Genomic DNA, 137,548 nt, shown 5'->3' with positions numbered 1-137,548 from the left:
TAGTTCTGACAGTGGTCTGCAAGCATCTTTAGGATTTTCCATATTAAAATCACGTCATCTGTACACAGAGATGGTTTCATTTCTTCCTTTCCAGTATAAATGGTTTTTATTTATTTTTCATGCCTGATTACTCAGGCCAGGATTTCCAATACTCGGTCACATACGTGTGGGGAGCATGGGCCCCACCGTCTTGCCCCCGACTTAGAGTCCCTCACTCGAGTGTCATGCTGGCTGAGACCTCGTCATGCACAGGCTTTGTTGTACTGAGGTGTGGTCCTTACTTAGCCTGTTGAGCACGCTTATCCTGAAAGAACACTGGATTGTGTCGAGTGCTGTTTCCATATGTGTTGAGATGGTCATGTCGTTTCCGTGCTTCGTCCCGTTAGTGTGCTGCCCTGAACTGGCCAGTTTGCGCAGCTCGAACCATCCTTGCATCCCAGAGACAGACCCACGTGCTCGTGGCATGTGGTCTTCTCAGTGTGCTGTGGACCCCAGGGTGCTAAGCATCTGGCTGCGGGTTTCTGCATACGTCTTCTTCAGGGGATATTGGTCTATGGTTTTCCCATGGTGACATTGCCTGGCTTGGGTATGAGCCTGATGGGATGCTGGCTTGTGAAACCAGTTGGGGAGTATTCCCTTCTGTTCAATTTTTGTGTAGGAGTCGAAAATGATTGGTATCAAATTTTACTTTAAAATTTGATGGAATCCACCAGTGGAGCTGTCTGTCTGGCCCCAGGCTCTTCTGTGTTGCAAGGTTTTGGGGTGGTTTTTTTTTAAGATTTTATTCATTTATTTGACACAGAGAGAGAGATCACAAGTAGGCAGAGAGGGAGGGGGAAGCAGTCTCCCCACTGAGCAGAGAGCCCGATGTGGGGCTTGATCCCAGGACCCTAGGATCATGACCTGAGCCGAAGGCAGAGGCTCCACCCACGGAGCCACCCGGGCTCCCCATGTTGTGAGGTTTCTTTTTTTTTTTTTTTTTAAAGATTTTATTTATTTATTTGACAGAGAGAAATCACAAGTAAGCAGAGAGGCAGGCAGAGAGAGAGGAGGAAGCGGGCTCCCTGCTGAGCAGAAAGCCTGATGTGGGGCTCGATCCCAGGACCTGGGATCATGACCTGAGCCGAAGGCAGCGGCTTAACCCACTGAGCCACCCAGGCGCCCCTGTTGTGAGGTTTCTGATCACTCTTTCATCTTCGTGCTCGTTACTGGTCTGCTCAGATTTTCTGTTTCTTCTTGAGCTGGTCTTGGGAGTTTGTGTGTTTCGAGAAACTCACCCTCTTCTTCTGGATCGATCACTTTGCAGTCGTGGAATTGTCCAATCTCTGGGTGCCTGTGGAGTTGGCTAATTTCTACTTTTACTTATTTGGGTGTTCTCTCTTTTTTTCTTAGTCTAGCGAGAGGAGGTCACTTTATCTTCTCAACAGCACCGCTGCAAGTTCAACTGGGCTCCCTATTGACTTTCTCGGTTCATTTGTGTCTGCTTTGATCGTCATTGTCCCTCCTTTTGAGGTCTTCTGAGCACCTTCTAGGGCAGTGCTCAGCACACAGTAGGCACTCCATAAATGCTTGGGGATTCAGTTGTTGAATGAAGGAAGGGATGGGCAAGAAACCAGAGCAGCTCCCCAAGATGCCCCCACCCCAGACAGCTCTCCTATATGGAGAGAAGCACAGCCCTGAGGCGGGGCAAGTGGAAATTTGGAGCCCCGTGTGAGGACAGCAGGTCTAAATTTTCATCCACAGCTCCCCTACCAGGACAGAAAGAGAGACGGGAGGGGTGGCACTTCGGGTCCTGGCTTCGCCGCAGCTGTCTGAGGTCCTCTGGAGCCCAGGACGAGAGTCTGAAATACAGAGGCTGGTGTGAACCCAGACCAGGGCACCGGCAGTGCTACGAGCTCCTCTCTGCAGCCAGATGGAGGCAGATCGAGTCCTTGTTTTGTTCCTTACCGGCCGTGCAGCCTCGGGCGAGCCACACAAGCCATCCATAGCCGGCGTCCCTCACGGAGCAGGATGGAGAGTCTCCTTGGGAACGCTTCCTGGATTAATAAGGGGACGCGTGTGAAGGGCTCGAAGCCTGCTGGGCTGGGCTCATTGGCACAGGTGGAGTAGCAGTTGCTATTAACAGGCACTAATTTACCTAAACCCCCCGTGAATCTGATTTCTATTTCCAGCCTCCCACGGGGACGGGGCTCCGCAAGCTTCCTCTTCTGTGTCCCGGAACCACCTCCGCCGGCTTCCAAGAGGCCTCTTAGCTCTGCTGTCCCCACATTTGATGGGCAGCTAAGACCAGAGAGGAGCGCTGCCAGGGGGCGGGGGGCGGCTGGAGAGGAGTCGAGTCTGGGGACACGAGCCAGGGCACCTGGGGGCTGGCTGGAAAGACTTTCCCACCCAAGTTCCCTGGCTTATCTCCCCTAGGCCCTGATCTGCCCCCTGTGATATGCAGGGAATGTGGACACACAGCCCTGTTTCCCACAGATCTCAGGTATGAGAGGGGAGCGGCAGGGGTGGGGGGCACGGGACGCAGGACAGAGCGGGGTGCTGCCTCCACCTGTACCCACCCGGTGAGCTGCCAGGCCCCCAGTCCCACCGAGCCTGCTTCTCAGCTGCACCACGGGAGTGTGCCTGTTGATATGCGTGTCTGTACCAGTATCAGTGTGTGTGTGCACGTGTGTGCCTCAGTGTGCATGCGTGTGTGCCTGTGTGTGCTGGTGTCAGTGTGCTTGCGGGTGTACAGTGTATGCCTGTCTCAGTGTGCAAGTGTGTGCCTTGTCAGTGTGTGTACGTGTGCATACCTGGGTCAGTGTGCATGTTATGTGCGTGTGTGTGCCTGGATCAGTGTGCCTGGGTCAGTGTGCGTGTGTGTACCCATGTCAGTGTGCCTGGGTCAGTGTGCGTGTGTGTACCCATGTCAGTGTGCCTGGGTCAGTGTGCGTGTGTGTGTGCTGTGTGTACTTGTGTTGTGTGTGTGTGTGTGCTGGTGTGTGCATGTGTGCACTTGTGCGTGTAGCTGTGTGAGGGTGTGCATGTATACACAGAATTATTCCCGTCATCACCATCGTTGTCATCATATCAGCCAGCTGCCCATGGATTCAGATCAGAATTTTAGGAAGGGCCAAGTCAAGGAGTGGCCAGGTGAATGCAGAAGGTGACTTGGGGGACGAGAGCTGCCCTCTCCTCCATAGCCTGTGGCCTTGAGCAGCCCACGTGCTATCCCCCCCCCCCCGCTGGTGGCCTGGGACTCAAACAGGCAGGACCCACGTCCAGCTCAGTGGAGATGGGGAGAGAAACACCAGGCCAGGGGGTAGGAATTTTACTGAATCCCATTGTCTCGCTGACAGCGGTGCAGGCTTGGGCAGGCACCAGACAGGCTTCTGGAAGCCCAGTTTGTGCCGCTGTGAAATGGGAGTGGAGTTGTACTGGTCCTTGGCATCTCCTGCGCGTGGTGGGCTCCCCGCCATCCCTGCAGAGCCCCTGGAAGCCTCGGGCTGGGCAGCTCCTGGGGGCACACGCACTCCCCATACTGTCTCGTCCCGGCAGGCAGGGGGTGGGGAAGGTTGGGTATGTCCCCAGGGCCATGCAGGGGTGCTCCTTCTGGGGTATGAGATGGGACTGTGGGGTCCTCTCTCAGACGGCATAAGGAGCTTTCAAAGTAACCAGAGGCAGGACTTACTGGCCGCTGTACCCTGCACAGGTGGAAACACAGCTCCTCCCCCACCTGCAGGGGACAGTCCCCAAGCCCTGGTTCGTCTCAGCCCAGCCCTGAGCTCAGGGGCCCCACGCTGTCCCAGGGCCTCATGGCAGCAGGCAAGTGGAGGTTGACCCGAGGCCTCTTCCAGCCCCGGGCTCCGAGGTGTGCACCGGGTGGCTCTGGGCTCCGAGGCCGTAGCCGAGAAGGTAAGGAAGCAGGCGTGTTTGGTTTGAGTTAGCTACGACTCAGCTTAGAGGCATGCCCGGTCTATTTTGAGGCTGTGTGGAGTCATTCCCCATCCACATTTACGGGAGATCCTGGTTCAATTAATCCTTTTGTTGCCAGTGCATGAAGAAAATGTGCAGATGTGCAGTGTGCTTAAATGTTTCCCAAACTGTGTTAGTTATTAAGTGAGCGACTCAGGCCGAGAGGTGTAGACAGGAAGGCAGGAGGGAGCTGGTGGTGAAGACCCAGAGTCTGGGGGAGCAGACGGGTGGAAACAGCTATTCCCCACCCCTTAGCCTTCATCACTGCCCAGGGCCACAGACTCTGCCCAGAGGGAGCCGAAGACAGGGAGGGAAAGGGGAGGTCACACATACACACTGGGACACCTGGGGCCGCCTCCTCGCTGGCTGGGCTCCACGCCGTGCCGGCCCCGCCGCGCCTGACGTCAGCCCAGGAAGAACAGAAGCGGCCTGTGCGGAGGCCCAGCTAAGTAAACAAACCCGGCCTGGACTCCCCAGCGCCTGGGGGCTCGGACCTCCGACCCGCAGGACCCCACCAGCTGGAAGGTCCACGTGCCGGAGCGAGGCTGGCCTTCCCGCTGGCCTGCCGGGCCCATCTCGGGCAGTGCACCGTGAAGGGAGCACATTAGGAATACCGTGGAGTCGTTTATATACAGAAAACTGCACAGCCCGAGTGCGTACAAAGTGAACCCAGCCATCCATGTGACAGTTGCCAAGATCCAGTCATTCCAGCACCCCGCGTCCTCCCCAAAGCCGGACACTCCCCGAGGTTACCCGCAGGGCCCACCGTCTGCGCTCCATCACGCAGCCGGCTCACGACTTTGAACTGTACCACAGAGGATCACTCCAAACGCAGCGCGTCGTGTCTGGCTTCGTCAGCCGGCAGAACGCGTCTGCCACCCGGCCACCCCTCGGGGTGTCGCATCCTATCGTGTGGGGCACCACGTCTCCTCGCCCACTCTGCCGCTGGTGGGGATTTGGGTCGCTTCCCGTTTCGGGTTCTTACGACTTACCCTGCCAGGAACGTTCTGGAACGCTTCTGTGGTGCTCACGGGCACCCAGCCGAGAGGTAGCGCCACGGGGTGTCGGGCGGGCTCACTGACGCCGCCCGAGCACATGCTCACTCCCGGCGCCCGCGCTCACGCCCCCCAAGCCCGCAGTCCCATGGCTCCATCCCCAGCGGCGCCTGCCACCTGCCCTCCTTCTGCTTTGCTTGGTCGCTTTCTCCGTCATTCTGATCTGCATGCGAAGGGACACAGTGTGCTGTCATCGACACCCCCTGTTGACTGAGGACGCTGAGGGTCCTTGGGACCGCGTTGGTCATGGGGACTTCCTCTTACAAAGCGTCTGGTCCCCGTCGCCTCGTCCTCTCCCGTGCTGTTGTCCTTACCTATTCCAGAGCCATCCCAGAGTGCACTAAGGACACCGGCTTTGTGGGAAACACTTTGCACACGTGTGATCTCTGTGGCTTGTGTGCTTTCTTCTTCCCTTTCCCCCAACGCTTGATATGAAAATGTTCAGACCTCAAAGAGCCCGTGAGGGGCTCCGCACAGGCACCCCACACTCCTCCACTCCCACAGCCGGCACTGAGCACCCTTGCTTCTCCCCACCTCTCTGCCTCCAGAAGCCCGTCTTCTTTCTCGATGCGTTTTGAAATACGGGGCCGAGCTGGGCGTGCACTGCCCCGGACACTGCCCTTGTCCATGTTCCCCAGACGCCAACGTTTGTTCGCGGCTCCTCGTTCCCTGCTCTGGCAAACGTGACGCCCAGCACGGTGCGCAGGTCTTGGGGCTGCCGTCCAGCATGTTCCAACGAACGGGAGACAAAACCTGTCCAGACTCAGAGCCCCGTCGGTGCCTTCACGCCCATGGGGCATCCGCAGACACGACGTCCTACAGGGCTCCACTTACACAAAGACCTAACCAGCAAACCCTTCTCTGCCAGGGAAGATCGGAGAAGGGAATCGGAGTGATTTTCGTTTACCTGTCGGACCCTGATGTGGGCCCCTTCCCCTGCGCGTCCTAGCCGTGAGCGTACCTTCCTCTGCGGGGATCTGTTCCAACTGTTGGACTGGTTTTTCAAAACCGCGTTCGAGTTCTTCATGCGTCCCGGACACCAGTCCTTTGTCAGATACACGTTTTGCGAATATTTTCTCTCAGTCTGTGCCTTTTGCCGCTTCATTTCCCTAATGATGGCTTTTGTTTTTAATTTCATTGAAACCTAATTTATAAATGCTTTTCATTTATTGTATCGCTTTTTATGTCCTGGGAAACCTTCCTCAGTCCCCCGAGTGGTGAAGACCCTCTTCTGAGCTTTATGTTAAACGCGTTACAGTTTTCGTCTTCACCTGGCGGCGTGAAATCACCGCATCAGCGTAGGTCAGTCTCCGCAGCGTGGGTTCTGTTCTGTCCGCCTGAGCGAGGTCTCGCGTTCCCCTGGGGCTGGTTCCTCCACTTTGCTCTTGTCTTTCCATGTTGCCTTGGATATTCCAGTTCTTCGCGTCCTCCCATCAGTTTTCGAGTCGGTTTCTCCATCTCTAACAACAACAAAGCTCCTGATGTCATGACAGTAGGATTGTGTGAATTTATGGTCCACAACGGGTTACAGAACTCTGGGGAGAGCTGTGCTCCCGCCCTCACGGTGGTCCACCCACACGTCCACCACTCCCGATGCCCTCCCTTCCTTCCAGAAATCTGGACCTCCGCCTATTTCCCTCCGGTCTCAAGAACTTGATTAGTATTTCTCCAAGCACAGGTCAGCTGCTGGTGAATTCTGTAGCGAAATGTCTTTCCTTCGTCTTCATTCTTGAAGGATATTTTTGCTGGATATAAAATTTGGGGTTATTTTTGTTGTGGCACTTTAAAGATGTTGTACTGTCTTCTAGATTTTATTGCATTTAATGAGAATTCAGTGGTCATCTGGAATCATTAGTCCCTAGATTTGGTTGCTTTCAAGATTTTGCCCGTATGTTGGTTTTCACAAGTTTGACTATGATGTACCTGAGTGTATATTTCATTGTATTCCTCTTGCTGGGGTTACAGTGAGTTTCTTAAATCTGTAAACCTGTGTCCTTGATCAAAGTGGGGAAGGTTTCAGCTGTTGTTGGTCCAAATACTTGCTGTGCCTTGTTCTTACCTTCCTCTCCTCTGTGACCCCAGTTATACACATGGTAGACCTTTTGACATTGTCTTGGAGATCCCTGAGGCTCTGTTAATTTTCTTTTCAATCTTTGCCTCTCTGCTTTCAGATTAAATTGTTTCTATTGGTTTGTGTTTAAGTTCACTGATTTTTTTTCTCTGTCATCTCCACTCTATAGCAAATTCGCTGTGAAAATCTAATGAGTTGTTTAATTTCACACGTATTTTTTTTTTAGTTCTAAAATTTTCATTTGCTTCCTTTTTATAGTTTTTACTTCTCTGTTGAGATCGTCTGTCCTTTCACTTACTACAAACATAATGCCTTTAATGTTCTTGAGCATAGTGAAATAGCTCCATGGAAATCCTTGTCTTCTGCTTCCAACACCTGGACCACACACGGTTGGCCTCTGTTGGTTGTCTTGTCTCTTGGGAGAGTGTCATGTTTTTCTTGTGTTGGGGAGTTTTGGATTGTACCTGGAGGTTGTGAGTGACCTGTTTTAGAAACTCTACATTCCATTACATTTCTTCCTTTATGTTTCCACATAAATCTTAGAATCATCTTGTTGATTTCAAAAAATCTGCTAGCATTTTGATTGGAATTGCATTTATTATTTTTTTTATTAAAGATTTTATTTATTTATTTGACAGAGAGATCACAAGCAGGCAGAGAGGCAGGCAGAGAGAGAGGAGGAAGCAGGCTCCCTGCTGAGCAGAGAGCCCGATGCGGGGCTCGATCCCAGGACTCTGAGATCACCACCTGAGCCGAAGGCAGCGGCTTAACCCACTGAGCCACCCAGGCGCCCCTGGAATTGCATTTAATCCATAGATCAGTTTGGGAGGAATGGACATCTTTATGCAAGTGAGTCTCCCAATCCATGGACGTGGTATATCCCAACATTTATTTGGCTCTTATTTAAGTATTTTCCATGCCGTTACACAGTTTTCTGTGTAAAAGTCTTGCATGTCTTTCATGAGATTATTCCTAAATACTTGATGTTTTCTGATGTTTCAAATCATATTGATTCTTTTTTTTAAAGATTTTATTTATTTATTTGACACAGAGAGAGATCACAATCAGGCAGAGAGGAAGGCAGAGAGAGAGGGAGGAGTAGGCTCCCTGCCAAGCAGAGAGCCTGCCGTGGGCCTCAATCCCAGGACCCTAGGATCATGACCTGAGCCAGAGGCAGACGCTGAACCAACTGAGCCACCCAGGCGCCCCACAAATGACACTGATTCTTAAATTTCATGCTGTATTTGGTTTGGAGACATTGAAATGGCACTATTGGGGATCTCTGACTCAGGCCCCCACCCTGCTGAGTATTAGCTGAGTAATCTTGGGCAGATCTCAAAACTTCTATTTTCTTATCTGCAGAGTAGAAGCTGTGCCCATGTATTGGATATTTATTGAGTTTTTAACCCTCAGCATCCAGCCTCCCTTCTTTTTTGGCTTATGTTGCTCTACTTATCTTCCAGGGTCAGGATGGTTCTGACCTCCAGGGGTGGGCATACAGTTCAGCCCATCTAATCAGAGGATCGGTCCCCCTGGCTACCACGATTGGCGTGTGACCCACTTGCAGACAGTGACTATGTACTCTAGGGCTGTCGGAGGGGAATCGGACACTCACTGCCTCTGGGCTAGAACCAGGAGGGCTTGATGCTAGCATCGGGGTGGCTATCTCACTACTACCAGGGGAGGATCAGCCAGCAAGAGGCCAGGACTGCCAGGGGGCTTTTTAATGACATGAGCCAGACATTCCCTTTCTAGCTTTGGTCCATCTGGGCTAGGTTTTTTGTGGCGTGCCCCCAGAAGGTCCTGGCCATGAGCAGTCAACTCCAAGGATCTGGTTTGACTTTAGGGCTGAACTTGGTTGCTGATGTCCTCCACCACCCTTCTACTTCTTGACAAATTAGAGCTATGATCAGGGCAAGTGAGGAGAAGTGAGGGTCCCATTTAACTTTCACAGCAGAGGGGTGCCACTGCACATACCATCACAAGGAGCGTGGTGTTGGGCCGCTGGGTTCAGATCCCAGTTCCTCCATATCCATATAGCTGGTTTCTCCTCACTTTCCTGGCCTGCCATCTCTGTGGGTTAGGGATAATTCGGCCTCCCTCAGAATTCTTGTAGGGAGTAGAATTCGACAACATATACAGACCAACAGCCTGGCACATGGTTTGCCCTCAAGACAACTCAACTCATTATCATCACTGCCACCTCAGGCAAGATATGAATGTCCTATGGCTACTGTAACAAATAACCAGAGGTATCTCAGCTGGAGATCCTAATGTGATTATATGTGCAGAGACCCCGTTCAAATAAGGTCCTATTTACAAGTTCCTGGTAGATGTGTCTTGGTATGGAGAGGTACAATTCACCACCACCATCATCACCACCACCACCATCACCATCACCATCATCAACACCATCATCACCATCACCATCATCACCACCATCACCATCACCACCATCACCACCATCATATTGTTTCACCTGAGGACAAGATCCATTTCTTCTTTGTGTGACTGTGGTGCCTGCCACCTGGCCTGATGTACAGCGAGTGCTCAGCAATGTCTGTGGGGTAAATGAAAAAAATTAGCATATGAAGCTCCAGCTCCCTTCTGTGTTCTTCATTTGAATACTGGCAGCATCATGTAGTGAGTTAGATGTTGGGACCTGTGCCATCTCAGCTCACTCCTCATGACAGTCAGCACTGAGGCCAGGTGAGGAAGTGAAGGCACAGGAGAAACCAGGCCCAGAAGTAGAGGAGGAGCTGGGATTCGAAGAGGCTCCGAGTGGCGTGGAACCTGTGCTTCATTTCCACCAGGGAGCTGGAGAAGACCGGCCTCTGCACCTCCCCCTCAGGCTCAGGACCCCAGAACACCCGCCAGGACAGCGAAGACAGAAGGGCTTTCAGGACTTCAGAGGAGGCGTGCACCCCAGCCGCTCCGATAAAGCAAAGCAGGCATTCAGAAATCAAAGCAGGGGACCTGCGGCGGGAGCAGAGAGCACTGTGTGAGTGCTTTGTGCTGGAACCGGTCCTGAGTGCGTGCTGACCGCCCAGCATGCGCCAGGCACCACCATCTCCCAGGGGTGCCTTTGCGAGCCAGACTCACACTTGGTCGCCAGCCAGTCACTGGCTCTGGTCTCTGGGGTCCGGGGCTCAGGGCTCCATCCAGAATGCTGAACGATCCGGTGAAGAAACCAGCTTTCCCAAAGACGTGCTTCTTAGGAACAAAAGCAGCCCTCTCCCGGAGCAGCCCATACGCCGGCCGGCTCAGGGAACGTGGTTAGCGCAAGTCCCTGGTGCCGCACATGAAAGCACCCCATCCCGCTCAATTCCGGACGAGCATCCTCCCTCCAAATTATGAGAGCGGAAACGCAATATTATTTTAGGACTCGCCTCCGCATAATAGCCGAGGAGGGCAGCGAGAACAATCCAGCACTTACATCAAACACAAACAAGCCTGCTCTGCTCGCCCGGCCTCTGCCCCGGAAGGGGATTTGGCATCGAGGTCCTGGGTCTTTCTGGACAGAGCCAGTCACGGCCTGGATGGACCTGAGGAGGGGGTGTGAGGAGACCAGAGACCCTGCACGGGAGGCTGCAAAGGGCTCCTCGGGCCCCCGGACACGGCCCCTGCCCCTGCCTCAGACGGAAGCAAGGCAACTCTTCTTTGTCTCTGCTTTCTGACGCCCTCTGGGCTCCCCTTCTCTGAGGACGCAGCTCAGTCATCAGCAGGGGGGAGCCAGGGGAGCGCATGGCGGGGAGAGTGTGACCAGAGGAGAGCACGGCCCTTGTACTCCAAGAATCGGAAGGCTAGTCTGTCCATTCTCCTCCTCGGGGGACAGTGGGGGGTGGCCCAGCTTCGGGCTGACCTCCAGCCCTCACCCAGGAGTGAGCCCTTCCCCCAGGTGGGCCGGACACCCAGCACAGGCGTCTCTCCTGCAGCAAGGGCCGCCGCCTGCTGGGGGCCCACAGACAAGTCACCCAGCTTTCCGAGCCCTGGTGCCGCTTCCACCACAAGGACGCCCTCCTGGCTGGTTTGAGGCTGGTGCGAGGACCCAGGAGCACACACAGCCTGTGACCTGTGTCCCCACATATCCCTGACCTCAGGGGTCCCTCTCTGGCTGAATCACACCAGAGCCCACCTGCCCAGCCCTGCCCGGCCCCCGCGCGTCGAGGAATCACACCCGTGCCCAGCGTGCAGGGGACAAGCATATGACGTGCAGAGAGCCACGCTGCTGGACCAAGGGCTCTGCCTTCTCCCCCGGCTCCTCGCAGCCCTCGGCCCGTAGGCTGAACTCAGTCTGTAAGGGTGGCCCTCCGATCAGCCGCTGGCCCGGGGTCTCCAGGCGGGGGGTACAAGACGCAAGCCGTGCGGGAAGCACGTGGGGATGGAAATCGGACACAGCGGGGCTTACCGACAGCCCCTGCCCATCACTGTGTGACCTTGGACAACTCCCTTGGCCCCTCTGACCCTGGCCTTCATCTGCTGGTGGAAAGCTAACGCCACAGCCCACGTTCACATAGTGTCCCCAAGCACGTGGACGTTCTCATGCCGATTGCTCAGGGCGACACTGTCCCACCGCTCTGACTCAGATGACGGAGCAGGCATGCACGGGGCTGGGCAGACTCTAGTTGTGGGAGGCCCCGGGAAGCTCAGCCCCGGCCCCAGCTTCCAGGGACTCAGGTCCAGTCACAACAACCTGCTTCCCCCGGTGTCCCCGGAGACCACACTGCCCGCCATGCCACCTGCCCCGCCCTGTCCCGGGACAAAGTCACGAAATGGAAGAATGTTCCAGAAAGTAGCAGGGTGTGAGCTCTCCATGTCCCACATCCGGCCGGCCCTGGGCATCCAAACTTGACAGCTTGCTGAAGAAAGCGTATCGTCTCGGGTCCTACGACATCTGGTCTCGATGGGCGCTGCCGGCCCGTGTGTGCAGCTACCGTCGTCCGCCTGTTCTCACCACGGGCGCCCCAGTCTCCCAGGGCGGTCCGAGCAAAGGACCACAGATCAAGAGGGTCAAGAAGAACAGAAATGGATCCTCTCCCAGTCTGGAGGCCAGGAACCCAAAATTAAGGTGTCATAGGGTCCTTCCGCCTCCCCCAGCCTCTGGGGCCCCAGTCTGGGCTCCAGTCTCTGCCTAAATGCCACGTGGCCTTTTTCTCTGAGTCTTGGTCCTCAGTCATCTTCTGGAAGGACCCCGGTCACGGCTCAGGACCAATCCTAGTGTAGTGTGACCTCATTTCCCCTGGTCACATCTGCAAAGACCCTATTTCCAGATAAGGCCATGTCCAGAGCTCCGGGGGTTTGGCTCAACTAGGTCTTGTAGGGGACATAGCTCGACCCATGACACAGTGCTTGTCTCTTGGCGAATGGAAGGAGATGACAGATCTCATGGGAGCTGCTCTGAGCCATGCTTTGTTGGGTCTAGGAGGGGCTCAGAGAGGAGACACGAGACCCCAGCTCTTGGGGGACCACAGGCTGAGGTCCCTAGGGACCACCTCTCCCAGGTCTCCACCCCCCTCCAGGAGAGAAGGGAGTAGACACTGGGGAGAGCAGCATGTGAGGACAGAGATGACCTCTCCCTGCTCTTGGCTGTGTCCCAGCACCGGGAACAGGGTCCCCACGTGTCTGCAGAGCCACGGGCTGTGTGCCTAGCCCTCCCCTCCTTGTGCCACATGTCCCCAGCCCTCCTTGAGAGGTAGGAACAGTCACCCTGAGCCCCTCTGAGGAGGAAGCTAGGTCGAGAGAGTTCAAAATGTGCCCGGGTCCCCAAGGCTAGATTGGTGTTTCCACGTGGAACCCCATGACCTCCTATACCCTGCTGTTCCTTCCTCTCTGGAGATGGAATGATCACCCGGGGTCACCCAGCAAAGCAGCCTCAGAGCCCAGACTCGAGGCATAGCCGGTCCAGCCCCTCCCCTGACCTCAGTGTCCTAGGAGCTCACGTTCCTCCAAATCTGATCACCTGGAACCACAGCCGGAGACACGTCCGCTCTGTGAGCTGGTCCGAGGGGCACTCAGCACCCAAGACCTATCTATGTACAGAGTACAGAGCGGCCCAGTCAAGAAACTGGTCCCCAGCGCCCGGGGCCGCTCCAGTCGCATGTCTGTGCCATCCAAATATCTAGTCCCTGCTTAAAAAAAAAAAAAAAAAAATGACATCACTTGGGCCTGGAGCCCGGTCGGCACAATGCCCCCCGTGTCCTGCCCCGAGAGTCCCTTGACCCCTGTGACTCTGCATGATCTCAGACACCCAGACCCTCGGCCACACAGCCCTTTAGGGGGCCAGCTTCCTGGGGACATCAGCCACAAGAAGACAAACTTCCCTTAGGGGCAGCCACACTAGGCTCTCAGCCCTCACCCCTAACACCCACATGGAGAAAAACACTGGTGGGGGTTCTGTCCCCCACCGCCTATAGAATGTTCTAGATCCTCTGCTCCAGAATGAGCTAGAAGCTGCTTATGTCTGTTTGAAGACATCCCTGGCCCCCTTCTACTTTTTAAGAAAACTAGGTCCTTTGCTCTCTGTAGAATAACAATCAGGACGACGGGAAGGAGGAGGAGGGGACGAGGAAGAGGAGGAGGACCCACGGGGGTCTTGTTGTGCACGCGCACTGGGCAACACAGCATCTCATTCAACCCTAACGTGCTCGAGGCGGAAGCTCCAGGATCAGAGACGCTAACGTGTCCTGAAACCCACACGCATGGGCAGCGCGCCTCACACACAGGACTTGACCGTTCAAAGGGCTTGGCACACGTCCAGGAGTGCGCCCCTCTTAACCTTGTGAGAGGGGCCAGGCAGGACTGACCATCCCCACGTGCCGGACGGGGGGAAACCTAAGCTCCACGGGGTGGGGTGGCTGGCCCAGCCTCCAGTCGTGCTGCTGGAGGCAGGACGCAAGTCCACGTCTCACTCGTGGCGGGAAGCTGGGCCACGGCCGGCACGGGTTCACCGTCTCCCTCGGAGCATGCTGGGCTTGGGGGGCTGGCGCTCCTGGTTCCTGCTCTTCTGGGTTGTTGAACTGTGAGCGACCCCGCCGGCTGCCCAGCACCCACCCTGGAGCGGGGCTGCTTACTCCAGGTCAATTTGCGATGCTTGATTTGGGGTTCGTGGAAGCGTCGGTATACGCACAGCGGGTGTCAGACGTCGGCTGGGAGCACACGCACACATGCGCACGCACAGAGAAGTGGCCTCGTGTCTATGTGTCCCCGCACATGTCAAATGCTGATCTGTTGCTAGATGTCTGCGTGAAGACGTGACCAGGACAGGCTTTGTTGAAACAAAGGCAGAGAACGCAAATGTCTGCAAGAGGGACGAGGACTCCTGCAAAACCGCTCATTGTTACCAACAAGCTGATAGTTAGAGAACCTTAACGCCAGAACCCAGTAGGTGTTACCTAGTTCAATCCCGTGGTTTCACAGATGGGGAAGCCAGACCCCAGGGGGGGACGAGGCAATGGAACCAGTGTCACTCAGAACACGGGTGCCCAGGCTGTTCCTGCTGTTGAGCTCTCCGCCCGCACCCATACCAGCTGGAGCTCGGCACCTCTGCGATATTCTGTGGTGAGCAAGGAAGGCGGGAAATAGGAGCAGTCTTTGCAGGAGAGAATTTGGGAATAACAACATTGATACCACAATCACCACCAGCCTAACCATCACCGTCACCACCACCGTCATCAACCACCATCACCACTAATTATGACCATCTATCACCACCACCACCTCCATCAGCACCATCAGCACCACCATCACCACCTCCATGACCACCCCCCCCACCATCACCACCATCACCACATCACGCTCACCGTCCCCACCACCGTAGCTCTCGTCACGGAACACAGGGGCAGTCTGCTGGCTTTGGTCACTTCAGCAATTGACACACACCCTTTTATTGAATCACTGTGACAACTGCGTGCGTTAGTCTCCACATAGTACCTCCAGTTTTCACAGGCACAAGACAAGAACACAGGAACACAGACAAGAAATGTGATTTGCCCAAAGTTGTGCAGCTGGTGAGCAGGGGTTGGCCTCCCCCGCTGCCTACAGTCACTCATCGCCAGAGATGCAGGGGCTACGGCATGTGGGGTGTCTCCCTGTGACAGTGGGAATGTGTCACAGGATGGGGGGGAGTAACATGAAGCAAAAACACCTCGAAAGGGAGCAGAGCAAGACAGCATGGGGGCAGTCGTCAAACTTGCCAGCAAGACGAGCCGGTGGAACCCCTGCCAGGGCTGGTGGGGAGCCCACACAGAAGGCCTTCTTGGCTCCTCAGCATCCACGCAAAGTGGAAACTCCCCCCGGGAGCTGGTCCAACTCTAGCTGCATGCCGAGCTCTCTCCCTCTCCTGGGGCCTCAGTTTCTTCATCTGTACCAGGAAAGGTCTGGACCAGACAGACTCCCCCGAGAGTCTTTCTGGCCCCAGCATGCCCAGGTGCTGAGAAGTGCCTGTGTCATGTCGTCACGCCAGTATCAAGCCTGGAATCCTCCCTGGCGGCGGGGGCATCTGGAGCTTGAGAGAGAGAGAGAGAGAGAAGACCTCAAGTGTCCAAGAGGAGATGCGCACGTGGTGAGGGACAGAAGGACAGATTTCGGCCGTCCGTGGTGCCGGGAGCCCCGCATGGGGCCGGGACCATCGGAGGTGTGTAGCGTATGAGAACGAGGAAGACCCGGCATCCCAGGTCCATTAGAGGTGGCAGCCACGCAGACGGGACACAGGTGCAGGACACAGGGGGATGTGCGGCGCCGCCCCCTTGGCATCTGCAGGATGGCCTCGTGAGGCAGCGGCTTCTGAGTGCGTCTGAGGATGAATGGGGTGTGTGAGGCCACAAGGCGGGCGGTGGGGAGACGAGTGCGGGGTCAGCGAGGTGTGGTGGCCTGGGGGCCTCAGGGTGATGCGCAGCAGCCCCGCAAGGCCGGAGTCGAGGTGGGGAAGGCAGGCGGGAGGAGGGATGGGCCCCGGCCTGGAAAGGCAGCTCGGAGCTTGGTGGGGAGAGGCCTCAAGTCTACCCCTGGGTGTGCAGGTCACCCTGTGGGCACTCGGAAGCCATGGGGGCTGAGAGCAGCGCATGACCATGTTCTAGAAAGATGGCCCGCGGTGCTCGTGGACATTTCCACAGCAGGAAGGACGCAGTGCTGTCACTGACCCACGTTTGCAGTTGCCACGTGATTGGGACTTCGGGAAAAAATGGCCACGTGGCACGCTGCTGGGCCCGGCCACGCTGGTTCTCAGCAGCTTCTTCTGTGGCCTGGAGGTGAGCTCTCGTGCCCGGGCCCGGCAGTGACGCGGTGACTCGGTGTTCCAGAGCCTATGTCCGCAAGGCAGAGATACTGTATCTGCTCTCGGGAAGCAGCTGGCGGCAAGACAGCCCAGGGCCCTGAGAGCAGTCCCCTCCCCCAGACCCCGTGGCCGCAATAGTGCCAGCTCCGTGGGCGTGGCCGGGACGGAGCAACGAGGCAGCTCCTAGCGAGCCGCAGGGTGCTTACCGCCACCCCCAGCGCCTGGGCCAGGTGGCGGCCACGCCCCCGGTGTGACCAGGCCTCGGTGCCCACTCCTCTCAGCGGAAGGGCGGCCTGGGAGGCGGGAGGGCTGAGCACCCTGCCTGATGGGTACTGTCCGCCCCGAGGGCTGGGGTGGAACAGGTTCTGAGGGACAACCCTGTCCTTCGACATTCCCCCTGCCGCTGCTCCTGGCAGGGGTGGGGAGTGATGGGACAAGCGCGGTTTCCTTTAGTAAAGTCGGAGATTTTGTGGGCGCGTCTGTGTTCTCGCTAACCTCATGAAACGAAACAAGCATCCAGGTGATCGTCTAGCCCTGCGCGGGGCTGTGTCCCCCAGCACTGTGGCTGACCGAGGGCTGGACATGCAGCAAGGGCTAGGGACGACACAGAGGACAAAGTGTTCTTCTCTGGCTGTTGTGATGGGGGTCTGTGGGGCAGGGACCCTGCATTCCCACTCACCCCTGTGCTGAGCACCTGCTGGGGGACACAGGTGGGGGCTGCCTCCAGGAGACGCAGTTGTGCAGGTCCTGGGACGGAGGGGCACATGCTGGAGGTGGGCACAGGCGCCCTGTCTCGGGACTATTCTGATGACGACTAAGTCACGACCACTGTGGAGGTCTGGGGACACGTGAAGGACACAACTCGGCACCCGGGAAATGTGCTGACCGTGGTTTTAAGAGCCAGCATCCGTGAGATTCTGAACGCAGGGTGCTGGTTGTCCGTAACCCAACGGGCCTCCAGTGACAGGGATCAGGAAACTGAGGCATGGGGTGGGAAAGCCCCTCACCACGGCCTGCGGGGCTGTGCACCCAGAGCTCTGCCGTGGCGTGTCTCAGACAAGCCCCCAGCCCCGCACAGCGGAAGCAGCTCCAAGGGCTGGAAACATTCACGGGCTGAAGCCGCTGGGGCCGTGGGGCCTGCCGCCGCTGGAGCCCACACCCTGGAGAAACAGTGGAGACGTACTGGCCTCCCGCTCGTCCTCACCCACGGGATTCTCCCCGGCCGTCCCCGAGCTCTCGTCCATTCATTTCCTCCACAAACGGGAGTTTTCTGTGCCAGTCCTGACGTGGGCACCGAGGGCGCAGGGTGAGTGGGACGGAGCTCCTGCTGCTGGCTCAGACATCTGGAGCCCCAGGAGGGGTCGGTGTGAACATGCTTGCACACATGTATGTACACATGTCCATGCACACGCTCCCATGTGTGCACACGTACCCACGGACACACAGTCTCACATGTGCCCTCACACGCATGTGAACATAGCTGTACACACACACGCTCACACTGGTAAACACACTGGCACACACACGCGTGAACTTGAGGTCAGGCCACCTACCTGCAGTTGTCCCCTCCTGTCCTGGCCCCGGTGTCCTCCTGGAGGAGGTACTCTTTCCAGCACCGCCCGGGGGGAGGCAGCAGCACCCCGGGGCGCCAGGCAGGGCTGAGTGGGGGCATCAGGGACAGCCTGTGCTCTGACCCAGGGCTGCCCGACGTCTGCCGATGTCCGGAGAGGGCCTGGGCTCAGTGGGCTGGTTCCAGACCCAGACCGGCCCACTCTGTGCCCAGACGGGGGCCCCCACGCGCCTCTGCAGGTGGGACACCCCGGGGCCATCAGCCTATCGACGTCCAGTCAGAGACTCGCAAATGTCTGATCACTCGCCTGTGACCCCACGATGCCGTCCGTGGGGCCACTGCAGCAGGTGGTGGAGATGGAGGCCCCGTGGCTCTCTGATGTCGCCCACTGGAAGAACTGGCTTGAGTCTGGGGCCCGAGCAGGATGGATAAGCCATTTGGAGAGAAAATGATCCCAGGGAAGCTTGCCACATTTTTTCTAGAAGAATGTTGGAAGTTTTGGTGGCCAGGTATGGAAAAAGAAACCTCTGGACACTGAAGTCATTCACGGCGGGTGGGGCGGAGGCGTTTACACAGGCACAGCTGGCGAGGGCACGCCGTTCGCAGAGCCGGGCCTGCGACAAGGGCCAGTTGTGTCCGCCCGCCTCGGCCAGTCACCCCGAGCAGCACGAAAACACACATCAATGCGCCTTTGACAGCGGGTCCTTCCTCATGGGCTCCGAATCAACGGCCACGCTGAGCAAAATGTAAATTTGTAGTTATCCCTCGGAGACATAATTACAGGAGAAAAACAAGGACAGTGGCATTTGGACCAGGACAGCTGGGTCCTTTCCTAATGCCAGGCTCGGAGTTGGGGCGTCGGGGACGCAGGGTGGGAGGAGGCGGGGCCCCGAGGCCCCGAGGCCAGGGCTGAAGGCCGCCGTCCTCCTCCTTCCTGCCCGGGCCTGCCCGGGGCACTGCCATTCCTTGGGCCGCGCACAGATCTCTCCACCCGGGCCCTCGCGCGGCAGCCACCCCATGAAAGGGCCCATTCATGCACCAGGCCGCTGGCTTGGGTTCCTGCAGCCGAGCCGGCCCCCACGGCCTCTGTTTTCCTTTCATTAGAAGGATTCCCATATTGAAGGCCCGCAGGAGGCTGAGTCCAAGGTGCTGTGCCGAGTGCCGGGAGGCACACGGCTGCCCGTGGGTCCTAGCGCTTTCACGAACGGGTCTGACGTACCAGCCCAGAGGGGAAGACTGAGGGTCAGGTCCCGTGGCTGCCAGACGGCAGAGTTGGGGACTGGACCTGAGCCAAGCTGCCCTGTAGCCCTGCCGGGAGGAGCTCAGGAAATGCGGGTGTCCTGAGTCAGTGTGTAGGTCAGGGAGGGCTTCCTGGAGGTGGAGGAGTGATCCCGGGAAGGGGGATAAGGTGGGTTGTGGGCTCTGGCAAGTTCTGCATGCTCAGACTCCCTGCCAGCCCTTGGGTCCCGTGGCCTGGGCTGGCCCACACGTGGGAAAGCGTGTAGGTGTTGGTGACATGTGGGCGGAGCATCTCTGTGTCTGTGTGTTAGGCCCTCCTCAGGAAGGGTGCCCTTCTGTCTCCCTTTTTGCTCACAAACGGGACCATTTGGAAGACAGGAAGACAGGGACAGAAAGCATCGGCCGGGGTCTGAGTCACGCGCCACCGTCAGTCTGGAATGTCTCCTTGGAAGGGTTCGCTGGGCTCTGGCCCCACCCGCCACCACTCACCCAGCCTCACTCCCTCCCTCCCGCCTCCTCCCTCTCTCCCCTCCCATCTGCCACCCCCAAGGCTGCAGACCCCCCAAAACATAGAGGGTCTTCCGTGTGGCCACGTAGGAGCTGGTGCTTTGCCTTTCGTGGGTAGAGAGTGATTCCTTTCCACGTGTCTGTTCCTTTCTGTGCTCTGGAGCCTGCACGGTTTTTCCCAGAGGCCCCAGACCTAGGGTCGGGGCGCTGAGGGCACAGCAGGGCGTCAGGGCAGGATTGCGTCTGCCGTGGGACACGCCCTGGCATCATGAGGTCACTTGCCCCTCCTCCCTCAGACCCTGCCCTTGCGCCCAGCTTCCCCAAGACCGCCCAGAGACCCCCAGCCACTGTCAGGAGGAGCGGGAGCTGTCTCATCATGCCTCGGGGGGCCGGCACTGCCCTCCTGGCCGCTGCGTTCTCCCTGAGCAGTGGCTGGGCGGTGAGGCAGGAGCCCAGAGAGGTTGCTGACTTACCCAAGGACGGGCAGCTACCAGGGAGCAGGGGACGGAAGCCAGGCCCTCCGAGCTGCCGGGCTCCTTGGCAAGTTCTGCCAACGTTGCTTGTGTTCCTGACGTGGGTTCGGGGAGCCCAGTGTCCAGGCATCGGGGATCGCTGCACAGATAACTAGCTCTGGAGGGGCCGGGCCTCTCGTTCCTAGAAAGGTCCCAGGTCCCAGGTGCTTCTCTGTTTGCTGGCAGCTGTGCTGAAGGGCAGCTCAGTGTGACAAGGCCCCCACCCCCCATCTGCCGGCCAAGACACCCAGGCGGCAGCCTCTGGGAGGCTGTCCCCCTGACCCCCAGCCCTCACGGCTGTGCCATCAACCTGGGCTCCGCAGGGAGCCAGCAGGCATAAGAGCCAGCCATCCGGGGCCCGGAAGGGGCTGTCCCACTAACTCGTGGGTCCTTAGGAGGGGTTCCCTGCCTTCTCCAGCTTCAGTTTCCCCATCTGGCAAATGGGCCTAAGGGACCCGAGGGAGCCCACAAGATCACACGTCCATCTTGCCACGAAAACTCCCAGGAGGGAGCAAACATCCATGTGCCACATCCCAGGTCAGAAGTCCAGACTCCCAGGGATGAATATCTGGGCCTCAGGGGTCCCACTAGGTCCAATGTGGCCCCACACACAGGGCAGGGGCAGGACGTAGCTTTCAAGGTGTGAGCCCATCTGGAGGGATGGGTGTCCAGTGCCCAGGCGCTGTCGGAGTCAGGCTGGTGCGGCCATGTGACGCTATGTCCCTGGAATTTGCCGGACGCTTCTCACTCCTCCCACCCCTGCTCTGGCTTTGAGGACGTGGTTTCATTTTGACATCAGGCAGAAGTCAAGGAGATGACTCAGGAGCGCTGACTGGCTTTCCCGGCACGCGCAGGGGCCTGGGGAGCCTCTGCCCCCTTGAGAGCAGCCCCTAGCGGGTGGCAGGCCCTGGCCGGCAAGGGGGCTTGGCCACGGAAGGGAGTGGGACTTGACGTCTGTCACTTTGGGCAAGTTGAGTCAGCACCCCTGCTGGGGTGCCGGTGGAGAGCAGGATCCAGCACAGATACCCAGTTTCCAACCGTTACTGCAAAGGACCAGGGACTCCCCGGGCAAGACCCCGCCCACCCACGCCACCTCCCTGGCACCCTGTACCCATGTCTCCCAGTGGGCAGCTCCTCCTGCCAGGGGTATATAAAGGTCATTGTCAGGCTCTGGGAACTGGGAGGAGGGGAGGGCGCTGCCTGTGGGGGGCCGGGGGACTGCTGGGCTCCACCCCAGGAGACCATGCCCCCGCCACATTGCTGACATTTGGGGCCAGATAATTCTCTGTTATGAGGCCATCCTGTGCCTTGCAGGAGGTCTAGCAGCCTCTCTGGTCTCTGCCATCATGGCCCCATAGTTGTGACCACCAAAAATGTCTCTGGACACTGCCAAATTGTCCTCTGGATGGGGCATAGTCACCCCCAACAGAGAATTGCTGGGTTCTCCGAAGCAAGTGGGCCTAGAGCCTTGGAGCAGGAGCTCCGGGCGACCCGGTCTCCCACCAGATGGCTCAGCTCCCAGCTCTGTCGGCCAGCCGCCCTGGGGCAGGACAGGCATGTTTGGAACAATCCCGGGAGATGGCAAGTGCAGCAGCCCACCTCTGAGGATGTCCCTCAGCACCTGGACCAGGTGGGCATTGCCAGCCCAGGGTGGGCATGGGCGTGGCACTGAGTCCTCTGCCGACCCTCACACCAAGGGGCATCCAGGTACACCAGGGGCTGGGTGCACACACACACACACACACACAGAGTTCAGAAACCGTGGACTCTCTTAGAAACAAGGAGAGGCCGGTGAGAAGGTTTGCGGTGAAGCAAATACCATCTGGGAACTTGGTCTGAGCCAGGGGACCCCATGCTAGAAACTTTAGGAAACCAACTTGATTGAAATACCGATTAACTTGAGGGGGGCTCTCAGCCCCTTCCTGTGCCGATTTCCATGGAAAAGGAGATCCCAGGACCCAGAGGCCCAGAATGATGCCCCGGAAATGTGAGCTGAGGCTTGGGCTTTCTGAGTGCCAAGCAGGACTGGGCGGCGGGGGCCTCTGGGTCCCTAACCCGTTGTTCAGTTCCACTTCTCAAATCCAAGGCAGGGATTTCTGGAACCTCGTTCCAAGGCTGTAATGAACAGCCACGGGGAAACTGACTTCGATGCGCACTGTATTCTAGCTTCTCCTACAGCTCAGAGCCCCTCCGGCTGGTGCAGACCACGGTGCCCGGTGCCAGGCGGAAGAGGGGGGCCAGCCACTACCTTCCAAGCTGGCCTGCAGGACTCTGGGCCAAAGGCCCTGTGTGTCACCTATACCTTACTTTACATGATAAAGGTATTCCTAAGGGGGTGTGAAATTTGAACTTGGGTTAGTTAAAGCTTGCTCGCAGGCTCTCGAGACACTGCTCACAGGACCAGTTCTGAACGATGCCGTTCTACCACGTGAAGACCCACCCCCGCCCCCCAGCACACAATGTCCCGGCTCAGAGGCTAGGGCTGTCCGTGCCCTGGGGTCCTCTGAAGTGGAGGAGAGAGGACTGCTGCTCTCAGTGGGTGTCCCCCTGACCTTGAAAGGACCCACAGGGCCACACCGGTGACCAGCCAGTGTCCCATGCCCTGAGCTCTGTGGCCTCGGCAAGGTCCCTTGCCTTCTCTGGACCTTGATGTCCTCCTCTGTGAAGGAAACCATGGGACATTAGACACGCACGGGTCCCCCCACTCTGCGGTGTGCATAGTCCCAGCTCCCCCCATCTGTGTTCCAGAATTCACCAGGCCAGTCTGTGACAGGCCCGAGGCCAAGCAGGTGCCAGGCGATGGGTGTGGCATGACCCCCCCCCCCCAACATCAACCCTCCCTGCGAAAGCACAGGGGGAAAATGCCTCATGCGCTGGTCCCTCGGAAGGGCTGGAGAAGGAGGCCTGGAGGGGGTGGGGATGGAGGAACTATTGGGAACCACATGGATACACCGAGGCCCGCAGATCCGACAATAGTGCTCTACCCAGCGGGGCCATGGAGCACCAGAGGGCTGCCAGCTTGGGGTGGGCTGGGGGCGGGGGGCGCATGAGCCCTGGTTTGATGGCTGCCTACCTTACCCATCAGGGTCCCCATCACTGGAGCGCGTCCCGTGAAACAGACACCTAGGAAGAGCGGTGCTAAAAATAGCTGGGGGGCAGGGGGTGGACGTTTGTAACCGAAGCCGGCTGTGCCTGGGGGCCGACCCGCGCGCGCTGCCCAGGGCTGGGCCGGAGCACCCAGCCGCCGCCGCCGCTGCGAGCGTGTTCGCGAGGATTGGTCCCGCGCGCGGCCGGACCTGGGAAGCGGGTGGAGGCTGCTCCCCTCCTCTCCCCACCCCGCCCGCAGGGGCAGAGCGCGGCGCAGCGGCGGCGGGGCGGCTCGGTGCCCGGCGGGCGGGCGGCCCGTCTGCGCGGCCCGGGCGGCCTGCGGTCGGGATGAGGATTGCCTTCCGCGCCCAGAGCGCCGGGGCCGCCGCGGCCGTGCCGGGAGCTCGATCGTGCCCGCCTGCGCGGCGAACGGAGCGGGGCCCTCGGAGCGGGAGGTGAGTGTGGCCGCGCCGCGCCTGGGTAGTGCGCGGGGACCGGGGCTTTCGCCGCGGGTCACCTGGCTGCCCGCGACCCGCCACGTCCCGGGCGCCGTCGGCGGCGCGCCCCGGCAGGGCCGGACGACCCTCCCCGCGCCCCCGACCCCGCTCGCCGGCCCCGGACGCGCCGCGCCGCCAACGCCAGGGCGCGCCGGGGGCTCGGCGGGGGCAGCGGCGCTGCGAGGCCGGCCTCCACCCTGCCCAGCGCGGCTCGCTGAGCCCGGCCCAGCTCCGCGGGGCACTTTGCAAAGTGCAGCCAGAGTACCCGGGGCTGCGTGCCCGCCGGGGCCGCGGAGCGGGGCCTCCGGAAAGCCGGGCCTCCGGGCAGCAGGGCCGGGGCGGGGGCGCGCGGGGCCGCGGGCCGGCTCATTCATTGCGGGCTGGAGCAGCTGCACCCCCCCCCCCTCCCGCAACAGGCCCTCCGGCCGCCTCCTCCGGGCTGTCCCCGGGCGTGCCGCCCCAGGCGCTAGCCGGGACGAGAGCTGGCAAGGCGGCAGCGGAGGCAGCGCGCAGGCCAGGGTGGGAGCCTGGGGCGGCCGGGGGCTCCACGCCGCTGCGCGCCTGCCTGCGGGGAGGCCACGCGGCACCCACACCCGGCCCGCGCCCCTGACCGGCTGGGCGCGCCTAGGGAGTCGGGCCGGAGGAACCCGTGGGGCCGCGGCGCCGCGCGGCGGCGGCCGGAAGGGAAGGCCGGCGGGGCTCACGGGGACTTCCCGCGGTCACCCAGACACTGCCCCTGCACCTGGGGCCAAGGAGGCTAGGGGTTCATAGGGACACACTGGGCTTCTCTTGGACTGGCCTCCCGCGCCCTGGCGGTGACTGAGACCATTAACTCCTTCCACACCAGCTCTCGAGCAGCGCCCGGTGCCGGGTGGGGACCGTGCCACGTGTAACTGTGCGGAAGCCTCATATCACCAGATAGTGGAACCCCGTGTTGTGGGTCAAGAAACCAAGGATCAGAGAGGTTGGGTGACTGGGCCAACGCTGCACAGCCAGCGGGCAGCAGAGGCTGCTGACTCCTATCCGCCCGTCACACGGACTCCAGTCCAAGGCTGCCTGCTGGTCGAACACATGTGACTGAGCCCTCTTCGTGCCCCACCCTGTCCTAGCAGCCCACAACTCACCAAAGCCCCTGCGTCCCTGAGAACAAACACGATAAGCAGGTAAAATGCCAGGAGTGCCGGCCGGGGGTGGGGAGGGTGGGGAAGCTGGGGCAGGGCCACAGGGTGCGGAAGGGCCACCCCTGAGGGGTCCAAGGAGGAGGGCGTCCTCCGGGTGCCATGTGCCCAGCCTGGCAGGTTCCAGAACCACAGGGCAGAGCGTGCCGAGAGCCTCACCTGGGAATGCAAAGAGGGAGGAGTGCGTCTGAGGCCAGAAGAGAGGCTGGGCCTCGTGAGGAGAGCCCACTGCCCCTACAGCGTCGTGGCCTGGGGAGCGTGGGTGAGGGTATGGCTGGAACCAGGGGCAGTGCAGAAGCCAGCAAGTGCTGGGAATGCAGGGTCAAGGAGAACTCAGAGGTTCTTCAACTCCCTCATCAGTGCTCCATTCTCCACCAGACCCTGCCTCCAGATGACTGCCAGTGCTTGCATACCCCCGGCGATGGGGACCTCACCCTCTATCACACTGTCCCATCCCACGGTCCCGCCCTTGGAATAAGCTGAAGGTTAGGAGAAGAAGGCTCTGTTGCAGGTTGAGGGGAAAGCCTCCTACCTGTGGTTTCTGTCGACTCTGGTCCTGTCTCCCTGAGCAGCACACAGCCCATCGGGCTAATGCTTACACACCATTGCCTTTGGAGAATGTTAATAGAGAGATTATGTCCCCCTGAAGCCTAATCTTGTCAGGTCCTTGGCCCTTTCTGACTTGACATTCCAGGTCAGGCACCGTCCTGCCTCCCTCCCTGGGATAAAGTCAGTGGGTCTCTTCCCTGGCTTCCCATTTGCAGAGCACCAGGGTGGCCTGGAAGCAGAAACCTGTTCCCACCTCCTTTCTTCTGGAACCTCGCCACCGTTGACGGTGCCAAAGACGCATGTGCTTCTTGACATCAGTTCACACTGTGGATTCCTCCGGAGCCTGGAGCCTTCCGAGCCAAGCCCCACCCCCACCTTCCTCCAGGCTCTCACCGTTCCCAGGATTCAGTTACCCGTCTGCTTCCTCGTCCAAAATGAGGGGCTCGGAGTTTAGGGAAGGTGATGAGTGGCGGTGGCAAGAGTGCAGGCTTCAGAGGCAGCTGCCCCGGGGCTGTGTGGGCAAGTCACCGATGTCTCTGACTTGATTTCTCCATCGGGAGAACAGGGAGACCTCACAAGGACCAGGGGGACTGAGGCACAGGGTCCCCGCAGCAGAGGCCTAATGCAGTGTGAGCCTCTGTGGCTCCTACCCGTGCAGCTGGAGAGACCCCGCGCGGCCTGAGGGAAGGGCTCTGCAGGGGTCAAGGGCTGGGAGGGGTGCACGGCGCCAGCGACAAGTCCAGGCAGGAGGGCACTGTAGGGCATGGTCGCACAGCCCGGGTTCTGCTGGATGCTGCCTTCCCAGCTTCTCCCCAGCGAGGAACCTACCCTAGCCGGTTGGCCCAGTCCACTCCGGTTCATTCTAGATGTGCGCAGAAGGAGGGAGACTTGAGCTGGGCGAGAGCAGCCCACCTTCCCACGACTGCAGGCGGCACTAAACCTGGAGCCCTTCATTCCAGGCCGGCCGCCGCCCCATGCCATACCCCTCCCCCGTGATCGTTCTTGGGGTCCACTCTTGGGATGCCCTTCCCGCCTCCTGCCCATGACCTCCCCCCTGGGACACCCAGCCTCCTGTCTCCCATCTCCGGCAGCCAGCCACCTCCTTGCCATGGCTCGTGTCCCTGACCCCGTCAGAACCCTGCCCTGTCTGCTCCGGCCTCAGCCCCTCCGGCACCCCACCTGCGGGTGTGTGTGGACACGGCTCATCCCTCCACTAGAGGACACCCGCCTGGCGCCCCGTCCCCGCTGGGCTGTCTGTAGCGGCCCTCGGCACACGGCCTGGGGGGTTCGCAGGACTCTCAGAATGAGCTCGGGTCGTGTTGGAGATGAGCCTGAGCTTGGCGGAGGGCATGGTGGGGAGGTGGGAGAGGCAGAGCCAGACGTCCCTGCAGGTACCAGCGCCCGTGTCTTCGCCTCTCCCCTGCTAGCGGGTCCTCCCCCTTGTCTTGCAACCACAGCTGGGGTGGCAAATGCTGTCCTCGGGGACCGACTGCAGTCTTGTACGTCAGTCCCACAGTGAGGTCAGCCGGGGAGCCCCCATCACTCTGGGTGGAAGGAAAAGTGGGTCTGTACGTCGAGCAGGCTGGTCACTGCATGGGGGCCGCCAGCCTGCCGAGGGGCTCTGTCCACCCAGGGCACCGCCCAGAAGGCCCCCCTGAGACATATGTGCCATACGTGGACCGCTGTCCTGGTCCCGAGGACGTCATGTGTGCCCACTGGAAACTGCCCCCCGCCCCCCAAGGCCAGAGAGTGAGACATCTGTCACTTCTGACCTGAGATTCCCTTCTTCCTCATCACGGGCTGTCAAGCCTCCAAGACCCCTCCAGGTCATTCGGGGTCAACGTCACTCTTGTAGGCCCTCCTTTGGCTCAGGTGCATCAGGCCAGCTTTGGGAAGGGGTAGGAAGCAGGGTGGCAGGCCAGTCAGGAGCCCACCGAGGGCGGCGGAGTGGCGGGGGCGGGGGAGGGGGTGGTGGCAGGCCAGCCCTGGTTAGCACCACCGGGAGCTCCTGCCTCCAGATGTTCATCAAAGCCCGCAGGCCCCGCCCCCTCGCCCTGCCCTGCGGTTTCTGGTCCTGCTTCCCAACCACCAGAAAGTGAGGTCAGCGACTACACTGGCAGGACTTCGGGGGTTGTGACCCCAGCGTCAAACTACAGGTTTCCTGCTCATTACTCATCTCAGCTCCTGTCGGGGTCGAGGTGGTCTCGGAGAATTACATCCTTGTTTAAATAGAGCCGGCTTTGGGAAGGAGAGTTCCAGATCTGAGTGCGGGGTGACTGTGGGCGGAGCCTAAAGGCGGAGGGGGGAGGCTGGGCTTGTCTGGGGGACTCCGGGGTTGGCCCCCCAATCTTGAAATGGTGGTCCCAGGCCCCCTGCCCACCTCTTCTCCCTGTCCCCCAGTGCTCGATGAAAGCCTCCCAGCGCGGGCGGCAGAGCCGTCCTCCCATCCCCCAGGGGGGCTTTGCATTCCCCGGGATGGTGCTCAAGGCCCTTGAGGGAAAGCAGCGTGGACTTGGGGCCTATCAGAGCCCTCGGTCAGGTCCCGCTCTCTGGCTGCGTGACCCCCCCGGGCACGCCTGGACCACAGAGACCGTGGCCAGCCAGGACTGGAGGCCGAGTACCCGTTAGCATGTGTACGGACAGGTGGGCGCTCAGGACCGCAGCCCCCTCCTCGCTCCTGGCCCCTGGCTGGAACCTGGGCCGGACGGGGACATTCCATCCCTGGCCGCCTGCTCACAGCCTCTGTCCCGACTCAGGACTGCTCGCAGGGCCTGCGTCTCAGCCAAACAGGCCAAACAAAATCCACATTCATGAGCGGCCATTGAGGCTTGCTGGCGGCCCGGGCACAGAGGCCGCCTGCAGATGTGACCGTTGTCTTCCCCACATTCCTCCGGAACTGCCGTGCCAAGGTGGCCATGGGTAAACAGGGCTGCCCTTCCCGGCCCAGCATGGGGTTGGCCAGGCCCTGCCCTCTGGGGACACGGCAGAGGGGGGCTTCTCTGGGCTCCTGGCAAGGGGCAGGGGTTGGGGGTGGTGAGTGCAGAGACGCCAAGACCCTGGCTAGACCGAGCGAGGGAGCCAGGACTGGGTCCCGGTACTGGAGGAAAGGCCCCCTCGGCCGAGGCCAGTGGTCGTCCCATGTCCCAGACCAGCCCAACTCAGCAGGGACCTCCCGGGCTGGAGCAGAGTTCGCAGAGCCCAAGTTAGGGGCTCCGGGTCCGTAGTGTGTTCACGCGGGTGTGCCGGCAAGCCCGCACCCTCTTCCTGGAGTGCTTCCATCCCCCAGAAACAAACGCTGCGCCCCATGGCACTCCCTGCCCACCCCCACACCGGCCCCAGCCCTGGAAACCATGAATCCAATGTCTGCCTCTGCAGAGTTGCCTACTCAGGACATTTGCTGTGCATGAAGTCACACGGTGTTTGTGGCTGCCTGACTTCGCTCCTTGGAGCATCGCCACGGGGTGTCCCCAGCGTAGCGTGCCCAGGGCCTCGTTCCTTTTTATGGCTGAGTACTATTCCGTGGTGTGGCTGGACCACCGGTCGTGCAGAACCACTGGGAGCACTGGGAACACGTCTCAGTGGGGTGTGCATTTGAGGTTCTCAAGGACAGAGTCTGGGAATGGGACGCCGGCCTCCGTGCTCACCGTCACCATCCCCAGCGGCACCGTGTCCCGTCTGCGCCAGCGTGTAAGGCTGTGGGGGCCTCAGTATCCCTTTCTGTGTGCGAGGAAGCCAGGACTGGGAGGAGAAGGCCCAGGGTCCCACGGCTGGGAAGTGAGGCCCTGGATGTGACCTCTGCCTGGGCTCCAGAGCCACAAGCACACAGACGGGGAAGTCAAGGCAGAGACCATGACAGTCGCAGCTCCGGGCACTGCCCTGTGGGAGGCTCTGCCCTCTCACCCCTGCCCTCCCTGAGGCTTCTCCTGGGCCCTTAGCACCTGCTGGGCGGTGCCCCCTCTGCACACACGTTCCCTGCTGTCATCCTCACAGTGCCCTCAGGGGAGGGCCCTGCTACACTGCCAGAAACTTCTGCTGTTCGTCACTGTCCCAGCCAAAGGGACCTGTGGCCTTTTCCCAGGCCAACAGCTCACTGCAGAAAAGGAATCACCCCACCATTCAGAGACACGGATCTAGGAGGCCCAAGCATCACACGCTGAGGTCAGCTGACCAGTGGGCCTTTAGCGCTGGCCTGCCCCAGAGTAGCAGGGGCCCTGAGCCCATCCTGTGGCTACAGTTCCAGAATTCATGATCAGAATGGACGTAGCCAACAACTAGCGGGATCCACAACTCTCCCCCCCAAGAGTGATAACATGGTCCCAAGTGCACCAGGGGCTCGGGGGCTCAGGCCAGGCTGCCTCACCGGACACAGGACAAGAGTGCACACACCTTCCACAGCTCCCATGGGGTGTGAAGACTGGGAGCCTCTGCCCTGGGCCATCCTAGGCTAGCTCCTGCTGGGAGGTGTCTCCCATGGACACAGCCACATCAGAGAGAGAGCGTCGGGGGCTCAGTGTCCCCCCAGGGCAGTCTGACCACTCCTTAGCCATACATATCCTGTGTGCAGGGGCAGAGGGGACAGTGTCCTCCCCAGGACAGCCACAGAGCTGGGCACACTCTGTGCTTCCTGCACGGGTCTGGGGGTCATCTGCTGAAGGCCACTGGGGGCCAGGCTGTGCCCCAGGCCTTGGGGCCGCTGGAACAGGACGGTCAGCCCTCCCCATTAGGCTGGCCAAGGCTGACCTGCACTCTAGTGGCCGAGCAGCTGTGAATGCTGTGTCACTCTCCTGGGAAGGCAAGACGGCTGGAGCTGCTTTGTAGGCGAGGAAACAGGTATGGGGTTGGGGGACCAGCCTGTCCCTGGAGCCTAAGGGCCTGGCACAGCCTGGGGGTGGGCCAGGCCACGGTGGTGGTGGGGGGAACACCCACCCCCAGCCCTGCCCACAGCCTTCCTTGTCCAAGTAATTCACAGTGTATGGCCATGAGAGCAGGGAAGCGTGTGAGTGTGTGTGAGCGTGCCTGCACGTGCAGACACCTGTGGACACGTGTGTGCACATCTGAGTGTGCGTGTCTGTGGGCGTGTGCACGTGTGTAACACCGTACTAGAACGTGAAGACACAGCACAGGCCACAGTCGCAAGGTGCACGGGTGACCCTGAAAGTTCGGATGAAATTCCTTTCGTGTCATACGTCACAAACAAAATGCCGCCATCCCAGCGTGTCTTCAGCCTACAGTCAAGGGGGGAGTCCAGCTTCTTGAGACCTGGAGTGTTAGTTTTGTATGTAATTGGAGTCTCGGTTCCGACCAGCCGCGTACAAGCACTCCGTGTCTCCGTGCGTCTGCCGGCCACCGTGTGCCATTGGCGTCTGGGTTGCCCCTCCCCCACCGCCGACTATGGAGCCCCTGGTGCCCACCCCTTGCAGAGGTCACCTCCTGCCCCTTGCCCCCATGTCCTCCAGGAAGCCCTCCGGGAAGCCCTCCAGACTTCTCTTCCTTCTCGGACCCTCAGTTTCTCAGACGGGGGTCAGCAGCCCTGGGTCGGACTCCCTGCATCCCCCCTGCTCTGCTGGGTCGGAACCGATGGGGGTGGCCTCAGACCCTGCAGCCTTGTCCACATGGAAGTTCGGGGCCCTCTGGGGGCGCCCGTGCGTTCTTCCCCAGACGCCGTGTGTCGGGCACATGGGATGGCAGCTGTCCCCAAGAGCACTGTCCCTTGCTCACCTCCAAAGCAAAGCGCGTGCTCCTTGTGATGTCTGAAAAACAGACCGTCCCTCAGAGCCCACCTCGGGGCTGCCCCACCTTTCCTCTGAGATGGCGTCCCTCCCGAGGCAGCACGGTCCCCTCCCCTCCTCACTCCTTTCAGAACCCCCCACCCTGTGCATGTGGGTCCCACGTCTCATGTCCCCGGAGTGCCCGTCCTCTTCCAGCTCCTGGAGCAACGCCAGGCCCGGGCGTGGAGCAGCCTCGCCGTCGGTGCCGGCGGACTCCGGGCACGCGTGGGCGGAGCGGTCTCTGCCATCTGGGGAAAACGTCTGGCCGCAGGCCCTGGCAGGAAGCTGACCTTGAGGGTACCACTCGGCTGGCGGCCTTGCCCCATTTATAAATACAGGCTACTCCGGGGCCGGCCCACGTGCATTCCTACTCCCCGCCCTGCAGCGCCCTCCCAGCGGAAGGAGGACAGCCGGCGGCCCTCTGCGCCCGGCCCCCGCGGTCACTCCCGGCGAGGGGGAGCGTGCCCGATGCAGGGTCAGCTCAGGGCCTGCGGCATCCGATTGTTATCTGAGTGCGCTCGCCGACCTGCCCAGCGCCGAGGCTGCATTTAGCCCCGGGAAGGCTCCCTGCGCCGGCAGCGTGCTTTTCTTGGCCCTCGGGGCTGTACTTATGCTGGGCCGGTGCCTGGGGAGTAATTAGAGGCTCAGAAGCTCCTGGAGGGGCCTGAGCCCTGAGGCCTCCTAGGCCGTGTCCCCCAGAACTTGCCGAGCAGAACAGCAGCACTGAATTTACCCAAGCAGCTCCACGCTGAGCCCACGGGGACCCAGAGACCCCGGCATGTCGGGCCCGAGGAGGAGCTCAGGGCATAAGTCCACGGGCGGGCGTGGGGTGTAGTCAGGGCATCTCTCCACCTCCTCCAGCCTCAGTCTCCCCACCTGTCCTGCCTCCCAGGACAGGAATGAGAGCTTGTGTGGCTGGCGATCAGCCTGAAAATGCGTCGCTAGCCGGGGACTGGGAACGGCATCTGGCAATAGGCGTTCCACCAGAAGGCGGAGTGGACGCCGCGTCCCCAGCCTTCTGGTCGCCGGTCGTCCCAGGCACGTGCCCTCAGGAAGAGTGGCAGGCCCCCAAGTGCGGGTGGCCATGGGGTCTCGGCAGAAAGGGGCTTGCCGTCCACACCGGCGCCGTCCAGAGAGCCGGGATGCGAGTCCTGGAGCGGGGAGTTTGTGTCGTGATCGGGGACGGGAAGGGCAGGAGGTCAGCGGGGTCACACGTCTCAAACACAAGCCTGCATGTAAACGCACACGTGTATCGTGCTGCATGTTATGGGGATCGCCGTGTATGTAACCGATACCAACTGCGTGGCTGTGTGTGCGTGTGCATAGCGTGTAAATGGCGTGTCTGGTCTGTTGCACGTCAGCCCCGGACACCATGTGCCAGGCACCGTGCTGGAGCCGTGCCCAGATCACGGGTGTGATTCCCACAGGACCCCTCTGTGTAGATGACATGAGGATACTGTGCGTGGAGGTTCTAAGGGGCACACCCAGCACCCCAAGGAGGGCTTGAACCCCAATTTGCAAATCTAAAGTCTTTCCTCCCGTGTTGGGTTGTCCCAGAGCCCAGCACTGGCCACAGTCCACACACGTGCCCCCAGTGCCAGGACAGTGTCACGGCCGGCGCCCCAGGAGGGAGACTCAGGGAGCTCAGATGTGGACCCCTTGCTTGGCCGGAGCGTCCATGGTGGGCCCTGGGAGCGGATGGACAGAATGGACCTGTGACACCTCCACCACAAAGCGGTCATTTTCATGGGTTGGGGACAAAGCAAGTGATGAGAGCATCACTCATTGTGCCGACAGCCTGACCCCCACCCTGCCCCATCTGGTTTAGTGCCCGGCCACCCCTATGAACGGAGGGGACCTCTAGAGTGAGAGCCATGAGAACCACACCCGTCACTCGCTATGTAAGCAACAGCCCCCCCAAACCCAGGACGGCGGCGGCCGCTCACGGAGCATTTGCAGCGGGTCGGTCTGTGCGCCATGGGCTAGGCCGGGAAGGGGCAGAGGGGTCCTTACAAGCTGCCGGGCTCCTTCCAAGCATCTGCTGCTTTCCAGAGCCCTCGCGGAGGGACCACCTCTCCAGCCCAGCCCAGCTGAGGATGGCAGCAGCGACAGGCCTGGGACTGGCCCAGCCACGGGTTGGCCGCTGTCTACGGGGTGGGACCTCTAGGCAGAGATGGAGGGGAATCGGGGAGTTGGGCCTCTCGGTGCCCTAGTCTGTTGGCAGTCAGCTCTCTTCTCAGCGCAGCACGGTAGTGTCTTGTAGGAGCTCAGCACGGTGGAGCAGGCCCAGGGAAGACAGCCAGGGTCAGGACAGGGGACAGGAAGGGGGTCAGAGAGAGCATGACAGTGTTTCCTGCCAGGGGATGGCAGAGCATCTACTCTAGGGGAAGGACAAGTCTGGCTCCCCAACCCCTAGCCTCCGCTCTGGCCTACATGCCCTGGGGCCCTCCAGAGGCTCCAGCGAAAAGGGGATCCAGACTCAGATGGCTGCGTAAGGTCCCGCCTCCCGCAGGACTCCCACTGAACAGGAGTGTACCCAGGGGAGGGCACAGCTTGTCCCTTCTCCCAGCCATGAGACAGAAGCTGTTGGTGATAGTGCTGTGGGCTCCCAGGCCACCCAACTCCAATCATGTCACGTCCTCTTCTGGGGTGATGAGAGCAGGTGGTGGGGCAGTTGCTAACTCTAAGATTTTGCTCCCTTGGCCCTGCAGTGAGCCAGGGGCTAAAGTATAGCAGTCAAGACCCGAAGACCTGAACTCCAGTCCTGACAATGGATGGACGGATGGACGGATGGATGGATGGAAGGATGATGGATGTGTGGATGTGTGGATGGAAGGATGGGTGGATGGATGGGTAGGTGGATGGATGGATGACTACGTTTTCCAGGCAGTGTGCCGGGCAGAGACACAACTGTGCACCTGTCATGCTAGGCTCTGTCCCCCAGGGGCTTCCCATCTAAGCAAGAGGCCATTAATCCAGGTGAACAGGTGTGTGGAGGAGCTTGAAGCCATGAGCAGGCGCTACCAGTGTTGCTGGATGATGAAGTCTCTGAAATGTCACGAGAGGAGATGACAAGGAGACAGTGAAGGGACAGTGACGTGGCGAGAAGCTGCTACATGAGCACGAGTGTGAGGGCGAGTGGGGACAGACATTGTGCGTCCCAGCAGAGCCTCAGTGTCCCTTGGGCCCTTGCCTGTTCTCCAGCACTGCACGGTTACCCACTGTCTTTGAGCCCACACGGGGACTCGCTCTGCCAGGGGCCAGGGGCACAGAGAGCGGCCAGGCTGCCTACATGCCTATGGGCACCTCTCTGGTTCCTGGGGCCTCTCTGCCCAAGTACACCCCTGTTTGTCTCCCCTATTCCGTTCCTCCGCTGGTGGGGACACAAACCGGGGAGGGCGTCCCGGGGCTAAGCCCAGGTCGCGCGGCCAGTCAGGCTTTGCTGGGGTCTGCCGACTGTCTCATCTGACCGGCCTGCACAGAGCAGAAAGACCCCATAAAAAAGGCCAGCTCAGCCTGGGGAGATAAAACTGAGCGCCAACACCCAGCCTCACATACCAGAGGTGACATATGTGGGAGATATGTGTGCATCAGGACACTGTCAGCTTCTACAAGGTCCAGACCCTTGGAGGGGGAGGAGGAAGGGTGGGACGCAGGAGTCGGGGTCAGAAGCACAGAGCCCAGGACCCGGAGTCCCGGGGGCAGGGCGGCGACACCGCATGGGAGCGCCCGTCCGGCAGGGCGACCCCGGGCCGTGGTCTGACACCCCATGTGGCCTAGCAGTCACCCCGGGCTTGACAGACCGTGCGGACCGCTCTGAGTGCGTGTCGTAGCCGCGCCTTTACACTCGCAGCATTTTTCAAAGCGAAGCCGGGAAGCCAGATCATTCTGCCTGTAGAGACTTCCAGAAACACTGTTGGCCCTTCAGGGACAAGCCAGGGGTCAGCAGTTAGGGGTTTCAAAGAGGGTCATAAAGAGTTACCAGTGCAGATGAGTCACTGGCCTTTCTAATGGAAGCGAGAGTGAATTTGAGGCCTTGTCTGTGGCCGTATCACTTTTCAGCCCCATTCTGTGAGGCTTTCTTGGCAGGCAAGGACGGAAGGTGAGGGAGCCCGTCGCAGCTGAGCTGCTGGAAGCGACGGTCCCTGGAGCACGGACATCATCTGTGCCGGGTCTCACGGGAAGACCCAGGAGCCTTAGAGAACTTTGGAAACCTCTGGCGCAGGATGGTTGCTTTGAGAGCACGCACGAATGTGCTCACGGGGCAGTCGTCCCTTCCGAACGGCCAGGTGGGGGGACAGAGGGACGCAGCAGGACAGAGGCACTGACCACTGCACAGAGCTGAGTCCTAGTGGCCCATGTGAGGAGAAGGATGATAAAGTAAGGCACAGGGTGGGTTGGGCCTCTCAGGACAGCTAGCTGCTGGCCAAGGACGGGACCAGTACCCAGTGGAGTCGCCTATGAGCCCCCATATGAGGCTGTATTGGTCACAGGGGGACAGAACTCAGTTCAAAACAGGTTAAGCAAAAGGAAACCATTTGGCTCACAAAATGGGGTGACACAGGGTCTGCATCATGTGTAGCTGGGTCCAGACACACCCATAGTGGCCTCGGAGTCCAGGCCGAGAGTCAGCCCCCTGGAACCACATGGACGGGGAGGAGAGGAGGGGTGCTCCCCAAGGCATACCCGAGTGACTGTTGCCAGAAACAGGGAGGGGTGCTGGGCAGGCAAGGGACGGACGCCACACGGAGACCACCGGCAGGGGTGGCCCTGGGCGGGAGATGGAGCTGAGCAGGAAGACTCAAGCCCTAAACCTTGGGGTACAGCCCCCAAACAGGATGGGGGGTGCGAGCTCGCAGCTCCCGGGTCAGATCCATTCTGCACGCGTGTCTGGCGTGGCCTTGGGCTGTTTTTAAAATCACAGAAGTCCACAGTGATACCCACGCTTCCGTTGGAAACCTGCGGGAGGCATCCGTGCCACGGCCCCACGGCCACGGGACATGGCAGGGGGTGGGGACATGAACAGGCTGCAGCATCCTCCGTGGCCGTCCCAGCTCCTGCCTCGCGTGTTCTCACCCGGCCCCTCGAGACCTGCGGGGACTGCGGCTGGGGGAGAGCACGGGTCCCGGCACAGCCGGCGGGACTGAGACGCGGCTAACCATAGGGGTGGGACCAGACCCAGGGCTATGGGGTCCTGCGGGCTCCCCAGGAAACAGGCGAGGTCGGGAGCCTTGGGCCGTCAAGGCAGCCCCTCCCAGCCACCCCCACGGGGCTGCAGCGTCCTTCCCAGTCAGCGCCGGCCCGCCCGAGGGCCCAGGCCAGAAGTGCCCCCGGCCCTGCCGCTGGCAAGGCAAGCCGGCTTCCGCGGCGCCCACCCCCGAGCACACGCGCTGGAGCTCTTGGTGGCTGGTGAGCGCTGACGTGGCTCCGTTGCTTTGGGGGACTTTGAAGGAAACTAATTAAAAGCAGCTGAGATGTGAACAGCTGGACAGTGGCAGGGGCCAGGGGCGACTTTCCACAGGGCCCAGAGCGAGCCACCATGAGCCACTGCGTCCAGCCGGGCCCGCGACGGCCCCGGGCCGGGAAGCTGCCGCCGTGTGCCCAGGGGATCCAGGGGTCTGGGGGACGGGGGGCAGGAGTGTGTGCATGCTCGGGGCTCAGGGTGGCGGCTGTGGCGGTGGGGGGCAGTCCCTCGCTGTGACCCCTAGAGCAGCCGTCCCCCAGCCTGGGTTTGCCCCTCCCAGAGGGGCCCTGCAGAGCGTCATGCTGCTCCTCCGCCTGGAGGTCTGCAGGAGACCCGCTCTCGGATCCTTGTCATTAAAGCGGCCCTGCCTTGCGTCGGAAAGCCAGAAGGCCAAGTGCGTGCCCTCCCTCAGCGTGGCCTCAGGGAGTCCTGGGGATGCCCTTCCTGGGGGAAGCTGGGAAGCCCTAGAGTCTTCCTCTGACATAAAAACTGGTGTCCACCTTCTACCTGGGGGAAGAGGACCAACACGGTCCCGACAGCGTGGGAGGGGCGGCGTGAACTAGCGAGTCCTCTAGACGCCCGGAGCCTGTGCGCCCAGCAGCCAGGGCTCTCCCGCCCCTGTGACCCCAGCAGGCCTGCAGTCAAGCCAGGGAGCCCAGGGGCCAGCAGCCGGCTGTGACGGGCCTGCAGGAGTGGCGTGGAGACTGCGGGGGCCTGGCTGGCACAGAGCTGCCGTGGGCCTCCTGTCCACACCAGTCCGTGCACAGCCGCACCGGAGAGCTCAGGGTGCTTGTCCGTGCGGGAGCGGGGTGACATGGCCATGGTGGGGGCCCCTCTGCTCCGCGAGACACACGTTGCTGGTTCCGCATATTCCGCGTCCGGTTCGGTCACGGTCCCACGGAGGCTCCACCAGGCCCGCAGGGAGGTCCCCGACACCCGCTGGTTCACCGAAACCTCCCACAGCCTGTGTGGCGGGTGCTGCTGGGGTCCCCACGGTCCGCAGGGGACGCAGGTGTCATGACCCACGCAGCTGGATTCCACACCGGCACCTAAAATTCTACGTAGGTTTTCAGGGTGTTTCCAGCTGCCCCGGCCCCACTGGTGACCCCAGACAGGAAGAAACCAGAGGCGGTGGTGTCCCGAGCTGTCAGGGCTCCCAAGGGTCTCTGAGCGGCCGAGCCCAGTGTCCTACATGTAGAGACGTCAGCAGTAGGACAGACCACAGGCACACACACCCCGGTGTGCACATGCACACAGCTGCACGTGCACACGCAGCCATGCATGAACGGGCACACAGCCACACACACATGTGCACACACAGCCACACATGCACGTGCACACGCGGGAACACACAGACACACACGCACGTGCGCACACGGGCACACACGGACACACAGGCACATGTGCACGCACGGGCACACACGGGCACACATGCACGGGCACACACACACAGGCACACACGCACGGACACACACAGGCACACACACGCGGGCACACAGGCACACACGCATGGGCACACACGGGCACACAGTCACATGTGCACACATGGGCACACACGGGCACACAGGCACATGTGCACGCACGGGCACACACGCACGGGCACACAGGCACATGTGCATGCACGGGCACACACAGGCACACACGGGCACACATGCACGGGCACACACGCACGGGCACATGTGGGCACACAGGCACACACGCATGGGCACACACGGGCACACAGGCACATGTGCACACATGGGCACACACGGGCACACAGGCACACACATATGGGTGCACAGCACACAGGCACATGTGCACGCACAGACACACACGGACACACACGTATGTATGGACACACACAGGCACACACGCGTGGGCGCACGCGGCACACACAGGCGCGGGTGCTCACTGCACCCTGACTCCCGCCTCCTCTGAGCCGGCTAGGCCAGGAACCTGGTAACAGGCACCCCCTGCTGGACGTCGAGGGGACAGGAGGACCGCACACCCAGAGGCCCCCACAGCCTCTCTGAGACCCCAGCTGGGAACCAGCTCAGTGCACGCACCGCCCTCCCGGCCAGCATCGGCCAGCATCCCCGGGGCGGGCAGGGGCCGGCGAGATCTCATGGGGAAATGCGGTCCCAGAGAGACACATTTGTAGCATCACTTTGTGAGGATCTGAATTCCTGCCTTGTAGGAGGTCTGTCCGTGCACCCGGAGGGCAACAACTGGTGGTTCATTATACAAACACCAGTGACACGATGACAGCGAAAACTCACTGGGGCACGCCATAAGCTGATGCTCAACCTGTGCCGTCTGATGTGACCCTGCAGACCCCACGAGCAGGGACCAGCGTCAGACCCACTTACAGGCGGGTGAATGGGGCTGAGAGGCTAAGTGCATGGCCCAAGGTCACCCAGCAAGGAAACGGTGGTGCCTCCCTCGGACCACAGCGTCTGCGTCCTCGGTCCCACTTTCCCGATGGGCCTGATTGGCCCATGGCCCCCAGCTCGTGGAGGGGCCAGGACCCCTCTCCTGAGGCGTCAGAGAGCCCGTGGCTGGGCCAGACTCATGGGGACTTGGGGAGCTGCAGTGCCGGCCCGGGCGTGGCCATGACCCTGCATGAGCGATGGGCGCCAGCAAGGTGGCTCCCAGGCCCTCCTTGAAGAAACATGTGGTCTCAGCCCTGTCCAGCCAGGGTCCCGGGCCCCAGGGACCCCGAGGCAAGTGCCAGGACTGACACGCTCTGTCCTCAGGGACACGTGGTCCAGCAGTGGGGCACGGGGGTCAAGCAAACACGGGGTGAGAGGCCGTGGACGAGACCAGGTAGGCTTCCGGGCAGGTGACATTCCTGAAGACAGAGGCCCGCTGGCAGCACAGGCCTGGGTCCCCACCCCCGCACCTCCTGGGCCCCGCCCCCGCACCTCCTGGGCCCCCGCCCCCGCACCTCCTGGGTCCCCGCCCCACCCCCACCCAGATCGCAGTGGGCAGAGCTGAGTGAGTCCATTAAATTAGAGTCCAGACTGGGCGACTCTCAGGAGGGCTGCGGCCGTGAGACCAGGCCGTCTGTCCCATAGCAGGATGCGTTTGCCAACTCCCCATGGAATAAGGGCTCTCCGGGCCGTGTGGGACTCCCTGCGCCGGTCCCGGGGGGAGAGGGGCCCTTGAATGCCCCCGAGTGCCTGCCGCTCACTGCACGACACGCCAACGGAGTGTCCACCCTGCTGGGCCTCAGTGTCCCCTCCTGCACAGCACTGGTGGGGGCCGGTGATGGCCGGGGACAGTTGTCCTGTCGGAATGTCCTGCACCAGCAGGGGTGGACACTGTCTGGTGGTACGTTTGGCTCTGTGGCCTTGGCCTCCGTTCTGCCCTCTGGGAAAGGCGTGACCGTGAAAGCAGCTGGGGACAGAGGGTTGCACAGCAGACCCTGCTCCTTGGGCCCACACGGCAGTGCTCTCTGGCCCCTGGGCAGGCTCTGTGGACGATAGGGAGGGAGCCCAGGCCTGCCCCCCACTCTGCCATGTGTGCCAGGAGGGCAGGTGATGGCTGCTGTTGGGGGAGGCACTGAGAGGCCTGGGGGTGGCTGGGGGTGGCCAGGAGTGTTGAGCTGCCCCCCCGGGACTCCTGAGACCCACCAGGAGGCTGTGGCTGGAGATACTCTGGGTCCCCTCAGTGTCAGGAATTGGGGACTCCCTAAGGGATGGGGGAGCGGCAGGCCCCCCCAGGCTGGTTCCCGTGGTTTGTCACCCCTATGCACCCCTCCGATGGAGGCCCTGCATGTCCCCAGGAGGATGGACGGGTTTGCGTTGGGGGCTGGAAGCCCCTGCATGGCCTCTTCTGGCCACCCCAGTCCACAGGAGCCTCTGGGGTTTGCCGCCCCAAAGCTCCCCATGACCCACACACCTCAATCCAGTCGACAATGGGTGTTGCTGCCATACCCAAGCAAGAATGTGGGCAGAGGGGGACATAATCTGGGCCGGTGAGCGGCTGGCAGGGGACAGCAGGAGGGAAGACGGGCTCATTTCCGGGGCCTCGGAAGCCCAGGGGGGCTGTGGGGCCGCGAAAGCCGGGACTGGAAAGGGGTCCAGGTGGCAGCTTCCAGGGCAGACCTGGGGCTTATCAGAGCGAGAGGCTCGCCGGACACACAGCTCAGCGCCCCTGCCGAGTGGGGGTTCCCTGCCCACTGGAAAGGGCTGCTCGGAGGGCTGGGGTCAGCCAGATGCGCTGGGCCCAGGGAGAGCACGGCCAGGCCCCCCACCTGGGACTGCCCAGACACCGGCCGAGACTCCTGGCAGGACAGTGGGCTGGACGCCAGATAGCCTCACGGAAAACAGGGAGAGGAAGGTCACTGCCTCGAGCTGCTGAGCTAGAGGCCCCAACCCGCCTTCCAGCCCGTGGCCTTGAGTTGCTTTCCCTCCCAGAGCCTGTGTCTCTGCTCTGGGCGACAGGGAGCACGACGGAACCACCTCGCAGGCCTGAGAGGCTTAACGCGGTCGCGCTGGCTCTCAGGCATCATCGCCGGGGCCGTGCGTCATCGGGGGACGCACTGAGGAGCCTGCCTTAGGGCCAGGACCCCCCGTGTGGGAAGGCACGTGAACCCCCCACCTCTTGGGGGCCTGCCACCAGGGGAGGGTTTTCCAAACGGTGCTAAGGGGTCCAGCAGGTACGGAGCCAGAAGCAGCCCCCGGGGCCTCCTGGCCTCCCCGGGACCCGCCTGCGGTGGGAATTCCAGCTGTTCAGCCTCCCTCTACAAACGCGGCCCCGGCACGTTCTGGGGCGCAGGGTACAACAAGAGGGGAGACGGAGCTTGAGCTGGGCACGAGCCCGGCCTCCCGCATGGGAGCCCTGTGACCTTGAGCCCGTCCCCCGAACCTGAGCCTCGGTTTCCCATTTGTGTGAACGAGCTGCGTGCTGCTTCCCCAGTTCCACGGGGCCGCCGGCGCCTCCAGGATGCACGGCCTGGGAACGTCTCGCCCGGCGCTCTGTCGGCTCAGCACTCGGCACCGCGTCCTCCCACAGCCCGGACGCCGTGGCGGGTCACCCCATGTGGCAGGGCTCCGTGCTGAGGGCCCCCCCCCGAGCCAGGTGCCCGCCGGCGTGGTGCTAATCCTTTCTTCCTTGGGAAGTGAAATTATAATCACTTTTAATTGAAAAAGGAAGCTGATAGGATCCGGAACCTGACGGGAGAGTAACGAGCACTGCCACCGGGCCTCCACGGAAGCTCGTTCATCTTGTCGCTCCGGAAACCGCTCGTTAACCCCGCCGTCCGCACGGCCCAGCAAGTGAGGGAAGGAGGGCTTCTGGGAGGGTCTCGCTCAGTTTCCCAACGTCACAAGGCTCTCCGGCCTCCAGGGGGGTGTCGGAGCACCGCTGTCGGCCGGCTCCCTTTCCTCCTGCAGCCTCAGCTTCCTCACCTGTGAAATGGGTCTAGGGCTGCTCCCCCAGGCTGGCTGGAAGCAGGGAAGACCGGCCTGAGGCACCTCACCCCAAGCCCCAGGGGAGCAGGAGCCGAGCCCAGCCCCAGCCCGGCTGGCCCCCAGGAGCCCATTCCCTCCGGGTCTGCAATGCTCTGCTGCCCTCTTGCAGAACTTGATCTCTGTGCCACAGTTGGGGTCACAGGGTGAGGGGTGACCGCTTACGAGTTTCCCGAGGCATGCTCTGGGCCCCCACGCCCCCCCTCAGGTGCCTCGGCAGTGCTCTCCCTGGGCCCAGCACATCTGGGCCCTCCCTTGGCATCAAACGTCGGGAAGCTGCTCGCTCCCTGAAGGCGTGGTCGGTGCGCCCTGGGCTTCATGTGGGGCTGAGAAAGGGACGGCAAAGGACGGACTTTCCTCAGTGGATGGGTTGTCTGGGGGAAGGACGACGACAGGCTTTCCCCAAAAATCAGAGCCATGGGAAGCTTTGAACATCCATCTTCCGGTGTTCCCAGTGGGACCCTGAGCCCAGGGGGCCAAGGCTGGCTGAGGCTGGAGGCACTGAGGTTCCTGCCCCACACTGAGGCAGTGATGGGGGGCTGCAAAGAAGGACCGAGAGCCAGGTCTCTGAGAGCGGGTGTCCGCCCCGACAGAGCCCATGGGGACCTCGGGTCTGCAACCATATGGGGTTCAGGGTCCACCCTGGGGACAGAGGGCACCAGGATAAGGCCAGCCACCCCCACCGCCCAGCTTCCCCCAACCTTGGTCCCTCTAGCCGCGTTCCCTCCTGGCCGGTGGGGTTGGGGTTGATAGAGCTGGTACCCAAACCGGGCAGTGCCAGCCCTTCCTCAGACCAGCTGCTCGGCACCCAGACCAGTGTCTTCCCTTCTCTCGGGCAGGGGGGCCAGGAGCAGGGACACTAACAGCTGCTTCAAGCATCGCTGGAACGCTGCCCTGGCCACGACCTCGATGCCCCTGGTCCCGGGAGCCCAGGTTCTGCCACTGTGGCCTCCAGCAAGCCCGCGCCCTCTCTGAGCAGGCAGAGCTCAGAGCAGTGTGCAGCTGAAGTGAGCACAGAAAGCTAGGTGCCCCCAGAGATCCTCGTTCTAGAATCATGAGCCCATTCTGAAGAAGACGCCTTGCCCGCGTTACCGTAAACAGTGGTTTCCTTGGACCCCCGAGTTCTGCTGCTGCCATTAGTCCTCATGAGCCACTGCCCTGGGGGAGTTCCTATCGGCTTTAGGACAGTAGACACTTGCTGCACACACCCCCACCTTGGCCGACAGCTTGCTGGGGCCTCTGAATCCCAGGGCGACCCCGGCATGGCAGACCCTGGGTGTCACCACCCCTGCAGCCCCTTGTCCCTCTGAGCCAGGGAGAAACACGTCCCAAAGAATAGGCCAGGGGGCCGCCAGCCTGTGCCAGGACTAGCTGCGTCCGGTGTAGGCATTCGCGGTACCGGATGCACCTCCCAAACTGAGCATCGGCCTTGCCCCCAGACGTCCCTGCCCTCGGGTGCCAGGGCAGAGATGGAGGGGCCCCAGGCAGCACCCCTGCCTGCTGCCTCCTCCAGGGGAACGGGGTCCAGAGTCTGAAGACCGTGCACCCCCTCCACGGCCTGGGAGAGCCCACAGGATGTGCATGTGTGTGTTTGCACATGTGTGTGTCCACGTGCTGGGGACTGTTCACACGTTCAGGCATGTGTGCACGGGTACCCGTGCGTGCATGCTTCTGGGTGGGCACACATGGGCGTGCATGTGCTGAGGGGGGCGTCTGGCCCATCTCACAGACGGACAAACTGAGGGCTGCAGAGCTTCCCCAAGGCACCCAGAGAGGTCAGCAGAAGGCTGGGCAGAGCCAGGTCCTCTGAAGCCTGTGCTGGATCCCGAGGGTGGGGCTGAGCCCACACGGCCACAGGACAGGCTGGACCCCAGCCCTCATGGTGCCTGCGGTGGAGTTCGGGGCAGTGCATCAGCAGGCATCAGCAGGCATCAGCAGGCAGGGAGGGCCAGAGAATGACCGCAGGCAGCAGCTATGCTAGTTTCATGGTCAGGGAGGACTTCCTGGAGGAGGTGGCACTGCAGCTAGACCAGGGGAGGAGGGAAAGGAGGCATATCCTGGGAAGGGAATGGCCAGGGCAGGTGCCGAAGGCAGGAGCCTGCCTGGTGTGCAGGGACGTGGAGCATGGCAGAGGGCAAGCAGGTGCCAGGGACGGTGGAGGGGTGAGGGCAGAGGGTGGCAGGACAGAAAGATCTAGGCAGTGCCGTGCACAGACCTCTCGGGCATGTGGCGCCCGAACCAGGAGCTCGGGCGTGAAGGCACAGGATTCCCTGCAGCGATTCTCCCCTGGGTACCCCGCACGTTGCCCTCCAAAGGACTTGACACCTCTCCTACTTTTGATTCCCCAGTCTCCCTCTGTGGCCCTTCCGTGGCCAGCCTGTATGGGACTGTGTGGTCACTGCCGTCTTGCAGGTGAGAGTGCCAAGGTCCCTAGAGAGCTGGCCAGGCTCCTGTCACCCAGGACTGCTGGTGCCTGGGGTTCCAGAGGGCACCGTCAGCGCAGGCATCAAGGACAGCCCCTGGCCAGAGTGGTGACCGGGCCGGGACTCCCACCTTTGATTCCTGGCGCCTCTCCACATGCCAGGTGGTCAGCTGGGCCAGCAAGTGCGTTCCAGACCACACGGGCTGTTGGACGTGCCAGACCAGGCCGCTCAGGCTCGGGGACAGTTCCCCCAGGCCGGGCTGGACATGGACAGTCCAATGCGTGTCCATCTCCTCCTGTGGTCCCCCTGCTCCCACAGCCAGCCGCAGTCAGCGCAACCCTGTCACACGTCGGCCAGACCCTGTCCATCCCTGCCAGGGATCCCAGGGCTCCTAGCTCCCTGGGGATCAGATCTGCAGCCCCGCCCAGGGGAGGGCGTGTGGGGTCTGGGATGGGCCGCTGCAGCCGCAGGTGGTGCAGGGATCCCACTCGGTCACCAGGTGCGGTAACTAGGCTCCATCTGGCCTGTGGGCACTGGCTGGCCGGCTGACCCCTAAAGTCTGGGAAGCTAGGAGCTGCTGCGGGAGTGTGTTTGCACTTCCAGCGCCGGTCCTTGCGGAACAGAAGGGCAGGGCTAGGGGCCTGTCTGGGCCACCGGGTGGGCGACGGCCCCATCCGGAGGCAGGAGTCCCCGCTGCCCCGCCAGCCCCCTCCCTGTCATTCTCGAAGACATCGTCTTCTCCCACATGCTCCTCTTATCTCCCTCCTGTTCAAGGATCTCAAATGTGCGCCCCGATAAGGCAGACAAACCCGCTTCCCGGCCCCAGGCAACGCCTGCCTCCACATTCCCACAAGTCATTAAGATGAACGCAGCCGATAATTGGCAGATCGCTCGTAAGCACTGCTGCGGAACCACGGCCTAGATACCATGGCACCGGCACGGGATTATCTGCGCACTCGGGTATCAGGTAGTTTTTAAGCAAAGCGGCAGCGTTTGAAGGGAAAGGGCAGGAGAGTGTCGGTAGAAGGAATGTCACTAGGAGCCGTGCCACAGCGCCCAGAGCACCCGGCTGGTGACTAGGAGCCCCGGTGTGGCTCGGGCCACGGCACTCAGCTCCCCAAGGATCCAGGGCCCATGCGGGGACACGGCCGGCCAGGGCCGGGATGGCTGCGGCAGGAACGGAGAGGGAGCGAGGGGGGCACTGCGTGCCACAGCCTTGGCGTGGGGGTGTGTGGGGACACAGCTCTGCCTGGCCATGCTCTAGCAGAGACCCTGGAGCCGCTGGCCCCGCCCTGCAGAGCTGGCACCAGGCCCCCTGCACGCTCCCCTGCCCCCAAGGGGCGGCCAGGAGGGGTGCACTCCAGGGAGGCCAGCAGCAGGGCCGGAGGTGGGGGCAGGCTGCCAGAGGCAGGACAGGGAACCAGGGGTCAGGGCACCTCCCAACCAGGAGGCCCTGACCCGGCCGCAGTGCTGAGAGGCCCTTCCCCACCTGTCAGGCCCTGCACGCCCTCACTGGCCCTGGCTCCTGCCCTAACACCCCGCGTGTTCCGTCCCACCCCACTCCCACGTCCGCGCCTGCTTCTGCCTCCCTTGGCTGCCCCAGCTGGGAGAGACCCCTCACGTGCCTCAGCATCCCATCTGTAGTTCATGAGGGGCCCCGGCAGGGCGGCGTGAGGAGAGCAGCCCACCGTGGGGCCAGGTTCTGTGGCGGATTCTCTGGGGCCGCAGGGGCGCGGTGGGGAGGGCTGAAGCGGGAAGCAGGGCACACAGCACTTGAACCCGGGTGGGCGGCCTCGTGTGGCTCGTCCCAGCCCGCCTGACCCCCTGACCCCTGGCTGGTCCGGACCCCGGCAGGTGCCTCGGGTAGGGGGCTGGGCTGGGGGGCTGAGGAGTTCCTGAGCGGGGAGGGTCTCATGCTCGGGCACAGCCCCACAGCCGGGAGACAGGCCGGGGCACCAGGCTCTGACTGCACAGGCCAGCCCAGGACATGGGAGCACGGTCTGCCATGACCGCGGGGGACACCCTCAGTGATCACCTGACCAGTATCGCCCTGAGGGATACACATGCAAGCAGGAGGGCTTCTCAGAAGAGGCAGACAGAGAGGACCTAGGAAGCGCCCCCTCCACAGGGGCCACTGCATGCTGGTGTTTGCACAAATCATGGGGCGTCAGGAACCCCCTGAGGTCAGGACACTGATGGTCCCAGAGAGGCCCGGGCTGGCCCGGTTGACCCGTTGCAGGGGTGTGGGATCGGGAAGGCGGGAGAGAAGCAGGTGAGGCGACCTTGGTGCGGCGGGGGTCTCCGGAGCAGCCGGGGAGCGAAGGGACAGGAGAGCGGAGAGAGGGCACGGCCACATGGGGCAGATTGGGGGCAGGGGAGGAGCCGGAACAGAGGCCAGACGCCATGCAGGGGGTCGGGGGGTCGCAAGGAGGCCCCGGGAGAGCCAGGTCCAAGCCTACAGCAGGACTGCCGGGAGCCACCGCCCCACACCCCAGCCAGAGCCAGCTGCACGTTCACAGTCTCGGGTTACCGCGGACAAGGGGGCCAGGTAGTGTTTCTGCAGGAAAAGGAGGTGCCTGCACTCCCGGGGGTTCCCTGGGGCGGCCTGGGATCGGAGGGATTGCATTGACTTCAAAGGAGCCCCAGGCCCGCTGAAACCCACACCCAGGCACAGCGAGGGGCCTTGCCAAGAGCCTGGGCGGGGGTGGGAGCCCGAGACCCTGGGCACACCTGTTGCCCCGAGCCTGCTCTAGTGTCCAGGCCCCGGACACGGTCCGTCCGGCCCCTATAGGAGCCACGGGCCGTAAGGGTGACATTGTGGCTGAGCTCTGCCCACAGGCTTGGCACCCCCGGGAGGGGAAGGGGTCCCTGGGGCAGGGCCCACGGTGCGGAGCCGCTGTGTCCGGCACTGGAGCACAGTCGCAGGCCGGCTTCTCGTCCCTTTGCCTCTCCGCATGCTGTGCGACGGACAGGTCACACCTCCTTCTGTCGTGCTGACCTCCCAGCAGACCCCGTGAGGCAGAGCCGAGAACAGCCTTGCACACGCCTCGCACAAACGTAAAGACATCTGCTCGATCGGACGGGCGAGGGTAGGGACGACTCCGCACGGGGTCAGCCCACCTGCCAGCTGCGGGGGAGGGGCGCCCTTCCTGCTCTGGCGCGGGACTCAGACCGCAGCCAGGGACCTCAGGAGGCATCCCAGACCCGTCGGCCAGAAGAAGCAGTGTCTGCTGCGGGGCGGAAGCAGCTACGAAAGCAGCCGCCGTCGGTGTCTCACACAGTTTCCAGGTCAGGAGTCCAGGAGCGGCTCCGCAGGGTGGGCTCAGGGGCTCCCCGAGGTCATGCTAGAAGGTCGGCACGGGCCGCCGGCTGGTCTGGAGGCCCAACTGGGGCTGGAGGCACCGCTTCCCAGTGGGTGCTCACGTGGCTGTGGGTGGGGCTTCGGGGCCTCGCACGTGGCCTGCCCACGGGGCTGCTGAGCGTTCCACAACTTGGCAGCCAGTGGCCCCCGGGTGGGCGACTGCCGGCGAGCAGGGCGGGATGCTACTTCCTCGTAGGAGCTGATTTCTACAGGTCCCCCTCCCTTCCCCAGCCCCGGTGCATCAGCCGGTCTCCGTGCGCAGCCCACCTTGAAGGGGAGGGGATCGGGCTCCAGCGCTGGGAGGGAGGAGAAATGAAGGGACTTCTGGTGACTTTCAGAGCCGTCATCCCCGCGCTTTGACAGCCTCTCTCCGTGTTGGCTGGTATTTGCATCGGTAGACTCTGGAAGGAAACACAGGAATCCGCCTCCGGTGCTTGCCCAGCAGGGCTGGGGCAGAGGGCCCGTGGAGCCGGGCTTGGCACGAGGCTTCTCTCTGCAGACCTCAGAGCGTTGTCCCGGGTTTGGGAAGCGCATGAATGCGTCCTCTGTGCACACACTTCCTAGCAGAAGGAAGTGTAAAATAATCATCAAGCCCAGGGGAAGCAGGCGGCCGACCCCCAGCCCGGCAGGGGCCCCAGGGACAAGCCTCTGGAGCTCACCCATCTCCCTGCGGCCCCATGGCAGCCCCACTGGCTCTGCAGGGCGCTGGGTGGGGGCTGGCTCCTCCGGTGGGGAGGGGGCACGCCACCTCTGCCACACACCATTTGGGTCCTGACGTGCTTTCCATTCTCTCGGCAGCCAGGAAACTCTCATTCCTCAGGAAACGGACCTGCACAGCGACCCGGCTGATGGGCTGACTCCCCAGGTACGTAGCCAAGGACACCGGAACAGGGTCAGGCCACCTCTCGGGCCAGAGATGTCCTTGTCCCCAGCCCGAATCCCTCCCCACCGCACCTGGCCGGCCCCCTCCACCTCCAGCCATGGGGCCTTCCAGCTGCCTCCCCGAGAGACCTTCCCCCGGACTTCGCTGTGCTCTCAGGGCCCCTCCCTCTGGGGCTCCAGGGAGGCAGGGGGAATCACCACCCGAGATGCTGCCATCCCCCAGCCTGTCCCAGCCTGTCCCTTTGCCAGCAGGCTTGGCCGTGTAGCTCGATGTGGCCACTAGATGTGAGCAGCGAGGACTCGGGCCGAGCACAGACTCCATCCCGCTGCCTTTGCGGGGGCTGAGGTCACACGTGGCGGCCAGGCTGCTGGGCATCAGGGCAGGCTCCTCGGAGGAGGTGGCAGTGGGTTGCTCTTGGGGATGGCCAGGCTTGGAGCCTGGGACAGAGAGGACCCTCGGGACACAGGCAGGTATAGAGCGGCTTGGGGATATGTAGAAAGGTCCTGTGTCCTGGGAAGGCACAGAGGGGCACTGAGGCTCGGGGAAGAGCCAGCCCCCCCCCCACCGGTGTACCAGGCACCAAGCTAGCTTATGTGGCCATTGAACCTTAGGGCCACCCCGAGGGGGAGTCGCCGTGAACCATCCCTACAAGGTCAAGGTTGTGAGAGCTGAGCTTTCCCCAGCCGTGAGAGCCTCCGTGTGTCAGACCCCAGGCCCCGGCAGGGCTGAGTCGCCGGCTCCCTGTCCCCAGGGCCTGGACTCCACAGAAACATAACTAGTCAGCAAACCACGCAAACAGCACACAGTCTTTGAGGGGCCCGTCCTGCCCGTGGGGCACAGCACCAACGTCTTCTGCACCAGCCGGGGGCTCCACCGAGACCCCCACATCCCAGGGGCAGGGACGCTGAGGGCCTTGCCCCCCGTCACAAGGTGGGTCAGAGGCTGAGGTGGAAATGTCCAGGAGGGCCCTGCCCCCTCCCCAGACCACGCTGCCCTGGAGCACAGGGGGCTCTGCAGGGGTCCTGGCCCTGAGCTCCTGTGGACCCTGTGCATCACCACCGGGTCACATGGGGATCCCAGGGACCCAGTGCCTGCCACCAACTGTGAGGCCCCTATCTCCGCTCCTTGCCCATCAGCCAGGGCTGGGCGTAACAGTTCCAGCCTCCCGAGCCAGTGCGAAAACAGGAGGAACTGATGGGAAGTGTCCAGTGCCCCGGCCCACAGCAGAGCTCGGAGGGAGCTCAATGCTGCTGTTACCATCATGTATTCATTTGACAAACATCTCCCATGAGACTTTGCTCTAAGGTCTCCTGGTCCCAAGAGAGAAAGGAGAGTGGAGGACGGGCCCCAGGCAGCCAGCCAGGTTGGGGGAGGGTAAGGCTGCCACTTAGGAGGGTGATGGGTTGTGGGGGGACCCCTGGGAGTGGGCGTGGCACCTCCCAGGAGAGCGAGGGGTTCTTGTGCTCCAGTCAAACACAACGCCCCTCCTCAGTGGGGCGGCCCCTGGGCAGGTGTCCACGCACAGGGAGGGAGTGCCCCCAGAGCCTGGCACTGCCTAGAAATCCACACGCAGGCCCGCCCTGCGGGAGCTGACCAGTGGGCCCCCTGGGCAGGGTCAGCCACGCCAGGGACAGACTCACCTCCTCCCTTCCCACAGCTCCAGGCATGTGAAGGTGGCCCCGTCCTCCTCCCTGGGTGGTCCCCTGCTCGCCCCTGGTTTTATCTCAGGCCATGCCAATTACACCTAGGTGCCCGTCATCCCTGCCATGGGGGGGTCCAGTCTGGGAGTTTACATGGCACACGGGGTCCTTCCACTCGTGGCCCAGCTAGCACCTGGCAAGGCTGGTTTGAGGGTGGCCAGGGCTCTTCTCCCTCCCAAAAGGAAGCCTCCCCTGAGCGCAGGGGCTCCCCTGTGGCCCCCTGACTCACCGTGTGCTTTCCTTGCAGGCTCCATTCAGGACCATGAGAACAGGCTTCCCCAGGGGCCCCCTTGGACCACCACGTCCTCCCAGCGCCCAGACGGAGGGGCCATGCCCGGGGAGCAGCCCCGCCGAGCACCGCCCCCAGCCATGACCCGAGACCCGCAGCCCTGCCAAACAGCTGGTGGCCCAGGGGGGCCCTCCCAGCCCCCCAGCGAGGATGGCGCCCCAGCCAGCAGGACCACCAAGGCCACGGGCAGCAGAGCCTGGGTGGGGGAGCCTCCAGAGTCCCAGCTGTGGCAGGCCAGGGAGGAGGAGCCCAAGGCGCCCCTCCTGAGAGCCGAGTCCTTGAGCAGCCTCGCAGGGAGGGGGGACAGCCCGCAGGGCACTCCCGGGAGGAGCCCGGCGCAGGCTCTCACACAGCAGTCCAGCAGGGCCGACGGCAGCCCCCAGCAGCTGTACAATCGGAGCATCGCTGGCCCCAGGGCCAGACACACTCTGGACAAGACTCCTGAGGGCCCACAGGGCGAGGACCCCGGGCCCCCAGAGGCGAAGGCCCCACCAACCCCAAAAGAGCTCAGTTTCCAAAGGTGCTTCCAGGAGACTCCCTCCAGCTTTACCTCCAGCAACCATACCTCACAAAAGGCCACCTCTGGGCCCCCGCCCCTCAGGCTCCCCCCGGGCAGCAGCGCCGGTCCCTGCCAGCCGGCCTCCTACTCGGAACTCCAGGCCGGGGGTGCTGACAGCTGGCCTCCCGCTGTTGGGAACGGCTTCCCAGGTGCTAGACTTGGGGTCCCTGCTGCCAAGCCAGAGCCTTTTCCCAAAGGGGATGGCCCCGGGGTGGCCTCCTTCCCGTACCCCCTCCAGGCACTGCACGGGCCCGGCCCGAAACCCTTCACCGAGGATAGGTCCCCGCCCACGTATGGGGAAAGAGCGCTGGTGTTTGCCTTCTGCCAGCCCAGGGGAGCATGGCCAGAAGACGCGGTGGGCACAGGCACCACCTACCCCCTGCCCACCCAGCCCACTCCCCAGCCCCCACCCTGCTACCCGGGCCGGCCCAGCCTTGATGCCCCCAGTGACCTCGGCTGTGCTCCCCCGCAACCTGGTGCTGCTCCCCCAGCCCCCAGCCCTTTCTCAGAGAGCACGGCCACCTTTCCGGACAGTTTGCACAAGAGCCTGACCCAAGCCCTGCCTGAGAGACTGCTTTTGGCCCAGGACGACAGACTGGGGAGCCCCAGGGGGCCCCCAAACTCTCTGTCCCAGAGGCACTTTCCTGGACAGCCCTATGGAAGGCCCGGGGCCAGCGGAGTGGGGACCAGCCCGGGGCCTCTAGACACAGAGCTGGCCGCCCCAGGGCCCCTGCCCACCAGAATGCCCCCACTGTGGGACCCTGCCGCAGCCCCTTACCCCACACCTCCCCTGGGCCCCCCAGCCCCTGCCGGGAATGCCTTCTTCGAAGGCCAGGCCAACCTAGGCCAGCGCCTTGGCCTCCCCCGGAGCCCCCCACTGCCCTGGCCCCAGGTGCTCCCAGCCACCGGGCCTGGCCCACAGCGCATGGAGGTGCTGAGCCAGCTGCCTTTCCCCGCAGGGGCCCCCGAGTGGCAGGGCGGCAGCCAGGGAGCCCTGGGTGCTGCTGGCAAGACCCCCGGACCTGGGGAGAAGCCGGCAGTCCTGAGAAACAGCCCAGGTCAGCACGGGGGCAGCTCCCCTGGCCTGTTTGCCTACAATGGGCTGAAGGACTCCGGAGCCCAGCCCCTGTTCTTTGGGGTGGCCCAGTCCCAAGTCTCACCCCGGGCAGCCCCCAGCCTGCCCCCCCCCCGGGCCGTGGGCGCCTCTCCCTGCGGGTCCCCGCTGCCCTCGCCGGCCACCAACACGGCCGGTAGCAGCTCCTGCTCCTCGCTGTCCCCGCTGCCCGGCAGCCCAGCCAACCCCGGCTCGGAGGAGAGCCAGGGGTCCGGCCCCCTCGGGCCCCCCAGCCTCTTCCACGCCCCTGCTCGCCCCCCGGAGACCAGCAGCCCCTACCCGTCCCCTGAGCCCCCACACGCCGTGCCCACGCACTACCAGCCAGAGCCCATCGGAGACTTCCCTTTCCCCGCAGAAGGGCTGGGGCCCGAGGGCCCTTTCAAATGCCTGGAGGAGGCCCCCTTCTCGGGCTCAGCCCCCGAGGCCAGGCTGGAGGGCTTCCCCCGGGAGCCACCCCCCTACCCGGCCCACCACTTCCCCCTGAGCAGTGCGAGCCTGGACCAGCTGGACGTGTTGCTCACCTGCAGGCAGTGTGACCAGAACTACAGCAGCCTGGCCGCCTTCCTGGGGCACCGGCAGTTCTGCCGCGCGCTGCTGGCCAGGGCCAAGGACGGCCCCCCGCAGCCCCCGGGCCCCCCTGACCCCCCCGCTGCCCCCAAAGTGCCAGCCAGCGGGAACCTGAGCCTGCTCAGCCACACCAAGACGGTCCCCTTCCTGCTCAGTGGGGACCTCCGGGCTGACAGCAAAGAGGACCCCCTGAGGACCAGCTTCCTGCCCAGCCTGGCCACTGCCCCCTTCCCCCTCCCTGCCACAGACCTGGACCCTGAGGACGACGCCAAGCTGGACAGCCTCATCACCGAGGCGCTCAACGGTCTGGGGTACCAGTCGGACAACCCCGAGATCGACAGCAGCTTCATCGATGTCTTCACTGACGAGGAGCCTTCTGGCCCCAGAGGGCCTGGTGCTGGGCAGCCCCCCAAGACCAAGATGGGGACCGTGCCAGAGAACAAAGCCCAGCACCCGCTCCTGGGCGAGGCCGCCCCTCTGGAGCCCCAGCTCCCCCGCCCTGGGAATGGGGGCTGCCCAGCCCGCAGCCAGCCCAAAACCCGCTCCCTGGGCCCTGGGCCCACAGAGGCAGGTGGGGCTGGCCCGGCCAGCCAGCAGAGGAGAGGGAAACAGTTCAAGTTGTTCCAGAAAGGGCTGGACACCTCCAGCTCCACCGATAGCCGGAAGGGCCCCAGAGCCGCTCGCCTGAGGCCGAGGAGGAAAGGCCATGGGGCGGAGGCACCCCCATCCCGCCCCCGGGACCTCAGGACCCAGGCCCCCAGGAGCCCCGCCGATCCCAGCCGCCGGGCCCTCCCCGTGGAGACCAGGAGCTCGTCACGCCTCCGCCTGTCCCCGGGGAAGGGCTCCAGGAGGAGGAAGCCCCGGGCCGGCACCTGGAACAAGGAGCTCATCCACAAAATCGTGCAGCAGAAGAACAAGGCCCAGGGGCGGTCACGGCAGCGCTGCCCAGGCGGGCGCTTCCCTCCGGCCCCGGCGAGGCAGGCGCCCAGCAGTGCTGAGCAGGGCCTCCGAGAGCTCACCTGTGTCTCCGAGTCTGAGGAGGAGGACGGCTCACGGCCGCGTGGCTCCTGCCTCCGAGGGCGGCCCCGCCAGGGCTGCGGCCGGCGGCACCGAGGCACGAAGCAGAAGGAAGCCGATGTGGCCCCGGGCCCCGAGGAGGACAGAGGGCCACAGAAAGCCAGGACGGTCGGGAGGCAGGAAGCCACAAAGGTCAGGGCCTCCCCCAGCCCCGAGGAGCCAGGCAGCCCTTGCCCAGGCCCCGAGGAGAGAGGCTCCAAGCATCTCCTGCAGGTTCCAGCCAGTGTCGGGCCCCCAGAGGAGAATCATCCAGCCCTGGACTCCCCCCCGGAGACCAAGAACCCCAGACCTGCTGAGGAGCGACCGCCAAGTGCCACCGAACTCCCCAGAGAGGCTCCAAGCTCTTCTCCAGCCTCCTGTGGGGAGGGAAGCCCCCGGTCCCCAGCCCCAGAGCCGGGCAGAGGGATCCCCCCGCTGTCCCGTGGGAGTCTGCCAGGCGCTGCCCGGTGCACAGAGCCACCCACCTCCCAGGACAGAGAGGACCCCTACCCATCAGGAGAGCTGCTGGCGCCCGTCGCTCACGCGGCCCACACCTCCGCCCTTGAATCTGGCGCCCTGTTTTTGAAGATCCCTGATCTTGGCTGTGGCCCTGCTCTTCTTAATGGAGACCCAGTGGGGGTTCCACTTGCCAGAAAGGGGGCCCAGCCCTACAGCAGTCCCCCCAGCAAATTGTTCCTCGGACCCGAAGACCTGCCTGGTTGTCTCCAAGAAGGCCTCTACTCCAAGCCCTTAGCACCAGACACTCCGGCTGCCAGGGGCGCATGCCGGTCCCAGGACGGTTTACACGCCAGTGCCCTTGAGCCAAAACCACCGAGGAGTCCACCCTACGCGGTCCACAGGGGCCCCGACAAAGCTGGACCCCCACTGACCCTGGAGTCCACACCGCTCTTCCCGGGGCTACCTGCAGACCGGCTTGACCCACCCACCTACCGCAGCCGGCAGGGAAGTGGAGACACCCACCCCCCGCCGCTGTGCGCTGATCCTCCCCCAAGGAAACCCCAGTTAGAGCCGCCATACTCCCTGCTTCTGCCTGACAAGGGCTGGTCGCTGCTGGAGGAGGCCCCAGTGCTGGCCAGCCATGTGAGTCACCTTCCCGACCTCTTGGGGGAGAAGGCCTTCAGTAGGAGACGCCCCGGGGAAGCGGCAGAGGCCGCCAGCCCTTCCCCTCTGCCTGGCAAGGTCAGCGAATGTGGCATCGCTTCTATGGGCAGCCTGTCCGAAGATGAACTGGAAATCAAAAGGCTGGTCGCTGAGTTAGAGACTCAGCTGCAGAGTAAAGGGGTGTCCGGGGCCCCAGAACTGCCGTGCGCAGCTGGGCAGGTGGGCACAGGGGCCCCTCTGCCCACCCGCCAGGCCGCCTCGCCCCCCAGGGACGCCTTCTCCGAGGCCAACCTCACCGGCCTTGGGGTGTTGACTCCACACCCAGAAGGGGCAGAAACAGCAGTGGCCACCACGGAAGGGGGCCTGGGGAGTCCCCAGGAGGAGCGGCCCTCACCCCACCCAGGAGAAGCAGCCCTCTCCCCCTGTGTGCATGCAGACGGGGCATCTGGGACCCCCAAAAGCCTCAGTGGGGCCGACCGCAGCTTCCAAGCAGTACAGAGAGCCAGAGTCTTGGAGACAGGCCCCCCCGAGGCCAAAGGGGACTGCGGGGTCCACGCAGATGTCTCTTGCCCCAGCTCTGGAGAGCCGTTCAAGCCTCCACGGGACATGAGACGCTTAGCAAGGTGCAGCCCAAGCCGTGAGCCTTTACTCCTCCAAAATAATGAGGCTGCCAAGATGCATCCAAGCCACGCCCTGCCGCCCCTTCCCTGCACACAGGCAGGAGGGCCCGGCCAAGAACCCCCCGAGCTGGAAGCATCTGGCCACCCACTAGCCCACCTGGAGCCCAGCTTGGCCTCTCAGGGGGCCGCCCCGTCCTGTGATGCCAGTCATAGCGACGCGCCCGGAGAATGCTCTGTGAGCCAAGCAGGCCCGCCCCACTCTGCTGTGGGGGGCCCTGGCCTTAAGGGTGATGAGGAGTTTGTTCCCGTGGGGGCCTCCCCGAGTCCCGCCTGCACGTCCAACACCAGTCCTGGCGGGAGGCCCCAGGACCCAGCCGCAAGCCCCCTCCGTCAGCTGCAGCTCCTGGTGGCCAGAGCGGCTGGGAGTGAAGAGGACACCCTGGGCTCACAGGGGTGCCCGTCCGCTGGGACCCCAAGCCCTGGGTCTCTGGAAGGGGTCAGTGCGGAAGGTGGGGACATGGCCCACAGCACCCCCCAGGACGTCCCCGCAGCGGCCAGATGTCAGCTGCAACCTGAGGCTGATGGACACCTGGACCCCCTCGGCAAGGCTGGGGAGCCCGAGGACCGAGGCAAAGCAGGCAGACAGCAGCCAGATAACTGGGGGGATCTGCTGGGGCTGGATAGCCTCTTCACGGTCAGTGCCAGTCCTGAGACTGCCCTGGCCGGGCTGGCCAGGGAGGCAGACCAGCTAGGGGGACAGCTCCAGGGAAACATCCAGTTCGTAGGCCTTCGGAAAGAGGCCTGGGCCGCCCAAAGCCCTACCTCTTGTGATGCAGAAACTTTGGTTCCAGCCTTGGCAGTGGCCCATGTCCGAAATGGGCCTGAAGCCCGGACCTCCGAGAAGGCGGCCAGCCCGGGCCTAGAGAAGCAGCTGCTGCTCACTGGGGACAACCCGGCTTGCCCCATCAGGGAGCTGACCACCTGTGTCCCCCCTCCCGCTTCTGCAGCCACTCCCATTCCCCGCGGCCTGGAGCATCTGCCCCTGGAAGGCCCTCCCAGGGGACCTTCAGGCGAGCTGGGGGGGCTGCTCCCAGCACCGCCAGCCTGCGGGGATCCTGACAGCCCGCAGCCCCTCCCACCCCCTTCTCCTGCCGGGCCCCCTTCACGAAGGGCTGACTGCAGCCCGGCCGCCACAGATGCTGGGGCTGGGCCACCTGCAGCAACTCCCCCATCTTCGAGGACAAGCCCCTGTGGTTTCAAGGAAAGCCCCCTCCTGGGGGACCACAGCCCCCTGCAGAACCCTCCCTTGGGCCGGCCTGGCTGCATCAGTGTCTCCACTCCAGCCTGGGGGCAGGACCACCGTGAAGGCAGCGTGTCAGGACCTCTAGAAGGTTCCAGAGAGGAGAAGCCAAGGAGCTCTCCTGTCTGTGTCACCAGTTCTCCCCCCGTGAGGCCCAGCTCCCCAAGAGTCACCATGAGCACCCCTGCTGGGACTGACGTTCCCACCGCAGATGGCACAGGGGCAGAAAGAGGCCCTGGGGTCGACCATCCAGACCAGCACGGCTGGGGAGCCCCACCCCACCACAGCCCCAGCAGGAGGCCCCCTGGCCCTGCCTCCCCAGACCCTCCAGGCGACAGGCAAGGCCAGGGTGTCACTGCTGTGCCCACCAACCCTTCCACATGGGGGGTCACAGGGCCAGAGTCCTGTGCCTGCCAGGAAGGCAAGGCAGGGGCTGGCCGCTCTGGCGCCACGACGGCCCCTGGAGCTGACACCAGCAACCTCGCCGTCCCCTGCCAGTCCCCGGAGATCCCCCGGGGCAGGACCACGTCTCCCAGCAGCACAGCCCAGGACTCCAGACCTAGCTCTCCCCAGAGCCTCAGAACTGTTCACTGCACACCCCAGAGTCCACAGGGCACCAGACAGAAGGCTGTGTCCACAGAAAATGCCCCCCAGGAGGACAGAGCCTCCAGCGGGCGGCCAGTGACCTGTGAAGTGTGCGCGGCCTCCTTCCGCTCCAGGCCGGGCCTGAGCCGCCACAGAGCCCGGAAGCATGGTCTGCACAGGGGCCCCCCCGTCCCACCTGGCCCCCAGCCTCCAGCATGCCAGCCCCCCGGAAAGAGGAGCCGCCGGGCACCTGGGAAGGAGAAGTCCAGCCAGGTGCTGAATGGCCCTGGCCGTGCCACTGGGCTGCATCCTGACCAGGGTACAGAGGCTCCTGAGGATGAGTCAGGCCCGCAGACAGCCAGGGGACTCAGTGCGGGGGGCACCCTGGGCTGTTCCCCCAGCCGGGAACCTCATCCCCCAGGTCCGGGCAAGCCGGGAGAGGACATGAGGCAGGCAGAGCCCAGGAAACAGGCCCCGCTGGTGAGGGATAAGCGGTGTCCCAAACAGGGAGACAAAGGAAGCAGCCAGCGGCGGGGCAGGGCGCCCGTGGATGTCCCCATCAAGGTGGAGGGGAAGTCGCAGGAAAAGGGGAGAAAGCCAAGAGCGAGGAGGTTCCGGGAGGCGAGGGGTCCTCCGGTCAGTCCCGGTGTGATTTCCGGCAGAAGCCGCCGGAGTCTGTCCACAGCAACTGCCAGTCCCCCGGGGCCTCCCGGCAGCCACTTCTCAGTGCAGGCCAAGCCGGATGCCAACACCTGCTGGCCCGGGGTGATGGAGAATACGGTGGACACAGATCTGGAGGAGACACCCGCACAGAAGTCACTCCAGGATTGGATGACCCATGGGGAGGGGGTAGGGTGGGCGCCGCCTGGGGACGGGCCCAGGGGACAGAAGGCAGCCCTGGCCAGGGGCTGCTGGGGGCCCAGGGAGGCCAGAACATCGGACGTCCACAAAGAGCCGGCATGGGCAGCCGGGGCCGAACCTGCAGGGTACTGCAGAGAAGTGGACAGTGGGTCAGGACAAGGAGTCAGGGAGGGGCCTGGGCCCTCCTCGAGCCCCCGGGGCCCTCAGGAGACACATGCATCCGCCGGAGGCGCCAGCAGCAGCTGCTCCCAGAGCCCCCTGCACAACCCAGAAGTGCAGGTCGGGGTCCCGGCACGTGAGGGCGCTGCTCCAGGAGCCCCCAGCCCAGGTCTCCGGGAGCCTCTGAGCGTGTTTGATGATGAAGCCTCCTTTTCGCAGCTCTTCCCTCTGGGCGACCGTTTGACAGAGAAGAAGAACCCCCGAGTCTATGGGAAGCGCTATAAAAAGCCGAAGGCCCCGCCCCCGCTGGAGCCCCTCAGCGAGGTGGGGGGCCGTGTGGAGCTGGGCTCGGCTGGCCTGTCCACGGACCTCAGCGACTCGGGCTCTCTCTGCCTCTCCCACGAGGACCCGTGGGGTGAGGAGACCGCCGGTCTGCCGGAGTCCTTCCTGCTGGAGGGCTTCCTGAGCAGCAAGGTGCCGGGCATTGACCCCTGGGCCCCCAGCCCCAGCCTGTGGACCCTGGAGACCTACCCCGGGGTGGACTGTGCAGAGGACCTGCCCCCCCGCCACACGGAGGACTGGGGGTCAGAGAACATTCCCGAGCTGCACAAGGTTCCCGCGTCTTGGCGAGACCTGGACCTGCAGGTCCCAGCTGAAGGGGTGGCCTCTTCTCTAGGAGACCTGAGCCCAGAGCCCCCCGACCTGGAGCAAGAACGCTACGACAGCGGGCCCCCCGGGGCCGCCATGGACCTGGAGATGCTCCGCACCAAGCTGGACGAGCAGGACCTGTGCTTCCTGACGCCCCAGGACGACCCCGGGGGTGTCCTCAGCACGGGCTCCTTAGACTTCGCGGCCACGGCGATCCCCCAGGAGCCGCAGAGCCCGGGGGCCGCCGGGGCCGGGGGAGCGCCGGTCCGGGACCGGCAAGCCAAGGCCGGGAGGGCGTCCTACAAGTGCAAGGTGTGCTTCCAGCGCTTCCGCGGCCTGGGCGAGCTGGACCTGCACAAGCTGGCGCACAGCCCCGCGCCGCCGCCCACCTGCTACCTGTGCGTGGCGCGCAGGTTCGGCTCCCGGGAGCGGCTGCGGGCGCACCTGCAGGAGAAGCACGCGCAGAGCGGGCCGGGCCGCTGGGCCTGCGGCATGTGCGGGCGCGCGGCCGCCGACGTCTGGATGTACAACGAGCACCTGCGGGAGCACGCGCTGCGGTTCGCCCGCAAGGGGCCGGCGCTGGGGCCCCTCGGGGACTGGGGCGCCGACCCGCGGGGCGCACGCGTCCTGGGCGGCGGCGCGGGGCAGACGTCCGGACCCCGCGGGGGCGGGCGCTTCCCGGCCGACGGGCGCCCCGGGGAGGCGTCGGGGCCGCAGCCCGGGGCCGGGAGAGGGTCGCCGAGGGAGAGCGCGAGACCCGCGGCCGCCCGCCCCGGGCAGGAGCGCACCCCGACGCCGGACGGGGCCTCGGCGGGCAGCAGCGGCCCCGCGGCCTGCGGGAAGTCCCCTCCTCCCCGCGGCTCTGCCCAGACGCGCGCCGGCCGCTCCCCGCCGCCCCGGGCCGGCCGCGCGCCCCCGGCCTGCGAGGACCCCTCGCGCGACTGCCACCACTGCGGCAAGCGCTTCCCGAAGCCCTTCAAGCTGCAGCGCCACCTGGCGGTGCACAGCCCGCAGCGCGTCTACCTGTGCCCGCGCTGCCCGCGCGTGTATCCCGAGCACGAGCAGCTGCGCGCGCACCTGGGCGGGGCGCACGGCGCGCGGGGAACGCTGGAGCTGCCGCACACGGCGCTCTACGCCTGCGAGCTGTGTGCGCACGTCACGCGCGTCAGCCGGCGGTCGCTCGTGTGCAGCGCCTGCAACTACACCTTCGCCAGGAAGGAGCAGTTCGAGCGGCACATGCGCAAGCACCGGGGCGGGGCGCAGCCGCCCTTCGCCTTCCGCCGCGTGCGCAGGCCCGGCGCCCCCGGCCCCAAGGCGCCGGCCCGCGAGGGCGCGCTGCCCAGCAAGCGGCGCCGGGTGGCCGCGCCCAACGGCCCCGCGGGGCCCGGCCCCCGGGGGCCTATGTCCTGGGGCTGCAGCCCGCTCCGGAGCGAGGGGTCGCTCCCAGCCCTGCTCCAGCCCTGCCCAGAAGCAGCGCCTGGCACCACCAAGGGGCAGCCCGGGATCCCAGAGAGGCCTGTAGACCCCGTCGGCCACCCGGGCACAGGGGGCGACGTGCCCTCTGACCTCCAGGAGCCTCTGCCCCCGGCTCTGTCTCCTTTCCCGGGGGCCTCCGCTGATGGCCAAGGTGGCCGCAAGCCAGGCGGAGCCCTGGGGAGGTCCGCAGGTGAGGCTTCTCCAGGCAGCCCTGGGCCTTCTCTCCAGCAGGCTCTCCCGCTGGGGGGGTCTGTGCCCCGGCCCGGGGCCAGAGGCCAAGATGGAGAGGGGAAAAGGGCAACTGGCCCATTCTCAGGGAAACGCAGGACCCCGAGTACCCCTGACCTTTGCCTGGAAGCCCCGTCCCTGCCCCAGAAGGAGAAGCAGGTGTCCACAGGCCACACGGTGCCGGAAGGAGGTACAGGGGGACCCTCCCACAAGGGCAGTGCGGTCAAGCCTTGGGGTTGCCAGAGTTCATCAAAGGACAGGTCGGCTGTGCCCACCCCCAGCAAAGCCCCCAGGTTCCCGGTACAACCGAAGAAGGTCGTGGCCAGTCTGACACCCACAGAGCTGACCCATGACACTGAGCCTACCACCCTCAAAGCCAAGCCGAGCCCCAGCACCCAGGGCAGTGGAGGCCCACGGCATGGCAGCAAGACAGCAGGTGGCAGCCAGCCCCAGCCAGCCAGCGGGCAGCTCCAGAGTGAGACGGCCACCACCCCAGCCAAGCCCAACTGCCCAAGCCAGAGCCCTGCCCCAGACAAGCACCCTCCTCGAGCCAAAAGTTCTCCCAAGGGGCCAAGGGAAGCCGGTGACCAGGGTTCCCGAGGGAGCCTGGGCACCAAGGAGGATGGGGAGGTCATCGAGAAGAAGAGGAAGGGCCGGGCCCTAGGGCCAAGCAGGAGTGAGAGTGTGGGGAGCTTGGGGAGAGTCCACTTGGTCCCTGACAAGCCCCCCCGGGCCCCCCGAAAACAGGCGACGCCCAGCCGTGTGCTCCCCACCAAGGCCAGGCCCAGTAACCAGAGCAGCCCGATGCCACCCCAGCCGTCAGAGCAACGGCAGGCGGGCCCCGGACACACCCATGGGGACTGCAGACGCAGCAAGGAGGGACAGGGCAAGGCCTGCCCCCAGGGGAGACCCCTGCACAGACCCCGGAAGAGGGACAGAGCTGTCCACGGTGCTGAACCGGCTGACCGCCGTGCCTGCCGGACTGCCGCGTCCCAGAACGACCTCCTCAGCCAGCTCTTCGGGCAGAGATTGACCAGCTTCAAGATCCCGTTAAAGAAGGACCCTCCCGAGTAGTTCACGGCCATGAGTGAGTACCTGGGAGCAGGGCTCGGAACAGCCCAGCACTGGGGGCTCCTATCTGTGCTGATGGGCCTCAGACCTCTGAGGGCGTCTGACGGGGGCCACATGGCGGTCCGCCTGACTTTGCACAAGCACTCGGCGTCCAGTGTTAGGGCCGAGACTGTGATACTCTGAGCGGGGCCTGGGTGGACAGCAGTGCCTTTCTAGATGGAAGGTGAGGGTGAGCCCCTTGGAGACCATGTAGCTCTTTTCTCGGTACCAAGAACTCAGAGAGAGCCGACCCTGCCCCCCACCCCGTGCACCCTGTTGCCCAGGCGCAGAACTCCGCAGATGACTCACCCGACGGTTTGCACGGGGCCCCCCCCCTCCATGTCATCTGGCAGGGAAGTGAGCCAAGGCCGCCTGCACTCAGGTCACGGCAGGCTCCCCTTAGTCTTGCTGCTGTTGCTGGAAGGGCTTAGAAGCCACATGCGGAGGCAGGGCTGTCCCCTGGAAGAGCTGTTCGTGAGGCCCCAGGTTCCCAGGGCGCGCCAGGCTTCTCTGACTGCCGAGTGGCGATGGCCGCTGTCCGTGCTGCTCACGGAAACGCCGGTCTCTAGCGCACCTTGACCCCTGGGGATCGAGTTCCCGTTAGGAACTCAGAGAAAAGCTGCTCACCAACCAGCTCCCGCCACCCGCTCTCCCTCCCCAGCCCCCGGCCTCTGCTGATGCCTTTCTAGAGACTTCCTCCCACAAGGAGCTCTCCGCTGCAAGTATCAGCAATTTTACTCTGAATTTCTGGTGCTATTTCATGTCGTAATGTGAATTCAGTCTTCCTTGGTGCGTTTCATCTGGAGCATTGGGCGGGGAGCCCAGCTGGGGAGGCGCACGAAGGCCCACGGACACCGGCGGCCCCGATGAGTCCTTCACTGGCTCCCCTGGCCACTGGCTGGCCCCAGCCCCAGGGTGGTGGTCCGTGGTCAGAGCAGCCAAGTGGGGCACTGCAGGCCGGGGCATGGCGCTGTGGCCTGATCCTGGAGGCGTCTCGTGCACTGACATGATCCAGGGGTCATCGTGCATGTCCTGTCTTCCAACGGGGCGGGAGGGTGGGCGAGGTCTCCTTCTGTCCTTAGGTATGTCTGAGGTTTGTAGTTTGCATCTTTCTATTGGTTTGTTGTTTTGTTTTGTTTTGTTTTCACTTTTTTACCTTGGGTGCAATGTGTGTGTCAAAAGTTTTTATTTTGATATTTTGAAAGAGACCAAATGGGCCCAAATTCCCTTTCTCAAAGGTGCTGCGTGCGCTCAGACCGCCTTTAGTGCTGATGAATGAGACACGGGACTCTGAGGTTGTTCTGTGCGAGTCATGGTGAACACATCCTGTCAAATATATCCTCAGTATTTTCCCAGAGAGCCTCCGGCTGTGGCATCTGTCCTCTCGCCGCCCCCCTGCCCCCCACCCCCAACGCGAACCCGGGGCCTGGCCCAGAGAGCCTTGGCTTCCGTGGACGCCTCTGTCCCTGCAGAGCTGCACCCAAGCAGTCCCGCCAGCTCCTCCGGGACACGGTGGGGGACCTGACCTGGGGGATGGGAGCAGGAGAGGCAAAGTGTCGGGAACTTGTCAGCACGGCTCAGCTGGGGGTCTTGGGATGGCAGCAGAGGCCGTTGGAAGGGTCAAAGCGGGAGACAGCACCCACCGCAGGCTCAGACCCTGGGGCCCACCGTGTGCTGAAGACAAGCCTCGGAGACCCCGGCATCCAGGACAAGTGTGCCTAGAGAGCAAGCAGAGCTGTCCAAAGTCAGGCAGCCACGCTGTCCTGCCTCTGACCCCAGGGTGCGAGGGGCACTCAGAGCAGCCCCCCAAGGTGCATTCAGGGGAGGGGAGGGGACCCTCGGGGAGGGGGATGCACAGGTGAAGCCATACGTGGGGTCCCACCACCCCTGCTCACCTTCCTCGGCCAGGAACAGCCTTCCCAGGTGCTCCCGCTCAGTCCAAGCCCTCCCAGGGCCCGGGCCACCGGGCATGTGGACATGCCTACTGTGTGTTGCCCTTGGGGGCTTCCAGACCCATCTGTGGGGAGCTGGGGGCCTTGGTCTCCTTGGAGGTCTCTGTAGCAGGGCCTCAGAAAGGGGGACACAGAGGGACATAGGGTTGGATTCTGGTTGGGATGAGGTGAGTCTGAGCTGTGTTTGACAATGGCCGTCCGGTGATTTGGGGTGCCGACCTCTGGGACGCGGCGGGGTCTGCAGTGCTGGGCGCCTCTGCTCAACCACACCGGGGGCAGCAGGGGGACCAGCGGCATCCCAGTCCCTGGGAACAGGAGGGAAGTTGCAGGCCCCACCCCAGACCACATATCTGAGCGGCCCGTGCCCGCCTGGCCGGCAGGGGGCAGCATTGGCCCGGCTCCGTGATGCCGGCTGCGGAGGCCCCAGGGCACGGTGCCCGCAGGCTCCCACAAGCCAATGGGACCAGCACGCAGGCACCCCGACCTCATTGACAGGCTCAGAGACACACACTTACTGCACAGCTTCACCCGGGCCGACCCTGGGGCCCACACACGGCAAACGCCTCGCCCTGAATTGCTGCAAGGTGAGTGACACCAGTCTGGGGACCTGGCCCTCCAGACGGCCTGTGCACATGTCCCCGAGCACCCTGTTCCATCCGAAGATGGGGGGTGGGTCGGGGGCACCCGGGCATGGGCCCCATACCAGGACCACAGATCCCCGGGCCCCCTCAGGCCTGGCTTGTCAGCCCTCTAGGAAGCCCTATAACTGCGGGTCCCTCTGGGAGCTGCCCTGAGGCAGGCCGGTGGCCCCAGGGATACCGTGTCTTAGCAACAAGGCCACATAAATGCGTGTATTGTTCAGTCGTATCCTATACGAGGCCCAAAACCTGACCCCAATGACCCCTCGGCCCCACCAATCAGAGACAGGGTAGGAGAGATAGTTCTTGGGACCAGGTGAGGGAGTGCAGGTGCAGGGACAGGACGGGCGAGCCCCTGGACACAGAGGGTCAGGGTGGCCACCCATGGCCTGGCCCCCGTGGGGAGGAAAGCTGGTGGTAGGAGCAGATGTGCCCCCCGCCTCCTAGAGGCCCCACAGCGGGAGGCTCCCCACCCAGCCCCAGGCTTCCCGCGGCATATCGGCTCAATGCCCCCCACCCAGAAAATACGGTGGGTTTTCCCAAGCTTCTGGGGTAGAATCCCGCCTCCCAGGGAAAGTGTGTAGACGGCCACACTCACACAGTGGCAAGACTCGGGACCAAAACGGACTCCCAGAGACAGGAGCAAAGAGCCTCTGGAGAAGGACTGGATACTTGTCCTCTGGGGTGCTCCTCAAAGCACCCCCCGTGGAGGCTGGGACTTGGGGGCCCTTGGGTCCTGCCTGTGTTCCCTATGAATGGGCCACATATGGGCTCTGGAGCTCCAGCCCTGAAGCCATGTCCCCCCGGCCCCGTGTCTCTGTCCATCCAGTGGGGAGGTGACGGGCAGCTCATTTCCTGGGAACCTGCCCTCAGGGCCCCACGTCCCCCTGCCAGATTGTAGCCCCGGGAGTGACACAATGAGCCCCTTGTAGCCATCTCTCCTTCCCAGCCACTCCGGGCCGGGCCACCCAAGGCCGTCGCCCCTTTCCCACAGGGCAGCGCCCCCTCACCTGGAGCCCCCAGGCATAGAGCGGGGCAGGCCATGGGGTTCCAGAGGCCCAGGGTTTGGTGGGCTTGGACAAACCGCACCTCGGTTTGCTGCTGAGAGACCCCTAGGCCAGTCTCTGGGGCCGTGTGCTGTGCCGCGCCAGTAGTACGAAGGGACAGTAGGGCCCCGGGTGGGGCTGAGCCCATTCTCTCTGGAGCTCAGCTCCGCGAGCCATCAGCGAGCACGAGAATCACTGACAGTCAGTGGCTGCATCTGAGGGCTAAGAATCGTGGCCCGCTGGACCCAGCCGGGTCTCCCTGGCGCTGCCTGGACCCTCTCGCCACCGTCTCCCCTGGCCTTGGCCTTTGTCCGGCCAGCACCTCCTCTTGGTGGCTCCCAGACCCACCACAGTGCCCCATCCCCCTCCCTGCTTTATTTATAGCACAGGTCACCCTGCCACGTGTCCCATGGCCCACTCCTCCGCCATGGCCACAGTCCCGCTCCCGCCAGACCCCAAGTGGCACTCTGTGTGTGTGTGTGGTCCACCGTTGTCCCTGCGCTGCCTCAGTGAGGGGTTCCCTGTGTGTTTGGGGTGGGAGGAAGGGAGGAAGGGCGTAGGGCAGGAGGGAGGCAGGAAACAGCAGGGAGAGAAGGAGAAAGAAAGGCAGGAGGCCAGTGGGGACGCCAAGATTTCCTATCTGGTGATGTCACATGACCCCAACTTCCAGAGATTGGGAAATATCTAGATAATATTTCCTGTCTGCTCCTGACACGGCCTTGCCTGGCGGGGTAAGTGGCCACACGTGGGCAGTTGCGTGAAAGGGTAGCTCTCACTAAGCCCCAAGGACCGTCTGCAGACGACAACCGTCTTGTCGTGTCCCGGGATGCCTGAGATGCTGGCCTCACAGAGGACTCCCTGGGGTGGGGGGAGAAAGGGCCAGTCCCGTGTGGTCCCAGCCCAGCTCTCTCTGTCCCTCAGGAATCCCAGAGATCAGATGGGGTCCCCAGCTGCTGGCGCATGGCCAGAACCACCCCCAGACCTGCAAGAGGGGCCACGGAGGCAGCAGCCCGGCCCCCCCACCACCACGCCCACCCAGCTGCCAAGGGTGGCCCGGGCTGCACCTCGTTGTTGCCAGAGCTGTCTGGGCTCCTCCCCTGCCCCTCCCGCAGGCGGCCTCCTGATTCCTAACTTAATTTATTTTGACATCCTCGCTGCCGTTTGACCTCCTTACGGAGTCACGTGGTGCTTAAAACTCATTATCCCCCCATTGCAACAGGAAGTTAATTAAACCCTTCACGGAGCCAGTGTTGATGAATGTCAGGACGGGCCTCCGCGGCTGCCAGCAGCTCCGGGGCCTCCGGCAGACTGGTGGGGGGGGGCAGCGAGGCCGGGCCTGGGGCCACAGATGGAGCCCGGGTGCCCCTTCCTCCAGCACGGCCACCAGCATCCACTCTGGAACAGAGTGTGTGGATTCCCAAGGGAGGACATGGCTCGGCCACACACCTGTTGTGTAGCCTTGGGCAACTGGCGTACTCCACTCTTCTGAGCCTCAGTTTACTCTTCCAACAAATGGGAATTCTAACAGTCCCTTCTTCAGAACGCCATTATGAGCAGGCAGTCCTGTTCCCGCACCAGGGAAACCCGCACTGTGCAGCGGGTGTGAGCTGATGGTGCTCTGGGTGGACAGAAGAGACACCAGGCCCTGCGAGCTGCAGCAGAGACGAGAGCCCAATCTTGTCTGGGAGCAGTGAGGGACTTCCCTGAGGAGGGTGCAGCCGGCAGCAGAAACAGCTTGTGCGAGGGCCCTGTGGCCACAGGACAGACGAGGAGGTTCCAAGGAGAAGGTAGAATGGGGCAGGGCTGAGCCCGAGGCTATCACACGTGGCTGCTGGGAAGGTCCCACTAGCTTCAGTCCGCAGGAAGGGCAGCAGTGGCCATGGGGGACCTGCAGGGTGGGCAGGGCAGGGGGATGGGGGGAGGGGCCTGGAGCTGGGGGGGATGGTGGCACGGTACCAGGGCGCATCTCACAGCTGTGAGGAGGTGACGTTCTGGGCACGGGGAGGGCAGTGTCTCAGAAAGAAGGCCCTCTGGCCTGGCCTCCGGACGCGCACCCCCGTCAGCTCGGCCCCAGGCTTCCCCTAGCCTCTGCACCCGCCCTTCCTTTAGGAAAGGATGCCCTCTGCCCTCCACTCTTCCGGGAGTGTCCTGTTCATCCTTCAAGGGCCACCTTAAGTTTCTAGAACATGCTATGGCTCCCTTAGTCATAGCTCGGAAACCAGCGCAAGGCCTGGCGCGTGGGCGCCTCTTCCCCACCCCCAGCACCTGCCCAGCCTGGGGCAGCCCTTGTGGGCAGTGGGGCAGCACAGCGCATGCCCACAGCCGGCCAGCCCACAGGTCAGAGGGCAGAGGTAGACCAGGACGTCAAGGCCAGAGGAGCCCTGAAGGGTCATGCCCCCAGCCCCACTTACATATGAGGAAACCAAGGACCGGATTGGTTAAGGATGTGGTTGGGGTCACACCCTCAAAAATGGCAGAGCCAGGATTTGGGGCCAGTTCCCCTTGCTCCCAGGCCCGGCCTCACCATGTGGGCGCTGGAGCTCGGCTGCCTGGGGCTGCATCCCGGCCTGACCTCGTCTGAGCTGTGGGACCACTGTGAGCCTCCGCGTCTTCCTCAGCACCACCGGACCCTGCCGGTGCTTAAAAGCAAGGCTTCCATGTCCCGGGGGCCCAGCTCAGCTGCTTTCTGCGACGCTGACTCTGACGTCCTAACCGCCGGAGCGGAGCACAAGGACATCGTGAGAGAACCGGCCCAAAGGAAGGGCTCGCAAAGGGGATGGTGACGTTGTCCCTGGAGCCGGCACCCGGTCAAAGCCATGCCCGGGAGACCTCCGCGGAGCCTTGTGACCCCGGTGGGCAGCTGCCCAAAGCTCTGATCCCGGGAGCAGGGAACAGCCAGGCTGCAGCGGGGCAGCCCAGCTCCATGACGGGAACTGACAGCCCTACACACGGGCCGAACAGAACTCCGTTCTCCCCACCAGGGGCTTTGGGATGGGAACCCTGGCGCTCCTCGCACACATGCAGGGGCGGGTGGAAGCAGACTCACAGCAGGCGGCGTGTGGGGAATGGAAGTGGACACTCTCGGCCACCCCACACCCTGCTTCTCCCACCTGATCGGGGCCCCCGCCAAGCTGCCCTCGGATGTCACCTTCTCCAGGCAGCCTACCCCAAACTCCCCAGGCAGGGGCGGCCACGCCTCCTCTGGGCTCACACAGACCTTCCTTCGGACAGTGCTCCTTGCTCCTCATTCCTGAGGAGGTGGTCATTGTCAGCAGACCTCCCCGGAGGAGTAGAAACCTGTGCCAGCGAGGTCCTATGGCAGTGCCACCGCTCCTAAGCAAGGCTGTGGTTTCCACTTCTGGGGCCATAGGGTATCCCCCAGGGCAGATAGGAGGGGCAAAGCTCAGGAGGAGAGTGCTCCGGTAACAGCTCTGTCTGGGTCAGACTCTCCGGTGCTTCAGGGCTGTGACCCCTGCAGGCGCGTGGGGTCCCGCCCTCGGGAAGACCCCGCACTTGGTTTAAAAGCGCTCTTTGGCTGCCCTGAAGGTCCTAATTTTCAAACATGAAGCCCTACGTTTTCATTTTGCACTAAGACCCCCCACCAGTAGTCGTCCATGCTGGTCCCCAGGCTCTGTTCCTGACCCACCCCTGCCTCTAAGGCACTGGGAGAGCTGGGTGTGTCCTTCCTCTTGGGGCCTCAGGTCTATAATCTGTGTATGGGAAGACTCCTATCTTCTGCAGCCTAGACAGGCAGAGGTGATGGGGCGGGGCTCTCTCCCCGGACCCTCCAAGGCCTCGTCACTGCAGGGCCCCAGCCACCCCCGCTGCACCTGCCCGGATGCCACCTGCTGTGCATGGAGCCTCAGGGCCCCCTCCTCTAGAACTCCTCCCACCCCCCAGGTCCCCATCCTGTAATGGGGCCCGCTTTGGGAGGAACGGCAAGGCCCAACGGAAAGCACAGACAGGTGGGGCGCCTCATTCAGGTGACAAATACTGTAGGAGCCCTGGGCTGAGGGGACCAGCCACCTGTGTCCCCCAGTCTCCCCAGAGGCGGGTACAGCACCAGGCAGCTGTAGGAAGGTTGCCCCCCGCCCCGCCCCGGCCCAGGGCAGGGAGCAGGAAGCACTGTGAGCCACGTGACCCTGGGCCAGTGTCTTGGCCTCCTGGCATCAGGGTTCCCATCCGTCCAGTGGTGGATGGGCAGACCTCGGATGGACCTCAGCCTCCTGCCCTGCCTGCCACTCTCCTGCCCAGAGGCCCCTTGAGCAGGGGCGGTGCGGGGGGAAAGTGCCCAGGCTGCAGGGGTAATCTCTCTCCTCTTCCATGGGGCAGGGGCATAGATAACAGGGGTCAAATGGAGGGGGCATGTCTCACAGACAGAGTGCACAGCACGCAGCCCGCCACTGCGGGTGATAGTTGTGATGACTCCCTGCTGGCAGAGGGGGTGGCGGTGGGGGTGGGGGGTGGGCAGCCATCTGGAGCGGCCACCCAGGCAGGTGTCTTTGCAAAGGTCTTCTGCTTGGCCCCTGGGCCTCACTCACCCCCTATTTCTTCTGAATATGGGGCAGAGGCAGCAGTTACCAACCACATGCAGGCTAAGAATATTAAAAGAATACAGTTCAACTTGGGGGCACAGCTCCTCATGCCGTGTGATTTGAGCTGCCCTGGAAAATGGGGGGCCTCTGGGATCCTATGAACATGACCCAAAAGACGGGAGAGACAAGGTCCATTTCCAGGGCTAGAACAGACAGCACTGGCCCTGTTCCAGGCTGGGAGGCGATGCGAGTGTACGCTCAGCCCGTAGAGGGGCCTCTTCCCGGGGCCTCCAGCAGGGGCGCCCTGGGGAGTCAGGCCCGGCCCAGGGGCAGTGCCGGGGGTAGGGGGAAGCTGCTGCGCGAGCGGCAGGGACAGCCTGCTGGCTTCCGCACCCTCCCCGACTTCCAGCCAGACGGGAGCCCAAGGGAGGAGGGCCTGAGGTCCCTGCTCTCCGTTTGGGGGTCGCAGCCGCCGGAGGCCGTGGACCCCAGGAATGCTGCTTCCACCTCGGTGTCGGACGGAAGTTCCCACCCGGCCGCAGCCGCCTCCACACCCCAAATCTGGCCCAAAACTCTGGGGGGCGTCAAGGATTCGGGCTTCCTGAGCGGACCCTTACTGTCCGCGTCCTGCCGACGGAGGGAGCTGGAGGGGAGCGCAGGAGTCCTGGGCGGGGCCGAGGGTCTGGGGGCGGAGCCACGAGGAGCCTGGGGCGGGGCTGGGGGGGGTGAGCAGAGCCTCGCGGGGTCAGGCTTGGGGGCGGAGCTAGCGCCGAGGGGGCGGGTCCAGAGCGACCCGAAGCTCGGCCGGTCCCGGTGCCGCTGGGCGGCGGGAAAGAATACGTCGCTGAGTCAGGGTCAGGCCTGGGAACAAAGCTGCGAGGCCGCAGGAGGAGCCAAAGAAGCCAGAGGTCTGCCCACGGCCGGGGGCGGGGCCAGAGCCGTGCAGACCGGGGGCGGGGCCCGGGCGACAGGGGCGGGGTCGAGACTGCAGGGAATGAGAGTCCGCCCGGGGGCGGGACCGAGGGGCGGGGGGGCGGGGCCGCGGGGGCGGTGCCAGCGCGGCGGGGGCGGGCCGGAGGCGCGGCGCCGGAGACACGCAGGCCCCGCCCCCGCCGTGCCGGCCCGCCCGCCAGCCAGCCGGGAGAGCCCCGGCCGAGGCCGCCCGGTTAGCCGCGCGCTGCCCACAGGTTCCATTGAGAAAAGCCGAGCGGCGGCGGCGGCGGCGGCGGCGGCTGCGCGGGAGCAGAGGAGCCGGCAGCAGCCCGCCGCCCGCCGCCCCCGGCGGTCGTGCGCCCGCAGCGCAGGGCCTTGCCTCCGGCCTCCGCTGCGGCTCCGGGCCAGGCGCGGCGGGCGGGGGCGGGGGCGCGGGCCGGGACGGCAGCGGAGCCCGGGGCCGGGGGCATGAGCGACCCCGCGACCCCGCCGCGCCCCCGCCGCCCGCCGCCGCCCGCCAGGGGCTAGAGGCGGCCGCCGGGAGGGCGCGCGGCGTCGGAGACATGTCCAGGAGGAAACAGAGCAACCCCCGGCAGATAAAGCGTGAGTCAAACTTTGCCCGCCCGCCCCGACCCCCGTCGGCCCCCATCGGCGCGCCCCCGCACGGCCGGCCGGCTGCGCTCGCGGCGCCCGCGACCTTCACCCCGCGCCGCGCCCCCCGCGCCGCGCGCCAAGCGCGCGGTAATCTAATCTCCGCCGGGCGGCCGGGCCCCCGCGTCTCGGCTCGGGCACCCAGGGTCCGGCCGGCCGGGAGGGGTGTCCGCGCGGGGGACCGGGAGCGGGGCGTCTGGGGGCGCGGCCCCCTCGCGTCCTGCCCCTCCCCCGCATCCCTGAGATGGTGCGGCGATAAGGCGGCCCAGATCTGGGCTCGGATAAAGTTTAAAATATTCCATTCTGCAAGTCCCATCCTGATAAGATCGCTCTGTCGGGACGGGCTGAAATTGTGATCTTATCTCGCCGCGCGGTTGACTCTCCCAGGCTTTGTATCTAGAGGGAGAAACAGAGAGACCTGGGAGGGAGAAGGGGCACCCGGGCCGCGTGGAAATGCACGACCAAGTGGCGGGGACCGGCCCGCGCCCACCGGCTCTCCTGCCCGCGCAAGAGCCGCGTGGCTGGGGGGTGGGGGTGGGGGCGGCCACGGCAGTCCGTGCGCTCGGCTCCAGCCGCTCGGACTCCCGCGTCCTGTCGCCGGGGTCTCAAACTCCAGCCTTCCCGGCCTGGGGACAGCCTCCTGGAGGTCCGACCTTACTCTCTGTCCCGGCCAAGGCCGCACGTGTAGTAGCAACCGGGCAACACCCACCCCCTCAAGCGAGGGGCTACTCCAAATCAGGGACGGGGGGCTTCCGGGGACTCGGCCCCAGGTCACGGTCGCCTCTGCGCGTGTCCCAAGTTTGTCGCCTATTCCGGTGCGCGGGCCCCTCCCAAGGGGCCCGCGCGGCCGCTGAGTTCACACTGCCAATGCCCAGTGATAAAGCGCCGCGCACTCTGGGCGGCTGGACTGCGCGAGGAGCGAGAGCGCGCGCGCACAGGAAGCGCCGCTCCCCACCCCACACTAGTAACTTCGCGCTTCTCGCCCGCGGCGGGAGTACGGGGGTTCCTCCGGGGGTCGCATCTCCCAGGCAGGATGGGAAGTGACGAGGGGAAGCCTCCAGCCCTCTGCCCAGCCCCAGGCACTCGGGCTGTCCACACGACCACTACCACCAGGATCCCATGTGCGCGCGCCTGGGGGAAGTGTCTACCCCCCAGGTCCTAGACAGGGGGAAAGCAAGCATGAATCTGAGTTCCCGTAACCCACTCTCTCAGTGCGAAAGCGGGACCTGTTTTCCGAAAGTCTCCTTCTATCAAGTCAACTTAAGTATTAAAACCACCCACAGGTCCCGATCTGCGCTCATTCTCTGGTTTCTTTTTCCCCTCCTCCCCTGTGCGCCTCTGTTCGGTCTGTTCTCATGTGTGCGTGTGTGTATGTGTTTCAGCGTGATGAGAAACACAGATAGCGCGGGCAGGGAGATCTCAGGCTGGGAACCGATCAACAGCGCCGATAAGGCCTCGAGCAGGGTGAGCGCCCCGGCCCAGGAGGGTCGGCCGAGCGGTGCGCCTTGGGGACAGGAACCGCATCGGGCACGCAGAGGACCCCCGCTGCTGGCCCTCTGCGCGGCCAGGATCCCGGCAAGGGTGGGGGCGCGGCAGGAGGCACCGGGCACCCTCCCTGCGGCACCCCCGGGCGCCTCCTCCCTCTGGCAGATCTTGGCGCGTTAAGATGCGAGCGCTGATTGTCACCAAGCGGCGGCGCCCGCCCGCCCTCCCTCTGCCCGCGGCTGTGCGTGCGGCCCTCGCAGCTGTGCGCCCGCTGCTCTAGCCTCACCTGCGACCAGGCCGCGGTTGTGGAGGGAAGGGGGCCGGGCTCTTGGGGCCACCGCCCCCTGCGCCCTCACCAGAGCCGGGGCGCAGCTGCCCGCGCCTCTGTGCGCCTTTTGTTCCGCGCGGAGATAGATGTGCAGTGCTGATAAGGTGCGCCACCGATGGCGGAGGCGATAGGCGCTTCCATTTATTAACTTCAAACGTGGGAGCGGGGGAGGGCGAGGCAGGAGCGCGGCCTTGGCCGGCCAGATGGCCGAGACGATAGGCTGGGCCGAGCTGGCTGGGAGCGCGGGGCAGAGCCCAGCTCGGGACCCCCGGCCCGCGGAGCTTTCCTCCCGCCCGGGTCGATGTGAGCTCCGATAAGCGCAGGGCCCGTCGGCCGGATGGCGATCGCCAAGAGCGATAAGAGGCCTTATCTATGGCCACCAGGCCCGGCCGGGTTCGAGGCAACAACAGCGTGGGGGAGTTGTGGCTGGAGGAGTGGGGGCTCGGACCGGCCAGGGCGGCGGCAGGGGGAGCGGGCGTCTGCGACGGGTCGTGTTGGCGGGTTTTCTTCCCAAACATGCTTAATTGCCAAGAAGTTGATCCTCCCTGCGGGTGGTACAGTCCGTCAAAATGAAAGGAAAGTGACTCTGCGCTGGCCCAGAGCTGCGGGGGGGGGGGGGGGGGGGGGGGGGGTCACCCGCCGAGTCCTACGAGATGGTGTGAGATCGCCGGAGGTGGGGTTTGTCACCTCCAGCGCCAGCATGTTTTCCCCCTTGAAAGGTGCTGGGGTTGGTGTGCGTTCCTGGCAGGTTCTAAGTGTAGCCTCCTTGGAGTTTTATTGAAAAAAAATCAAGGTGGATTCTGTGTCCGAGGCTGAGTTTGGGGCGGGGGCAGTGTGCTGATGGTCTTTCCTAGCTGGTCTCCCAGATCAGGATGGAAGACCTGCCTTGACTCACTCAGCGGAATCTTTATTGAGCCCTTGCTGTATGCATGCCCTGGGTCCCAGCCCGGTCTTAAGTGGGGGGTAATAGGTGGAAGTCCAGTCCGAGATACGTCGCAGAAGGGGGTACCTCCAGCCAGGTCAGCAGTAGGCCCCTGTGGCGGGACCTTGGACAATGGGCAGGCTCAGTTTCCAGCTCTGAGAAGTGGGATGGTGATTCCTGGCTGTCAGCAGGGGTGTGAAGGGCTCAGAGACAAGGGACGCCAGGGAAGGGGCGCCACGGTGACGAGGTGAGGCGGGTGGGGCCAGGCCTCAGTTTCCCCCTTCTGAAAAATGCTGGCAGGTCCGACTGGTGTTGTCAAGGGGACCCCTTGGCAGGGGGAGGCCCCTCGGGGACCATGAGCTTAGATACCGAGTAGAAACCCAGGCCAGCCGGGTGGGGGGCTTCCAGCAGAAGCTGGGGACCTGCCCCTCCCATCCGCCTCCAGCAGCCACTGCCTCTCCTGGGAGGGTGGTGTTCACACGTTCTCCGAGTTTGATTAAGCGAAGTATTGGTGGCCTCAGGATGACTAATTCACTCCGTCACCCGTACTCTCTCCAGCAGCCCAGCACCTGCCTGCAGGGCTGGCGGGGCCTTCTGGTGAGGGCAGGTGCTGGAGAGCAGGGTGAGGCCCGGGGTGCGGGGGGAGGAAGAGGTGGTCTCTCCTCGAGTTTTCGGGAATGTAAGAGGGATTGTCTGCACAAGGCTGTGCGCAGTCTCCTCCCAAGTACGGGAGGCATGTGAGGGTCGGCCTGGCCCCACAGGGCTCCCTCACTGGGATAGCAGAGGGGTGAAGAGAGAGGGGGACCTGGCCACCTGCTTGTCCTGATGTAGAACCCACACAGGCATTTCACTTGCCTTCCACGGCCTCAGTTTCCCCTCTGTGAAAGACCGGTGTGATGGTGCCTGCCATCCCGGGCTCAGCAGGGACGTAAGTCCTGTCCTCCGCTGGCCCTGGGAACACGGGGACCGATTTATGGTGAGCCCAGGGGACAAAGGACCAGAGGCCAGAAGGACCTTGCCCACGGGTCCCCAGCCCTGAACCTGGACTTGAACGTTCCAGGTGGACCCTGAAGCCCCCTGTCACCCTGAGGTTGGGTTCCGCCCTGACTCTAGATGGCTCTGGGTTTTCCTGCACACCCAGGCCTCAGGCAAGATGAACCGCTCTCTCATACACTAGACGGTCATGACATTAACTGTAGCTGACACTTAAGGTTACATGTTAACTCCAAATAGGTCCTATTCTTACTGCCTTTCCGTCTGGGGAAACCGAGCTTCAGTTTCTCCCCCAAAGAAGCGGCAGAGCCAGAGCTGGAATGCAGGTAGCCCTCCCTGAGCTCTGGACCAGCCTGCCCGTGAGCATCACCTTGTCAGACAAGCATTCCTCTTGTCTGTCTGCCCCCAGGCATATCCGGCTTCAGTCTCTGCATCTGTGAAATGGGCCTCTGGGAATGGAGCTGCTCTGGGTCCTTCTCTAGCCCAGCCCTGGCCAAATCTCCCAGGGCCTCCTTCCTGAGACGCTGCTTCACAGGGGTGCTCCCTGGGGAGACGGAAGCCGGCCCTGCCCAAGGGCCTGAGCCCTGTCCGAGCCCGGCCTGCCCAGCCAGCCCCACCCTGCAGGTCACTGGGAGCCCAGCATGGCACCAGCCCCGCCAGGGATTTAAATGGGTCAGTTGGGGAAGAAAGGAGGAGGGAATGTGATGCCATTAATTGTACCCCTTATCTTCTGTTTCTATGCCAACCAGACGTTCCTGGGGCTTGACGGACTCGTGAATAATAGTCCCAGCCGGTCTATCTGCCATCGACGGGCCTCCTCCTGGAGGCAGCTGTTGCCCGCTGATTGGTATCGCCAAGTGCAGGGACCTGGGCCTGGGCCTGCACTCGGGCTTCTGCCCACCCAGCCACCATACCCCTGGAGCTGCCCCAGGGTCCCTGTTCCCATTTCACAGGAGGGGAAACTGAGGCCACAGCCCTGTGTTTACTCTCTGGACCTTGTCTACTGCTCCCCATTCGGCAGGAGTGGCCTGGGGTGCATGGGCTTCCAGAAGTGGGCACAGTAACCCCTGCAGACGGAGCTGACCTCCACATGGACCTCCCGGCCTGCTGTGCTCTAGCTGAGAGGGAGGGTTCTCTCCGGCGTGCTTCGGTCCCAGCGCCAGGGCCTTTGCACAGGCAGCCCAGGTCTCTGCTACCTGGGAATGGATCTGTCCTGTCCCCACATAGTGGGCTTTCCAGAACTCTGTCACATAAATGACCTAATGGATACACAGTGTGAAATGGTTGTAGGACTATGGGCGAGGCCCTCCCGAGTGAGCCTCCATTTACCCATCTGCAAAATAGGGATGATGACATTGCTGGTCCCTGAGCACAGCGTTGAGAATCCAAGGGAAATTCACATCGTCTGAGACAGTGCCACTCCTGCCTCCCCTCTATCCTGGCCGAGTGACCTCGGCGAGTGTCTTTCGTTCCCAGTGCCGGTTTTCTCATCTGTAGAATGGGTATAACACAGTGCCTTCTCCTGCGGCTGTGCCGAGGGCCCAAGTAGGACTGGGGGACGCTGTGGGTGCCTAATGAACAGCAGCATTTGGAGCACAGCCAGCGCCCCAGCTCAGGATGGGAGCCCGGGCTGTTTGTTGCTCGATGACATGTTGTTCCCATGCACCCCTGGGGGCCAGTGGGTGGACAGAGGACAGAGACCCTTCCTCCTGGGACCCGAGGGCTTGTATCCCCACCCTGTCCCTACACAGGGAGCAGAGGCTTTGTCCTCCGGGCCTGGGCTGCCCTCATCTCCAGAGTGGGAGGCCACCGCAGAGGGGCCATCGCTTGGCCTTGGGTCCTGACCTCACCGTGACCCTGAGGACAAATGACTTCTTGGATCTCAGTTCCCACTTTCGAAGCAAGAGCTTAATAGCACCACCTCCTTCCTGGGGTCGTTATGCGAGGCGTGTGAGATCGCCAGTGCCAGCTGTGAAGTATGGTCCCAAGGTCACGTCCTTGGTGGATGCAGCCGCCCTGGTCGCTGCTCGTTGTGCTACTGAGATTTTGCCGGGAGCCTGGAGGACTGGACACTTCATGCAGCAGAGTCCTGTCTCTGGCCTCCCTCCTCCTGCCCTCGGGTGTTACTTTCTGCGGGGACATGTGGGCGGGGTGCCCTGATGTGCCACACCCGGGCTGGGCTGGCCCCACACCCTCTCAGTCCTGCTTCTGCCCAAGGGTCTTACCTGCCCCTATGACCGGCAGCATTATGGGTTCACCCATCTTACAGGTGAGAACACTGAGGCCCTGGGGGACTGGGACGTGCTGGAGGCTGCAGGATGGAAGCTGGATCTGTGGACCCCGGTGGTGGGCAGAGCTTCTCTGGGGTGCACTGGCTCGCCCCTCAGGCCACCTGTCCCAGGTCCTCTCTAGCCCACTCTTCCCCTCCTCTTTCTCCCTCTCCCAAGGACCCATGTTTGGGGGAAGGCAGTGTCCCCGCTGGGTCAGGAATGTGGCAGCTGACCTTGGTCCCGAGCTGGGTTAGGGAGATAAGCCAGCCCCTCCCCTCCACCTCCCATTCCTCCTGTCTGCCTCCCCTAGACCAGAGACTGTGCACTCCCAGAGCCCGGCTTTCCCCCGCTGTAGAAGAGGAGAAAGGGTGCTGGGGTACCACTTCCAGGAGCCTGAGCATGGGCAGAGCTCAGACCAGCCCTGGTGCTCCTGGATCCTTCCATCCAGGCGCTGCAGTGGGGACAGAGACCCAGACAGCCTGCCGTTGCTAGCTCCCATCTGCTAAGTGCTTCGCAGGCATCCCTTCCTGTGATTCTCCTGGACGCCTGCTAAAGTTGGGGTTTTCAACCCGTTGTCCACACAGAGACGTGGAGGACCAGAGGGTAGGTGGTTACACCAGGGTCACCCAGCACATGAGCAGTATAGAAACAGGTTTGAGGAGGGGGTCTACAGAAGGCTGGGGTCTGTGTCCTAGGCCTCCCAGAAATCGTAGGCAGGCTGCTTCCTGGGAAGGAGGGGATGGCCACCGTGTGGGCTCTGATCATGGGTGTCTCCAGGAGCTTCTCTGTGGGCGGCTGCAGCCAAGGACAGGCCAGAATCCTGGGGTCAAGGATAAGACTCTGCAGAGACAAAGAAGTTGCCCTGCCTTCCCGAGGCTCAGTCTTCACCTTTGCAAGACAGGATGTTATGAGGATGCCAGGCTGGGCTCTGAGGGTGCCTAGACCTCCTGCAAGTCGCCAAGCCTCAGTTTCCCCCATGAAGTGGAACATTGATTCTGACAGCTCGGGGTGGGGAGGCTAAGACCTGGTATAGGAGGTGGCTGGGTTCAGAGCTGGGAGGCCATCGTGGCTGGGTTCAGAGCCGGGGGGCCAACGGGGTTGTGCGACAATTAGAGTGGAGAGCACAGAGGGTTGTCTGTCTTCTCCTCAGTCCCCCGGGCCTGCTTCCCACCAGTTCTTCTTGGTGTCTGTCTCAAGCCCTCCAGCTTTCCCAGCCTACCCTGGGTGCTGCACCTGTCGCAGGCCTCCTGCCTCAGTGCCCCTTTCCTCCATCGAGCCTCCACCCTGCAAGTCAGACCCAGAGAGCAGGAGGGGAGGAGGGCTTAGGGCCTGGTGGTCATGGCTCCATCCTGCAGTGGGCCCTCTGCTGGGGACAGGGCCTCGCAGGCAGTGGTGGGTCTGTCCTGGGCTCTCCCGGATTCTCAGCGCCTGGGGAGGGCTTCGCGGCTGCCCAGGCATCAGGTGCTGGGACGACCAAGACCCAAGAGAAGGCCTCAGCTCAGAGCCTCAGGCAGCTACAGGACTTCACGTGGCCTCCCCCCCAGTGCAGACCCAGCTTGTCTGCCCCCCCACTAGTCCTGCTGTGAAGCCGGGTTTGCCGGCCGGTCAGTGCGGCAGGCGTCCCCTGAGCACTTACTGAGCCCCCGCTCATGCCTTTCCTCCAGCCCCCGCTGAGGGACGCTGAGTGGCTAACCCCATGCACAGAGGAAACTGAGGCTCCGTGGGTTTTCAGACGGAGGGCTGCCTCCGGAGCTCCCCGTCCCCGGGGAGGGGAGAGGATGGCTGCAGCGGTGGTTTCCATGGGGAAGAGCTCTCCTGGCTTTCCGCTGGGCCTGCAGCACTCATGCTCGAGTCCAGGAAACTGAGGCCTTCCTGCGGTTCCGGGCAGTGTCCAGCTGTGGTCTCCAGGCTGTTTCTCACTGGCCGTATGACCTTGGGCGAGTCCCTTCCCCACTCTGTGCCCAGGTGGCTGCTGCCCTGCCCTCGAGCTGCAGGAGAGGAACCAGAGCCCCGGTCGACCCCGTCTATACCCGGGGCAGTTCCTAGGGCCCTTGGAGTCAGATGCGGAGCTCCGTGCAGGGGCCGGGACACGGGGGAGACTCTTGCCCCACAGCTCAGATGCCCCTCTGAGCACTCAGTCCTCGCAGGGTTGGAATGAGTGGACTTGGGGTCCCTTCTTTTGAATGAACAGAAGCGTTCCACTTATGGCCTGTTGGGGTGTCCCATGCAGGAGGGCTGAGGGCAGTGGGAGGCCCTTTCACATTTGAGGGGTGCAGTGAGTGTACCCCAGGCTGCCAAGGGGCCACGAAGCCAAGCCTCGGGTCAGGACCTGCAGGGGAGAGAGGCCACAAGACTGTCTTCACCCTGCTGGCCTTGTCACTGATGTTTCTGGCTCCCGGGGCTTAGAGCCTGGAAAAGGCCCCAAGAAGGGGCCACCTGGCAGGAGGGCATGCTGTTCCCATCCTCTCCCCACCACCACACTCTGTTGCTTCATGGGTCTGGCACAGCTCAGGAAGGCCCGGGACCCCTGGGACCCTGAGCTAGTTTCCTGCCTCAGTTTCCCCTCCTGTGCCTCATGCCCATGCCCATGCCCGGCCCTGCCCAAACCAAACATTTTCCCAGAGTACAGAGAGACTCCCGACATTCACCGTGATGGCCTTCTGGTCAGGGGGGCACCCAGGCCCTCAGGGGCCCCAGCCAGGCCAGCTGTCCCCCCTCCCTCCTGGCTTTGCCTGCCGAACTCCAGCCCTCCCGGAACTGTCTGCCGGCCGCGCCTCTGGCAGGCGCAGGTTTCAGCTCCTGTGATAACTCGGAAAGTTGAACTGGCCCCATTACCGCGCTGAGATGGTTGGCGAGATACGGCCTTGATAATGGGGGAGATACGGCGTCTCCGTGGCCAATAGCCCAGCCTCTCCGCCCATTAACATTCCCTACCAGCGATCCGTTCCCGCGCCTATCTCCTCCGTTTCCACTCCTCCCGCAGATAAGAATGGAAATTCTGACTTCATAGCTCACTGATTAAAGTGTCTGGATTTCTTGATAATACACAGATAAATTATGTTTTTGAAAAAGAAGGTAGGGAGGAGGGTGGGGATGGGGAGGGCCCTGGAGGGGAGCCCTTGGCCGTCCCCGCCAGCCTCTCCTGGCCCCCCGGGGCTGGCCGTGAACCTCAGCCGGTCCATCCTGCCCCTCACAGGCCTCTGTACTGACGCAGTATCTGGGGGCCTGGCCGGGAGGGGAGGGCTTCAGCGTCCACTCAGAAAAGCAGCGGCAGGAGGAGGAGGCATGTTGGAAGGGAGGGGACCCCCGGCCTGAGGGGTGAGCCTCATGGGGGCACGGGGGTGGGGGAGAAGGATTCAAGGTGCTCCACTACAGCTGGGGGTCTGCCCCGGCCGCCTGGGCTCTAACTCCGGGTGCATGCGCCTCAGTTCTGTCCTCTGTCCACTGGGCCCCAGACCAGGGCAGGGCCTCCGCTGTCCCCGGGGAACCCGGAACCGTACCTTGTCACACAGTGCATGCCCAGTCGATGCGGGGACTGCGCAGAGCTCCGATGGGGAGGGGCTCCCGTCCCCCCTGCCTTCCCTGGCCCACCAGCCCCCACTGCCACTTGTGACGGTTGGCGCCCGGATGGGACGACGGTGCCATCTCTGCGTCTGTCTGGATAAAGCCGCCTCCTTCAGCTGATCCGAGATCCTGCGGTGATGGTGGTGTGATTAGCAGCGATGAGGGCCCGGCGTGTGGCTAATCCCCCGGCTGAGGGACAGGCCCGGCAGCCACGTGGGGGCCAGGCACCCGCAGCTGTGCCAGAGGGGATGCCGAGGCCTGGAGGGCGCGACACCCCGGTGTGGCCTGTGGCTCCCCGCAGGTGTGGCCTTGCATGTCATCGTTCCCCCTTTCCTGTAGTTCTTTTTTAAGTGACTCTCAAGACACGACATTTCTCTGTGATCCCAGAGGCAAGAGGCCTGAGTGCACAGTCAGCAACGTTTCTGACGTGATCTAGGATGCCACGGTCCCAGCAGTCCTAATGGTGGCCGTCGTCAGCTGGTAGCTCGGTTTACTGAGCACCTCCTGTATGCCAGGCCTGGGCTTGACCTGTGATACCCTGTAGAGTCCCAGCAGCCCTGGAAAGGCGCCACCTCTGACCTCATTTCTTCTCAGAAGAGGACTCGAGGGGCAGAGGTTGAGCAACTCACCCAAGGTCACACAGCACAGAAGGGAGCAGTAGAGACTGACTTGGAGGCCTAGTCAAGGTCTGGGTCTCCATCATAGCTGGAGGTTCTGGTGGTGGTTATAGCCGTAGCCCCCCTCTTCTCCTAAGGGGTCTCCTCCCTCCATTTAGGGAGAAAGGCCCAGACACAGAGGGTGAGTGAGCACTGGGACCACGTAGACCTGTCTGAAGTCAGGAGACGATGGGGCGCCCCACTCCTGCTTATCTTGGGGGTCATTTCACCTGCCCCCAGAAAATAGGTTCCTTTGGTGATAAAATTGGTTTCTTTCTGTCTTTTGGGTTTTGTTTTGTTTCATTATTCTAAAGGAAGTCAGCTATTTCCAGTAAAATGTGTGCATATGTGGGGGAGGAAGACAAGCGTAGTCTGGGGTGACCAAGGTTCAAATTCTGCCCCTTGGGTGGGTAGCCTGGGCAAGTGACTTAATGTCCCTGGATGCCAGTTTCCTCGTCTGTGCAGTGGGCATAATCATAATCCTGGCCAGCTATGTGTAGTGGGGCACTGTCCTCCAGGGACGTGTGCAGGGGTTGGGGTCCCCAGGGCTTGGGCTGCCTCCCCACGCCCTTCCTGCCTGCCGCACACTGCCTGTGAATCCCACCAGCATTGTTCCTGCACTGATTTTGGCAAATAGCTCCAAGTTGCAGAGGTGTGAGCCGCCCCCCACCACCCGCCCCGCTACACAGTGCTGTGGAGGGTTCTAGAATATTTATCCTGTGGCCTTGGGAGTGTGGCTTCCAGAGCCAGAGGGAATGCAGAGGGTATATGGGGGTCTAGCCTGCCCCTGCTGCTGTGGCTCACAGGCACAGCCTTGCTGCAAGACTCAGTTTCTGCATCTGTAAAATGGGACTGAAGATGCTGAGGCCAGCCCCAGAGACCTAGGGCAGCAGTGTCTCCCAGTCCTGCCCAGCTATGCCCACAGGGCCTCACAGGCCTTCTGGAGAGAGGGACTCAGCGCCCAGTCTCCAGGCCACTAGCCTCTGGGCCTCCCTGCCCTCGTCATTGCCCCTTGGGGCCCTTCTGTGGAGCCACAGGGTAGAGGTGCAGCTGCGTTCCCCGTGTTGTATGCACCGTCCTCGGGAACCCCACCCTTTTGGTCAGGAGCTCGGAGGCCAGGGCTGGAGGGGTGGGGGGGTGGGACACAGCAGGAGGGATCTGAGCCAGGGTGACCCCCACCCTTCGGTTCCCCGGCTTGGGGGCCTGGGGTGGGCTGTGCTCCCCCCTCCTCCCCCCCAACAAAAAAGGAAAGGGAACTCTGATAAAAGGCGATAGTTCCGCGTGGTGGAGGAGCCCCTATCACCGTATCTATCTGCCTCCTCGCTCCCGGCCGGTGTGCGGCTTCCCTTATCTCACCCCTCCAAAATGCCAGGAACAAAAGCCTGTGCACACACACTCACCCCCGAGAGCCCACCGCCCCGCAATTCATGGGGAACGGGATGCCACTCCGGGGGCGGGGGGGGGGGGGTCCGCTTAAAATCATCATCATCTGCATCATTGCTTTGCGAAGGAAACCAAAAAACAACCCTCCCTGGGGAGACGCGGCTCTAAGCTGCCCCCCAGGAGGCCCTCCCTGCAGGGAAGGAACCTGGCCTTGGGATGAGGGGCGAGGTCCCAGCTGTGCGCGCTGCCGTCCTGGTTATGTGACCTTGGGTCAGTGTCTTTCCCCCTCTGAGTCACTCCTAACGGGCGGGGGTGGGGGGGCGGGGGAGTCCGAGGATTTAACGGAGCTTTAGAGGAAAAGGAAGAGCATGCACTATAACCAAAGTCCTCCCCATGTGGCAGGTGGCCATTTTGTGTCCCGACTTGAGCCTGGGGCAGGTTATCCAGAGGTTGGCACCCCCAGAATCTACTCCCTCAGAGGCCAGCGCACGGCCCCCTCCAGCGCCCCTAGCCCGGCCCCCCCAGAGCCCAGCGCACCCCCACCCCACACCCCGCAGCGCCCAGCCCCGCGCCCCAGCCTGGCCCCCCAGAGCCCAGCCCAGCCCCCCAACAACTTCTCCCCAGGCCCCGCCCCCGCATCCCGGGAACGGAGGTCCTAATCTTCACGCCTGCCGCCAATGGAAACGGACATGCAAATGAACAGGAGTGAGGCCTGGGGATTGGCTGAGCTCCATGTGTGAGGCGGGGCCTCTCCCGGGGGGCGGGGCTCTGGAGGAGCCCTTAGTTTATGGAACGGGGGACACTGTTTTGTGCGGACCTTGACCGTGTAATGGAAATTCCCCCCAGCTCTGGACGGGCCAGCCTTTCTGGGACCTTGCTTCTGGGGCCATCCGTTTGCCCAGGTGCATGGAGATGGACAGTTTGGCCTCTGCATGACCTCTTTCTGATCCTCAGAGCCCAGACCCCCACAGCCTGAATTAGGGGGCCAGGACTTGGGCGTTCCCGAGATCAGCCCCGCCAATTCTGACTCCCAGATGGGAACACTGAGTTCAAAAATGGGGTGGGGCAGCTCAAGGCCGGCCAGCTCCCCCTCCCTGTGTCTGGGGCACCTCCAGACTCTGTGCACGCTTTCCCCCATTTCTGCGCCCCCCCCCCCCCCCCCCCCCCCCCCCCGCTATGAGTTTTATCCAGGACTTCACACTGCCAGGCTCACTGTACCCGCAGGCTGGGATGGGGCCATGGTACCATTTTAATGAGTGAGAGTCCCGACCCCTTGTCCAAGCCTGCTTTCCTGTTAGTAAAATGGTCCGGTCTGTCTGCCTCTCAGGGCACTTTCTGTGTACTCTGATGGGCACCATCTGCTCCCTGGGCCTCAGTTTCCCCATCCACCCAATGAGGGCTCAAACAGGAGTTTCTCAGGGGGTTTCTTAGTCTATCTGTGGCTAGGCTATGTTCTAGAAACTTGGGGTCTTTCAGATTTTCCATTTTCAAAAACTTATATAACAGGAGACCGTGTCTGCATGAAGTATTCAAGAAGCTCTGGGGGATTCTCATTGGGTTCAGAGTTGCTCTGCACCCCACGGATTGTCTTGGCGGAGAGATGGGGGCCCAGCTAGGCCCAGCTGGCCCAGAGCCTGGCCAGGGGCTCCCCCAGTTCCACAGCACCTGCAGGACTCCATGACCCGAAAACCAGTCACAGGCGTGGGCGTTTTGTAAAAATGCATAAGTGGAAACTAGCAGAGGGGCAAGGAGGGGACAGGTTCGAGCTGAGATCTAAGGGGAGGAAATAGGGAGGGGGCTGTCGGACCAGAACCAGACTGAGCGTCCTCACACCCTCTTAAAACAGGGTGACAGGGTGATAGTGCCTTCCAGGCCATGGAGTGAGAGGCACTCGGTGCTCAAGAGGGAAAGGACAACTCCTAGGCCCTGTCCCGGGGAGGGGTCTGGCAGCACTGGCCTCAGAGTCTGTCCCCAAGGGGCCTTCATTCTAGAGCAGCTCTGTCTCCCCAGGACAGCTCAGGGCATACAGTAGGTGCTTAGTAAATACTTCCTCAACTGATTTCAAAATATCCCCACGCTGGCCTCTGTCCCAGGAAAGCACAGCAAACCCAAGGGAAAAAGGAAACTGGAAGGAAAGTCAATGCCTCCAGTGAGCACTGTCATGGCCAGAGCTGTAGAGCCCAGGGAGCTGGGGTCATTAGCAGCAGACAAGGAGGACCCGTCCCCTGCAGCAGGGCTGAGGCTCGCTTCCTTGGAGGCTGGGTGCCTGGAATAGGGACAGCAGTCTGACTTCTGGGCGTCCTTGTGTGTTCAGGCCTTCAAACTTGGCTGAGTCCCTGGTGTGCCTGCTCCTCGTCCAGGATCCCTGTTACCCTCACGGGGACTTGGTCCCTGCCCTCATAATGCCCCAGGCTGCTGGGGAACAGAGAGGGAACACCAGAAATGAACTCTAAGGACAGAGGGGCCCCTGGAGCTGGGACACTAGGGTTGTGGAAGGTGAGGCGGCCGACGTTAAGCAGAGACAGATGGTGGTGTCAGGGTGTGGGGGAGAGCAGTGTTGGCAGAGGGAGCAGCAGAGGCAAAAGCTCTGAGCAGGCAATGAGCTACCACGGGGTTGGGAGGGGGCATCACAGCCCCTACCGGGCGCTGACCAGCTGGGTCAGGTCTCAGTTCAAATGCCAGCGCTGCCCCCAGGACAGGCACTCCCTTCCTGTGTGCCCTCAGCAGCCGCGTCATGGGCAGGCCCAGGAAGTGGGGTAGGACACAGGAGCTGCAAGGCTCACCCTCCCTCCTCCTCCTCAGGGACCAGACTTTTCCTCTCCACGTACTTTATCCTGGCCGGTGGCCTTGACTCCAGATGCTAGCAGGGCCCTTGACCCGCCAGCAGCCAGAAGGTTTGGTTCCAAAGCTGTAATGTCCAGGCCCCGAGATGACCATCATCACTGTGGCTCTCATTCACCCTAGAGGGGTCAAGACCACAGGCTCTGGAGCTGCACAGCATGGCTGCAGACCCCTTGGGCCAGTCACCAAGACCCCCGAGCCTCAGCCCCCTCATGAGAGATCCAGGAGGCCAAGTGCTAACTGGCAGCCAGAGGTTTGCCCAGGACCGACCAGTCATGGGATGGGTCAGTGCCCGTGGCCTCCCTCCCAGCCTCGACGCAGCCCCTAGCATCCCCCAGCCCACCAAAGTGGTGGGGAAGGCCACGTCACTGTGGAGGGCTGTGCACATGGCTAGGACATGCATCTCTGAATCCCCTAGGACAGGAACAGGCACTTGTGGAGTGCCTGCTGTGTGTTCCATGATACTGGGCTACAGACCTTTTTTTTCCCCCCACTATGATGAAAGATCCCAAAAGAAACTGTCCCCCTTGAGCACTATTCCCCATGCCATCCCCCTGTCTTGCCTTCCTTCCTTGGCCCCTGGCTGCCTCTGCTCTCTCTAGAAACTTGAGGCTGACTTTCGAGTCCAGGAAACAGGTACGGGGCCGCCTGGTAGGGTTTGGGCCCAGGAGGGCCCCCCTCCAGCTTTCCCGACCCTATGGCTCTCTCTGGTCCTGGTGGGGACAATGGGTTCACGGGGCCAGGAGGTGTGGGCTCAGCCCTGCAGTCTCTGACTCCCCATGGGACCAGGAAGCCCCCTCCACCCCTCTCTGTGCAGTGGGAGCCCATTAGAGTTGCTGCGGGGGACCTGGCCCTGCCCAGCAGGGAAAAAGACTAGCCCAGAGGCCCCAGCTCCTTCCTCCCTGCATGGCATCCGCCAGGGGCTGGGGACACAGCCCCGAGTACGGGTCTGCCCGGCCTGTGCGTGCCTCCTGCTTCTGACCCAGAGAGCAGCAGGACAGCCTGGCCTGGAGGAGGGGCCGCGGCGCCCGGCGGGAATGCGGTCCCCAACCGTGGGCCGGGAGGGCCCAGAGCCCGCGCCTCGGGGCAGCGGGCGTGCAGCGGGCCCGGCGGTGAGGCGGGGGTCTGCGGCCCAGCGCGCCGCGCCCACCCCACCCCCAGACGGCAGGGAGGGTCCTGACACCCCCGGCCCCGGCCCCTTCCGGGAAGCAGCGCGCGGCACCCCGCGGACGCGCGGCCCGGCCCCGGCGGCTCCATCAGCCCGGCCCCCGCGGCCATCCGTCAGCCCTTATCGGCGCATCGGCAGAATCAGTGCGCGGCCCGGGGCGCCCTTCGGCGGACGCGACTTCCCTGGCCCCGCCCCGCGGCCGCGCCCGCCTCCTGCCCCGGCGGGCCGCGGTCTCTGCCCGGCCACGTGGTGCGCGCCCCGCCCAGGGGAGTCCGCGCTCGGCGCTGGCCGCGGCAATCTCGGGTAATCTATCAGCGGCTATCGGGCCCATCGGAGGGCCGGGAGCGGCCGGGCCGGAGATGGCGCCAAGCCCTCGCGGAGATAAAGCCTCCGAGTTCGGCGGTGATGAATGCTGAGGCGGTGCAGGCCGCGGATAGGATGTGGACTTGGCAGCCCGCGGCTCCGGCTGAAACCAATCTCTCCCTATCGGGCCGGCCGGGCTTTCCCGCCCGCTCCCCTTCCCTGCCTCGCCTGGCCCCGGCCCCTGCCCCTGGGGACCGGGCGGGGGTCTGGCTCACTGGCCCTGGACCCGGCCCTGCAGGGAGAAGGGCCAGGCCGGAGATAGGGGAGGGTCCTGAGTGAGGCCAAGGAGGTGGCACCCAGCTGGGGGTTGCCTGGAGGCGGTGGCCGGTCTGGGTGTCCCACAGCCCAGAGCCCATCTTGCTTCCCGCCGTGGGAGAGTGAAACCCTGGGCAACGAGAGCCCTCTGCCTGTTCAGCACCCATCCCTCTCTGCCGGGCAGGACCCCACCGAACACGGCCACTTCGGGGCCTCCGCCCGGGCCGTTCCCTCTGCCTGGGCCGTTCTTGCTGTCACCGTGTAAGCAGCATCTCCTGTGGCGAGAGGCCCCCCAGGCCCGTCCTCTCCACCGTTCTGCACCCCGCACCCCAGTCCTTGCATGTCGTGGTGTGGGGGGAGGCTCCCTGCTGCCCGGGCCGTCTGGCACCCCTGGCACGTGGTCACCGATCCCATGAGCACCTGCTGTATGTCAGACGCCGTCCCAGGCACAGCCAGGGAGCGCGCTAGTCCAGCAAACACCCTGTGGGCATCTGGGCAGCCGTGGGGTCAGCAGAGCCAGGCAGGGGCGGGAGCTCAGGCCAGGACGGCCCCTCCCGGAGCGAGATGGCTGCTCAGTGGCCCCAGTAAGGTTTGGCTTCCACGCTGGGAGAGATGGGGACCCGGGAGGCAAAGGAGTAGAGGAGGGCAGGTGAGGGCGTGGGGGGGGCAGCATGAGTCAGGAGACGGGTGTGTCGTCAGAGTCCGTGCTGAAGCCCCAAAGGAAGGAGTTGGGGAAGCTGACTGGCCAGGTGTGGGAAGGGTGAGGCTTGGAGGAGGGGGTGGCCTCGGAGTGAGAGGAGCCTGGGGCCCCAGGAGGCAGTCTTCCCCCGCTCTTGGCTACTGCCGTGGCCCGAAGGCGACATGGGGACACAGGGACACGGTTGTTGGCCCTTCCCACTTCACCTGCCTGCCGTCTGCCACCGAGGGGAAGGGTTTATGTTGTCCGGGGGCATGGAACGGTGAGTTCTGGTCATTGTCAGCCCCCCCGAGGGGGCGTGGGGAGGAGCCCTGGGAGGTGCCATCAGGGCCCCTGGGGGCCGGGGGGCCACTCCTGTACAGAGCCCTGGACCCTGAGCAGCTCCCGGGAAGCTCGGGGTGGCGGGCATGTGAAGGTCTGCCCTGGGATGGCCCACGCAGCCCCGGGCCCCACCGGTCTTGCAGTAATGCTGCTTGGAAAGCTGAACCACTGTTAAAGGATGACTCTTCCTGTGTAGGAATCACGTCTCAGTGAAATACTTCCAACGTGTTCAGAGCTGAAGTAGGTCATATGACGCTCGTTCATTAGACGTGGTCTGTGCCCCCGAGAGTGTGGGGCCCTGCTTGGCACCGTCGTCAGCACCACCATGTTCTTTCTTGACGCGGGGCGCACCTCCTTGCCCTCGGCCGGCCGAGAGTGTGTCAGAACAGCGGCCGGTTGCCCTCCTGCAGCCCAGCTTACCTTGGACAGCACCCGCGCCGCCCGCGCCACCTCCGCAAGCATGGTCTGACTGCTTGCCGGCCTCCTGAGGCCACGGGTGTTGGGGTCTGGCTCGCAGACGGACAGCAGAGCAGGTGAACTGACAGTCCGTTATACACAGCCCTGATGGGCACTCCCTGAGGCGGCGGTGCGGGGGCAACCCTGAGAGGCAGAGGCTCTAGGACCCAGATGTCCGCGAGAGGCGTAGTGAGCTTCCCGCTGCAGGGGCACGCGAGTACCGGCAGACTGATGGTTGGTGGAGAGCCCGGCTGCCCCGCTGCCCAGCCCCCCTGCCGCTGGCGGCCCACTCAGGCGGTCGGGGGGCAGAGCCAGTGTGGGAGGGCACGGGGGGCAAAGGTTCAGATACCGCTCTCCCCACTGGGCTAGGGTGCCCGCACAAGTAAGCCAAGATTATCTCACCAGCATCCTCTTGTGGTCGCCCCGGGCTGTCAGTGGGGACTGACCAGGGTTGAAGAAGCCACTGGTGGGGCCACAGCAGAGGCCTATGGGCCCCTCCCAGCCCGAGCCCCTCGAGGCCTCTGGGGCAGGTGGGCAGCACCGCTGGGCAGCTTCCCTCCCCGCCCGAGCCAGGGAGCAGAGCACCTGCAGATGCGCGGAAGCCCCTCGAAGGCCGGTCTGTGTGGGAAGAGCCTGCTGAGGTCCGAGGGCTGAGGAGGCCTTCAGCAGGCAGGAGGCGCAGCCTGGGAAAGGCCCCGCGGCTGGTGGGGGTGGGCAGTCGTGGGCCTCTTCAGGCCATGGTGGGGTATGGATCAGGGGTACGGTGGACGCCCCCAGGAGAGCCAGGCTCCACGCAGTGTGTGCACCGGGCCTCCCCAGAGCTCCGTCTCCCTCCCGTGGGTGCCTGCATCCCTCCTGGGGAGCCCCCACCCCTTTGAGGCTGTAAGCTCCTGGGAGGCAGTGGGCCAGGACCCTGCCCCTGTTCTAAACGTTCGAGAAGCTGTGTTAAGTTCTCCATTAAATGGACTCCTCCCCCCAGGTCTTTGTAGCTTCTACTGAGGTCTAGAACCTGCCCCCCGCCCCCCACTGCCACCTGTGCCCACCTGTCACCCTCTACGCCCACCCATCGGCGGCACGAGCCCGGCCACATGGGCCTAGAGCTGTCTGGGGCTGCTGTGCACTGGGCCCTGGGGCTCTGGGGTGTGGGGACACCCTTGCCCTTCAGCAGTGCCACCCCCCTCCGCTCCTCCTGGGCTTGCCCGACCCCCAGCCCTGCTCAGCACCCCCTTCTTCCATCTTGCTTCTCTCCATCCACCTCAGCCTGGGAATCAGCTCAGCTGCTCGTCAGGACATGAGTAAAGCACAAGTCGCTGGGCCTCAAGGGTCTTGCGGGTGCAGCCATTGGGCCAGTGCGGGGCCAGAGCGGACAGCTGCCCTGGTTTCCTGTGCCTCAGTGTCCTTGTCTGGCAAACACCTGCTGGGTTAGAGACTCTCGTCCCCAGGAGTCCCACTCGCCAGGGCTCAGGGAAGCACTCCCCAGAGGTCACACTGCCTGCCGCCAACACCCCTGTCTGCCTGGGGGACCTGGGCCCCTGGGATGCTGGCCATGGTCCCCAATTACCCAGAGCTCCCCTAGCGAGGCCCCCTCGTGGGGACCAGGGCTGTCCCCACCGTGGCCTGAGCTGCCCCGCGGTTCCCCTGGTGGGAAAGTCGGAATCTGTTGCAATTTTCCCTCTGTTATCAGGGCCTTATCTGGCCACTGTGTGCCGCCCAGAGGCCAGGGTCTCTCTCCTGGCAGCGCCGCACCCCCACCCGCCCTGGGCCCAGCGCCGCCAGCCTGCCCACCAGCTGCCCAGGGCCAGCGAGACAGGAAGCCAAGGCCTTCTGCCTGCACTGTCCCCCGGCCAGGCCTCAACCTGATCCACCACCCTGCCACCCCCAGAAGGCAGGTGTCCCACCCCCCTGGAGAGCTGAGACAGTCACAACAGTTGTAATAATAACCTGTCTGTGCTCAGTACCTTGCTGAACCCTGACCCCAGCCCTGCTTTCCACAAGGAAACCAGGCTCCGGGAGGTGTGGCCAGCACACCCTGCACACCACCGCCTGCCTCAGCCTCCTGCTGGGCCTTCTGCCTGGAATGCCTCTCCCTGGCCCCAACCGCAGGCCACCCCTGTCCCCTTCCAGATCACCAGCACTTGTTGCCTCCTCTAGGAACCCTTCCCTGACTGACACCTGCACCTCTCCTTCTAGCAGTGGCCGCAGTTGTGTTTCTGTGTTTTTCACTCTGCTTTCTTGTGGGGTGTGTCCTGGTTGCTCTGGCGCTCCAGAGCCTGGGGCAGAGTCTGGCCCTCTGTGCACCCAGGAAAAGTTGGACAAGTTAATGAATGCCGGGCCTAGGAGGGGTCCAGGAGAGAGTGGGGGGGGAGGATGAGGCCCAGGATGAGGGCCAGAAGGGGCAGGGCCTCGTGGCCCATCCTTGGCCGCCCCGCCCCGGGCAGGGGGCCTGCCCTCAAAATCCAACCCAGATGCAGGAGGGGCCTCTGTCTTCTCTTAAAGGGGGTAGAAGAAGAAGGGCCTTACCAGGGAGGCATAAAGGACCCACGTCACGGGCGGGCACAGGTGGACTCACACTGGGGTCAGGCGCTGAGCTGGGCGGGGGCTCGAGGGGACCCTGCCCCAGTTCTTTCAGGTAACGTGGCCAGCGGTCTGGGGGTGCGGGCACAGTCCCCTTCACTCAGTACGGGCACAGTCTTTGGGACCAGCAGGAGGCCTGGGGCCTCGGGACTCCCCGTCCAGTGCTCAGAGACACCCTCACCAACTCTCCGCCCGACCAGTCTGCCTCGGGGGCAGAGTCTGGGGGGATTTTGTCCCCTCTGCAGAGACCGGCTCTGGCCCTCTTAGAGGCGGTCATTCACAGCCCCCCCGCCCCCACCAGCTGCCCGGGCATCAAAGCCAGGAGGGGCCCTTAGTCCTGTGGCTCAGGGACTCGGAAGGGAGCGGGATCATCCCGCCGCACAGAGCCTGTCTCCGTAATTCAGTCTTAAAGCATGAAGAACGGGAGTTGATGAAATTCTGCTATCAGCGCCCGGCCAATATGCAAACTATCTCGTCCCCAATCAAATAGCTATTATGTTTTCATTTCCATTTCCACGTCCAGCTTAATGAGCAGGAGACGGATCGGTGCGGGGCGTCTGCTCGCCGTGATAACTGAGGGGCTCCGGGCAGCGAGGGCAGTGCTGCGACCGCCATCATCACCACGGACGCCCCCAGACAGGGTCCAGCCATGGGCACTGGCCTGTGCGACCGGCGTCCCCCCTCGATCCGGCGGGGGGGCGGGGGTGAAGGGAGGCACAGGGGCACCCAGGTGCAGAAGGGGGCTTCCCCTGAGCCAGCGTCTGCAAGGCTGGCATGTCTGGGGAGGGTCCTGCACTGACCGCCCCCACCACTGCTTCCTCTCGGGGGCCATGGGCAGGCCATTTCACCTTGCCAGGCCTCAGTTTACTGTCTGCAAAGTGGTGTTGAGAGACTGGGAGGAGACCTGCCCACCGTGACTGGCTCCAGCCCGGCCAGCCCCCACCCCACCCCTCTGTAGTCCACACAGCCTTCCCCCACCATCCCTGCACTCTGGGCCACCGGGCAGGGGTGGTTAAGGGAGAGCATTGTAAGATGCTGAGCACAGGACTGCTGTCTGGCAACGACAGGGGCTGCCCCTGTCCCCATCCCATTCCCCAGGCCCTGCTGTGCGGCGGGTGGGGACAGGTAATGACGGCAGGGGCGTACTTACTTCTCCCTTCACCCTGTGACGGAGGAGCACTTGTGGTTTCCAAGCACAGGGAGGTAGAGTAACTTGCCTGAGGTCATGCAGCATGGACTCCTGCTGTTCACGGATTGGCCTGACTGAGCTCTTGGGGTCTTTGGCCATAGAGCATCCCCCAGGGGCCCGGGGAGCTCATTCCTGGCACAGGGCTGCTGGAGATGCAGCAGGGTCTCCCTGATGTGTGGCCAGCGGAGGAGCCCTCCTCCCCAAGCCCCCGGCAGAGTGGGACTCAGGTGCCCCCCCCCCAGAACTGCAGGTGTCCCGGGGGGCGGGATGGCCCATTCTCGGGGTGCCGAGACAGGCTCAACGCAGTCTTGGCTGTGACACATCGGCTCAAGGGCTGGGAGCACTTTGCTGGGCTACCGCTGCCTCCGGCATTATCAGCCGGCTTTAATTGCACTGGAACTGAATTAGCAGCATTAGAATAAACTGCCGCAGTCTGGCCGCCTCTTTCTTCACGCTCCTTGTCATGCCTTTGTGTGGCGCTGGGGCCTTTGTTCTCCCATAAACGGCCGCAGCAAGCTTGGGGCCTCCCTGGGTGGCTGAGGCCCACCTGAGCAGGGCCCTGACAGAGCTGCGTGCCTGGGTCAGGCAGGGGTGGGGAGGGCCGCGTCAGCTCTGCCTCGAGAGCAGGTGGCTTTGTACCCGGTCACCAGAGCAGGCGACTGAGGCCCCAAGGTCCTGTGGCCGTTCAGCTACGCGACATCCCCTTAGAGCTCTAATGAGCCGTGGGAGGCCCACGCATGTCTCAGGCTGACCCCAGAGGCCTTCGTGCTGCCCGGCGAGGGGAGCCACGCTGTGGCCACAGGGACCGGCTACACCTGCTCGGGACCAGCCCCACAGGCGGGGCAGCTCGAGGCCAGCCTCCCCCACAGCCTCTGGTTCCCTGCCCAGATGCATGCCCGGGGAGGTCACAGCAGTGGGGCCTCCCAGCCGTCCCGGGGCACAAGCTGGACCAGTCTGGGCTGCGCCCGGTCCACGTCGGGCTCGTCTGTCCGTGCGGACACACCAACAAGCGTGCCCGGGACGCGGCCTGGGGCTGCTTCTGTGCGGTCTCAGCCTGGCCACGGGGCATGAGCCCCTGTCCGTCTCCTGTAATTACGGCTCCAGGGCATCCCGGGGAGGCCAGGGCTCAGGTCTGGAGCTGGAGTCCAGACTGCCCGTAAATACCTCTGCCTGGGGCTCTCTGTGGCTCCCCAGCGCCTCTGGGATGAGGGTCCACTCCTCTCCCTGGCCTCTCTCCAGTCTTGAAGCCGAGCTCTGTCTGGTCCCCAGGCCCTCCATCCGGAGCCGTATTCCCAGCTGTCTGTCACCTCTGACCCCTGCTGGTGGCATCTCCCCTGCTCTCTCCTCCCTTGTTTGCCCCCTGGCTCACGGCTCTTAGAATCTGTTGTTTCCTGTTTGGGACCCATCTGTCGTTCTTTGACAGTCTCCCCAGCAGGCCTGGAAGTCCCCCGCAGAGTCCAGATGTCCCGGGCACCTCTGCCTCCTGGAGCGGTGTCCACCCCAGATGTCTGCGGGAGGCAGGAAGGGCGTCTGCCCTGATGGGAACACTTGGTTTTCTTTACTAGAGCCGGCTGCCGTCTGCCAGTGACCAGGGGTTTGAGCTGAAAGGCAAACAGAAGACCAGCTTGCCCACCACGCTGCCCACCACGCTGCCCACCGCACTGCCCCATGGAAATTGCTAGACTGGGAAAGTCAGGCTGGAGCCTCGTGTCTCCATTGCTCCTTCTGTCATAGCCTCCCTGGACTGCAGCCATGACCCTGCTTCTGTGGCTCGCAGTGGACCCTGGCTTGGGCCACCAGGTTTCACCCCTGGGGGAACACAGCAAAGGAGGGGAGTGAGGGAGGGCACCACAAAGAAGACTAGGAGTTTGGGGAGAAGCCGCTGAATCTGGGCAGATTTTGGCCTCTCTCTGTTTTCTGGGGAGAAGGCCCTGGCTTTCATCAGATCCCCACGGGGTTCATGATGTACAAAAGGTCACAAAGGTATGATCCCAGTCGGATCTCCATCAGCTGCTGCTTGCTTGCCTCCAGGGATGGGGAGCTCAGCTCCTGAAAGCTGGCCCTTCCATCCCACATGCCTCTGTCCCCGAAGCCCCATCCTGCCCCATCAGGAGCTCCCGACGCATGGATTTGCAGATGTCGTCATGACTTCCAGGCGTTTCTTCTTGCTCAGTTTCTCAGCAACAGGAGGGCCTGGCTGCTGTGGGGTTGGCACCCTGGGCCCAGAAGAGCCCCCCACCTACTCCTGAGTGGGCTGAGTAGGGAGGGGGTGTCTGTGAGTCAGGACCCTGCCCTGTGGCCATGCCCTGATGACTGGGGTGGGGGGGCAGGACAGGCGGCTGGAGGAGCAATTTGGGAAGGTGACTGGGCTGGAAGGCAGATCCAGCCCTAGCACCCGTCTCGGGGGCTCAGGGCCCAGACTGAGACGACCAGAAGGGGCCTGAGGAGATGGAGGGCAGACTAAGGAGGGATACTTGCTCACCAGTGTTCCCTCTGTCCGCCCCCCTGGATGCCCTGGTCTGACCTCAGGGACGGAGGGTTCTGCCCAGACTGGCACGAGGGACACCCCTGGTGTGTGTGTGTGGCTTCCCCCCTCTCCCACGAAGTCTGTGGGCCCTCGATCCACCTTCTCAGCCGCAGGGGTCTCTGTGGAGGAGCCCTGCAAGAAGATGGGGTCAGGGCGCCTGGGGGGCTCAGGGGTTAAGCCTCTGCCTTCGGCTCAGGTCATGATCCCGAGGTCCTGGGATCGAGCCTCACATCGGGCTCTCTGCTCAGCGGGGAGCCTGCTTCCCCCCCCCCCCTCTGCCTGCCTCTCGGCCTACTTGTGATCTCTGTCTGTCAAATAAATAAATAAAATCTTAAAAAAAAAAAAAAAAGAAGATGGGGTCAGAATCAGGTGCTGCGGGCCTGAGGCCCTCAAGTCCCAGAGGCCTAACTGCCGACACCTGTGCTCTGCCCCACCTGTGCCCCATCAAGCACGGACTCCTGAAGCCCGGTTTTCCCGGCGCTTCCTGGACGCCACGGATGGGGCTCACCCTCACGAAGCTGCCAGACCGCGGCGCCTGAGTGTGGGGGGCTCCTCGGGGCACCCATTCTGGGCCCGGGAGAGAGTTACCCCCCGTCTGTGGGGCTGCGCACGCGCTGCGGCTTCGCGAACCCCCAGAGGGGCCTGGCAAGGGTGAGGTGAGGGCTGTGGTCCATACGACCCCCAGGAGTCCCCTGAACCAGAAGGGGCAGCGTGTCTGCTCCCACAGCTTGGAACAGAGCGGAGGGGAGACCCAGGGAGGTCCCAGCCCGAGGGGGTCCAGGGGGTCCCAGCCCCAAGGGGGCTGAGAGGTTGCAGAGTTGGGGGCGGGGCGCGGGAAGGCGGCGGTGACCCCAGGCGTTGGAACTGTTGCCAGCACTGGGATTGATCCAAGGGTGAGGTGCCCACGGGTCTCGGGGGTGCCACTCATGGCCCCTGGCCCTGTGGGGTGGCAGAGCCTGTGCCCTCTGCCCTGGAGGGGGTCTGGAGGCTGGGGGCCGTCGCCCCACAGAGCCCCATGATTCCCTTCGGGCTGTGTCCGCAGGTTCCCTTGGAGACGTGGAGGCTGCAGAGGAGGCTCAGGCCATGGATGACCCCCACCTCCCAGAGCCGGAGGCCAGAGCGCCGGAGCCCGAGCCCGAGCCCCCGAGCCCTTCCATTCCAGGTAAGTCGGGCGGTGGGTGTGCTAGAGGCCGGGGTCCCACACCCCGCACCGTCCCGCCCCTTCCCACGCCCGCCCCTGTGAAGCGCACCTTGAGCCGGCTGGTGTCTGTGGGCCCGAGGCCCGGGGGGCTGGGCGGCCAGGGCCCTGACCACCGGGGCCTGGAGGGGCGAGCGCAGGACACATGCATCCTCAGCGTTGGGAGGGCCTTGGGAGTCCGGCCCCTCCTGGTTACAGATGGGGAGACGAAGGCCTTGTTAGGGAAGGTCTAGCCCAGGCTTGGACGGGGAGTCCTGGGCTTGAGTGACCTCGAGAAAATCTCCGCTGACCCTCTGTGGAATGGGGGCAGGGAGGCCTCAACACATAGCAGGTTCTCCTGCTATGGCCCTTTACCCCGTTTTACAGACAAGGGAGTGAGGCCCAGAGAGGTTAAAGGACTTGTCCAGGGTCACACAGCCTGTAAACACCCGAGTAATGATCTGATCCCAGACCCGGATTCAGGGTGATTGCCCTTCTTACAAAGCCTGCTTCCCCCAGGCCCATCCCAGGCACTGGAACCTTTCCTTGGACCCTCTTGGTGGCAGTTTCGGGGGTGGGGGTGGTGTTGGAGAGACACCCAGGGGTGAATCAACTTGACACGGGGAAGCCTGTTCTCTGGACAGGTCCCCAGCGGGCCTCCAAGTGAGGACAGCCTCTCGAGCTAGCCAAACCCCCAGACACCGCCAGGAGGAGAGGCCTCCCTGAGGTGGAGGCGCGGAGGGAGGTCAGCACCTCACCCTTGTTTTCCTGAGGAGGAAACTTGGCTTGGGGGATTAGTGGGGGATGGGGGCTGCCTGTCCTGAGCGCGACTCGGCTCTCCCTGCCTCCCCCTGCTGCCTGAGGCCGAGCTCTTACCGCCAATCAGGGCCGTGAGGCTCTGGGCACACGGGGGCCCAAGTGACCCCCAGGCCGTGGTCTGATGGGAAAGATACCGTCCCAGGCTGGACCACTTTGGAAGGCAGTGAGTGGGTAGCATGATGGGGTGAAGGAGAGATTGGGCAGAGCCTGGAAGGGTGCACAGAGAGGGCGTGCCTGCCAGGGCAGAGGCCTCGAGGGGACTGGCAAGGGGACAGCAGAGGTTCCAGGCCCACCGAGCTCACTGTGGACCTCCCCCGACACCAGCCCCCGGCGTTTCCCAGTCTCAGTGCCTCCGTGCCCCGCCCCCTGGGATGACCACAGGCCCGGAGGCCAACGAGCCTCGTCCTCGGAGACCTGCTGGCCCCAGTGTCCCTTTCCGCAGTGGCAGGCTCATTGGGAGCAGGGGCCGAGGCTCCCCTCCTGCCAGCTCACCCAGGGACAGTGGCTGGAGCCGGGTCGTGTTCATTACTGTTATCTCCGCCACCCACCTGCTCTTCCTGGAGGCTAGAGGTGCAGCCTGCGTGCCCCCCGGCCCTTCCCCGGGGCCCTTGCCCCTGCCCTGCCTGAGCCTCAGTTTCCACATCTGTGTCTGGGCGTCCAGGGCTGCAGGAGCACGCGAGGGGCCCCCTTATCGCCCCCGCCATCATCACTGCTGTTGGGCGCTGTGTGCCACCGGGGGCGCCCAGAGCTGTCAAAGGGCAAGTGCCTGTTGCTGATGGACTTTGCCCCGGTGGTTTTCCCGGGGAGCCGGCCCTTATCTGATCTGCTCCTCACTGGGGCTGTGCACAGTGGGGGCGGGGCCCGGGAAGGAGCTGGAAAAAACAGCCAGGGTTGCACCTGGCACAGGCCGTGGTGATAACGCAGCGATGGCCGAGATAAGGCGGCGGGAGGGGCGGCCTAGCTCAGCTCCCTCGCAATGGCTGGAGCTCAAATGCCAGCCATGTTGATTTATAGCCAAAAATAATAGGACTTTTATACTGTGTGATTGATTTATTTGATGTTAATCATGGCCCTTATCTTGGGTATTAATAATCTGCAGCGCGCATGACGTCACCAAGGGGGGGCTTTTATGGGAGCTCATCGATTGGGGGCTGCGGGAGTTATCAGGCTCAGCAGGGAAGGCAAATATGCCCTTTGGGCTGGAATTGGGTTCAGGGCCCGGCTCGAGGTGCCCCCAGCTGCTGGCACAGTAGACCGAGGAGCCGGGGCCCACACGTGTGCCCGCTGGCCTGGGTGTGCCTAGTAGGGCGCGCTGCGCTCTAATTATTGACTACAGCTAGAAAAGCAATTATTGCCGCAATTAATGAAGGGATGAGAGGTTTTAAAGGCCCAGGAGAAAACTGAGGTGTCTGCCCCCATTAGACCTAGCCTGGGTGTGGGGGTGACCTTGGGCACGTGTCACCCACTTGGGCCTCAGTTTCCCTCCCAGCCACAGGGCATCGGGGGTGGTGGGTGAAATCAGCACTCAGGGACGGCGGGACCTGATGGTGCTTTCTGTCTGCAGACGCTAACCCCCCACCCCGACCATCACCACCGCCCCCCACGCCCCCAGAAGGCCCCCAGGAGATGGAGGGGCAGGCGCCAGACACGAGGCTGGAGGAGGAGTCCGGTGTCTCCTGGAGTGGGCCAGGTAAAGCACACCTGCGGTCGGTCGGGGTCTGGTGGCCCAGCCTTCTGAAAATCTGGGGAGACTGCTGTCCTGGCAGCTTGTGGGGGACACGCCCCACCTCCTGTCTGAGGAGGCCAGTGGGCAAGCCTCTGAGCCAGGGTCGGGGCCCATTCCAACGTCCAGCCCGCCCGTGGGGCCGGGCACCACGCCGTGCCTACAAGTCCTGGGGGCTCCCAGGAGGCATCCCCTTGGGCTGGGAAAGAAGAGCAGGTGGGGAGGGCAGGGAGAGACGTTGCAGGGGTGCGTCTGGAGGGCCGTCCCGGGGGGGGGGGTCCAGGTCTATGCAGGTGGCTGCAGCCACGCGGGAGACCGGCGTTGGCCCCACCTGCCCCGTGCTAGAGTCCGGGCGTGGCTTTTAGGGAAGTTTCCTGCCCCCTTTCGGCCCCATCACCAGTTTGCAGCCAAAATTCTGACCAGAGGTGTTCTCTGCGCGCTTGTACCTTTACGGGGAGCGGAGAACCTGGGCACGTCAGGTGTGCCTGTTCTTTGTAATTCTGAGGAACGCGGGGTGGCATGGGGGTGTTTCTGGGGCTGCCTCTCCAGGCACAGGCATGGCTTGTCCTCAGGGGCTGGGGACCAAGGGCAAGTGCAGGTGCGGGAAGCATTCATTGAGCACCTGCTGTGTACCAGATGGCCGGGAGCAGGCGGGCCTCGGACTGTGCACGCAGCTGTGGGGCGGGTGAGGCTCGGGGACTGTGGCAGGGGGCACACAGGCAGGGCCTTGCTTCGGGGTCAGGGAGGGCTTGGCCAGGGCCCAGAGGCCACCCATTACTCTCTTGAGGGCCACAGATGGTCACAACCAGGACGGTGACCCCACGCCACAGGGAAAGTGAGTCCGCTCTCAGCCCCTCCCCCCCAGCTGGGCTGTGGTGTTGCCTCGGAGCCGCGCATCCTGGGTAAGACAGTGCTGGGGTCCCCGCTGCCCCCCCGCAGCGCAGCAGGCGTGCTGCCCTTCACAGACTGGCCATCATGTCCCCCAGCTGTGACCCCGCCATCTTGGGGTCCCGTTGATGGCAGGGGGCGCCCAGGTGTCCTGGCAGATAGGTGGTGGCCACTTGTCCTGTCTCCACCAAGGCGCTGCTGGCCCAAGGGTGGAGGGCGTAGGGCCCTGTGTCCTTGAGGCCCTCAGGGCCTGGTCAGGCACTGCTAAGCCACATGCCTACCTGCTGGGTGCTTGGGTCTGCCCTGGGGCCTTTCTGCACACAGGATGGTGCCACGAGCCCTCGGTGGGGACCCTGTAGTCAGATTTTGGTCCTTGCCTCAGTTTCCCCAGCTGTAGACAAGGTAACAACGAGGCCCCCACAGAAGGCAGGTCAGTGCTGCCACGGGCTGTTACCTCTCATGTTCCACTCTTTATCAGGAAACTTCCTGTTTCAGTGCACAGAGCAGGGACAACCCATGTGCCTGAGGGGCCCTGACTGGCTGCTGGGCAAGCCATAGGCTGAGGCCACAGCTGCCAGGAAGAGCGTCCATGGGGAGGAGAGCGCCAGGCAGCCCCCACACCAGCCTCTGAGGTGGGGGCACAGCATGACGGAGGGACTTATCCAAGGTCACCTAGCAGGGAGGCGGCAAAGTGGGGTGCAGACCCGGCTCCAGGGGTCCAGGTCTGGCTCCAGAGCGGGGGCTGTGGTACATCAACGCCAGCTTCCGTCGCTGCCCCAATGGGCCTCACCCACCCTTCGGTGTTAGAATCCTCACCCCCACTTTATAGATGGGCCACGGAGGCCCCGAGAGGCCGAGGACTGACCCCAGGGCAGGGGTTGGCCCTGGGGTGGCTGTGGTTTAGGGCTGGGTGCACCCTGTGGGGCCAGGGGGCTCCCTGTCCGCCTCCACAGATAGGAATATCTGTACAGTGGGCAGCGATGGGCCGATAAGCCACCAGTGGCCAACCGCCGTGGGGCCTGCCCCCTATCAGACCCCAGGCAGGCCCACTTATCGCCCGCCAGGGAAGTCAGAGAGGCCCGCTGAGCCCTTATCTCTGCAGGGCCGCCCGTGCCAGCGATGGGGCAGCAGAGCCTGTCCAGGCTGGCGTCCCTGAGGGCAGTGCCCAGCTCACTGACCTGCCGTGGCAGAGGAGCGTGCCGCCGTGGCCTTTGCCCACAAGCCCTGTCCCCCCGTTCCCCTTCTCTGACCTCTGAGCCCCTCTGCCAGTCCTGGGCGAGCCTCTCTCCCTCCCTGTGTCACGGAGTCTGTCTGGCTTCTGGCTGGCAGCCTCTTCGGTGTCCCCAGATGTGGAAAAAAGTGCTGGACCCACCCCCGGCTTGGGGACCAGGCTCTGGAGGCCTGCCTGGGGGACACCAGCTCCTGTTCTCCTCTGGGATGAAAGAGCTAGCTTGGACCCCAGTGCACCATGCACTGCCTGGCTTTGGGGGAGTCATGGGGCCCCAAGCTTCCATTGCTCACCCGGCGTGCACGAGGCGGGCCCTGGTCATCGCAGAGAGCCCTGGGCTCAGCACGCACCCAGCATGGCGCCCAGTGCTTGCCCCCACCTCTGCTGTCTGGGTGCCATCCACTGACCAGGGCTCATGGGGCTCTAGGGGACCCCCTTCGCCCCGGGGTACCCACCACCCAGGGAGGCCCAGGGGAGGGTGACCGCAGCCCAGTAGAGACTGGGCATCAGGGTCTCTGTGCCCCAGCCTAGCACGCACGTGCAATGTGGCTGCCCTTCCAGGGGTCAAGGCCCAGAGCAGATGGCTACGAGAACCCCCAGGGCTCCCCCAGGCACCAGGCAGGAGAGCGGCCTCCCAGAAGGGCCTTGACACCCCACCAGCACAGGGGCATCTTCAACACTGGAGTGCGGGGCTGGGATGCGTGAGGGGCCCACAGTCTCCTAGGCCCATTCCTGCCCCTTCCTGATGCCTGCTGACCCCAGAGCTCCAAAAGCAGTCTGGGGGCAAGGGGGGCTGCTCGGGGGTGTGTCTTCGTGTGAAAGAGTTGTGAGCTCCGTGGGCAGCTTAACTCCTGAACGTCCCTGGTCCCATGGGAGCCGCTCCTTATAGCCGCCCTGAGAGGCAGGAGCAGGGCCCCCCGGGCACACCTGGCCAGGACTGGGTCCAGCTTTGCTGAGCGACTGTGGGCTGCTTGCCTGACCTCTCGGGACTTCCGTTTCCTCATCTCTGCATTGGGGCTGGGGAGATCCAAGAGTGGTGGCCTCCCGGGGGGCCTGTAGAGAGGCATCCCCACAACTGGCAGAGGGCCAGCCACAGTGTTCTCTGCCCACTTGGGCAGCCTGCAGGCCTCTGGAAAGTGGGGTGTTAGTGGGGTCAGTGATAAGAAGCCACTGTTGGACCAGAAAGGCACTGTGGCCCCAAGGCAGAGAGAGGCTGCCCTCCGTGGTGTGGGCTTGTCCCCCCCCGATGCTCTTCCCTGCCCTGGGTACGAGAAGCCCCCACTGCACCTCGAGTCGGTGGGGCCAGGTGGGAAGGGAGACCCAACTCTGAGCCAGCACTGTCATCTCTGTCCTCTGAGGTGCAGGACAGCAGCCCACCTCGGGCAGGTGACAGCCAGGACAGAGTCCACCCCAGGGGTTCCATGAATACCCTCTTGGCCCTTGTGGGTTGGTGTGCAGGGACGTGTCCTCCATGCGGTGAGCTCGAACCACGCCAGCGAGTCAGCCATGGGGTGCGTGGGGAAGGGAGGAGATCCTGGCGAACAGGGAGACCCCCACATGGGCCTCCCAGGGCGAGAAGTTAACAAGTGGAGAGTCTGAAGGCTCAGGAGTGCGATCGAGGCCTGGCCAGGAGGCCCTGGGGCCTGAGCAGGGTGCACGGGAGAGGTGGAGCCTGGTCCCTGGGCTGTAGGGGGGAATACAACCCGTGATGGGGAAGGCCCCCCTGTGGGGCTTGGAGAAAGGGGGATGCTGGGCTGGGGGCTTTGAAGACAGAGATGGGAGCCAGGAAGGGGGGTGCTCCGTATTTTCATCTTCGAAATGACCTTGTCCACTGGAGGGGCTGGCTGCTTAAAATTCTGATATGCAAATGTCTGAGAGCTGAAATCTGCAGTCCCCAAAGCACGTCTGGAGGGCAGCTGGCAGGAGCTCTCTGCCTGTGAGGGGTCGGCCCCCTACTCCCTGCCCCCCCCAGCCCTCCTGCCGTCATCCCATCCCCTGCCCCCTGTCTCCCCATTTAACATCTAGGAAAAGCAGGTCGGGCGCACAGGCCAGCCCTGTTAGGACCGAGAACCTCTAGGGTCCCGTCCTGAGTGTGGGTCCTGGGCCTGTCATCCACCTCCTGGCCCCCAACGGAGCCCCTGTCCCATGGCAGTTGGCATGCCCCCAGCCTGCCTGGCTGGGTCGTGAGGGAACTAGAGGAAGGGAACAGCTGTGGGGACCCTGGAGGGGCGGTCCAGGAGCATCCTCTGCAACCAGCCTCGTGGTGTGGGGTCCCCTCCCCGCTGGCTTGCCTGGCTCAGGACAGGTGAGAACCTGCTCTCGATCTGCCAGTCTGGGAGCCAAGGTCCAGACACCCCAGCTGAGGCAGTGGGCGCCCGGCTGCTGAGTGCTAGACTGTCCACAGGTGCCACCTGCCAGGTGGGGAGCAGGGAGGTGAACCTGGGAGGCCCACAGTGGCTCCCCACCAGTTCCGGGGACATCAGGTGGCTGTGAAGAAGGAAGGGGTGGTCAGACTCACACGTGGTGGCCAGGCCTGGCTTTGTGATCAGAGCCCCAGGACTGGGGTCCCTTTTACCCACAATTGCCTTAGAACCCGGATCTCTTTCCTGGTGACCACTGCTTACAAAACAAAATCTGGCCGGCATCAGGGGTTACCTTTTTTGACCCCATCTCAGGCCCTGGAGGCAGAGACGGGAAGGCTGGCCATGTCCTCATGGCACTGTAGGTCAGCAGAAACCCCCCCAGCCAAGGCCTAAAGGACCGACTAGAGTGGGGTGAGGAAGCCCAGACATGGAGCAGGCATGTGCAAAGGCCCTGAGGTTTGAGTACCCGGGTGTGACTGGAGCATTAGGATGGACACAGATGGTTCATGGTCTGGGCTCAGTGTAGGGACCATACACGGCTCTTCTGTCTTGGCTCTAAAATGAGGAACTGGAGGGTTTTAAGTGAGGTGTTTGGCTCACTGCCATGCGGCGGATGGGTCGGAAGACTCCCCCAGAGAACATGGTGCTGTGAGGGGCCGGAGGAGATGGCTGCCTCCTGCTCGAGCTGTGGAGCCTCACCCCCACCCCGGGGGTCCTGGGGAGCCTGCTGGAATCTTGGCCCCCAGGGTGAGAGCAAGGGCGTCGGGCTGCCTATCTGGGCCGTGCTCGGCTGACTAATCTCATTGCCGGAGTTTCGAGGCAAACCTCAAGGTTTGTTATCGGGCAGCGGGCAGTCGGTCTGCGAGGCAGGACAGCCTGTCCTGATGGACAGCCCGGGAGATGGACCGATAGGGCCTAGCCGCGCGTCCCCTCCCACCAGCTCCATGTGTGTGGGTGGGAAAAATCATTTCAGCTATTTTGCGTTATCGTGGGGCCTGGCACTGCGGCCCGATAGGCCTGTTTGTCTTAGATTAACAGATGGGGGAGGGGCAAGTGAGGGGGGGTGGCGGATGGCAAGGGTCAGCCTGGGGTCAGCAGCTCCGGAGACCAGCCCCAGTGGCTGGGTCAGGAGCCACGTCTTCTGGGCGTCCCCGGGAAGGGAGTCCACGCTGCGTGGGCCCCGGGGGACGCGTGCCGCCAGACCCATGCCGCCGGCCCTCAACCCCTCCTGAGCCTCCCCATTTCACAGCCGAGCAGACGGAGGCCCCAGGAGATGGGGGCGGCCTGGGGCCAGGGTGCTGTGTGTCCGCTGTGGTCGGCCCACCTTTCTTCTGCACAGGTGCTTACTAAGCACCTGCTGGGGGCCCCAGGGGGTGGTCCCTCCGTCCCTCGACGTGTGTTGTGGGGCCGCAGGCCGCGGAGCCCAGGGAGCATGGTGCCTGCGGCCCAGGAGTAGGAAGAGAAGGAGCTCACTGACTCGCTGCGCAAACACATGGCTGTTCAATGTTGCCTGGGGCCAGCAGCATCCCAGCGCCCGGGGAGCCCATGTCTGGGAGACAGAGACCACGTAATACGGGAGCAACGCGGTCATGTGTCTAAGGAACATAGGGGGGTGACGCCTCACCGAGCCCACACGGTGCCCAGCCCATGAGAGGGAGGGGAACCGATGCCCCGGGCAGAGGGCACAGGGGAGGGGAGAGCCCCCTGCAGCCAGGGTGCGTGCAGGGGTGAGGTGGGAGGAGGCAGGCTCAGAGCAAGGGGGCTGCCTCGCATACGTGGTTGTCTTGGAAACAGAGTTCAGCCCAGGCCCCTGGGGGCATGCTGAACACTGGACCCTCGGCCAGCGTCCACGACCACAGCTCAGGCCTGCCCGCCTCTGTGAGCAGGGCCTACAGGGGGGCCCCTGGGCTAGGGCTGAGGTGGGGGCTATGCGTGAGCCTGTGGCCTGTCCTCCGTGGCGGGCCTGGCCCCCGTGGAAGCCCCCTCTTGCACTACCCGGCGGGCGCCAGGGGCTAGGCCACGCACCGCACCCTAGAAAGGCCATGTGCAGAGGTGCATCTGCGGTAAGACCGGTCTGTCCCTCTCTGGTGGGGACTCTTGAGGCACAGAGCTGGCTGTGGCTTCCCCCATGGCTGGGCTGCTGACCCCTTGACCCCGGGCAGCCCTCACGGCCATTAGTGGCTCTTTACCACACCCAGATGGACCCTTGGCTGGTTCTGTCTTCCATCTGCACCCTCAGCAGACATGTGGGCCGCAGGTCCCCCGGGGCCAGGCACCTGTGAGGGGAGCAGGTGTTCGCAAGACCTGGAGACGGCCGTCCTGCCACCGCAGCTTGTCCCGTTGGCTCACTGGTTGCTGCCTCTGTCCGCTGTGCACCTGCTGTGTACCAGCCCCTGTAGTAGACGCTCCGGGGACATGGCCTGGACAGACAGCCCAGCCACTGCCCTCCTGGGGCTACAGCCTGGGGCAGAGACAGCAGTGAGGGGCTCTGAGCCAGGGATACAGAGGAGCGGGCTAGGGGGGGACAGGGATGCACACAGACTGCGCACGGCTCGGGGAGCAGGCTGCAGACGCACTGGGTAACCCACCCCATAGAGCTCAGCCCAGCAAAAGCCCTGTGGTGGGACTACAGGGGGGAAGGAGGACTGGGGGCAGGGCTCACCCCTCGGGGTGCGCGGGAGACCCAAGAGGAAGCCGGTGGAAGTTCGGCGGCAGATGCTGCGCTCCCTGTTTTACAGATGTGGAAACTGAGGCACCCCCAGGGCCTCACTGGGCACTTGAGTGGGGACTGAGCCCACCCATGGCCCTGCCTCCTGGGGAGTGGCCCCCTCCCACCCCCATCGCACAGTCCCCAGGGGCTACTCCAGCCCCCTCCCCAGGTGTAGACACTGCTTGGCGGAGGGCAGGTGGACAGAACGGTGGCCCGAGTCTTCGGCCGCCCGACGGCGGGTGGGGTCCCAGGCCTGGCCGCCTGCCCTGTGCTGCCCGCTGACCTCACCGGCCTTCCGGGAGCGGCTATCTGTGGCCGGGGTGGCCTATCTCGGCCGCCAAGGCTAATCGAGCCCGGCTTCCTCCTCCGCCCTCCCGCCCGGCTTCCTGCCGAGGCCAGACCGCCGCCTGGCCCCAGGCTGTGTCTGAGCGGCTGCCTCACCCAGGCCAGCCCCAACCAAACGTCAGTGGCTGTAGGTCGGGGTCTCCCTGTCCACACCTGGGGGACCCCTTCCAGAACTCTCACTCCCTGTCCTCCTAGGCCCAAACCCAGACTCTCCCCGGCCTGGCCATGTGGCCTGGGGTATGTCGGCTCAGCACGCTCAAGCCTGTGGCCTCCACAGGGAGTTGGCCACAGACACGCACCTAGGAGACACCCGGGATGACGGGGCTGTTCCCGCCACAGCAGCCACCCTGGCTATCGCTCTCGCACAAACCAGCAGGGCTCCCTTCCCGGGACTAGCACTGGCCCCGTGTCTTGGAGGCCAGAAGGATTCCCCTTGCCGGTGTCATTGTCTGCCTCCCCTGTCCCTCTCCTGTTCTCCCTGGCTAGCGGGGCCCCACAGGTGGCCTCCAGCTGTCCCCTCTCACTGGGTGCCTCGGGCCCACTGTGCCCTTCTGTGGGCTCGGCTGCTCCTCTGGGATGGGGACAGGGCGTCTGAGCTGTCTGGAGGCAGGAGGAGGGTCAGGGACGGGCCTGGGCAGGGTGGGCAGCCAGAGGGCTGCAGGGCACAGCGGCCCCCCGGGGCCCGGTGTGGGCCCTCCCCGTGGTCGTGGCCGTGTGGCCTCTGCTGGGATGTGCCAGGGTCTCGCAGGATCTGCCCCAGCCCCAGGGAGTGGGCTCCTCGGTCACACCCACCTGACAGAGAAACTGAGGCTTGGCGCGGTGCAGCGGCCGTCTCAGACCCGGGAGGGGAACCGGGAGCACCCACAGCCCTCCTGCCCACCCCTCGGGCCGACACTGGGTCTGCCGAGACCCCCTCCCCTGCTGCCAGCGTGGGTCGCTCTTTATTTATTTATTTATTACTTCTCTATCTCTGTGCGCAACTTTTGATTTCCTCACCATGTTTTTCCATTACGGGCAGCGGTGGACGTGGCCGATAAGATCGGTCCCTGGAGATGGGACAAAGGGGCCGCCATTGGCTCGAGGGCTGGTCATATCCTGCCCGAAAGGGCCGAGCTGGGCCTGAGATGCGGCGTGATGCTATCGCAGGGGCTTTTGTGTGTCGTCGCAGGGACCCCCCCCCCCCCCGACCCTGGCCCAGGACCCGCCTTTGCCCCCACAACAAAGACTGCCGCCTCCGCGCCGCGCCTGCTCGACCCCGCTCCCCCGGGTCCGGGCCGAGGCCTCGGCAGGTGCTCGGGGGGCCGTGGTCTGCGCGGGGTCCGCAGGGCCTTGGCTTCCCAATCCTGGGTCTGCCCCCGCCCGGCCAGCCCTCACAGCTGCCCCTGTGCGCCGCCTGGACTCAGCCGTTCGGCTCCTGGGAATTCATCCCTGCAGTCCCCTCCGCGTGGACGGGCATCGGCCCGTCCTGTGCTCCTGACAGGACACCACTTACTTCCTTACTCCGTTATTTATTTTGCTGACCGCTAAAATCTCTAGAAGAGGGAAAAACGATCCTAAGAGAAGCAAGGTCTGTAGGGATTCCTAATCGCTTGGCCCGCCTCTGTCTCTCCCTGCACATACTCGCCTGGGTCTTACAACAGCAATAGCAGATCTGGGGCTAAACCCTGGAGGCCCCGCACCTGCCTACCGCCTGCCCCACTCCCTGGGCCTCCGAGAGAGCTGCAGAACTCCCAGCCACCCCAGACCAGGACCCAGGGCAGGATCAGCCCCTCTCCCGATGGCCTGGGACCCTGCTGGGTCTCAGAGGCCCCGTGCCACTGCCCTGACAGATGAGCGAGGGGTGAGGGTTGGAGGGGGGAGCGAGCCGCATGCTCTGATGGCTGAGACGCCCCGCGGTGGGCTCCACCCAGACGGCACAGGGCACCTGATTTGGGGCCCGGGGGAAGCCTGAGGGTTCCTGAGCAGAGGAGAGGCGGGAAGGAGCTGGACCTGCTGCGGGCAGAGGACAAGGGCTTTCTGTCCACGCCCATCACGCTCTTTCCCTGCCCGGGCCCAGCCCTGTTCTTGATTGCTCCCCACCCCTGAGGGGCATGGAGGCAGAGCACTGGATGTGGTTGGACCCCTGGGCTTGAACTCGGTCACCCCCCTCACTGTGTGGCCAGGTCCTCCCTGACCTTGCTCTGGTTTGGGAAGGGGGAGAAGAACCACCCCGATGGCGATGGCAGGGAAGGGGGAGGGGCGGGATTGAGGACCGGGCGGCTCAGTGCCATGAAAGCAGGTGTCTGCAGGTTCGCCACCGCGTGTAGGCCCAGGCCTCTCCGGGGGCCCTAGCCTCCCCCCCCCCCGCCCCCGTGTGGGAGTGCCGCCTCTGTGGGTGGGGCAGAGGAGAGACACTGGGCTCAGAAAGGATCAGCAGGTGCCTGGGGACCATTGGCATTTCTAGAAGGATCTTTGTAAGCCCTAAGGGGCTCACTGGGCCCTAGGTGCTGGCAGTGTCCTGTTCTCCATGACGTCAGGTGACCTCGGTGCCCGTGGCTGCCCCCCACTCCAGGAGAAGGCGGATACCTGCCAGGCTGGGGTCACTACCCAGGGCCACCCCTCCACCCTCGAGACCACCCTGCTTCTGCCCAGACACTCACTTGGCACCTGCCCTTCCATTTACGGAGCGAAGACTGGGCCTGGACCCCTGGCCACACCCCAACCCAGACAGGGAGCAGCAGGGTGGGCTGGCCAGGCCAGAGGCCAGGAGATGGTGAGTTGGAGGCCGGATGGGAAGGAAGGGCCCTCAGTGGCGTCGGCCCCTGGAAAAACGGGGCAGGGGCCAGAAGGCCGATAGGAGCCAGAGAGACTGTTTGCACAGGAGACATTTTCTTTACCTTATCACACATCCTGCTTCCAGCCCGCCGCCGGGACAAGGCAGGGCCGGGAAGGGCCAGGGACCCCCACCCCAGCTCCCAAGCCTCAGGGTCTCCCAGGAGCTGATGGGACTCCCTCTCCCCACTTCACAGCTGGGAAGACTGAGGCCCCTAGACCCACGGCAGTTGGCTTTTCAAGAAGGCTGGAGGGACCACGGGCTCTCACACTCAGAGGTGCCAGGAAGGCAGTGTTCTTGGGCTCCGTGGGGCTGTGGGGGGCCAGGCGGCATCATGGGCCTGGCACATAGACCCCCAAAGGGTCTCGGGCCCCACCTCTCACCCTGTGTCTCCTCCTGCCAGGTGAGCTGTTCTTGGCTTTTTCCAGAGGGTCTAGTGTCTGAGAGCACAACCCCACCCCCAAGAAGCTCTGGGTTGGGGATTCAGACGGGGTGATCAGAGTTCAAGGCAGCCCCCACCATAACCTGCTCCCCAGACCTGACTTTTAGCTGCCCACAGGGTCCCTTCCAGCGACCTGTGGCCTGGCCCCGAAGGCTCTGCTCCATCCCAGCCCCACAGACCCCCCTGCCCTCAGGGCTGCTGCCCCCCAAGCGGCAAAGGGCCCCCATGAGCCCCACCCCCACTGCTGGCGATTCCCAGGAGGCCCCAGCTCCGCCATTAGCTGGGGCCAGGGTTCAGCCCGATAAAGATGGGCTGTTGTTCTGTGTCAAAAAAATCAATAATTTCCAGTGATGTTCCAGCGATAGGAAGAGAAGTTCCCAGGCACCAGCTGGTGGGTGGGGCGGGGCGGGGTGGGGGGAGCACAGAGCCAGGGCCGCAGCTCCTTTTCTAACCCCTGCCGGCCTGTGGTTGGTGCAGACCCACAGTGGTCCAAGGGCAGCTCCTGGTGACCCAGGCCCAGCCCTGCCCCTCCAGGCCTGCCCCCCACACCCGGTGCTACTCCTTGTAGAAGGGTGCCCCCCCACCACAGGCAGGGATGTGGGGAGGGAGGTCCCGGGGTCCCACGTGTGTGCCCGGGCTCATGGCTTGTCGACTGCTCTGGGTGTCCAGCTTTGGCTCTGTAGCCCTCCTCCAGACACAGGTTCCCCCGGGTCCCAGGCACCGCCAGGGCCGGCAGGACACGGCCGTCAGTGACCCCGGCCTGAGGGATGGGCAGCCCATCGGAGAGGCTGAGTTCATGGACCGTGAGCGTCCAGCCCCCAGCACTGGGGACAGGGGTGCTCAGGGTACAAGGAAGCAGGAGGCAGGGAGAGGCCAACAGCCAGCGGCATCGCTCCCACTGCCTGCGCCAGGGAATGGGCACACGGAGGTCCCAACAGGGGTGCCCAGAGCCATCCCCTGGGGTGGGCACTGTGCCTGGCACCCACCAGCCTACAGCAGAGCCAGCCTCCTTGCGGCCCTACCAGCCACCCCTCCTGCTGGTTTCCAGGAATGTGGCACACCTGTCAGCTCCACCCAGGCTCAGGCCAGCCCGGTATGACAGAACCATGGGCAGCAGCACCTGGTGGCAGAAGGGAGGTTAGAGCACGTGGCACCACGCCCGGGGGGGCACATGCGGCCGAGGCCCATGTCCAGTGGACAGCGCACCCTGGGCAGGCTGCTGGGGGCTCCTGGCAGGTAGGCGGCATCCCCATGGAGTCACTCCCTGGGTCGCAGGGTCTGAGCTCTGAGACCCACCCACTCTAGCCTAAGCCCAGCTACTTAGGAAGGAAGGTTCTGGGCTTGAAGCCCTTTGAGCACCTCTTGTCCCAAAGAGCCCTTCCCACTCTGGGGCCTCACGCTGCAGGACGGTGAGCCTGCCTCTGCCATGGCACGGGGTTGGAAGTCCCAGATTGTGGGTGAATACAGTTTCTCAAAGATGACGGCCGGTGGTCCTCGTTTTTATGTGTCCTCAGGTCACGGGGTCTGGGCCTCCCAGCGGAGCTCTGGGGGGTTGCCCGGGCCAGAGGCAGGGTGGAAACCCTCACCCCAGGTTCCTGAGAGGCAGGTGCTCAAGCCCTGAGACCTCAAGGGACTTGGCCCTTGAGCCGGTGACCGCATGTGTGTCCGTGTCCTCCTGCCCCTGGGGTGGCACCTGTCCCGTGACTCCCTCTCTCGTGGCCACAGCAGGTACCGTGGGCTCGCTGCCTGCGCACAACCTGGGCATCGGGATCCTATCCTGCCCCGCCCACTCGACGGGCCAGATTCATGGGGGTGAGGACGTGCTGCCTGAGTAGGCGTCACAACCACCTGGGCTCTGGGACCTCAGACAGTCCCTCAACTTTTCCAAGCCTCGCTTCTCTCAACTGGCAGAGAGCACAGGAGATGGACCCCACCGTTTTTGCCAAAAAGCTCTTTCAGCCACGTCCCTGCAACCCTTCATCCCCACTATTCACAGAGGGGAGCCTGGGGCCTGAGATGGGGGGGGGCTCTGCCCAAAGAGGCTGTGGCTCCTGGTGATAGGGAGGGCTGGGATCAGGCTCTGCCCATTTTCTCCTGACGTGGCCTTCAGGTGTGGCTTGGTCCAGGGGATGTGCTGGCTGGCTGGGGACCCAGGCTGTGTGGCCATCCTTGTACTCCCGCTGCCCTGCAAGGTAGGAGATAGCAGGACCTCCCCCCGGCCTGTCGGCTCCCCCGTGGGAGTCTTGCCACTGCCCCAGGCCTGGGGAGGCCAGCCCATGGGAGAGGCAGCAGCAGGTCAGGCCTCCCATGGAGCCACTGACAGCCCCTCCCTGCCCCCTGCACTTGGACCTTGCCGACCCACCAGCACACGGCCTCATGCCTTCCTCATGCCCAGTGTAAGGGACTCCCACTCAGCCTGTCCCCAGGCTCTCTGCTCTGGCCTTGCTGCCCTGTCTGCACAGGAAGCAAAAACGGGCACCGACAGGATGGGCCCAGCAGGTGAAGATATTCCCAAAAGCCGATGGGAACTTGCTGTCCCCTCCAGCCAGACCCTGGGAGGGTGGTGCCCGCACAGAATCAGCACTCCTGTCCCCACCGGCAGGCTCCCTGGCCACAGGCCTGCTGTTCCCAAGCTTCAGGGGCGCCCACCCACCTGGCTGGGATCTCCGCATACCTCAGGGTGACTGTCCAGGAGGTGGCCCCCCTTGGCTATATCCATGTGACCAGCCTCTGCCCGTCATATGTGGGTCCAAATCTCCCCTCCCGCCAAGGCCGGTGGGCCCCAGGTGCACAGCTGGAGGCAGCGGCCGCTGTGGCCTAGCGCCGAGGACTCGGGGGGAGGAATGGGGTCCCGTGGTGCTGTATGTACCTGAGCCCACAGGAAGCCCCCTTACCTCCAAGAGTGGGCTCTGGTGTGGTCTGTTCTAGGAGCGGGACGCCCCGGGCCCAGAGTGTTTGAGAGTCCGGCCAGCATCCCGTGGGGACCGCCGTGGCCTGGCAGAACGCTTACCATGCACCCGCCATGTGTCCCTGTCCTTCCTGCCCCCCCTCCGTTGCGTCCCCTCACCTTGCGCTGATCTGAGAGGCGGGGGCTGTTCTCCCCTATGTCACATCAGCAGAAAGCGAGGGCAGGGAGGGAAGTGTCCCATGCAGCTGGGAGATGTGTGTCCTGGGACACAGGCCAGGGTTCAAGAGCTCCCAGGGTGGCAGAGACCCTGCGTCCTCCCCAACGACTGGGCTCACAGGGATCTGTCGTCCACCCCTCCTCTAGGCAGCGCAGTTCCAAAAGGACCGGCAGACCTTAGACAGCAGTGGCTTCTCTCTGTCCTTCTAGGACCTCGCCTGCCACCAAGCTCATGGCTTCCCCAGTCAGGAGGACTATGTTGGGGGCAGGGAAAGGGCTGTACTTGACAGCCAGTGACCTTGGTCAAGTCATGACACCCTCAGAAACACGGGGCTTATACTGCTGGCCGGGGCCAGTGGGGTCTGCACCTGCAGGGGGAGTGGCCGAGCGCATGAGGGAAGGGTCTGCCTGGCCCCTCACTGTGGGACAGCCGGTGCCCCCCACGCCGCCCCCTCACCCCTGCTGGTCATGCTGTGTCCTCTGACCTCGAGAGAGTGGTTCACCCTCTCTGGGCCTCACTTCCGTGCTCATGCAGGACATTTGGAAACACACAGCCTCCTAGCCTTACCCACTCTGGGTGAGTGCCACGGAGACTTCTAGAACCCCGCAGGGTGGGGCTGGCTTGGCCTAGGGCTTTCTTCCTCTCCCTCTCCCTCTTTTCCTCTCCCCCTCTTTTTTTTTTTTTTTTTTGTGACTTTTTATCAAAGGCAAACAGCATGATCCTTGAGATAGGGCCACTCCCGACAAGGCGGGGGCCAGCTGGCCCATGGGAGCCACAGGGTGGGGCCAGGCGATGGGCCGGTTAGATGAGTGAGGGCTGGCGGTGACCCTGGGACCCCAGAGCACCCGCACAGGCCACGGGCTGCGGGGCCTGTGGACCTGCTGTCTGCTCTGGAGACTTCCCACCGTTAGCGCAAGCACCACCCGGCCCTGGAAGGAGCGGCGCACCTGCCAGCTGCAGAGCCCACCCCAAGCTCAGATGCTCCTGCAGAACTCAGGGCGTCCCCCAGTCAGAGCCACAAGACAGCCGTGGGGGTGAGGATGGGGGACCGAGGCCCGGCAGGCTCAGGATCGGAGCCCCAGACCTGACCATTGTGGCGATGACTGCATCCCTGCCGTGGGACCCCAAGCTCTCCAGGCTGCCTCTGCAGACTGGCGGGCTCACTGTGAGCACTGTGGCCCTGAGGGCTCTGCCGGGCGTGAGGCAGAGCTGGCCAGGGGCCGTGGCTCAAGGGCCACCCTGGGCTGGGCCCCACGACCCGGGACGGCCCAGGGAGGGAGAGTCGTGCTGGCCTCGCAGACGAACACGCTCGCCTTTACCCTCACCACTACCGGCCCAGCAGGTAAACTGAGGCCAGCAGGTGCTGGGCAGAGGCGGGACCCCGCCCCGGCCTGCTGATTCCAGACCCCAGGTCTCTTACCCGGCTACCCCCTCCATCGGGGCCCCAGAAGTGGCAGCACTCGTCCCTACCTCCTCTGGGGTGTTGCCAGAGGGCTCTGGCTGACTACTTTTTTAAGATTTTGTATTGATTTGACAGAGGAAGATCACAAGCAGGCAGAGAGGCAGGCAGAGAGAGAGGAGCAGGCTCCCCGCTGAGCAGAGAGCCCGATGCGGGGCTCGATCCAAGGACCTGAGATCATGACCTGAGCCAAAGGCAGCGGCTTAACCCACTGAGCCCCCCAGGCGCCCCACCTAAGCTGACTTTTAAGTCCTATAAATATGAGGCCTGAATCCTGGCCTCGGCTCATCACAGATGCTTAGGGGCAAAACTGAATCCTGCGCAACGTGTTTGTTCTGGAAGTAACGTGTGTGAGGTTGTTTGCCAGGATAAATTAGGTCCTGATGTGGCATCTGTAGTGATAGCCTGACCTCCATGGGGGCCTGGACAGCGGAGGAGGAGACCAGGACAGAGGGGAGACTGAGGACAGAGCAGGAGTCGTCAGCCTGCACCATGCGCCCACCTCCCCTCTAGGGGCGTCCCCGTCTTTCTGCCACCTTCTGCATCAGCCCCAAAAAGGGTGGCAGGGACCTGGCCGTGAGCGTGGCTGGGGCTGGGGCTCACATCTCACCTCTCCGTCGCGGGTCTTAGGCCGGTAGCTTAACCCCTCCGAGCCTGGGTTTCCCCCTCTGTACTCTGGGGGAAGAGCTTCAGTGTGGCTGTGCGGGGCGAGAGGCTAAGGCTTGATACGCGGGGGCTGGGAATCATGTCGGGATCATGTGTTCTCGGGGCACATGGCATCACCCCTGTGACCCCCTGTGGGGATGGAGGCCAGGACCAGCCCCGAGTTGGGAAAAGAGAGCAGACAGGAACCACAGGAGGGTGTCAGGGAAAAGGACACCTCCATCTGGAAGCCCACCCCAGCTGGCCCACCCTCCTGGCTGCCACTCCCCAGGTCTCCTAGGAGACGCAGAGGACAGAGGCCGCGTCTCCCTCGGGCCTGTGCCAGGTGCCTGTGCGGGGCTTTGGGACTGAGTGAGCACTGAGTCCCGAGTCCAGAGAGCCTGCAGTGTGGCTAGGGTGCTCATGGCCCCAGGCTTCTGTGTGGTTGGGAGCCGGCCCTCCGGCCACCACAGGTCCGCTGGCTATTAGAGGCTGTTTGAAACGGTCTTCCGGCCTGTCAGTACCCCCACCCCCCACCGCCAGCTCTGCGTCTCCCACCCCTTCACCCCTCGCCCTCACTCATCTACACTTTTAGTCATTCTTGGCCTTCAGCTGAACCCTCTCGAGGTTCCCAGCCCGCCGGGAGTGGGTGGCCCCGGTGGCCCCACCCACCCCCACTTTCCTGATGCAGTTTTGCTTCTGGGTATGAGAGGGTCTCTGGTAGGTGCTAACTGGGCTCAAATACTGCCTGACCATCTTTCCACTACGCAAGAGGTTGGACAGGAACTGTTTGCTAGAAATCTGAGTAGGTGGATGTTGAACGTTGCCAGGGCCACCATGTACAGTTGCCTGGGTAGTACACTGTGACAAGGGCTCTGGGTGAGCTGCGGCTGAGATCCAGCCATGTTCCCCTCACCCAGCCAAGTACCTACCATTGCCCTTCATGCACCCAAGGGGCCACCCTTCCTAATGCACAGCCCCTCAGAACCCGCCTCCCTGAAGCAGGAAGGTGGGTTTTTGTGGTGAGCATGGCCCTATCCCCAGCCCAAGTTCCTCGGCTCCCTGGCCTCCTCCCCTCTCCCTCGAGCAGCCCCCCGCCAGGCCTGAGTGCTGGGCTCTGCCCGGAGGCCTGCAGAATGGCAGCCTTTATCGGGAACCAGCCTTCCCTCTGGCAGGGCATGATACCCAGAAGATGGAGTGGCCGCCATGGGAAGCGCCAGCCACGCTGTTATCTGGGAGGCTCGGCTGGCCAGCCCTGGGGTTCCGATTAGGGAGCAGGGCTGTTGGCTGTGGGCGCCCACGGGGAAGGGGGGAGGCTCACTGGCTTGGCTCCTTCCCTCCATCAGCATGAGGCCAGGGCCTCAAGACAGAAAACCTGGGAAGCCCGGGGCTGCCCCCCCACTCCTCCTCCGCCCTCAGGGACCCCCGGGCCAGCCCCCCACACGCTGGATTCTCAGTGGCTCCTCCCACAGGAAGGTGGGCCCCCTGCCTCAGGTGGAAGGTGTCGTCTCCTGATGGGGGCTCCATGCCCAACGAGGCCGGGAATGGGCTCCTTCCAGGACATCTGGACACTGATGGAGAATGAGGTGGGAATGGAGGGGCTCCCGGTCACCGTCCCTCTCTCATGAGGACCCGGGAGGTAAAATGCCATCCAGAGAGACGTATGGCCAGCCCTGCTCAAGGGTCCAAGGGCAAGCCACCCCCTGGTTGCTTCGAGGTTTCTGGGTGCCTACAGAGGAGCTGGCCACAGCATGAGGGCACTAGACGGTTCCCCCGTGACCCCCCGCCAGCAGCTGGGGAGCGGGGCTGCGGCACACAGGCTCAGCCCATCGTGGGCTCCCCACCAGCCTCGGACAGCTTGACAGACGGGTGGACGGCCAAATGAGTCCCCAGCAAGCTTGCCTCTAGGCAGCCTTCTCCTCCTCATCCCCTCCCTCACATATGCTGGTCCCCCGAGGGCCAGCCAGGTAGGGAACCAGAGACCCACATACACCCAGGGCCCTGGTTCAGCGTCTAGAGCCAGGGGGCCCGGGTTCAGATCCTGCCAGCCCCTGCCAGCTGCGTGACCTTTTGGGGCCTCAGTCCTCACCTGTAAGGGGTGTAAGGAGAAGGCGGACTTAATTGGCTGGAGTCGGGGTGGGTGATTGTGCTGGCTGGGTCACACTCCAGTCCCTGAGGATGGGCCCTGTAGGGCCAGGGAGGGGTGGCCTGTGGGCAATGCCCTGGGCTGGGGCCCAGGTGTCCTGGGTGGACTGTCAAGGGACGTGGACCCTGGTGGGCGAGCTGCAAAGTGACAGAGCCAGTCTCTGCCCCCTTCTCCGGGGACTGATAATGGGGCGCAGGCCTCCCCAGCCTCATTCTGGTCCCTGCCATCTTATCTGCCCCAGGGAAGACAAGGACCCAGTTAGAACGTTTTAGCTGGGCCTCCTGGCGTATTTACACCTTATCTCTGCCATTAGGCCGGCAGTTATCTGATAATCGGGCCCATTAAGGCCACAGCCTGCCCGATCGGGGCTCCAGGAAGTGGGGCCGCCGCCACAGCGCTTGCTTGGGGACCAGGCCAGGCTACGTGAGGCGTCCGTGGGCCCAGGCAGCCCGGGTGGCACCCGAGGTACAAGGTAGCCCAGCCTTCCTGGGCAGAGGGTGTGGGATCAAGGAAGGGACTGCCCTCTGAGGGTGCGACTGCCTGTCCCCTCGACCCAGGAGGACACAGAGGCTTAGGCAGTGCAAAGAATCCCCAAGCCTGCCCCAGCAAATGCACACACCCTTGGGGCCCTAACAGCTCAAAAATCTATTCCCTCCCAGGGCTGGGCCAGGGCCGTGTCCCTCTGGAGGCTCCCGGGGCAGTGGGGGAGGAGGGTCCTTCCTGCCTCCCCCAGCTCCAGGGCCTAGGGTCCGGCTTCCTCCTGACCCCGTCACTCTGGTCTCTGCCTTCTCCATCTCTTCTCTGGGTCTCTTGTAGGGACGTCTGTCACTGAGTTTAGGGTCCCATTAGTTAATCCAGGAGGGTCTTCTCTCAGCCTCCTAACTCGATTACGTCTACAAAGACCCTTTTTCCAAATAAGGGTGCGTTCACTAGTTCTAGGCAGATGGATCTTCTAGGCGCCAGCGTCCAGCCCCCATAGATGGTCCTGTGGACCATGCAGGGAGGCTGGCTGAACCCAGGAACCTGACTCCAGACCCTGTCCCACCCCAAGTCCCACCCTGGGGAGAATGACGATCTCAGGGACTCACAGCAGAGGCCCGTCTGTCTGTAGACATGCAGCCATGCCCTGTGTTGGCCCTCCTACCCGTGCCCCGGGGCCCTGCTGGGCCACAGGAGCTCTTGGTGCCTGGAGGGCTTGCAGCCCCCCTCCCTGCATGGCACAGGCGGCCATAGCCCCCAAGTGTCTCAGATCCTCATCAAGGAGAGGCCTTGCAGTGAGGCAGCAAGACTCAGGGCCCAGGCCTTTCCAGAAAGTGAGTGGTGGTCCCGGCAGCAGCATTCTGGGGTCCCCGTCCCTGCCCATCTGCAGGGAGTGAACGGAGCCAACACCAGGGCCCCCCAGGGGCAGACTCTGGCTTAGCCCAGGGCCTTGGGGTGGTGCGTGGCTCTTTGACTTGGTTTCTGTTCTGCGAGCTGTGCTAAGCGTGTTGGTGGGTTCACACATTCAGGCCTCATGCAGCCCGAGGAGGCAGGAAGTCTCGGGGAAGCATTTTCCCAGCTGCCGTCACAGGCTTGCTCTGTGGGTCTGGGGGAGGGGCCTCAAGCCAGTGGGGAGGGGCTGGGACGACTGTGCAGAGGGGGCACCAAGAGGCCAGCCTCACCGATGTTGGCACCCTCCACCGTGTGCCCCCCGTGTGCTGCAGGAGACACATGTCCTAACAGAGCAGCCGTGGTCCCCCGGGGCTCAGATCCGGCTGCAGGCACCCCATCCCGTCCCCTGCGGCCCCCAGACAAGGGCTTGCTGCAGGGGTCGGCCCGGCTCCCAGGACCACAGGCCCCCTGGGGTGCCCCAGTCCTGGCAGCTGCTCCCGGTAGGCTTGGGGCTGCAGAGCTGGAGTGCGCCGGGCCAGCGGCGGGGCTGGGTGGTCACTGCGGCAGGCACGCCTCACTCCCCGCTGCTTCTCTCCACAGATGAGCTGGAGCTACTGTGGAAGGACGGGCAGAGCTGCGTGAGGGCTCGGCACAGCCTCGCCGAGGGCCTGTCCTGGGGCCCCTTCCGTGGGAACGTGCACAGCAAGGTCTCGTCGCCCGGGCAGCTGGAGCCGGTAAGGAGCCCCAACCCCAGCCACCCACCCTCCGGCTGCAGGACAGCAGCCTGGGCAGAGGCCGGCCCGGGGCACAGACCCCCTCAGCTGTGAAAGCCCAGCCCTGGTTACACTCTGGCCCCAGAGCGCCTGCCCCTCTGCGCACACTGCGCCGGGGAATGTGGGCCTGAGGTGTTGGGACTGGGAGGGTAGGAAGGAGTTGACTGCTTGGGAGCATAAGGAAGGCTTCCTGGAGGAGGTGACAGAGGAAGGGCTTCTTGGAGGAGGCCCTTAATGAATGAGTAGAAGTTGGCAAGACAGAGAAAAGAGACGCGTGTTTGGAGTAGGGAGGTGACAAGGAGCCCAGTGTGGGGCTGGACCTGGCCTTTGTGGGCAGGGACAAGTGAGGTGGTTTTCCGGGAGCTTGGGGACCACAGCAGCAGAGACGCTGAGGTTCAGTTTGTCCCTGGGGGTCCTTCTGGTGCCCCAGGGTCTTCACGTCCTCAGCACTTATGACCTGTCTGTGTCACTAAGAAGCCCACCCGGGCAGTGCCCTCCCACCGATCGCCACCACAAGGGGGTCACTCGCTTTGGGGTTACTGCTTTCTTGCGGAAGTCGGTCTGCATCCTCTCGCACGGGTACAAAAGCTCCTTCTAAAATACACTCTGGTGAAGACAGGGCACTAGTGTCTGGGAAACAATGGCCAAATGCACAGTGCAGTAGAACCAGAACCAGGAGGGGCTAGATCGTGACGCGTATTCCAGAAACCTCTCCTCGCCCTGCTGCTCCTCGCTTGAAAGGCCAGGAGGCCCCCTGGGTGGGTCCCCTCTAGCCCGGGCTCAGGCGGCCCCAGATGGGCAGCCACAGCCTGGGCCCTTTCTGATTCCCGATGTCACATTCAGGTGCGACTTGACCCAGGTGCACCCTGGCTGGTGGGTGCCCCTCAGTGCCGGGCCTCCTGGTCCTCAGACCCCAGGTGTGGGCCTCTGGTCAGCCTCCATGTGGTTTCGGGCAGTGGCAGGGCTGCAGGGCAGGGTTCCCCCACGCAGAGAGACCAGGTGCTGCCCGAGCAGCTCCATCCAGCTGCAGTCCAACAGAAGCCCTGCTTCTCAGCTGCAGAAACCAGGGCGCAGGGACTCGGCCTGCAGCGGTATCCGCGGGGCTGGTGGGGAGCTGCCCGGGTAGTGCCCAGCCGCAGGCCCTCGGACCACCGTCCATAGTGCCCACGTGCGTCAGAGTCTCTGGGCTGGGGCCTGGCTCCAGAGATCCAGGTGGTCTCCCAGGATCTAGACGTGCAGCCTGGCCGAGGCCCCCCGGGGCCACCCACACCGCCCATCATGGCGGAGCACCTGGGCGGGGGAACGCGTGCTGGCCTCAGCCGTGCAGTAGGGGGCTGGCAGGACTGAGGGCTCACATCCCGGGAGCAGGCCGGCCCCGCAGCACAGGGTCCGGAGTCCATCACCTCCTCCCCGTGGCTGTTCTGCTCCCGGGCAGGGTCCTGAGCTCCTTGAGCTTCTGCTCCTGAGCCTGTGGGGCTGCAGTGGGGACACAAGGGGGCCCTGAAGGGTCCGTGGGGCCTGAGCCTGCAGACCCTCCAACATCCTTGCAGAGGACAGGGTGGCAGAGCTGCAGCTCGTCTGCAAAGTGGGGCAGCTGGTGGCATGCCCGCCTCCCAGGGCAGGTAGATGAGACGGTGCCTGCACGGTGCTTACCACCAGCGCACAGGACAGCTGGCCCTCCTGTCCCATGGCCCAAGCAGGGGAAAATCAGTGGCAACCACAAGGCAGACTTTGGCTCCGCAGAGAGAACGGAGACTCTGGTGTTCCGAGCAGTCTCTTGAAGCAGTGAGCTCCCCATCACTGGAGGCATGTAAGCAGGAGTTGACTTTTCAGAGGGTGGGCTGTTGAGGGGCAGTCCACAGCTAGGAGGAGGAGTGTGTAGGCTGAGAGCTCCCCGTCTGAGTTCTCGGAAGCACTGACGAGATAAAGGGGTGCGCCTGTGTGTGGCCTGCCCCTCTCCCCTGCTCCCCACTCTGGAGACAGTCCGTCCCTCCGGGACAGGCAGGTGTCGCTCCGAGTGCGCCCTCCTCACGCATGGCCCCAGTCTTCTCTGCCCGCGCCGTGTCGGCGTACTCCCCACCACTCAGGAGGAAGCTGAGTCTCCAGCAGGTTGAGTGACTCGGTAATGGTGTCAGAATCAAGTAGCAGATGGGGATTCCACACTGAGACCTCTGCAGGCTGTGTAAGGACAGGCCTGATCCGGCCTCAGAGTCTTGGCCACGTCCCCACCCCGCCCTCCTCTCTGAGGGCTTTGTCCTCCTTGGGCCTGGGGTGCGGGTCAGCCTGGGGGGACTTGGCAAAGGTTGGAGACGCTCTCCAGGCAGGGAGATAATGTCCACGGGGAGTGAGGGACCAGCGCCAGGGAAGCCAGTGGCCTTTGAGGCTCTGGCCGAGGAGCTGAGGGAGGAAGGAGCCTCATCTGCTAGTCCCTGCAGCTTTATCTCCGGCAGAATTAAATCCTTGATTAACCCTTATCTCCCCAGCAGGCGCTATCTGCAAGTCGGCGCCGAGTGTCCAGACACACCGTACACGATGATTGATTTCTTAAAGATACGCGCTCCTTTCCGATACTTCATTTATTGTCTAAATATTTTTGCTAACATTTCAGCGAGCCCCTTATCGAGCTCAGCTGATGGGTCCCAGTTCTCTCCCCCGTGCACCTCCCAGCCCAGATCGTCCTACCAGCCGCCAGGCAGTGTGTCGTAGCTGTTTGGAGAGGGGCTCCGGCAGTGGGGCGGCCCTTCCTCGCTGACTTCCTTAGCCCCGGAGCTACTTGCCGATGGGAGCAGGACGGGGGTGGCTCCCCTCACTGTCCCCCCGACCCCACACACACATGAGACTTTGGGGTGGGAACCCCAGAAGTACACAGAGCGAGTGCACAGAGCCTAGCAGGGGTCAGGTCCAGAATAAGTCATCCACCAGCTTGCTCTGTGACCTTGGGCAGGTCCCTCCCTGGTCGAGCTGTGGCTTCCACTTCCCAGGGTTCGGAAATCCAGCCAACTCCGAAATTTGTAGTCATGTACCCCAATAATGTTCAGAATAGTTGGGTGGATGGATGGGTCGATGGATGGACAGATAAACGGACGGATGGACAGACAGGTGGAGGAAGGGATGGATGGATGGATGGATGGATGAACGGACAGGTGGATGGACGAATGGAGAGATGGGTGGGTGGATGGATGGATGGACAGATGGACAGGTGGATGAAAAGATGGATGAATGGACAGATGAGTGGATGGGGGGATAGATGGATGGATAGGTGGATGGAGGGACAGACGGACAGATGGACGGGTGGATGGATGGGTGGAAAAATTAATGAGCAAAGGAGCAAATGAATGAATGAGCAAACTCTCATACTGAGTCTGGCCCACAGTGGCTTGACCCATCTGTCTGTCCAGTAGTCCCCCCAGGGCTTACCCACTGTAGCCATGAGGCCACCGTGACATCACTGAGAGCTGGCAGCAGGGGTCGTGGATGCAGGGGGGCGGCAGGTCCACTGGGGAGAAGGCCCTTCCAGAGAGGTTCGAACGAGCCCGGCTGGGCCGTGCCACGCCACATCCTCACGCAGGGATCAGCACAGAGGGCCCTCGGGTGGGCCTCGCCCATCCAGCAGCTGGAGATGGTAGCGGCGCCGGGGCCCTAGGGGCCCCACCGGCTCTGAGCAGCCCTCGTGCAGGAAGCCCTGAGGCTGGGCACTGGGGGGCACTGCCCAGCAGAGTCCAGCCTCCTCGCAGGACCTCTGCCTCTCTGCTCCAGTCAGGACATGTGTGGCTAGACTCAGGATGCTGGGTAAGCCAGGAGGACGTCACCTGGACTGTCCCCAGTTTAATCCCATCTGCTAAGACCTTTTTCCAAATAAGGCCGCGTCCACAGCTCCGGGTAGACCTGTCCTTGGGGGCACGTCCAGCCTGCTCCACGGAGCTGGCAAGCGGCAGAGCTGGGGTCCAGCCCGGGTAGGCCCCTGTCATCCACAGGGCAGTGCCTGAGGAGACAGACGGTCAGGCTTGGCCGGAGCGCCAGGGCGGCAAGGAGGGCAGTGCGGGGTGCTCTGAGGCAGACGGCCTGCCGCTGGCTTTCTGGGTCCCTGACTCCCTCCCCCCACGCCTCAGCCTCTCTGCCTGCAGCTGGAGGAGAGGGTCTGGGAGAGGCTGTGGGCGCAAAGGGTTGACTCAGACTGGCCTCCTGGAGGCCCAGGAGGAGGAACCGCCTGGTCTCAGGGACCATGGGACACCCCCCGCTGCACGGGGAAGACCTGAGCTGAGCGGTGGGTGGGAGAGGTCTCTCCTGCGGCCAGGACCGCCATGGGCACCAGACCCGCCCTCACAGCTGGCTCCATCCCTGAGCCCAAGGGCCACCCGAGGAAGAGGGCTGGCAGCCACAAGGAGCTGTCCACACGGCCCCCGCCCCACCCCACCCCATCACACCGCGTGCTCATCTCAGCCTGTGTCTCCAGCATGTTCTGCTTCCAGCCTTCATTTGTGGTTTCTCGTCAGCCTGGGAGATCGGAACGGCATGTTCTGCTCCTGGTGCCCCCACACCAGGCACACACACCAGGTTCTGGGGGACTGTTCGACCAGAGAACAGGTGGATAGATGGGGGCGGGAAGGGACGGGCAGGTGGGTAGAGGGGTGAGTGGATGGACAGTGGGAGGGAGGGACGGAGGGATGGATCGATATGTGGGTAGGTGGACGGACAGATGGACGGATAGGTGGGTGGTGGAGGGGTGAATGGAGGGTAGATGGAGGGAGGGAAGCATGGATGAGTAGATGGATGGTAGATGGAAGGAAGGAAGCCAAGACCACGCAGACCCCATTTCTAGTCCCACGCACACAGCCACGGCCTGCGGCCCCGGGCATCACACAACTCTGTGCACTTCAGTCCTCACCTGTGAAATAGTAGGTTCTCCGCAGAGCCTGGGGGAGAGGAGGAGCCAAGGACAGAAAGGCTGTTGTCTCTGGGAGGGCCAGCAGGGCCCCATCAGAGCCCAGACCGGGCCTGCCCCAGCCCTGACCTCCCATGAGCGTGCCCCACAGTGGCCTGGGGGAGGCCTGGGCAGTCCCACTGGCCTTCTGCAGGGCACTGTGGCTCGCCGGGCTGGGCCACCCCCTTCCCCCACCTGAATGGAGCTCCTGCCTCCCTTTCCCCCGTGATGCTGCTTTATGAGGTGGCCAGCAAGGTTTGGGAGCAGCCCCGATAAAGTCACAGAGGATGGGGCAGAGATAGAGTTTCCGATGGTTATCGGCAGACACAGAGTCCAGACACTGACCTCCTTGTTGGGGGAAACAAGGAGTGATCTCAGCCGCACTGGGGAACTTTGAGTGGCCGTGCATTAGCTCGGGGGCTGGGTGGGGCAGTCCTGGGACCAGGAGGAACAGGCGTGACCCCACAGGGCTGCAGACTGGGCGGGCAAGGGGGCGTCTTCCTGAATCCGGACACAGCCTGTCCAGGGTGAGCGGGACCCGGATGGGACCCGGGAGGCGCCTTGGAGGGAAGGTGGCGGCAGCACAGGCCAGGCAGGGGAGTGACAGCCCCTCCCAGCCATGCACCCCATATCCCTGCCCACGGGCAGGGCAGCGCAGCGTCAGCCGGAAAGAGGGCCTGCCTCGGCCCAGCGCCTTCGGCCGCCAGAGAAAGGGGCTTCTGTTACCGGGCTGCTCGGAACGGGGGGTGGGGGGAGGAGAGAAGACCCAACAGCGGGGCTGCCGCGTTAGATCCTCCCCAGGGTGGCGGCCGCGCAGACCCAGGACGCGAGTGCAGAGAGGCCAGGGAAGGTGGTGTCCCCAGGCCGCCCCCGTTCAGGCGGGGGGCCCCCGGCATCGAGAGGTCACGGGCCGAGTCAGGCAGCCCCAGATGCCCCGGCCCATTCCAGCCCCAGCCCCATCCTCCCAGCCCACCCGCCGCCCCGACAGGCAGGGACCCCGCCGCCGCCTTCGCTCGGGCGGGCCGCGGAGCCGGGCGGTGCAGCGTCAGCAGTCCGGCGTTTTCATCATGCTGGGAGCACACAGCCCGCGCCAGTGATAAGCATTAACCCTACCGGGAGGCTGTCAGTCTCAGTTTGAGGGTTAGAAATATTGGAACGAATAATTAGATTTCATATCGTTACCACAGCGCCAATCGGAGAATCAGGCAGATTAATTTTTTTCACCCTCCTCTGCTCATTAATATTCATTAGAGTCTCAGGAGGCCCGGCCCCGCCCTGCTGCAAGCTGCTGGCCCAGTCAGTGCAGCCGGGACGTGGGGGCCGCCGGTCACCCACCGCAGTGGCAGCCCCACCCAGCCGCTCCCCCGCCCCCCTCGGTGGCCCCTCTGAGCCGGTGGGACCCCCAGCTGGCGTCCTGCTCCGCGGCTGTGGGTCCCCCACTGTCCACGAAAAGCAGGGTGTTGCCTGCGGCCAGCCCAGAGCCACTCTGTGACGGAGATGCTCTCCCCGGGGTTGGCCTGTGGCCACTGCGGACCGCAGCCTTCTGGGCCCAAATGTGCAGCCCTTGTCTGCTGTGTCCTGCTGGTCGCAAGGGGGGGCGGGGGCTCCTATCTTCCGTGCTGGGTGCGCACAGGTGGGAACGGCTGGAAAGGAGGGTGTCGCACAGATCGGTGCTTCCTGGTGCCCTGGCAGGGCTGAGAAGCAGCCTTGACCACCCAGCCCCACTGCCAGGAGCCGCTGGCAGGATGATGGCAGGTCTGTGACAAGCACCGGGCTTGGGTCACAGCTCCGAGGAGGGGCACTGCCCCTGTGCAGAGAGGGCAGGCATGGGTGTAGACTGCTTCTGCCTCCATGGCCAGGCCACACCCCACTGGCCACGCTGCCCCAGCCTTGTTGGGAGTTTCCGCAGGAATGCTCGGCTTGGGGGCCCGCGTCTGCCGCATGGTGGGGGGGTGCGGGCAGAATGGACGGGGGTGCCACGCCTGGACTGGACCCCAGAGCCCAGGGAAGTACCTGCGCTTGTGCCTGGCAGGGAGATGGCCCGAATCTGAGGACACTGTCCCACCGTGGGGGTATCCCAGCTGGCGGCTGCGTGGGCCCCTGGGGTGCACAGAGCCACCCAGCCTGGGAGGCAGCGTTTCCAGGTGAGACTGGTTTTCCAGTACACGGTCCCCGTGCACCACTTCCGAATAAAATGCACTTGTTTGCATAAAACAAATGTACCCCAAAGTGGGTGCGTGCTGTGCCTTTGCCCACGGTGCCTGGGGGCGGAGCTTGGGCTCCCCTGTTCAGCGAAGCCAGCCCAGTCCCAGGTCCGGCACTGGGGCAGAGGGCCCGGGTGTGGCAGCAGTCACCCCGACCTCCTAGGGCAAAGCAAGGCCAGGGTTCTGTCCCTCCTGGAGCCTTCCCCAGACCCATGCTGGTCTCCTCACCCCGACGAGGGGCCGGACTGTGGAGTGGGACCGCAGGCAGCTCTCCCTCCCCAGCACCAGGCTCTGTATGCCTCCTCTCCTGCTGGGGTGGCCTGGGTGTCAACAATCAGGGACCCCCCGCCCCCGCTCTGCAGGCCCCGGTAGCAACCTCAGGGGCTGAGCCCAGAGCACTCTTGTCTTTCAGGCTTGTAGACCGAGCCAGGGAGAGGACGTGGCCGGGCGAGTGGTACTGGTGTGAGCCTCGCCCCCGTTTCCCCCTTCTCCCCACCTCCCTTCCCTCTCCTCGAGGTGGGAGAAGGGCTAAGCCCACACATGGAAGGCCGTCTCTGGGAGCCTCAGGGAGGCTGAGCCAGCCTGGGCGTGGGCACCTCAGCTCTGGGCCCAGGAGGATATTCTAGAGTCAGCCGTGTGCCGGCCTCAGGACAGACAGGACAGAGGAGCCCCTCTCCGGGGAGACACCCTCTCCTTAAGGCCCCTCTCGGCCTCAGCTCACGGACCTAGCTCACTTTGGGGGCCAGTGTGGGGGAACCCATGCTCGATCTGGCCCATGCCCCCACAGGCTGCCCTGTTGCTCTCCACAGCCTGCCAGAGCAGGGAGGCAGGGCGAGAGCCCAGATCTGGGTGCGAATCCCCGCTCCGTGGCTGCCTGGGCCGTGGTTTCTAAGCAAGCTCAATGCCCCGGGCGTGGAAGGGGCCGGCTACTGGCTGTGTTGGTGGGAGGCCTTCCTGCCACGGGGGCTCAGCCTCTTCCCTTGGCGCCATGCGGGACCCCTGAGCGGGCTCTTCCCGTGCTCTGTCCTTGATGAGTCCCCTTCCTCTCCCCCAGGGCCCTGCCCGGACGCTGCTGCTGGAGGACGAGCACTGCTGGCTGCGGTTGCTGCCTCAGGCCCTGACCGAGGCTGAAGCCAACACGGAGATCTACAGGAAGGGTTGGTATCATGGTGCTTCCCTCGAGGCCTTCCGGCAGGTGGGGGCCACTCAGCTGACCCTTAAAGGGACAGCAGCCTGCTGGCCCCAGCAGAGTAGGTGAGCTAGGGCCAGGCCTTGGGGCGCCCTGATGGAGGAGGTCAGCCCCAGGGTCTCGGGGGGCTGGCATGCTGCTGCTCTCCCTGGGTCTCTAGCAGACCACCAGGGTCAGCAGAGAATCCCAGGCCCCAGGGGCCGAGTGTCTGCTAGACCATGGTCCTGTGCAGTCTGCTGTGCTCCGGGAAGGGCAGGAGGGCCACATTCAGACCCAGCCAGTGAGGCCTGGGCCACATCCCCTGGCCTTTTCGGGCCTGTTTCTGCCCTTGCCTCCCTGCACCTTCTAGAAGGAGTGGCTCCGGAGGGAGGAGGGGAAGGACACCCCCCCCGACACACACTGTTCAGTTCCGAGAGCTCAGGCCACTCAGATGTGAGGCGGGGGCCTCCTCCCTCCCCAAGGGGATGACGTCAGAAGAGAACAGGGCAGTTTCTGCAGCCACGCCAGGTTCGGCCAACAGCCGGCAGGAGGGTGTGTGCCCTGCGACCACAGGAGGTGACCTCGTTCCCCTGTGGGGGGTTCTGCTTTGCTGGAATGTTTCTGGGGTGGGGGGAGCATGGCCACGTTGCCACCCCACACACGGTGCATTCACGGCGTGCTCCTAGAGGAGACAAGCTCCATCCCGTGGGCAGCTCTCATTTCCAGAGGGAGCCAGAGGCCATCCGGGGCAGGCCAGGGGCACATGCCCAGCCCGGCGGGCCTTACGGGCAGCCCCCTCTCCGGCTCAGTTCCCCCCAGGAGACTCCTTGGCTTGCTGGAGGTGGGAACCTGGCCACACTCCACTTCTCTGTGCCCTGCTGGATGGGGGAGGACCCCAGCCCCCACCCACAAAGGGTGTGTCAACCCGGCCAGGACGCCGGCCAGTTAGTGCTGCGTGGCCTGCCCCTCCCACCCCGGTCAGCAGGGCTCCAGCCCCCGTCTGCCAGGCAGGACAAGGTCCTCACAGAGGACAGGCGTGAGTTTGGGCTGGGAGGTGGGGGGCAGGGCTGCAACTCCGGGTGTGGGGTTCCTGGTGGCCTCAAACCTGAGCCGGCGGTGGGCAGGCGGGTGCCTGGGAGGTTGGCTGGAGCTGCCCCCTGCCGGCCACCATGGGAACGACAGCTCTCAGGGGAGCAGTGGGGAGGGGAGGGCCCGTGGGGCACCGGGCTCTGCTGCCCGTCCCCCAGGCCACCGCTCTCCTGGACACCAGGGCAGCCATGCGGGCGCCCCTCGGGGCCTCCCATGAGGCGGTTGCTCCTTGAGGCAGGATGGTCATTACAGAGACGGGCCTGACCCAGCCATGGGCCTGGTGCTCCACCCCACCAGGGGCCTGGCTCCATCCCCCGCCCACATTCAGAACCCAGGTCTCCAGGAGAGGGCCATGCAGAGGGGCTCGGAACGGGAGGGTGAGCCGCCCGCAGCCCTCCCGTCACCAAGGCTTTCGCCCCCACAGATGAAGCCCTCTGGTGCAGACTCATCAAGCCGGTGCCCGCCGGCGGACAGCTGAGCGTGCTGCTCGTGGCGGCCGAGCCCGGGGGCCCCCCCAGCCACACCGTGAAGAAGCCAGCAGAGCCCGGGGGCCCCGCCCCCGCCGACATCCAGCTCCTGCCGCAGCAGGCCGGCATGGCGTCCATCCTGGCCACAGCAGTCATCAACAGTGAGTACACGACGTGTGCCCCCTAGGCTCCAGGGCTGAGCACTGGGACCTGAGCAGCGGAGGCCATGCTGCAGCCGATGAGTGTGGGGGACAGGGGCAGGCCCCAGGCAGTGGCAGTCCCCACAGGGTCCCCGGGCCCCACCTGCTCTCCCCCTGCCAGCTGGGCAAGGAGCGGGTTACAGGTCCATGGTGGGGTGCAGAGCAGCAGCCTGGCTCCCACCCCGGCAGAGGCCAGGGCCGTGTCCACAAGTGTCACCACACGGCCTGGCATCCCCTGGGGCAGAGCCACCCCATGAGAACACCTGGGTGAGAGACTCGCTCACTCCCTGCAGGGATGCTCAGGGTCGGACCACGGCTGCACACAGAGTAGGGTTTCCTCTGCGCTCCACACACACAAACAAGGGGTCCAGGCTCCAGGGTTGCCCGGCCGGCTCCCCGCACGGCGCAGCTCACAAAGTGGGGGCACGACCAGAGGATGGCAGTGGCCAGCTTTATTCGGAGTGCTTGGGCCTAAGCTAGCAACATGGTTCTACCAGCGTGGTGCCAGGCGAGGGCCCGCATTTCCTCTTGGAGCCTCTCAGGCACTCGGGCAGGGTCCGGTCTCGTGGCCGAGATCCCCGGGCCATGCGGGGTGGCAACTGCAGGGCCGCAGGACGGGAAAGTGACGGAGAAGCCCCACACGAGGCGGGCTTGCAGCACAGGCTGGACGGGGACCTGCCGTGTCTCACACTGAGCACCATGACCCCCACCAAAGGGGAGCCCCGGAGGCGGCACCTGAGGGCAGTGGGGGAGCACGGCGTCCTGGCTGTGGAGACACCCAGGGCAGAGAAAGGACCACGGAGCTGAGTGAGCAGGAGGGAGGGTGTGGAGGGGACGTGGCTCGCGTCGCTCAGACTCGGGCGATGCCCGTGTGCACCTGTGGGCTGGTGGAAATGACGTGGGGGGAGGGACGGGCTGCAGGTGGATATTCACCCCCAGAGCCCTCCAGGGAGAGCACAGGTCCTCTGGGGGGACTGGGCGCAGGGGACCGAGGGGATGCTGAGCAGGTAGAACCTTTGCAGGGGAGGGAGACTGGAAGGGGCTCTCCGGGCCCGGGACGGCCAGCTCACCACGGCCGCCAGGAGCAGAAATGCCCAGGGTGACCCAGCAAGGTCTGTCCAGCCCCCAGCACTGAGCCAGCCTCATCCCCCGGCCCCGTCCTCTGTCCTGGCTGCTCGGAGGGGGCCAAAGGAGTCCGAGGTGCTGGGACAGCTTCCCCCCTTGGGTCTGACGCTTTGGTGTCCACACCTCACCCAGAAACAGCAGGACCGTTGCCATCGCAGGCTACACCCCTTACATACCCTATTCCTTTCCCCCCAGCCCCTGCCTCCGCCTTGAGCACTAGAAAAGCTTCCGTACAGAGTCCACCATACCTGCTTTAAGTCAGACCCAACCTCCCTGGGCCTCCGTCTTCTCACCTGTGCAGTGGGATCATAGTAACATGGGCGTCTGTGCGGGTCGCCCGCACGCACCAGCGGGACTTGGCCCGGGTCAGCCCTGGGGCAGGGGGACCATGACTGTCCTCGCTACACCTCAGGCCTATGTCCAGGGCTTAAGCAGGCATCTGAGGCCCAGCCCCGGCCCTACAGGGACAGAAACAAGCCCACAAGGTGCTTTCGGGTTACAGTTCGAGCTCAGCGCCTCAGCCAACGAACAGAGCTGCCCTGAGGCCCCCAAATCAGAGGAACACAAGAGGGAGGAGAAGGGTCCCCTCTGCTGTAACTGGGGACCTGGGATGCATCTGATGCCGGCATGAGAACCAGGTCCTAAGCTGCACTAGAGCCTGGACACGTCCTAGGGGCCAGAATGAAGCCTCCACCGGCCCTGTCGTCAGCCAAGGGGCGGCGGGCCGTGGAGCAGAGACAGCTTTCCTCACTGCCCTGCTAGAAAGACCCCAAGAACCACCCACGAAAAAAACCTGCACCAGCTGGGAAAACCCCGCACCCCTGCCACCTGAGCTCCTATAAACCAAAAAGTCACAGGCCTCCTATCTGAGATAAACATGCAGAATTAAGCACTTCTGACCCATCGGTAGCTGATGTGAAACCACTGGGGGGAGAGTTGAGAGGGGGAGGGCTCCTCTTCCTCCGCAGCCCCCAGTCTCCCCACTCGAGGCCTCCCAGAGCCACGCTCTGCTCTCGTCCTCTTGCCCACGTGCTTCACGGGTGTCCTGCGCACCTGGCCACTCCGACTGGCTCCCTTGCGCACACGCGGGTATCTCCTCCACAGGGGCCCCGGTCCGTGCCCGCCCTTCTACCCGCTCACAGCACACCAGCACCGGCAGGTACCTGCCTTCCCTCACCAACACGTGGCCACCCCCGCCGAGTCACACGCGCAACATGGCAGCCGTCCAGCCTCCCTCCATCGGGGGTCTGCGGGCACAGCCACACCCCTCCCACTGGCCCCCACAGAGGCTCTGGCATCTTTCTGTGGGGGGGGCTCGCGGTTGGGAGGCAGCATGGGGGCCAGCCTGCGGGGGGGTTACTCAGAGACCCCCATCCATGCGGTCCGATGGCATCCTGGAGAGCGAGAAAAAGAGAACCCGGGTTCTCAAGGGACAGAGCGTGAGCGGCAGTCACCAGGAGGGAGGCCCCCCCGCCCCCCCATTCCTGCATCTCAGTCCTTGGGATGTCAGAGGCCCCACGCGCAAAGCCGTCCGTTTCTGGAGTCTCACTGCCTGGCCTTGAGCTGTGGGCAGCCCTCCCGCTACGGTGCGGGGGCCCCTCAGCCTGCGCCCGCCTCTCCCCCGACAGAAGATGTCTTCCCCTGCAAAGACTGTGGCATCTGGTACCGCAGCGAGAGAAACCTACAAGCCCACCTGCTGTACTACTGTGCCAGCCGCCAGGGCACCGGTGCCGCGGCGGCAACTGCCGACGACAAGCCCAAGGAGACCTACCCCAACGAGCGCGTCTGCCCCTTTCCCCAGTGCCGCAAGAGCTGTCCCAGCGCCAGCTCCCTGGAGATCCACATGCGCAGCCACAGCGGTGAGCCCCTCCCCAGGACCCCCGCTGTCCGCAACAGGGCGTGCGCGCGCCCCCAAGCAATGCATTTCTGCCCCCTCCGGCCCCCAGCTGCCCGCCCTGCCACACACAGGCCTGTGTGGTCCTCCCACCGCACCCCAGTGCTCCCGCAGCACATGGCCCACCTGTGCTCATCAGAAGGGTCAGCTCGGGGCCGGGCCCTTGCCGCAGTCCCAGGAGACAAGGGGCAGAGAAGGCAGAGTTCACACAGACACCCCCCACCCCATGTCACAGGTCCTTGGCCAGCTGGGCTCCAGGAGCCCACCCCTCACTCAGCCCTGTGTTCCAGGAGAACGGCCCTTCATCTGTCTGATCTGCCTGTCGGCCTTTACCACCAAGGCCAACTGTGAGAGGCACCTGAAGGTGCACACAGACACGCTGAGCGGTAGGTGAGGGCCGGGAAGGGGACGGGGGTGGGGGGGCACCCTACCCCAGGGCCCTGATAGCACAGCCTGCCTGCAGGTGTCTGCCACAGCTGTGGCTTCATCTCCACCACAAGGGACATCCTCTACAGCCACCTGGTGACCAACCACATGGTCTGCCAGCCGGGCTCCAAGGCTGAGATCTACTCACCAGGGGCCGGGCACCCCGCTGCCAAGCTCCCCCCAGGTGAGGCCCTGGGCTCCCCATGAGGACTGGGCAGGGATGGGGCTGGTCCTCATGGCCGCCAGGGGTAAATTTCAATCTTGGCCCTCCACCACCTCTGCCCAGTCCAGCTGTCCCCTTCCCGCCCTCCCCATCAGGTCTGGCCCAGGTAGGTCCTGCTCCAGCCCTGAAGTGTGGCCCCTGGGGTCTCCCCGCAGACAGTCTGGCCAGCTTCCAGCAGCCCACGGCCCTGCACGGCCCCCTGGCTTCTGCCGACCTCGGTCTGGCGCCCACCCCATCGCCAGGACTGGACAGGAAGGCCCCGGTGGAGACCACCAATGGAGAGGCCAGAGCCGCCCCCCAGAACGGGGGCAACAGCGAGCCCCCCGCAGCGCCCCGGGCCATCAAGACGGAGGCTGCCACGGAAGAGCCCAAGGCGGAGCCAGGGCCCCCCGCCGCATCGCGGACACCGTCCCCGCCCAGCCCCGCGGCGGCCAGGGTGAAAGCCGAGCTGTCCAGCCCCACGCCGGATTGCAGCCCTGGCCTGGGCGAGCTGGGGCTGGCGGCCGGCACGCTCTTCCTGCCGCAGTTTGCCGCGGCGCCGCCGGCCTCCGAGATCCTGGCCAAGATGTCCGAGCTGGTGCACAGCCGGCTGCAGGCGGGCGCGGGGGCGCAGGCCGGGCTCTTCGCGGGGGCCCCCAAGGGCGCCACGTGCTTCGAGTGTGACATCACCTTCAACAACGTCAACAACTTCTACGTGCACAAGCGCCTCTACTGCTCCGGCCGCCGCGCGCCCGACGACGCGGCCCCCGCGCGCAGGCCCAAGGCGCCCCCGGCCCCCGCCCGCGCGCCCCCCGGCCCCCCGCCCGCAGACGCCGACGCGGGACGTGCGTCGCCACGCTCTGGGACGCGCAAGGACGAGGCGGGCGGCGCGGCCACCCCCGAGGCCGAGCCCGAGGCGGAGGGGGGCAGCCGGGGCAGCCCGAGCCCGGGCAGCGGGGCGGACGAGGACGACGACCCCCGCCGGACGCTGTGCGAGGCCTGCAACATCCACTTCAGCCGGCACGAGACCTACACGGTGCACAAGCGCTACTACTGTGCCTCGCGCCACGACCCGCCGCCGCGCCGGCCCGCGCCCGCCGGGACGCCCGGGACCCCCGCGCCCGCCGCGCCCGCCGCGCCTCCCGTGCGCACGCGCAGGCGCCGCAAGCTGTACGAGCTGCACGCGGCCGGCGCGGCCCCGCCCCCCGCCGCCGGCCCCGCCCCCGAGCCGCCCGCGTCGTCGCCGTCGCCGTCGCCGTCGCCCCGGCCCGGAAGCGGTGGGCTCGACCCCGCCGACGGCCCCATCGACCTGAGCAAGAAGCCGCGGCGGCAGGCGGCCCTGCCCGCGGCCCTGCCCGCGCTGGCCGACTACCACGAGTGCACGGCCTGCCGCGTGAGCTTCCACAGCCTCGAGGCCTACCTGGCGCACAAGAAGTTCTCGTGCCCCGCGGCCCCGCGCCGCCTGCGCGCCGCCCCCGAGGACGTGGCCGTCGTGTGCCCCTACTGCCCGCCCGACGGGCCGGTGCGCGGCGACCTCGTGGAGCACCTCCGCCTGGCGCACGGCCTGCTGCTGGCCCAGCCCCCCGCCAGCGCCCGGACGCCCCCGCCCGCCGCCCCCCGCGACGGCCTCAACGGCCGGGAGCCCCGGGAGCCGGGCCCCGGCGCGCCCGACGGCAGCCCCCGGCCCGGCCCGCCGCCGCCCTCCCCGGGCCCCGACGCGGGGCCGCCGCGCCCAACGACGCCGCCGCCGCCCCGCGCGGACAAGGGCGTGCAGACCCCGGGCAAGGCGGCGCCGGGCGGCCAGCGGTACTGCCGCCTGTGCAACATCCGCTTCAGCAGCCTGTCCACCTTCATCGCGCACAAGAAGTACTACTGCGCCTCGCACGCGGCGGAGCACGGGCCCTGAGCCGCCGCCGCACTACAGCCGGCACCGCGGCGCCTAATAAAGAGGTTCAGCCTGACGAGCGCGGCGGTGCGCGGCCTGGTTCTCTGCGCGCGGGCCCGGGGGCGGGAGACGCACGGGCCATCACCGGGCGCCCGGCCCACCGCCGGGGTCTCGTGCTCAGTGGCCCCAGAGCGGAGCCGGGACGCCACAGCACATCCTGGTGGTCGCAGCCCTGCAGGCCGCTGGGGACCACGCCCTGACCTTCCCCGCCCTCTGCTGCCTTCCAGGGCGCTACCGGAAGCTCGCGGTTGGCCGCCAGATACCGAAGGGAAGGACTTCGGACTGGCCAGCCAGCAGGGGAGGAGGAAGCCCTGTGCTTGCCAAGGCTCGTGGGGAGGGAAGGGACACAGGCATCCAGCAGGCACCAGAGGACTCGGTGGGCAGGGAAGGGGGCACGGGGTCCCACAGCGTGCCCTGGGGCCAGCGGGAGCCAAATCCTGAGCTGGGCATAGCATGGCACCTGTAGGGGCTCCAGGGCGATCTCCAACCCCAATCTGTCCCGCTGTTTACCGCAGGACCTGGGTGGCCACACCCCAGCTGAGTCCAGCCATGTTCTCACCCTGCAGCCAGCTGCCTCTGCTAGAAAGCACCCATCCGTCCTCCCAGCTTCACCTGAAGAAGCAGAACATTCCACACACACCCCCACAGCCCACGGTCAACTTCCCACCAGCCGCTCCGGCTTGCTCTCCCTGCTCAAGGCACATCTTTCTCCCACCCAGTCCTTGTGGGGTCATGGGCCCATGTTTGGACAAGATCAGCCACAGGCCCCTGCCTGTCTGACACGCCCCTCCTGTGGGGCCCCAGGCCCCAGGCCTGACCAGACACCAGAGCCGGTTCTGGGGAAGTCAGTCGAGGGAGGGTCCCAAGGGAGCCGAGATGCCCTGGCCTCTGCCACCTGAGGCTGGGGCGGAGGAAGCCCGCTGATGCTCAGCCCTGCCCCTTTGCCTTGTCCTGCACGAGTCTGCATGGACATTTCAGGAGGCCTCAGACCCCCGGATGAAAGCAGACGTCACCGATGTCCACACATACTGTCAGTAGAAATTTAATGCAAGTGAACTTTACTGAACATAAGCTACAATAAAATATCTGAAGGGGTGCTGGGAGCATCAGGGATAGAACTCCTGATGAACCGACAGGGGCCGAAAGGGAACTGCGTGGGCTGTGGGAGGAGGGCACAGAGACTGAAGGGGAGGGCCGCACACAGAAGGGCCTCGGTCCCCTGCCTACGGGGGAGGCGAGCGGGTGTGCAGCCATCCCAAAGCCCCTTCGGGGGCAAGAACACCCCGTGACTCCTGTTCCAGCCTAGGACTGGGTCTGGGCTGACCTCTGTCACCAGGGAGGTCCTGGGCCCTGCAGCCCATGCCCCCATCCAGGCCTCAGGAGGCCGCTGGGAGGCAGTGCAACGCACCTCATTAAGGTTCCTGCATAGGGGTCCTAGGTCACATCACCTCCCTCTCAGACCCCAAGTTTCCCACCCGCTGCAGACACCACCCGTGCCCATGCCACCCCCTTGAGTCCCCTCCATCTCCCCTATCCCCACACGGTCCCAGGGGCAGCTCAGGCCTTTAGCCCCTCTCCAGGAAACCCTGCTCCCAGGCCACACCTCCCAAACCCGCTGCCTTTCTAACTAGGGGGTTCGAGGCTCTCAGGGCCCTCCCTAGAAGCTCTCCTTAGACATACACCCCCTGGGGGGCGAGGGAGGGGGGCACATGGATTTTGTTGCCCCTGCATCTCCCTCCAGCCCAGCCCCTTCTGAGCACCGCACCCACCTGTCCCTCCGGAGCTCCGCCCTGTCTTCCCTGCTTCTGCTCAGATATGGCCATTGCCAGCAACCTTTGCTCCTCAAACCAGTGACACGTGCCACCCTCCCCTTCAGAAGCAGTTCTAGATCGCCCCAAGCG

At 63.9% G+C, this 137,548-nt stretch overlaps 3 protein-coding genes across 6 annotated transcripts; 2 read left to right on the top strand and 1 right to left on the bottom strand.

Annotated features, from left to right (window-relative positions):
- Positions 1–23,601: 23,601 nt before the first annotated feature.
- Positions 23,602–63,586, top strand: ZNF469 (zinc finger protein 469). Its single transcript, XM_047711722.1, has 3 exons — positions 23,602–23,721; positions 48,758–48,824; positions 50,790–63,586. The coding sequence occupies exon 3, from the start codon at positions 50,873–50,875 to the stop codon at positions 62,198–62,200; it is 11,328 nt and encodes a 3,775-aa protein (XP_047567678.1). The 5' UTR covers positions 23,602–23,721; positions 48,758–48,824; positions 50,790–50,872; the 3' UTR covers positions 62,201–63,586.
- LOC125089780 (uncharacterized) lies at positions 48,359–49,348 on the bottom strand. The gene is made up of 2 exons (XM_047712219.1): positions 48,619–49,348; positions 48,359–48,519 (listed from the first exon to the last, which is right to left on the bottom strand). The coding sequence occupies exons 1-2, from the start codon at positions 49,215–49,217 to the stop codon at positions 48,462–48,464; spliced, it is 657 nt and encodes a 218-aa protein (XP_047568175.1). The 5' UTR covers positions 49,218–49,348; the 3' UTR covers positions 48,359–48,461.
- Positions 63,587–71,512: 7,926 nt separating the features above from the next.
- ZFPM1 (zinc finger protein, FOG family member 1) lies at positions 71,513–135,667 on the top strand. 4 transcript variants are annotated; one of them, XM_047711422.1, is made up of 10 exons: positions 71,513–71,943; positions 97,026–97,145; positions 99,544–99,669; positions 119,834–119,967; positions 128,186–128,288; positions 129,813–130,016; positions 132,809–133,039; positions 133,365–133,460; positions 133,538–133,684; positions 133,879–135,667. In XM_047711422.1, the coding sequence occupies exons 1-10, from the start codon at positions 71,904–71,906 to the stop codon at positions 135,606–135,608; spliced, it is 2,931 nt and encodes a 976-aa protein (XP_047567378.1). In that variant the 5' UTR covers positions 71,513–71,903; the 3' UTR covers positions 135,609–135,667. The 4 variants fall into 4 exon arrangements, with proteins under 4 accessions (XP_047567378.1, XP_047567380.1, XP_047567381.1 ...); XM_047711423.1 differs by lacking the exon at positions 71,513–71,943 and adding an exon at positions 96,479–96,639 and having other exon boundaries at positions 133,819–135,667; XM_047711424.1 differs by lacking the exon at positions 119,834–119,967 and having other exon boundaries at positions 71,541–71,943; positions 133,819–135,667.
- Positions 135,668–137,548: the final 1,881 nt, after the last annotated feature.

This window comes from Lutra lutra, chromosome 17 (assembly GCF_902655055.1).
Source record: "Lutra lutra chromosome 17, mLutLut1.2, whole genome shotgun sequence".
Classification (NCBI taxonomy): domain Eukaryota; kingdom Metazoa; phylum Chordata; class Mammalia; order Carnivora; family Mustelidae; genus Lutra; species Lutra lutra.
This window is presented reverse-complemented; position numbering and strand designations above follow the sequence as displayed.

Coding starts and splice junctions, on each gene's coding strand:
- ZFPM1 (XM_047711422.1), top strand. CDS start 71,904: ATGTCCAGGAGGAAACAGAGCAACCCCCGGCAGATAAAGC. Junction 97,146..99,543: donor CCCGAGCCCTTCCATTCCAG/GTAAGTCGGGCG, acceptor TTCTGTCTGCAG/ACGCTAACCCCCCACCCCGA. Junction 133,040..133,364: donor CCACATGCGCAGCCACAGCG/GTGAGCCCCTCC, acceptor CCTGTGTTCCAG/GAGAACGGCCCTTCATCTGT.
- LOC125089780 (XM_047712219.1), bottom strand. CDS start 49,217: ATGCCCAGCAGCCTGGCCGCCACGTGTGACCTCAGCCCCCGCAAAGGC. Junction 48,520..48,618: donor ATGGGGCCGCAGGGAGATGG/GTGAGCTCCAGA, acceptor TCCTTCTGCTAG/GAAGTGTGTGCACAGAGGAC.
- ZNF469 (XM_047711722.1), top strand. CDS start 50,873: ATGCCCGGGGAGCAGCCCCGCCGAGCACCGCCCCCAGCCATGACCCGA.